Source organism: Eptatretus burgeri, unplaced genomic scaffold (genome assembly GCF_056783735.1).
Source record: "Eptatretus burgeri isolate ZD-2024b unplaced genomic scaffold, Ebu_testis_v1 Ebu_testis_scaffold_3154, whole genome shotgun sequence".
Taxonomy (NCBI): Eukaryota; Metazoa; Chordata; class Myxini; order Myxiniformes; family Myxinidae; genus Eptatretus; species Eptatretus burgeri.
The window spans coordinates 588,326-730,736 of NW_028225102.1; the positions used below are offsets into that span (position 1 = coordinate 588,326).

Sequence of the window (142,411 nt, forward strand, 5' to 3'; positions counted from 1 at the left end):
TTTAAGAAACAATGTTTTATGAAATCACAACCAAGCATCTTAGTTCAGGCCAGCAGATGATCCAGCTCCGTGGTGCAGATAGACCGCTCCCTGGGTGGAGTCCATCCTTAGGGGTCGCTCCAGATGGTCCCCATGGCAGTCGAAGGGTTCCACCTGCACCCTCCTCACCCAGGAAGAGAGAACTACCCGCCCCACAAAGATGGAATCACATGCCAACCTTTCTGTTTTACAAATCTCTCAGTAAAAATCTTCATCCAAAAACTGGTCCAAACCCATGAGCATTTGGTGCACAACCATTTCCAGTTCCATTTTAACATTTTCGTCTTTCTTTTCAAGTTATATATACAAATCATCATCAATCACAGGTATTCGGCACATAGAAGTACACATATTACAGACAAGTGACATATTGGGAGTAGGGGAAGAGAGGGGGGGTTGTACAAGTGGTTGTGGGGAACCAGGGAAAATTGTCCCATTAATTGAAGTGTCCCTTTCCCCTTTTATTGCTAATAGGGCCATCTCAGGTTCGGGTTTGGCTTCGGGCTTCTTGAGTGTTGTCCTTGGATGCCATCCTGAAACACACTTCCGCAAGCCAGCCATAATGGCTGCTTTGATTACAGACAATATGATGAATATTCCAATCAATATGGCCAATCCTTATATGTCCTGCTAGATCATGGAAATATACCATTTAATGATGTCTCGGGTTCTACAAGATAACTCATTCGTATCCTCATATCTATCCTTGTCCCAGTTATCCCTTCATCCCATGTCACACGAGGTGCATAATTATACGTAAGGGTCATATAAGTGTTTTCCCATACACACCTTTCTCATGCAAGTGGTCCCAATGTTACCTTCTTCTGCCCTGCGTACCCTGTCACCACCCATTCCTTGTTTCCCCTACTGTCGACCGACCAAACATTCTGCTCTCTGACATTCTCATAATGCCCTCACTATCTGTTATTGTCCATATTATCACGATTATGCACATGCCAATCAAAAGCACTGCCACATCTGTCATGAACCTCCAGTAACATTTTTTTCAACTTGCAGATTTACTTTCTTTCTCTTTTCCACTTCGTGTATCCTCTTTTGCAATGAGATGCGTGAGTCCATGATTGGCTTACCTTCTCACTTGACAGCTCTGTGGGTAACCAGTAATACCTGGAAGGATCCGGTCCAATGTGTCTTCAGGAAGTTCCTCCTTTTGAACACCTTGTTGTTCACTCAGTCACCGGGCTGGATGCCGTGATGTTCCTCTGCAGCCGGGTCTGGTCACCCTTGTTTGACCGACGAGTCAAATTCTTTCACAACCTTTGTTAGAGCAGCAATGATGCAACCAACAGCCAAAATGGCAGCACACCAACATCCCCCTTTTGCTCGTATGGCCACTTTTGTGAGCCAGACGGGCAAGCACCTTTTTTTCTCTTATTCCCCCACAACCCATTCTCTGATCTGAGATGTTGGCCAAGCCACATAATACAATAACTGCTCCAACATTTTGAAAATGAATACCCTGTACAAATCAATCCATCCATCCATCCATCCATCGAAGCACTTGCGTAAACCCACTTTAAATAAAATCCGTTCCTTGCTCAAAACAAACAAATCGCTGAGTCACCAGGCGAATAGCACTCAAATCCGCTTAACTATCCATCCCGAATCCCTCCATCCTCCACGCCTTGCTCCCGCGTCCCTCCCAACCAGGTCCCTCCACATCGAGCGTATTTTCCATTCCACAATCGCTCTCTGTATCCCGCATCGCTCACCATCCAAAACTTGTCCAATGTCGGTTAAATTGTAACGGCATCGCCCTCAACGCCATTCCTTGACAAGCAAAAGCACGACTCTTCACCGGTCCGGCGGCCGCGATGATTGAAGATGCAGTGAATTTTGCCTGCCTGAATCGATCAAAGGGTTACACTGGGTTGTTTGCCATTGCCTTCCCAGCAGTAGTTTTGTCAAGAATCACATTTCATTTTGATAACATCTTTATGCACGAATCAAATCGAATTTTGGAAACATTACCCTCACAATGCCGGCGATAGCGAGCCTCCTAAATGGACTTCACTTTCATCTCATAAACACACTCAGTGGAGAGGGTTGGCCCATCACATCACACCATTACCTTCACCTCTGATGCATATGCTCACCTGCACCCACCACTTGCTCACCTGAACAAGGCTTGCCCTAAACACGAAAACAAACCCAATTCTGATTTCTGACTCATGTCCCATCGAAGACCTTCACCTCTGATGCATATGCTCACCTGCACCCACCACTTGCTCACCTGAACAAGGCTTTCCCTAAACACGAAAACAAACCCAATTCTGATTTCTGACTCATGTCCCATCGAAGACCTGCACCAAGAGCTCACGAGACACGCATGTCTGCTGCCAAATCCTTGACCACACTTCACTTGCACACCTTGTTCTTGAAATGCACTTTGCCGTTTCAGATCTCATCAAACAAAGCAAATACATATTTTCGCACATCTCTCTCTAACTATAAACCATGGAGGTTCAGAATGTACTAATATGAACACAAAACCTCCCGACAGCAATAACACCAGGAGCTCCACAATCATCACCCACCCGGTTCGCCAACCAGCATAGCGACCCAAGCAAGACCATTCCACATTCTACCGTGTAATTTTAAAACACCTCCACAAAATCCTCCTCACTGTGCATCCCTCCATTCACATACCATGCTTGCAAATCTGTGGAGCAAGGATGCAGTCTCCATGCCCGGCCCAGTTACGCATGCATGACGTCCACAGCCCACAGGCGTCACACACAGAAAATGCTTCTCACCATCGCGAGTGGTTTAAATCATTTTAAGCTCATTCACATTGATTCATTCCTCATTCAAAACATGCCATGGTATAAACTGCCACAGCCAAACTAACCATTCACATTGATGCCAGACATAATATTGTTATGGCTGTGGAAATTCGCAGACCACCATAAAGGGCCTTAGATCAGTTATGACGAGAAGTATTTGTGTAGTTAGATTTCCCCACCGTTGTTTGGAGGGAATTTCCGTGTTCACAGGGCTGTGATCCTTTGAGTTAGCCGTTTTTCTTTTCTCTATCATTATTTTGGACCAATCATCCCCCAACAACCAAATCACCACCACCAACATCATTCCCAAACAACTACAACTCAAACACCACCACCTTCGCCTCTTTACCTCCACAACTCCACCCGCAAACATCGCTTCACCGCCATTCTCAAACGTCGCCCGCCAACAACCAAATCGCCACCACCAACACCGTTCCCAAACCACCGCAGCAAACTCCCACCACCTTCGCCTTTCTACCAAACGTCGTGCCATGGGATGTGAATGGGTTCCTTTCGCCTCGAAAAACGGATCAGGAATGATTCACCCCCACTTTTCTTCCATCCAATGGCTGAGCATCAGGTGGTGTAGCCCCACCTCCGAACCCGCTGTGATCCACAAATTTGCATATGCGCTCCTCCCCCGGCCTATATAAGCGCGAGCACAACTCAGCTCGCGGCAGAGTGTGGCAGTAGCACTGTGTGTCGGCAGGGCAGTGCGTCGGCAGTCAAGTCGGGTCTGGAGAGTGGCAGTCTGGAGTCGGTGGAGCCGTGAGTCTGGAGGGGTCGGACAGAGCTTGAAGAGGGAGACGGCGACAGTGTTGGTGCGGCAGTGTCGGTGGGGCAGAGTCGGGAGACGGAGCTCAAAGCAGATGGGAAAGGCAGACTGAGGCCGATCGACGGAGAGAGCTCACCGGCTACGCCAGGGGCACGAAGCCAGGCGCAGCTACGCTGACATCGCGGCTTGCCCGCCATCGCGCCATGAGGGTTCGGGTAAGACCCTTCGGTCTCGTGGACCTGGCCACTCATCCAGGTTCCACGCACATTTGGTCCACGAACCTGTCTGCCACCCTTGCCTTTGAGGGTGGCTTTTTCCTTTGCTTTTGTGTAAATGCATGTGGTGGTGCCGTTTTATAAGTAGAATTGTCTAAGTGTGCGTGTGAAATAAAGACTTTATTCGGTTGTAATTCTTCATTTGCTTGCTTGGCTGTTCTTATACGTGCATGATTTTCTGTTTGGCTGTAAAATACGTGCTTGTCTGAGTGTGCAATAAATGTGCTTGTTGAACTGTTCCCCGTTTCGTTGCGTCCTTTCCCTTGTTTGAAAGTTCCATCTTGCATCACGGAAGGAATTGGTAGAGGGGTGTAAGCACCCGGTAAATAATCACGTCCGTCGGGGCCGGCGATAACACCGCTCGGTTATCACTGAAGCACAGAACGGACCGCTTCAGCGTTTCGTGTCCTAAGCCGGTCAGCGGCGAGGTACGATCGCCCGGTTAACTACTCGCGCAGGTACTAAGGTAGGTCGAGTTTGGCGAACAACACTATCCTGCACGGGTGGCCAATTGGCACGATTGTGGTGAGGTCGAAAGATCCACCCGTGACGAGCTCCCGGCGTTCTTCCGGGAGGGTCACGACTGAATTGTCCGTTCCGTTGGGCGACACGGTCACGATTCGAGTTACGTGGCCGATCGCATGCTGGGAGGACCGAAATTCGTAACTATATCTTTGTTATGCTCAAAGAATTGTCGTTTTCACCATTGATTACTGTGCACTTGTAATCAACTAATTAAAAATCAACCAATTCCTTGAGCTTCAACCGTTTTCCCCAACAAACGTTAATTTCCTTGTTTCATTCAGTTTTACAACAAAAACATTTCTCTTCCAAAACCAGTCTGTCCACTATTTCAAAGACGAGCCGCCTCGAGCTTATTTTCCCCTTTATCTAATTTCCCACAAAGATGTTTTAATTTTCCCATATCAAAACTATTTTGTTGTCAAATAAAGCTCTAAAATGGGATAAATGGGGGCTGGCGGTACCACTCCTTGAATTATTTTATTTTCCCCAACACACATTGCCATCACAATCCTTACCTGGGATCTCAGGATATATGGACTTATATGGTCGCTCAGTCGATGGGTTAAACAGCTGATTTTGTGTAGCTGGCTGAGACAGCCCCAGCGGTTGGTATGCCGGGTTTGGGGGTGTTAATGCTACTTCCCCCTTATTAGAGTACCCCTGCCCCGGCGCTGCAGACCCCGGGGCAGTTAGGCACTCCTGTCCCGATGTTGTGCACACTGGGGCAGTTGGTGAGCCATGTTCCATTGTTTGGCTTGATGCTGGCTCTGATGCGGCCGCATCCTTAATTCGCCGCTCCGCACCTTCGAGTTGACCCTGAAGCTTTAGCTGCTTCCTCCTGCCATATTCTGAACGCCAGCCAGTTTACTGGCGTTTCCTTCCTGGACAGTTTATGGCATCTCATCAACTCTTCCCGCAGATTCTGCACTACCAGTCGGTCTAAAGACCCGCTATTTGGCCACGGTAAGTCATCCTTAAGCGTCCATTTCGCCCAGCAATCATTTTGCTCCACTGCCACCATCCAAACATTTGGTAAGCAGGTGTATCCCGAGGGGTTCGTTCCCCTCCTCTCGTTTTCCAGATTTGTTTCCCATTGCTATTGTTGAACCCCTCCTGAAGTTGTTCTCGGGTCCGACTCGGCAGCCTTAGCCATATGCCTTCGGCCCTCAAACTCCCCGTTCAAGATCTAAAGTAACCTACCTACCCCTTGATAAACAATAAACAGCTCTCTCTCCAAACATTTACTTTTACCGGTTCTTTTTGGGCGATAACAATGGCAGAGGCAGGGATGATCGAAAACTGGGGTGGGAAAGAGAGTATCTAATTGATAAACTCCCCAGCACAAAGGCTTACCTTATTCAAATTGGTCGCCGGCTTTCTCTCCTTGATCACCACAGGTTCATCCCCACCTCCGCTTCCACTTTGTCTCAGCCGTTTGCTCGCTGCGCCAATTGTCGTACCGTGGATCACCCTTCACCAAGGTATGACAGATGATGTACTTTGAGAGAAAGGCTGTTTATTTTCATTTACCAAGGTATGTGCATCAACTTTTGTTTTTTTTGCTGTTAGGGTTGTTTTAATTATTAAGGTAGTTGTTTTTTAAATTATGCTTTGAAAAATAAAATGTTGAAATGGAAAGATGTGTCGTGCATGCATTTTACTGTAACATGTTGGTGTTAGTTTATGTTATTGCTGTTTTTTTATGTTTACGCTGAATATATATTTTCGCATTTTCATGATAAAATGTTGTAATGGTCCGAAATATACAAGATCTCCTGTTTGTGAACTCATAAAGCATCCATTAATGATTGTTGCTGCTGTTCGGTTTGGAGATATCGGGGAAAATGCGTCCGTTTTAGGTTCCTGAAAATCATGTTTCTTCCACAATCATGATCGGAGGCCATTTTAAAATTAAAATACTTAGGCTTGAGCTTTACACACAACACACTACATGAGCAGTCGAGTTGGCATGCAAAGATGGAGTGCTTTTTTCCCCAAAACAACTTTGTCATACTGTATGTAGGGGAGTTAAATTGCAGTACTGTACTTAATGACATCGTGCCCTAAAGCAGTATTTGGTGCTTTTTGACAAAAAAATGTTGGTTATGATTCGGGAATTTCTTTCGCTGATCAAAAGTAACTTTAAAATGTTAAAAAGTAGTGCTTGTGGTTGCTAAACAACCATCCGGAGCCCGAAGTTATTCGTGCCCGGTGGCCTCAGAACCGGGTGTTTGGATGGAACTCGAGCACTTCCCCTCGTGGTGAAACTCGATCACCAGATCTGTAACAATAGCAAATATCCACCTCCATGCATGGATTTTCAAACACTTACAACACTGCAGATTGAATGTTCCTTTTAATCAGTGAAAACAATCATCACATTTGGCATCGGTAGTGCAAAACATCAATATAATTAACATTTGCATAACAATTAGCTTCAAAAATGAGAAATTACAACTCTGGACAAACTTTGGCCAAGGTTTGGAAGCACGGCTTGACAAGTGCTCTGAGCTAAATATTTACACTGACAAACAATAAAGCCAACACGAACAGGAAAGAAATATTTATAATAAAATTAATAAATAAATAAATTTCAGTCACTTGTTCAAGTAGTGCAGGATCCTGTTGGGCCGCTCAACAGAGTTCAGTGAAACAAGTAACAATTAGTGGAATAACAGAACATTTCAATGGGACGAAAATAAATAAATAAATAAACAAATAAACACAATGTAGTTTCACATTCGAGTGGAGTTCACAACCAGGGTCAGGTAGCTGGCGGAGACATTTCACAACCGAAAACCAAAAACAAAAAGGCATTCGTGTCCGACATGGCGAAGCTTGCAGCATCTTCAGTGTTGTTCATCGTTCACTCCAGACATCTGAAACCAAAACAAAATGTGAAGGAAAGTGACCCCTGACAGGCATTGATAAACCTTGAGAATAAAGAACGTTTCATACAGCATGGTACGTGTGGTCACCTGTGGGTGAGCGGTCTATTTCAACCTCTTCACCATCTTGAGTCTTCCTGTAGACAGGGTTATCAAACCACAGAGTTTTCACTTCCAGGAGCCGCCGCTTCCGGAAAATGTTGAACGCAGCAGCACAAGCCAGAACAAGCACTGAGGGGAGCAGTTTGTTCAGATCAGCTGTGAAATGTCATTGATCACCTGCTTGGCGGCACATTGACAAATCAATGGAAAATTGTCCGAGTCAAGGATGGAACAAAATATACTTACGTAGTGGGACAATTACAGCAGCTGCTACTACTGCAGAAGAGTTGTTTACATTTCCTTGAGGAGCAGGTTCAGCTGAAAGGTAAGAACGCAATGAATTCTGGGAGTAAAGGATGGCTAGTTTCATACAATGTTAGTCTTGAAGTTTTGACAAGCAGGCAGAACGTAGGCCTGAAGTACAATCAGTTGGTAAAGGTGGGTAACACCGGTGGGGAATTAACAAATTTCTCCAAAGAACATGACAACCAACCGATCAAACTAATTAAATATGGCAATTACCTGTGGAGATGGGACGGAGTCGATTCACATCAGCAAATGTTACAGGTTCGATATTGGGTGGTGGAAGCTCCAATAAAAATGAATAAATAAATAAATAATATGATAATGTAAACTCTAAACATGATGACAACCAAAATGGTCAAAACGTCCAGTCATCGTGTTAGAACAACATGGTGTGGACAAGCCAAGAACATCCTGTTCTCCCAACTCGAACTTACAAACCTGCACGGGGAATTTGGTGGAAGGAGACACGTGGTGGCTTGTGTGTTACAGGTACGACTTTCCGCACAGGTGCAAGAGTCGTCTCACCTGTGGAGTCAGGTGACATGTTCAATTCTTGGATGAAATAGTGAAAGGATTAAAAGCTCCTGTTCGACGTTTTACAAACTTCAATTCGAGCTTTTAAACCGAGGAAACGTGTACATGATACCTTTCATTGTCGACGTCATACCGGGAGTTTTCCTTGGGATGTCAGTAGGTGGTACAGGTGCAAGCTTACCTTCACCTGTCGATGCAGGTGTTGAAATCAATGTGAGAACATGACAATGAACACAAACACAATTCAAGGTGTCCACCAAGCAGAAAAAGTGGCATTGTTGAATCACCTCGATTATTTTATATCTGATAATCTTTACTAATAAAAGGCAATGTGTGTGTGTGTGTGTGTGTGTGTGTGCGTGCGTGCGTGCGTGCGTGTGTGTGTGTGTGTGTGTGTGTGTGTGTGTGTGTGTGTGTGTGTGTGTGTGTGTGTGTGTGTGTACATATGTGGGTTTCAGAATGTAGAATGGAGTCCTCCCAGGGTGGCCTCAAGATATCCACCACCATTTCGGTGTGAGGGGTCACGATCCACGGACCAAGATGTGATGTTTTCTGTTTTCAAAGTTTTGTGTCGAGGTCTCTCTCCAGGATCGTTACTGAATCCCCGGAAGGCTTCCAACTGTAGTTCGTTTGCAGTGATATTCCCAGGGATGGTTTTTAATATCTCTGTGAGGTTCTTCATCATCACTGGAACAACTTTGGCATTCTTCAGATTCCAGGATCTTTTCGCTTCATGTTTGAGGTTCTTGGTATTTGATCATTTTCTTGATTTCTGCATCGTTAGTTCATAATCACCGGTATTAACACCTCAATCAGCAAGACCTTCTTCTCTCTTTTTGTACCTAAGCATGATATCTGGTCACCGTGCTTTGTTTTCGATGTTCACGCCCGATGGGATCGTTAGGTCGTACCTGAGTGGTACTTCAACGTTTTCAGTGATTACTTTTGGTTCATTTCCCACAAATTTTCTGGAACTGGAATATCAAAGTTTTTGCAGGTCACGACATGAAGCACCATTCTGCCAAGTGTTGGTCACACAAGGCCTGTCAACTGGTAACATAACATCATCATGGCTGGTAGAGTGTCCTTGACCCGATCTTTGTCCTCTGTCACACGCAGTTGAACATGTGAGGCACCCTTACAACTCCACAAAACGAGCACAGACAAACACTGCTGAGATCCTCACCAATGTCACAGTCAACACCAGAGAATCCTTCCGGACAAATGCATCCATATTTGTCAGGATGGGTGTTCTTACAGGTACCGCCATTCTGGCACGGTGTGTGCCTCCCACAGTAGTCCAAATCTGAGTGCAAAGCAAACACGCTAATCAATGGTAGAGCAAATAAACCTCCTGGAGGATAACAATACAAAAGGATGAGAGACCTTCTGGCATGGTAGAGACCTTTATTGCAAAGCAGACCGCCCCAATTAGTTTCACATCGGCACTGCCAGGGGTCTACGCAGGTGCCGTGTACGCAGCCTGGGTGTGGGACACACTGATCACAAACCTCACCGCTCCAGCCATACTGGCACCTGTTGTTGCAGTTCACAACAAAAGGAAACTTCATGAAAAATAATTTCATCAAACTGCAGTTATTTTCATTTTAAACAAGATGAACCAGATCTCGTCGTTGAACAACAAACAGTAACTCTCTTGAGAGGAAGAGAAAATGTCTACAGTGTAAACAAAACGAAGAAAATCAAATGTAGATCCACTTACCTGCAAGTGCCTGGATGAGAACAAGACCCGTGCTGCAGGTTGCACCCCTGACGGCAAATTGCAGTGAGATAGAAAACAAACTTTTAAAACAATTAATTTTAAAAACCACAAAGAGGGACGTGTGTACTCTGGATACCTGTAACAAAAATTTAAAAACCATCAAAACTTATCATCACATGATCCGTGTTAAACCATCAAAACTTATGACCACATGACCCATGTTAAACCATCAAAACTTATCACAACATGATCCGTGTTAAACCATCAAAACTTATCACAACATGATCCGTGTTAAACCATCAAAACTTATCACAACATGATCCGTGTTAAACCATTAAAACTTATCACAACATGATCTGTGTTAAACCATCAAAACTTATCACAACATGATCCGTGTTAAACCATCAAAACTTATCACAACATGATCCGTGTTAAACCATCAAAACTTATCACAACATGATCCGTGTTAAACCATCAAAACTTATCACCACATGATCCGTGTTAAACCATCAAAACTTATCACAACATGATCCGTGTTAAACCATTAAAACTTATCACGACATGTTCTGTGTTAAACCATTAAAACTTATCACGACATGATCCGTGTTAAACCATTAAAACTTATCACGACATGTTCCGTGTTAAACCATCAAAACTTATCACCACATGATCCGTGTTAAACCATCAAAACTTATCACCACATGATCCGTGTTAAACCATCAAAACTTATCACCACATGATCCATGTTAAACCATCAAAACTTATCACCACATGATCCGTGTTAAACCATCAAAACTTATCACAACATGATCCGTGTTAAACCATCAAAACTTATCACCACATGATCCGTGTTAAACCATCAAAACTTATCACAACATGATCCGTGTTAAACCATCAAAACTTATCACCACATGATCCGTGTTAAACCATCAAAACTTATCACAACATGATCCGTGTTAAACCATCAAAACTTATCACAACATGATCCGTGTTAAACCATCAAAACTTATCACAACATGATCCGTGTTAAACCATCAAAACTTATCACAACATGATCCGTGTTAAACCATCAAAACTTATCACCACATGATCCGTGTTAAACCATCAAAACTTATCACCACATGATCCGTGTTAAACCATCAAAACTTATCACCACATGATCCATGTTAAACCATCAAAACTTATCACCACATGATCCGTGTTAAACCATCAAAACTTATCACAACATGATCCGTGTTAAACCATCAAAACTTATCACCACATGATCCGTGTTAAACCATCAAAACTTATCACCACATGATCCATGTTAAACCATCAAAACTTATCACCACATGATCCGTGTTAAACCATCAAAACTTATCACAACATGATCCGTGTTAAACCATCAAAACTTATCACCACATGATCCGTGTTAAACCATCAAAACTTATCACCACATGATCCGTGTTAAACCATCAAGACAATTTCCTTGTGTAAGATACGAGACCCGACGGAAGGCTCACCTTTCTGGCAGTGCAGACCAGCCCAGCCGACGAGACAAACCTCGTTTCCCACCTCATCACATTCGTAATGCCCAAAGTAGTCATCACGTGGTTTGCACAAGCGTGTGCAGTTCAAACCATAGTAGTTCTCATCGCAAACGACGCGCACATTGCACGATAACTGGATCCTCGGGCCCACGTGGTTTACTCGCTGCCACGTTGGTCCCGGGAACAGAACACCGCGGTGCTTGGCTCGCTCAATCAGCTCTGCACAACAGACGGTCGAGCAGGTCCACGTTACCGAAAATCGATACGATGAGTATGACTGGCCTGCTTAAACAAGGCAAGCCCGGAGCACGAGAATAAAACGTTACGGATCAACAGGGAGATGATAAAACAAGGTTACTTTTTGATGACTGTTACAAAGACGTGACAATTTAAGTGCAGGACTTGAACGTCAAGTCAGTAGAGTGCACACCTCCGCCGGACTGAACGGTTTACGTTTTGTTTCCACCGATAGGACGGATCTGGATTCAGACCTGAACCAAAATCGAATCGGCTTGTTGTTGTCACCTTCCCAATCCATCCACCGAGTTTTGTCATAACTCGTCCACAACTTTTTTGAAATATTGTACAATACAGGAGGAGATCATTTTGAGCCCTTTCTGTCAACGGTGAAGAATTAATGTAAAGATTCCAGTATCTGGATCTGGATCTTCACCAAAATCAATTCGTCCTTGTCACCCACCCAACCTGCCCACCAAGCCTTGTTCGAACCCATCCATAACTTTTTGAGATATCCTGCTCACAGACAGACAGACGACAAAACATCAGTGCAAGGGTGCCAATATTTTTGGCCATGACTATGTATGATGTCAGCAATGAGCGATAGGAAGTAATGGCAGTGAGTATGAGTCATCCCCCCCCCACCACCGAATCATGCTGATGACACGAGCACCTACATAGTGTTAATTGGTATCTGATCACTTCTAAACTGACTTGGACCACTTAGGTGGTCAGTTTAGAGAGCATATTGACTTGGCCTTTGTGCGGCCATGCGCTGAAACCCGATACATCCTGTAGATGCATTTTTGGCACAATGGGTTTGAGGGTGATAAAACAAACAAATTGATGATAATTAAAAATTGGTATTAAAATAAATATATTAAACCTGAAATAAAATGTGCTCAATGTATCTATTTTAAATTATTTAATCATATCTTTCCAGTGAGCCAGATTCAGCATTTCTTATTAAAGTTATGTAAAGGAATTTTTTTTTTTTTTATAAAAGACACCAACAAGTTTGAACGTGGATTTAAGAAGGCGTCCGGATGTATAATCACGAAGGTCGAGTCGCTTCAAAATAATATATCTTCCCAGTCTGGGAGAAGCAGACTGACTTTTAACCTCCATACGATAGAAAGTTATCTTTAATGTCCATTGGAGTTGACCTTTCACGTCATTCCAGCATTCGGCATGTTTTTGGTGCCGGGAAAGAGGATGAACATGTCTGGATTTGAAACATATGTTCCAACTATTGTACCAGGTCAGGCTGAGGATGTCTGAGGAGACCGAAGATAAGCTTCACCTGGAAGATGTCAAGACCAGACAAGCTGGCGCCAGTGCTCGAAAATGATTTAAAACACCAAACTGTGTCTTACTGAACACAAAATTAGAACCAAGATTCTCCATGTCGGGGAGAGATCTGGAACGAGTCTTGTCTGTCCAGAATCTCCGATGCGCATATTAAAGTGTTTGTTTGTTGAATAAATGTTTTTATTGTACAGATGACAATAAAAAATTCTTCGACAATCCCAAAAGTGCGAAAATAGTTTGAACATGATCTGAGAGGAGGCAGAGCACTTACTTCTGGTTCCTCCTTCACCTCGGACCCAGACCTCCACCACCAGCACGTACACTTTCTGCAACAACAAACACATACAGGCCACAACGGAAGCAGTTCTTCGACATTCGTTCGATGGCGTGACCTCCCCAAATACACTACAATTCAATAAATACGAGCCGAAAGGATTCGGAAGTGTTCGACAGAGAAAGAAAAGAGAGAAGCCAAGTCCAAACGACATCACTTAAACGTAAACCCAGAGGCATCAACAACACATGAAGCAAAAACGTTGATTTGAACATCAGCAGCAAGAGAGAAACCTTGAAACTCGACCAAAGTCGCCGCACGTTCACGATTGAAAGGTGTCGGACGTGCGGTGTTAAATGGTGTCCGATCGCCATTCCTCACCGAAAGGTAACCATCTCACCAAAACACTCCACTTGCACACCGAGGAGTGTTCCAACACACAAGTTGGTGGAATAAAAGAGCGCGGAGCCAGCAAGGATTCAAACTATATCATTTAAATATAAAATCTCGAACGAACACGAACCGCTCGGCCAGCTTGGGGCCTTCAGGCCTTCCTGGGAAGAGGACCGAAGGATGTGGGATCGAAGAGAACCTAGTCATGATGGATGAACTACATTTGGCAAGACAGAAGACCGAATTAAAAACCAGAAATCCTTCAAATTTGAATTTCGAAAACACCAAAAGAGAAAGCGGAAACACGTGCGCACGCCGAAGGATTCCAACTTCACCAGAGTTTGGACACTTTCTCTCAAAATTAGACAAACACTCGTTTACAACATCCGGCAACGTCTTGAAACCCTCTAACGAAACACAAAACGTTGAACTACATCAACGTGCATCGGGCTGTTGGAACCCGGACGGATCGCGTGGCACCACGGACCGCGTACCGGCCAGGCGAACTTGAAGCGGACCGAGACGCGGCCGACGTCGTCTCCCGTGAGATTACTCGAATCAAAGACGTTTCCACCGACGACGTGTGTGGATCCACGTCCCAGCACACAGGGAGTGACACCCACCACGTCGGAGGACATCCAGCTCCGAGCCAAGCAAACCCTGAACATGGTGTCAGCAGTAGCGAGTACATTCCGCCCGGACTTGTGGGACCTTTCCGCCGCAGCAAGGACCGTCGAGGAGTTCCCCGTTCGGATTACTGAGGCGCAGAATCTGCAGTTCGAAGGTTCCGGATCCGAGCAACACCTGTGTGGTCGGGGAGGGGGATGCACGCACGCACGCACTCACCATGGGCAAGTGTTGCAACATTGGACGAGAAGAAAATTAGAATCCGAATTCGTACCTCGATTAGAATCCAAATTCGTACCTGGATTAGAATCCAAATTCGTACCTCGATTAGAATCCAAATTCCTACCTCGATTATAATCCAAATTCATACCTCGATTAGAATCCAAATTCCTACCTCGATTAGAATCCAAATTCATAACTCGATTAGAATCCAAATTCGTACCTCGATTAGAATCCAAATTCATAACTCGATTAGAATCCAAATTCGGACCTAGATTAGAATCCAAATTCGGACCTAGATTAGAATCTGAATTTGTACCAAGATTAGAATCTGAATTCGTACCTGGATTTGAATCCAAATTCGTACATAAAAGAGAATCCAAATTCGTACCTGTATTAGAATCCAAATTCGTACCTACATTATAATCCAAATTCGTACCTCGATTAGAATCCAAATTCGTACCTACATTATAATCCAAATTCGTACCTCGATTAGAATCCAAATTCGTACCTACATTATAATCCAAATTAGTACCATTATAATCCAAATTCGTACCTACATTATAATCCAAATTCGTACCTACATTATAATCCAAATTCATACTCAGATTAGAATCCAAATTCGTACCTAGATTGGAATCCAAATTCGTACCTACATTATAATCCAAATTCGTACCTACATTATAATCCAAATTCGTACCTAGATTAGAATCCAAATTTGTACCTACATTATAATCCAAATTTGTACCTACATTATAATCCAAATTCGTACCTAGATTAGAATCCAAATTCGTACCTCGATTAGAATCCAAATTCGTACCTACATTATAATCCAAATTCGTACCTCCATTAGAATCCAAATTCGTACGAAGATTAGAATCCAAATTCGTACCTAGATTAGAATCCAAATTCGTACCTACATTAGAATCCAAATTCGTACCGCGATTAGAATCCAAATTCGTACCGAGATTAGAATCCAAATTCGTACCTACATTATAATCCAAATTCGTACCTAGATTAGAATCCAAATTCGTACCTCGATTAGAATCCAAATTCGTACCGAGATTAGAATCCAAATTCGTACCTGGATTAGAATCCAAATTCGTACCGAGATTAGAATCCAAATTCGTACCGAGATTAGAATCCAAATTCGTACCGAGATTAGAATCCAAATTCGTACGTGGATTAGAATCCAAATTCGTACCTACATTAGAATCCAAATTCGTACGTGGATTAGAATCCAAATTCATACCTACATTATAATCCAAATTCGTACCTAGATTAGAATCCAAATTCGTACCTTGATTAGAATCCATATTCGTACCTACATTAGAATCCATATTCGTACCTACATTAGAATCCAAATTCGTACCTGTATTAGAATCCAAATTCGTACCTCGATTAGAATCCAAATTCGTACCTACATTATAATCCAAATTCGTACCGAGATTAGAATCCAAATTCGTACCTACATTAGAATCCAAATTCGTACCTACATTAGAATCCAAATTCATACTCAGATTAGAATCCAAATTCGTACCTAGATTGGAATCCAAATTCGTACCTACATTATAATCCAAATTCGTACCTACATTATAATCCAAATTCGTACCTACATTATAATCCAAATTCGTACCTAGATTAGAATCCAAATTTGTACCTACATTATAATCCAAATTCGTACCTAGATTAGAATCCAAATTCGTACCTCGATTAGAATCCAAATTCGTACCTACATTATAATCCAAATTCGTACCTAGATTAGAATCCAAATTTGTACCTACATTATAATCCAAATTCGTACCTAGATTAGAATCCAAATTCGTACCTCGATTAGAATCCAAATTCGTACCTACATTATAATCCAAATTCGTACCTCCATTAGAATCCAAATTCGTACGAATATTAGAATCCAAATTCGTACCTAGATTAGAATCCAAATTCGTACCTACATTAGAATCCAAATTCGTACCGCGATTAGAATCCAAATTCGTACCGAGATTAGAATCCAAATTCGTACCTACATTATAATCCAAATTCGTACCTAGATTAGAATCCAAATTCGTACCTTGATTAGAATCCAAATTCTTACCTAGATTAGAATCTAAATTCGTACCTTGATTAGAATCCAAATTCGTACCCAGATTAGAATCCAAATTCGTACCTAGATTATAATCCAAATTCGTACCGAGATTACAATCCAAATTCGTGCCAAGATTAGAATCCAAATTCGTACCTCGATTAGAATCCAAATTCGTACCTACATTAGAATCCAAATTCGTACGTGGATTAGAATCCAAATTCATACCTACATTATAATCCAAATTCGTACCTAGGTTAGAATCCAAATTCGTACCTTGATTAGAATCCATATTCGTACCTACATTATAATCCAAATTCGTACCTAGATTAGAATCCAAATTCGTACCTCGATTAGAATCCAAATTCGTACCTACATTATAATCCAAATTCGTACCGAGATTAGAATCCAAATTCGTACCTAGATTAGAATCCAAATTCGTACCTCGATTAGAATCCAAATTCGTACCGAGATTAGAATCCAAATTCGTACCGAGATTAGAATCCAAATTCGTACCGAGATTAGAATCCAAATTCGTACCTACATTAGAATCCAAATTCGTACCGCGATTAGAATCCAAATTCGTACCTCGATTAGAATCCAAATTCATGACTCGATTAGAATTCAAATTCGTACCTAGATTAGAATCCAAATTCATACCTCGATTATAATCCAAATTCGTACCTAGATTAGAATCCAAATTCGTACCTACATTATAATCCAAATTCGTACCTACATTATAATCCAAATTCGTACCTCGATGAGAATCCAAATTCGTACCTACATTATAATCCAAATTCGTACCTAGATTAGAATCCAAATTTGTACCTACATTATAATCCAAATTCGTACCTAGATTAGAATCCAAATTCGTACCTCGATTAGAATCCAAATTCGTACCTACATTATAATCCAAATTCGTACCTCCATTAGAATCCAAATTCGTACGAATATTAGAATCCAAATTCGTACCTAGATTAGAATCCAAATTCGTACCTACATTAGAATCCAAATTCGTACCGCGATTAGAATCCAAATTCGTACCGAGATTAGAATCCAAATTCGTACCTACATTATAATCCAAATTCGTACCTAGATTAGAATCCAAATTCGTACCTTGATTAGAATCCATATTCGTACCTAGATTAGAATCCAAAATCGTACCTTTATTGGAATCCATATTCGTACCGAGATTAGAATCCAAATTCGTACCGAGATTAGAATCCAAATTCGTAACGAGATTAGCATCCAAATTCGTACGTGGATTAGAATCCAAATTCGTACGTGGATTAGAATCCAAATTCGTACCTACATTAGAATCCAAATTCGTACGTGGATTAGAATCCAAATTCATACCTACATTATAATCCAAATTCGTACCTAGATTAGAATCCAAATTCGTACCTTGATTAGAATCCAAATTCATACCTACATTAGAATCCATATTCGTACCTACATTAGAATCCAAATTCGTACCTGTATTAGAATCCAAATTCGTACCTACATTATAATCCAAATTCGTACCTCGATTAGAATCCAAATTCGTACCTACATTAGAATCCAAATTCGTACCGAGATTAGAATCCAAATTCGTACCGAGATTATAATCCAAATTCGTACCTGTACGCATGAAGTGAGTATCACAAGGGAATACATTGGCACGGATTGTCGATCCATGACTCCCCTCGTACTTTTCCCCACACACCGCACTTGTCAGTAATGAAGATCTCCACAGGACTTAACCAGCCCTACTCTTTAGACTCTCGGTAGTGTAAGTGTATCATCGGTATTTTCTTTCTTCACAAACTTATTGTCTGATCTCGAACTTCTGCTTTTACCAAAACGTCCTCTTCGAACTCTGTGATTCCCTGCAGGAATTAAAAATAAATAAATAAATCCACTTTAGACGACACCCCTCCTGCAACCACGTGCTTCTCCTGTCACCACGTGCTTCTCCTGTAACCACGTGCTTCTCCTGTAACCACGTGCTTCTCCTGTAACCACGTGCTTCTCCTGTAACAACGTGCTTCTCCTGTAGCCACGTGCTTCTCCTGTCACCAAGTGCTTCTCCTGTAACCACGTGCTTCTCCTGTCACCACGTGCTTCTCCTGTAACCACGTGCTTCTCCTGTAACCACGTGCTTCTCCTGTCACCACGTGCTTCTCCTGTAACAACGTGCTTCTCCTGTAACCACGTGCTTCTCCTGTCACCACGTGCTTCTCCTGTCACCACGTGCTTCTCCTGTCACAACGTGCTTCTCCTGTAACCATTCAGGTTCCCCAGAGGTCAGTTATTTCAATAAGTGTGTGTTCCAGATTAGATTTCCCCACCGAGGTATAACGGGAATTATTCATGTGCCAGGCTGTGCATCTTTGAGTTAGCCGTTATTCTGTTCTATCTTTTATTTCAAACAAACAGCATCTCTTCAACGACACCACCACAACCACGCCACCTCCACCACCACAACAGCATCTCAACAACCACGCCACCCCCACCACAGTGCCAACCACACTACCACCACGCCACCTCCACCACCACAACAGCATTTCAACAACTCCCGCCCCGATATCCCTCCGAACGAGTAAACAGAAGTGACGGTTGGGGCGGGTCCCTCAGAACGGTGTAAAAGAAAAGTTTTTTCCTTACACACCCCTTGATTTAACAAAAAAATTCCTTGCACATACCCGTTGATTTTTATTATTTTTTTCCTTGCAGACACCCATTGATTTAAAAATATATATATATTCCTTGCACACACCGCTTGATTAAAAAAAAATCCTTACACACAACCCTTGATTTTTTTTATTAAAAATTTTGATTTTTTCCCTTGCACACACTCCTTAATTTAAAAAAAAATTCCTTACACACAACCCTTTATTTTTAAAAAAAAATTGATTTTTTTCCCTTGCACACACCCCTTGATTAAAAAAAATCCTTGCACACACTCCTTGTTTTTAAAAAAAAAAAATTTCCCTTGCACACCCCTTGATTTTTGAAAAATAATTTCCTCTTGCACACACCCCTTGATTTTCTTTAAAAAAAAATTTCCCCTTGCACACACCCTTGATAAAAAAATCCCCTTGGACACACCCCTCGATTAAAAAATAAATCCTTGCACAGACCCCATTATTATTATTTTTTTTTTAATTGATTTTTTCCCTTGCACACACCCCTTGATTAAAAAAAAATCCTTGCACACCCCACTTTTTTTATTTCTTTTCCTTGCACACACCCCTTGTTTAAAAAAAAAAATCTTGCATACACCCCTTGATTTTTAAAAGAAATAATTTCCTCTTGCACACACCCCTTGATTTTCTTTTAAAAAAATTTTCCCCTTGCACACACCCTTGATTAAAAAAAAATCCCCTTGGTCACACCCCTCGATTTAAAAAAAAATCCTTGCACACCCCTTGATTTAAAAAAAAAATTTCCCCTTGCACACACCCCTTTATTTAAAAAAATAATCATTGCACACCCCTTTTTTATTACTATTATTTTTTCCTTGCACACACTGCTTGATTTAAAAATAAAATATATTTTCCTTGCACACACCACTTTATTAAAAAAAAATCCTTGCACACACTCCGTTTTTTTTAAATAATAATTTTTCCCCTTGCACACCCCTTCATTTAAAAAGAAAACATCCTTGCACACCCCCCTTGTTTAAAAAAAATATCTTGCATACACCACTTGATTTTTGAAAGAAATAATTTCCTCTTGTACACACCCCTTGATTTTCTTTTAAAACAAATTTTCCCCTTGCACACACCCTTGATTAAAAAAAAAATCCCCTTGGACACACCCCTCGATTAAAAAAAAAATCCTTGCACACCCCTTGATTTTTAAAATAATATTTTTTCCCTTGCATACACCCCTTTATTTAAAAAAATAATCCTTGCACACCCCCATTTTTATTATTATTTTTTCCTTGCACACACCCCTTGATTTAAAAAATATATATTTCCCTTGCACACACTCCTTTATTAAAAAAAATATTCCTTGCACACCCCCCTTGATTTAAAAAAAGTTATTGCACACACCCCTCGATTAAAAAAGAATCCTTGCACATCCCACTTTTTTTATTTCTTTTCCTTGCACACACCCCTTGATTAAAATATATTCAAGCACACAACCCTTGATTGCACACACAACGACCCCAATTCTGCCCAACTTGTGGGGACTTTAACGAACCGGTTGGACAGGCGTGCCGTCCTCGACTGAAGGTGATTCGGGGAGGCATTTTGTAATTTGCTGGTGATAAGACACCGTGAGATCTTAAAGGTCCATCAACGACCAGTGCGGGCAGACAGGTGTTCCAGTTTAACGTCCTTTCAACGGATGGCGCGGCCATCGATGCCTCGCCCTGCACGTGAAACACCAAGGCGGTAGTTTACAGTTGGTAGGGATTCGAACACCGGTTACGTGGCTTCAAGGCGGGTGCACACACCTCGAAGCTGGCTATCCTGCCAACCCAAGTGCATTCATTGTACCTGATTTGTTGTTATGACGATGATTGCACTTCAAGCACTTCCACGTCGTTCTTCTCCATTGACAGGTGAACGTTGTGGGGTTGCACCCAGGTTTACCTGCTTGTTACACCTGGCTCCATATAGCACGTGATCATTCAAATGTTTCATTCAATAAGTGATCAGATTCTTATTTATTTATTTATTTATTTTTAAAAGTAACACAAACAGGTGACCGTGTATGAAGACCGCGGTTCCGAACAAGGCACTCACTCATTTGGTTCACGTTGACCTTGCATCCGGCCACACAATAGGTTTCGACCACAGTGAGACTCCCCCCAACCCCCCCACCCTCAACCCGCCCCACCCCCACCCCGAGATCAAATGTTTCGTAGTTGCACCACCAGTCGAGGAAACAACGGCGGGTCTGAATGGCCAATCAGCTACTGGATACCCGGGAGGTCACGTGCAGCTACGAAGCGTGACAAGGCAATGGGCAGAGATCACGACACTCTGGGTGCGAGACCATGTTACAGTGGCGGCACTTGAGCATGACCTTCCCGAACTTGATCTTTCTCTCACAAGACACACAGGTGTCCCTCCTGATGTTCGTTTTGGGCCGGAAGGTGTGCTGGCACAGTGCGACGTGCACTCTTGGCTCTCCGAACCGGACCCCTTCGGCCCGTGTGGCATCTCGGTCCACGTGTGGCTCCGAGGTCACGGACGGACTCCCGCCGTGGCGAGAGCAGCGGCGCGGCCCGGGAGAAAGTGTGGAGAGCGTTTCAACGTGGCCGCCATCCGGGGAGACGCTTATCTTTGTTGTGGCCAAGATCGATTCACCCTTATCAACCGAGGCCACGAGCCTTCGGCCAAGGAGGTCGATGCTGGACCGCTTGGCAGGGACAGGCGGCCACGTGCTTTTGGCTTCCTGTTCACACAAAGCCGAAGTGGAAGTCGTTTCGGAGTCCGAGTCGGTGCCATCGGACACGCGGTCGGAGACCGAATGAAGTCTCGTTTTCACAGACGGCTCTTCAATGGTCGTCGACCTCGTGGTCTTCCCGAGCCAAGGAGCTTCGCCTCGGCGACCATCGGCCTTGGAGAGTGCGCGGCACAGTTCGGCCCTCGACACAAGGGACTCCCCTTGGTCCCCTTCGAGCACGTCCCGTACCAGCCGCATCTGAAGGTCCAGCTTCTCCGACTCCAGTTCCGCCCTCCGTCTGCGTTTCCCCTCCTGGACGAGCAGCGTCTCGTTCCGCCGCAGCTTCACCTCGAGGGCCGCTCGTTCCGCCGCGGCCTTGTCGAGAGCTTCGCGCCGCCGGGACTCCCGATGCTCGCATTGGGACCAACGGCGCTGGAAATCCTCCGTGAGACGCATCAACTGCACGAACTCCCTCTCAAAGACTTCGCGCAGGAGGCACAACTGGCTGACGATGTCGTCGAACAGCGGTGCGAGCTCAGAACACGACTCCGCCATCTTCAGCGGCTCGTCATTGCTTGGAGTTGGAGTGGGCGGCTCGGAATAATCGCGTGTGGCAGGGTCGGAGATGGAGGGAGGGGTCGTGACGTGATTGGCGGAAGGAGCTGGTCGGGGCGGAGTTACTTGTGGGCGCGGAGTTGCTCGTGGGGGCGGAGTTACGAGTGAGGCTCGTGGGGGCGGAGTTTCTAGTGGGGCGGAGTTACGAGTGAGGGCGGAGTTACGAGTCGGGGCGGAGTTACGAGTGGGGGCGGAGTTACGAGTGGGGGCGGAGTTACGAGTGAGGCTCGTGGGGGCGGAGTTTCTAGTGGGGCGGAGTTACGAGTGAGGGCGGAGTTACGAGTCGGGGCGGAGTTACGAGTGGGGGCGGAGCTACTAGTGGGGGCGGAGTTACGAGTGGGGGCGGAGTTACTAGTGGGGGCGGAGTTGCTCGCCTACAGACCTTGGATAAATGGGAATTATATATTCGGGGTTTGTCTTACAAGACCACCCTATAACCCACCCCTCCCCCACCCCACACATCCAGGGTCTTGACGACAACTTCACCCCCGACAACCTTGTCCAGCACGTGAAGTAACCGGAAGTGAAGTTGGATGTTTTCTTCGCTGCTTCCCGGAACAAGACTTTTTCATGGTTCGAATGCCATTCTGGATGGTGTTCGACACGAGTACCAAACCACCAGCGGAGAAGCGGTTTTGTAAAGTGTTTAACCGGACGGACGTGTCCGTAAGCATCACACAAAGCCGTTTTGAAGCACCACGTGTGATCTTTTAATGGAATCATACAAATTGAGCCACCAACGTACAAATAAGCAAGTTTAGTGACGTTCATTGGCAGTAATTGTCACTCCCAAACAATTCAATCCAGCATTGCGTTCACTGACAAGTTCGTGGAACCTGAGTGTGAACTCCACAAAACGATGTAACTTGAAAAGCGAAACATTGAGGATTGTTAACGGCACAGGAATCCGACAACGTCATCAGACAATGCAAGCACAGTCTGAACACAGCATCCACGAGGTATCCCAAGTACCACGTGATGAGGAATAAATATCTCAACAACCATTCCTTCTCTTTCAACAGTGAACTCACACAAGCAACAATTAACAACTACAGTAGTTTTCCATCACAGATTGAATAAAGTCCTTCCTCCGTCACAATGCATGAGCTCCACATTGCTGTTGCACCGAAAGACATCAAGACCACAAAGCCTTCATCATCAAGCTCGATGTCCGACTCGTCGGACGGCGTATCTAACATGGAACCGTAATCTCGGAACCACTTTTCGTCTGAACAAAACCCACAGCACAGGTTCCTCCTGCTGCCTCCAACGTTCTGACTTCTCGCCTCCGGCGGCATCACCGGTCTCATGAAGACGTAACCCGAGTTAGACGAGGCTCCGCGACTGTCCGAGCTTTTCCCTCGAGCCTTTTGAGTGTCTGTCGACTCGACGTGAACGGACGTTTCATCGTTCGCTGTGCTTCGAACATCGAGCGGTTTCTGCACCTCCGGTGCCATGACCGCTCTGGAGACGCCATCTGGGTGGTCGCTGGTCTTGGTAATCGAGGTCATGACCGGATGTATGGACGTTCTGCAGCCGAACTCCTCGAGAGAGTATTTCAAAGCCGCGGCAGCTTAAAAATAGGGAGTAAAAAAACGTTTTTCCAAAACGATCACATCACAGTGAAGTTTGAGAGATCAATGACCGGTTGAGACTGGGATCGTAAACAACCTCTTGGCAATGAACCTGCACACACACCTTCCATCTCGCCCTGCATCGTCAGAGTGGTGTTCAGCAACGTTTTCAGCAGGTCATCTGCAACTGCACTGCTTTCCATCTGAGTCAGACAACGAGGCAAACACAACAATGTTTTCCAAAATTGCGACAATAAATACAGCACAATTGAAGGAGAAAATGAAGATTTTCCTGATTTAATTCCGTTGAAGGAACAGATGGATCTACCTTGACACGCAGGGAGTTCTTTCCACCTTTCGAAGTCTTGCCCATCTTCATCACCAGGCAGCTACCACGGGTCTTGAAGGACTCTACGGTCGTCAAGTGAAGAGATATGGCACCTATGGGACAAAAGGGGAAGATCAGGAAGAACGAAAATGGGAAAAAGAAATGTGAGCTGAAGTTGGGAAACTTTTTTTCAAGTTTGGCCGACGGATGAGTTTGGCCTCCCAAACTGACGTATGAGGTCGTTACCCCCCCCCCAACCCCCACTCACTCCAAACCTAAAGGTGTTTCACAGTGACCTTTCTGGCACCGATTCAGGTGACAAAGAGCAATTTGCTGCTTCTGCACCAAAAGGTGACCTCGGGGCAGCGAGGAAGCTCAGGTGTCACACACTGAGGTCGTCAGCAAAGCCTGATGGCCTACCTTTCCAAAGGTTCCCAAGTGGAGTTCCCATTCGTACAAAATGCACCTCGTGCTGGCTCAGGAACATCTAGTACTTAGCCAGAGAGAGCAACGGCTCCGATCGCTTCATTCGCAGAGGTGTGCACTCCACGTTTAAGGGCCAAACATCGAGCATCTGCTCCCCATTAATGGGATCACTACCTGCGGACAACGTTCAACTTTGAACCACAAAAAGGTTTATGACAAACAATGGAGAATACACGTCTTTACAACTGAAAAATAGCAAAAAAAAGTCCAAAATTTTACCAGATTATAAATACCTCAACTACTGGGCCCCTTCCCACCTCTTCCTCAACTCATTATTCCTTCATCCTCTCCACTCATCACCTCCACCAAGCTCCTTCATCACTTGGCCCCCTCAGTACCCCTCCTCCATGCCCTCTCCTACCCCTTCACACTGTTCCCCCTCTACCATAACCCCCCTCTCCTACCCCTTCACACTGTTCCCCCTCTACCATAACCCCCCTCTCCTTCCCCCCGCTCTGCCACACATTATCACTCAGCTCCCTTTGACCACACATTCTAATTCCAGAAACAATACCTTTAACGAAAGGTCCCAACGTCCACATCCACACCTGGAACTCCACCACGGTTGACGCGCGCACTGTGAGAACACGTTCCGGAGTGGCGAGCACCAACTCCAACAGATTGTGCGAATCCAACCGTTGGACAAGCAGCTCGCAAGCATCGAGGGCGAGACTCCCACGAGGGGTTTCCTTTGGGTCGAGCCACTGGGTCCGGGTATCGAACCACTCCAGGAGAAGCTCCGCCTCGCGGGGACGTTCGTCAGTGCCAGGGTCTGTGCGGGAGGTACGCAGCACGAAGTACCGGCTATTTCCCGAATTCGTTTTCTTTAAGTAACTGCATAAATGAAGTTCCATGCCCCACGCCAGACTCATGGCGAATTATTCAGAATTTCACATCAAAACGCGCCCAAATCCCTTTATTTATATATACCTTGCACTTGACACCTGCACTCCATTGATACACTCCACAGGTGTGTCAGATGTCATTTGTGAAGGTGTTGATGTTTTCCTGGTTCCCTTCATGCTCGAGTAAGTCATCGAGCCACACAGCCCACGACCCCCAAGTGACGGCATACTCCATGGTATAATGGTAACACTGTTGTCTCAACTTCATTGATTAGTGGTTTGAATCTTCCCCGAATCTGTTTTTTTACCTCCACCACCGAATGTGGATCGAGGGTGTTTTCACCGCTAAAAATCTGATTGTTTTACTTACACCGATCGCCTCCAAGCTGGCTATCTCACCAGCCGGTTCGTGAAAGACTTGGGTCAAATTTCCCTTCCATTCACGGTTTCTCCGAGAAGGTTGTGTTGATGGTGTCCGTGATTACATGGATACTCTCATTCATCCTCCCTGCATTAAAACTGTTACAATCCAATTTGCGACCCACAAACAAATCGACTTACCAACAGGGTTCACGTAATGGCAACCCACCCAGCTTAACTCTTGAAAAGGAACTTCTTTGGCAGCACCGACGCCCCGTACCAGAGTTCGGTACATCAGAATCAATCATTTTAGCAAGAATATCGAAACCCATAAGTTGTCGTTCATGTCTCGTCATTCCTTCCTTCTCATCATCACCACTTCACCATTCATTCCACTCGATCCAATCGTGTTCTTCCCGTTAAATATCCGTCCGCAGAACGACCTTCTTCACCCCGTTGAGATGCCACATCATTTAGAAAGAGAAAACCACAACAAGGTTCAGTACAAGACGTTTGTCAACCGTTTATTTGTGATTGTCAAAGTTACCTCTTGATTTACCCATGTCCCCCGAGCCCTTGTCCCCCGAGCCCGTCCTCCCTCGAGCCCGTCCTCCGCCAAGCCATTACAATGTTCATTACAGACAGAGCCCAGAACTCTGTTCCTTACAGACAGAGTCCTTCACCATGTTCCTTTCAGAGACCATAACTATGTTCCTTGAAGATTCCGCAACAATGTTCCTTGCAGACAAAGCCTTGAAACAAAACAGCAAAACACACACAAACACACAATGGCTCGATATCACTGTGCTGGTAATTTCCTGGTGATTATAACAACATACTGTATGTTCAATGACAAATGAAAAACATCATTCCAAACATAAAACGAATCGTCAACTCTGATCAGGCAAATACTAACTCAGTGTTGAAACTTCACCGCCAAGAGCCAAACAACAACAAACAATCGTTAAACATTTCAAAATGTTACTTTATATCAAAGAGAGATCCTTTATTGTGACAAATGACACATTTGATCGTTAATTCAAGTTGGTGAAGGCTTGAACACAGGACTCTTGTTACAAGGCAGCCACTTTCCCAATAAGCCAACCCCAGGGTTGTATGTGTCATTAAATTGTTCTAATACTTGTTTGAGTTGATTTGGGGGATGATTTCGAATGGTTCTGTTCACGAAATATTTTCCTCCACCTGGATTAGTTGAGTCCAAATTAACGTTCAATTTCTTCTCCCAATAAATCGATTAATGTTGAATATATTTTTTAATTTTGGGTTACGTGCACGAGCCCAGAGACAAAGTAACTTCCTCAAATTGGAATTAACATCGTAGCTTCAGTTGTTATTGAGGGAGGTCGGGCTACAGTTTTACATTGTTTTGAGAGAGGAACAACGAGAAGAAGAAGAAGTACAAATTGGCGATTTTGTGATCTCTCATTGTGCTACTTTAGCGGTGTATTTTGGCCTCTTTTTAAGTCTTGATTGTGCAGAAAACGCTTGAGAATAAAAGTTATGGCATATAAATGCTTATGAGTTCACTGTGTGGCAGTTTATGAGTGTACATTGTGTCCACATTTGAATGGGCAGCCCTTTTTACCCCCTCTCTTTCCTCTACATGAAGCACCACGGTATTCCATGATACTTAAAATTGAAATAAAACAACGATTTTAAAGGTTGCAGAAAAAAGATTTGGAAGTTTACCGCCGTTGATGCAAAATCTGTTACGAACACGTTAAATTAGTTCATCGTACCTGTTGTTTGTATCCTTTATGAAATCATCATGAAAATAAGTTTCCTGTTTGGAATGATTTTCAATTCGTTTCACTACCAGACAGGCAGACAGAGGAGAAACATCATCTCACTCCTCTGCCGTTTTATCGAACCTTGGCTCTCAACTTGTCCGGACCGCACATGTACACAAACTCGTCTTTCTATTCACATTCCGATTCATGTTCAAAATATAACATTCCATTTGAAGAAGCTGTTCCTCGATCATCAACTGAAGTTTGTGGACAGAAGGGCAAACAGACAGACACAAATGAACCAATTGCTTCATCTCGTTTTTCGGTTCGTGTGCACAGGGTAATGAAATGTAAACTCAGGAAGACTTCTGTGTTGAAGATGAGGTAAACATCCTCACTCTCACAATCTGTTGATCATTCAACAACTACTGGATTGATCCGGGGCTCAAATCCAAATGGATCAATGGGAACAGAGATGTTTATCTATCTATCTATCTATATATTACTAAAACTCTCATCTTGAATATATGTATGTATGTATGTATGTTTCTGAAATACAGCCAAAATGGTACACGATAGTGCAAACATTTTTGGCCCACCTTACTCACCATTCAGCTGCGTTGTGCAGAATCAAGTTTTGTTCGAATCGGGCAACGAAAAAAATTATTTAAAAAATCAATTCTCGATTCAGTCAAGTTCTCCGCGTTGTGTATCCGATGGTTCGATTGGATTGGGCGGGAACACGTTCTGGTCGGACACGAGGAGTTTATTCCAATAAAACTGAGGGGACAAACCAATGGAAGAGTTGTCTACAAACACGACGTGAGAGTGCCGGACACGAGTGACAAACCCTTTCATTAACACGAGGTATATATATATATATATATATATATATATATATATATATATATATATATATATATATATATATATATATATATATATATATATATATATATATATATATATATATATATATATATATATATATAAAGATGGTGGCCCCAACCCACACAAGCCAACCGCATGGGCCCACAATGCATCACTCGTTCATCGGTTCATGCTAATTACAGTAAAACCACAACATTCACGGTTGGGAATGGGTGGGGGGGGGGGGTTCGTTCTAAAAAATTCCCCGAATGTCGAATACACGAATGCCGGAGCATTGTTTCAATGGGAAGAGGGCACAGAGGGGTTCCAGGTGGTTCGTCATTCATGAGCTTATGAGATGGCACGTCGTCCGTCCGTCCGGAAACACTTACGACTTCTTCTCTGAAACTACACACACGACTCCGATGAAACTTGACTCCAACCTTCATCATCCATGATGTACCAAAGATTGTTTATGCCGTTAAATAATTCCAGGTTGAAGGGGGTCCATTCCAGGATTTCCCCCCAAAATAGGTATTTGCTTTCTTCTCACAAACGACGCACACAATTCTGATGAATCTTCACGACAACCTTCATCACCCTTGATGTACCAAAGTTTGTTCACAACATCAGAAAAATTGGGGTCTAAGGGGATGTAAGGGGGGTTTCCCCCCCCCCAAAAAAAAAATAGGTGTCTGCTTTCTTCTCTGAAACCGCACACACAGTTTCGATGAAACTTGACCACAACCTTGATCACCTGTGATGTACCAAGGTGTGTTTATGGCATAAATTAAAAATCCGTCGGTATTTACTTTCTTCTCTGTTATATATTTTGTGGGTCATCCATGCCTACCTGCGGTTCCTTGGTTATCTTGTCGAGCCGCCACCAGGTGAGTACCCAAGGGTATTGCCCCTATGTTTTTTTTGATCCGTTCTGCTTGAGCTCAAAGCTGGTTTTAATATTAGATGCATGATTTGTAAATACTTCCATGTGAATTACTAAAATGCAAAGAACATGCAAGAAACTTTTTTTTATAGGTATGGCTCAGTCTCCTCACCCGATGAGACCTCCAAAAATGACTTCAGATCAAATCAACACATATGCTTTGCTGGATCTCATGGAGAAAACCGGATACAACATAATCCAGGAAAAGGGAGAGCGGCGGTTTGGGCCCCCACCTGGTATGCATATCTATTCATTCAGTCGGAATTTATAAGTTATCACTCATTCATCACATTGACTAAGTTCTTCGGAAGAAAACATCAAAATTGTCCTTCAAGCTGTTCATAACATTCCATCAGTCTTGAACCAATTGTGACCATCGGAGAAAACTGCTCTTTTATACAGATATATTCTGCCAGACTGCTGATGAACTGAGACACAATGTCGATTGGATAGAAAAGAATGGTAATAACAGGGTTCGGTTCCAAACAGCTTTCTCCTCTCGATACTGAACAGGCTTTTTATTACAATACACGAGCAAAGATACCGGGGCATTGCCCAACGCCAGGCAATGCCTTGTCTCTCTTCCCACCCCTCCCCCTCCCTCCTCCCACCACATCCCCTCCCTCTGGACTCCCATCCCACCCCTTCCTCTCCCTCCTCCCACCTCCTCCCTTTCTCTCTCACCTCCACCTTGTCCATCCCTCATCCCACAAAGGACGCAACAGAACAAAAGGAACAGCAGAAAGAGATGGGGGAAACACCAATAACATGGCCGAGTGACAAAATCGAAGGAGAATTACAAACAAGGGATGTGAGTAAGATTGAGAGACAGGAGAGTTTGCAGGGGGTGGACAAGATGGATACTGAAGCAAACTCGAGGAAAAGAACATGGTTTTGGATTGGGGATGATCTGAGATGGTGGTGAACAGCTGTCTTGAAGACTTGGATGAAAGAATGGGATTTAAGAGAACTTATAGAAGTTGGTTCAACAGGTGGGAAAAGGAACCAAATAAATGGAGGTGAGCAGTGATTCTGGATTTTGAGAGATTCACCAGAAGGGTGTTGCAGGTGGACCACATGCACCCTGCAGAAACATGGGGAGGGGGGGATGCACTGGGATGGGAGACAAAGCACAGAGAGGGCTGTGTGTTAAAGACCAGAAAGGAGGCGGTAGAACGCAGAGAGACCACCGACCTGTCTGTGATGGTAAAGTGATAGGCCCATAGACTGAACTTCATCACGCGAGATTGCAGTGATCTTGAATTCCTTGGATTCCACGGTGTCAAGCTCAGCAAGGTGGGAGGCAGGCGTCGAGCCCAGAGGGGATGGCAGTGCTCCATCAAGCTCCAGATGAAGGCCTTGTTCAGGAGTGCCAAGGAAGAACTTTGCACAACGGAGGATGCCCATTCAGCGACTAGCTTTGGAAACCAATTTAGAGATGTGGTTTTCCCAAGAAAGTTCATGGCTGATCGTCAGACCGAAACGTTTAAGTGACTGAACTTCTTCAAGACGATTGTTAAGAAAGTAAATGTGGAGGGGTGATTGACAGACAGTCCTTTCATAGAGAGAGAGTGAGATCTGTGAGGATTGATGACACATTCCAAGTGTTTGACCAACTCATCAGCAAAGTGCAGTCATCAGAAAAGAGAAACAAGGAAATTACAAGGAAATGGAACACAGGTGGAGGCCATTCATCCCATCATGCCTGCGTGAACACCAGACTAATTTATCAACACGAGATCCAAGGAAGAAAACACAAAAAAATGTTTTTAATTAATGAAATAAATATTTTGTTTGCTTGATATGTTTATTTATTTATTTATTTATTTTGTCGGGTTTTTTTGTCCTTCCCCTCAAGGGAGGGGTCATGGGCTGGGTTAAAAACACACACTTATCAACACCCCCACCAACAGCACTCCGTACGCAATCACCCATCAATACTTAAACTACCTAAAAGTCTTATCAACATCCCCATACCCCTCCATCTCCATAACTTCCAGGTACCTATCTAATTCCAATTTAAACTTATCTACTTTTTCTGCTGCCACTCTCTCTCCAGGGAGGCCATTCCATGCATTAACTGCTCTCTGAGTGAAAGTGCCCTGCCTTACTACCGTCCAAACTCTCCTCTTCTTTACTCTCAGGCTATGGCCCTGAGTTCTATCACTGCCTACTGATACTCTGTTGAATAATTCATATGCACTTATTTTATCTAAACCCTTTATTATCCTAAACAGCTCTATCATATCTCCTCGTAACCACCTCCTTTCTCGTGAATAAAGCCCTGTCTCCTTCAGCCGCTCCTCATAGCTGATTCTCACTCGGCCCGGAATCAATCTCGTAGTCCTGCGCTGAACCCTCTATGGCATCTATGTCCTTCCAGAACTGTGGTGAGCCGAACCACACACAATATTGTAGATGTGGACCTCACTAAATTCCTGTAAAATGTTAACACCACCTCTTTTGATTTATCATTGCTGCCCCTCCGTATACAGCCTAAAACCCTATTTGCTTTACCTGTGGCTACCTGTCACTGTGCTGCCTGCTTACCTCCCGTATATATTACCACCCCCAGATCCTTCTCCTGTGTGACACACTCCAAAATTACCCCTTGTATCCTGCAATCTCTATTTTCATTGTTCTTTCCCATCCCCAACACCTTACACTTGCTCAGGTTAAATTACATCTGCCAATCTTTTGCCCAATCTCTGTAAGTATCAATACATTCCTGAATCTGATCACTTACCCCTCTGCTATCCACCTCACCTCCAAGCTTTGTGTCATCTGCACATTTGGAAAGCTTACTCTTTACCCCACTATCCAAATCATTCATGTAAATAATGAATCGTAATGGTCCGAGTACTGATCCCTGAGGTTCCCCACTACTTACATCCTCCCAGCAAGACATCGTCCCACGAACAGTCACTCTGCTTCCTACCATTAAACCAGTTTGCAATCCCATTAGCAACCTTACCAGCCACTCCACAAGCCCTCACTTTGGCGAACAACTTCCGATGTGGTACCTTATCAAATGCCTTTTTAAAGTCTCGTTATACGATATCCATTGTCATTCCCTCATCCACCCGATCAGACACTGCTTCATTGAACTCCAAAATATTTGTTAAACAGGAACTACCCTTGATAAGCCCTTGCTGACTTCCTTTAATTAGTTTGTATCTCTTTAAATAGTTCCTCATCTGGTCCTTAATTAATGTCTCCAACACCTTCCCCACAACTGAAGTCAAACTAACAGATCTATAGTTTCCCAATTCTTTTCTGGATCCTTTCTTGAATCATGGTTTTACATTTGCTACTCTCCAATCCTCCGGTACCTGTCCTGACTTCAGGGAACTATTGAAAATATCCATTAACATCTCGCTTACCTGCTCAGCCACCTCCATCAATACTCTCGGGTGCATATTATCTGGACCTGGAGTCTTATCTACTCCAAGATTACCGAGCTGTTCCTTTACTTCCTCCACTCCAACCTGGATCTTCTGTAAAAGCCCTTTCTCACCTCCTCGATAGATACTCTCAGCCATTGGCAATTCTCCTGACTGTTCTTGTGTGAAAGTTGAAGAGAAATACCTCTTTAATAAGCCTGTCATCTCACTTTCATCACTAACCGCTCTCCCAGTGCTCTTCCTCAATGGGCCTACACTGCTCCTAACCTGTTCTTTTCCCCTGATATACTTAAAGAAAGCCTTGTTATTATGTTAATATTCTTAGCCATGTCCTTCTCATACTCTCTTTTGGCTTGCCGAGTTATTTTCTTAACTCGTCTCTGTTTACTTCGATAGTGATATAAATCTAACTCCAGTCCTATTATTTTATGAAAGGTTTTATTATATAAAGATAACGAGGGTTTTCCAGAGATTCAGAGAAATCATCAATGAAGATAAGGAATCGGACGGGGCCCAGAACACTGCCTTGGAGTACTCCAGCCTTGACAGCGAGAGGAGATGGGAGGAATCTATTGAGTGCTGCACATTGGCTGCAAGAATAGAGGAAGTCAGTCAGCCAAGTGTGCACTTTGCCTTGGATGCCATAGTCAGAGAATTTTGGAGAGCAAGGTGGGGTCCAGACTGCATGGACATCTTAAGATATCTCCAGAGAGACGGCCCTGGTCTCGTGTCTGACATTGTTGGCCTCCATCCATTGTTGGGAGAGTAGAAGCAGCATGTTCAAGGCAGAGTGAACTGCTCTGAATCCGAATTGGTGATTTGAGATGAGGCTGTTGGAGAAAAGGATGGATTTCAAATCAACTGCAATAATGGATTGATTCCATGACATTTGTGATTATTGTAAGTAAGCTGATAGGTTTGTAGTTAAGGGGGTCCTTTTTTGCACTTTGTTTGCATAAGGCAGTGATGTTGGCAGATTTTCAAGCAGATGGAATAATACCTGGGGCAAATAACACAGGTCTGCGACCAGAAAATTGTTTCATATTTATTGGGTGAATTTGATCAATTTTTACCTACTGATTTCAAAAATGACAAAGATTATCCTATCACGTATAGTTTCTTCACAAAATCGGTCATTGCGTTTTACCAGTGTACCCAAGTTTGATTATTGTGTTTTACTATTTTATCCGAATGTAATATCCCCTTTCTCTAATCCCATTACTTTTTCTTTACAGATCTGTACATGATTGGAAACAATAATGGCTTCGAGAGGATGTGCAACGAGCCCGGCCAAATTTTGTAACATTTGTGGCGAGTTTATGACTAAGAAACGTCAGAGATACATTACTTACTTTGTTAAAAATCTTACTATGCCTACTTTGGTGTGAAATTAGGAGACCAAGATAAGACATGGGCTCCTCATAAGGTCTGCTCAATTTGTGTTGAAGAACTAAGACAATGGACAAAATGTACAAAGAAGTCTTTTCGTTTTGGGGTTCCAATGATATGGAGAGAGCCTAAAAATCACAGTGATGGCTGCCACTTTTGCTCATGTGAGGTACAAGGACACAATTCAAAGAGTGTGAAAAACATTGTTTATCCAAATCTCCCATTTGCATTGCGACCTGTTGCCCATGGACCAGATGTTCCAGTCCCATCACCACCAGGAAACCTTGAAGACATACACTTAAGTTCTGAGTCAGAAAGCAGCAATAGCAATGATGATGTAGACTTCAATAGTGGTAAAAGTGAAGAACCTCAACTATTCAACCAGTGTGAATTAAATGATCAAGTGAGGGACTTGGGACTTGCAAAGGTGTCAGCAGAGCTTTTAGGCTCCAGACTTAAATCCAAGAGTCTTTTAGCTCCTGGTGCATCATTCTCTTGGTATCTTCCCGAGAAAAAGTGTTTGTTCCGTATTTTGCTCAAGAAAATGATTTGGTTTATTGTACAGATCCATCAGGACTAATAGAAACGTTTGGCATAAGTTACAGCCCTGATGAATGGAGACTCTTTATTGACTCTTCAAAGAGAAGTCTTAAAGCAGTTCTTTTGCATAATGGTAATAAATATGCTTCCATCCCTGTTGGACACTCAGTGATCATGAAGGAGACACATGAAAATTTGGTGTAACTCTTAAACATGATTAAATACAAAGATCACGACTGGATGATTTGCGGTGACTTGAAGATAATTTGCATGTTACTTGGACAACAGTCAGGCTACACAAAGTTTCCTTGTTTCTTGTGTGAGTGGGATAGTAGAGCCAGGGACCTCCATTGGTCTCAAAAACAATGACCAAGTAGGGATACGCTTACACCAGGGACAAAGAACATCCTTCAAGAAAGCTTGGTGAATCCGAAAAGGGTTCTTTTGCCTCCTCCACATATAAAACTTGGCCTGATGAACAATTTGTAAAAGCTTTGCCACAGGATGCAGAAGGCTTCAAGTATTTGCGTAGTAAGTTTCCTGCTCTATCAGATGCCAAGGTTAAAGAGGGTGTATTTGTTGGACCAGATATAAGAAAACTCGTCAAGGATGAAAATTTTGTGAACTCTCTTCGTGATCCTGAAAAAGATGCATGGATTAGTTTGAAAGATGTGATGAAGAACTTCTTGGATAATTACAAGGATCCAAACTACAAAGACATCGTGGGAGGAATGCAAGAAAAGTTCGAGGCCTTAGGATGTAAAATGAGCCTTAAAGTTCATTTCCTACATGCCCATTTGGATTACTTTCCTGAAAATCTCGGGGATATGAGTGAAGAACAAGGGGAAAGGTTTCATCAAGATATGAAGGAGATGGAAAGAAGATATCAGGGAAGATGGAATGTCAGTATAATGGCCGACGACTGCTGGATGTTGCATCGTGAAAGTCCACCAAATGCTCACAAACGAAAAAGTTCCAGGTGTAGTTTTCAAGTGAGAAAGAAGAGATTTTGAGGTGCTGAAACTAAAAAATGATTGGAGCACTTGGAAGAATCTATTGTCTTACTTTGTAATTGCATTTGTGCCATTTCTCTTTGCTAAATAGAACACCAAATTTCTTATCCCGCCCCCTCCTGGATGGAGGGAGCGGGATATTGTAATCGTCCGGTTTGTTTGTCTGTTTGTTTGTCTCTTGGCTGATCTTCGAGCACCCTTATTCTGGACATTTCCATCTGTCTGTCTGTCCGCGAAACTTTGGTCAAGCCTCAGGGCTAAACCACTCAACCGATTCCAATGAAATTTGGGAGGTAGGACCAATATTTCTGGGAATCGTGTGCTTTCGAATATGGGACCCCGGGCCCCAGCAACGGCATAGCAACGGCCCTTTAAAGTGGTCGAAAAATCGAAGCTTAGAGTTCTGTGCGCAATCCATCTCGGTCCCTTCATGCCAATTTGCAGCCCTTACAAAAAATATTTGGAGGAGATAGGTTTTGGGCGAGTACATGTCAAACATTTCAGAAATGGTTAATTGCAAATATCTCCAAGAGAAAGAGTCTGATTTTGATGAAACTTGGGTGAAATGTGTACAATGTGGCTCGCATGTACACAAAAATGAATGGTTGCTATCCACACCTTCGTTGCTTAGCAACAGTTAAAATACTTTATCGTACATCGTACACTTATTGTGGACTGTACAAAAAAATCAATACCTCCGAAACTGGACCTCCGAGGGACCTGTTTTTTTTATGTGCCCAAGGAGAATGTCTTACAGCATCATATAAAAAAATAAAATCTTTCGCGAATAGATAAATGGAATTACCAGGGCTGCCATTTGTTAGAGTCTCTTTGGAAACATGCCTGAAATTTCACAAGGCGGGTTTCTGGGCGCAAACTAAGAGGGCTGTGATAATCATATTTATTGTGCTAAATTGATTGATAGCATGGACATGAATATCGGCTTGTCGTGTCGGCCAGCTTTCCATCGAGAGCGAGCAGCCATGTCGCCTTCCGGCTTGTTCTATTTGTCACTTATAATCCTACCCATTCCGAAAGTGAAAATGCATATTTGTGAAGATCGGTAGGGTTCGAAGTTTTGGGGGTCATGGCCATCGGTCAAAATTACAAATTTTCCATTAAAACTAAAACATGGTTACGAAAATACAACTTTACGGGAAAACGGCTGGATCAAACATTGTCAAATTGTATCCACTGGTGGGTAATGAACCTCTGACGACCCCATTAACTTTTGGGTCCAATTAGGTCAAAGGTCAAGGTCAGGTCACGAAAAGGTCAAAATCTTTTTCGCTCATAACTTCGTCCAAAATGGTTTAATTGACTTTAAACTAAAACTAAAATATTCCTTATTCTATTCCTTATAATCAACATTCAGGTTAAGGATGTATCAGATTAAAATTTGATCCCCAAAATAACTTTATGCCTTAAATGGGCGGGATTTGTTGTGCCTGGCACCACTTGTTTATATTAGTTTCATTTTGTCTTACCATATGGGAATTTACCTAAAATTCTTGCATATTTCATCATCGATTTGTAAGAAAACCTGACGTGATGGAGAAAAACTGTTTTGATATTTCGAATTAGCACCCCAAAAATATATAGAGTAACATAAAATTATCCAAACAATTTTTTTTAAGTTCCATTTTGCAGACCTGTGTTATAATCGGTTGGAACGGGCAGAGAGAAGATGTGAAAGAGAAGCTTGGTATGTTTTTAGGAGACGTGAACTGATGCCGTCCGGTCCAGTTGCAGAATCAGAGTCGAAGGTTGCCAGAAACTTATCCATCTTCTCAGGTGAAAAAGACAGAGTCCAGGAGCAGTTGGGTATGACAGTTGGAGCAATTGGGTGTGGGGTGGGTACAGACACCAAGGCGTTGGGGACACAGGATTTGCACAGGATTTGGAAGCAAACACATTATTGAGGCATTCGGCCTTCTGACGAGTGGTCGGCTGTGGTGCCTTTTGAAGAGAGAGAAGAGGGGCAGCATACTCCAGAGACAGACCTAACAAGGTGCCACAAGGTTTTAGAGGAGGAAAACCAGTTTGAAAGTTCAATCTTAAGGTTGGACAGATGTTTTCTGGCTCTCCTGAGAGTTGACACGCGCTCCTTGGGGCTTGTGGAAAGCACTGACATTGCCTTAGGTCGGGTTTTCCTTCCAGAAAGAGAAAGCTAGTTGTTTAAAAGCAACTGCCTCACCATATGATTCAGTGTAATATCGGTGGAAAAGGGTGGGGGGGGGGCTTGCTGAAGGCGAGATTGGATGGATTTGTGCAAAAGAGAGAGCAGGTTTCTGTGGAAGAATTCCAAGGCTGAGTTCATATCAGGGGTGGCAGATATAGGAGACCAATCCTGAAGTGAGATGGCTGCTTGCAGTCCCTGCCAGTTTCCCTGAGTGAACTGCCAGACTCACCGGCACGAAGGTGGATCTCCGAGAATATCCAGAGAGAGAGGTTTACTCTCACAAGCAGATGATCAGATGAACAAATTGGAGTACATGAAGACCACGAGACATTTTAATGAAAGTTTGTGATCACTAAGTCCAAAGGCGAGGATTTGCCAATGGTAGAAATCCGGGTTGGAAAGCTCACAGATCGAGTCGTCTCATGGAGTGGAGTCCCTTTGCTCAAGTTCCATAGCTGGTCAGAGAGGTTTCAACACCGAGTCAATTATGGTGACAATTTGTATCACCACATATGAGGAAGCGAGAGTTGGGATGAGTGGTTAAAAGTTAGTCCATGTTGTCTGAGAGAGGTTTGGAGGACGGTACAACACACAAATAAACAGGAGGTTGGAATGGAAGCGAAAACACAGCCAAAAACAAAAATCCATTTTGTCACGGTCACACTATAAATACCACCCAGAGAAAAACACCGCCGACACATGTCCGGAGATAAAACAGCCTGGAGACAAACACTGCCCGGACACGTCTGGAGGCAAGCCGTCCGGAGACAAACACTGCCCGGACACGTCCAGAGACAAACTCCAGTCCGCACATAAACAATGCCCGGGCACGTTTGGAGACAAACACCACCCGGACGTTTCCGGAGCTAAGCTGTCTGGAGACAAACAACGTTCGGACATGTCCGGAGACAAACTCCCGGAGATAAACACCACCCGGACGTCTCCGGAGACAAACTCCTTTCTGGATGGAAACACCGTCCTCACACATTCGGACACAAACACCGTCCGTGCGCATCCGGAGTCAAGCTGCCTGGAGACAAATACAGCTTGGACACATCCGGAGACAAACTCCCTATTGACATAAACACCGCCCTCCACTCCATCACAGCTCCCTCCAAGGACCGATTTCCTTTGATCTGCGATGTACTCGCGACCTGAGGCCCGACCTCACCAAACGAAATGGGTACTCGCTCATCCCTCCCCTCCTCGAGTGCGGAACGGGGCTTAAACCCCGTTATGAGGTCTCAGGTAAACGAACCACCCAACATTCCGTTCTCTCGTCCCCATTCCCCTTATTTGAGGGTTCGTCGCGATCAGGGGCCAGACAGAGGAAGGTGATACACAAAACATTTCGGATTGTCCGCAAAATGGCGGAAGACGTGAGTGACGAGGATCACGTGGTGCCAAAACAGCGGGCGAGTCACAAAAACCGGACTGGACATATCCGGAGACAAACTCCCATCCGGACATAACCACCATCCGGATATGACCAGAGAGAGAGAGGGGGAGGGGAGAGTGAGAGAGGTGTGGGAGGAGGGTGCTGCACTGTATTGGGAGGTGGAAGAGCAAGGATGGGACAAAGAGAGAGAGAGAGGGGTGGGGGTAGGGGAGTTAGCAGAGAGAATATGTGATGCTTTTTGAACACACACACACACACACACACACACACACACACACACACACACACACACACACACACACACACACACACACACACACACACACACACACACACACACACACACACACAAACATATGCACAGACACACACATTGACATTTATAAGTATAGATGGGGAAATTCGTTTTAATTTACACGTTTTTCAATTATATGACAATCTTCAAGAACACAGCTTTTGTGTAAATTGAGAGGTTGCTGTATCTGTACATGGAAGCTGAATCTAAAACTGCCACTCGTTATTCTCAAGATCTCGAGCCGTTCATCAGAATGGCTGATGTTTAATTATGTGTGTTGGTACAACGGAAATGTTATTTCGAGTGTTTTTTTTAATGACCAAGCCTTTATTTCGTTAGACTGGATTGGTCCTCCACCTCCACGGGACTGTGAGGTCTTCGTCAAGAAGATCCCTCGTGATGCATTTGAGGATGAACTTGTGCCGGTATTTGGAAGTATCGGTCAGATATACGAGCTTCGACTCATGATGCAGTTCAGTGGGGAGAACCGTGGCTTCGGTGTTGTGACGTACACAAATCGGAAGGTTGGTACATGGTGAGAAATGGAGTGAAAAACTCTGTTGAAGATGAAAACTATTTTTAAAGACCAAATACATTAATATCCTTCATTTAATATTCGGAGTTATTTTAAAGATGAATTTATGAATGGCATTTCGGAATTCCTATTCTGAGTCCAAAAGCCTGTTTGTGGAAACCCAGCTTTTGTTTTTCGACACATTTTTTTATCAAGCAAGTGCTCGCAAGCAACCAAGACCTGTTCAAGTAAGTACGACCTGTTTGGCTTTCCTGTCTGACCACAAAGCTCATTATGCTGTGATATGCGGTTCAAATCTCAGATGCTTTGTTGATTTGTCCATCAAAATAATAACATGCTTTTTTCGTCTACTCGTCCATCCGTCTGTGTCTAACATTCCGTTCCACCCATTGGTTGGACAGCTTGCCTGACTCCACTCCCAATTTCAACCTGATGACAAATCATATGGCCACCATGTTGATGCTTACCGTTTTACGAAGCCAAATATATTGTCACAGATATGGTGTTTGAGGCTCACCACGAAGGGAAGCACCCGGGTCCCTCGCAAACGCCCGGTACTTAGGCCATCGAGCACGGATAACTCATGCGCTGGCTGGTTGCTAATCAACCACAAGCGCCGATTGGTATCACCAATCCTGGCAGGGTTCACACAACTTGGCGTGTTGCCGTTTCCAGTGGAGTGGCAGAATCAAGGGGGATCTCGTGCCCTCGATGCGTACCTGAGTTGACTTACTGTATCAGATGCAGCCGAACGGAGCTGCCAAGTATGCACCGGCTGACAAGAGCAAATTAGTGGGGTAAAACTTCCCAGCTAACGATACATGTGGACCATGCTCGACCAATTGGGAAACGACACCCCCAGCTGGGAACATTTATACAAGCAAGTTTATGACGACAAGTGAAGCAACAGAAATGCAAATATTTACAAAATAACAAGATAGACAAGGCTGAACTATACTGATATAACTAACTTACAAACTTAGCTTCCATGATTAACAAGCGCCATCAGAAACATACACTGTGGAAAGTTAAAGAGCAAGAAAGAGAAAGTTTTAGGTGGTTAGCAACCTCTTTGTTACCAGGCGCGGTCGAAGGACCAACGCAACCCAGTCGCTGAGGAGGGGGGAAGGAGGGAAGAAAACTGAGGGTATTTAATGGTGCATGGTCGGAGGAGGTGTGATGAGGGTTGCAGTGGGATGAGGTGTGATGAGGGTTGCAGAAAATTAAAATGTAAAGAAGTGCATTTCTGTGGGGTCACTCTGAAAAGAATGGGTGTTCTGGACTTGCCCTCGCTGATCGCTCTGATGCATCCACAGCAGACGAGAGGGAAAACAAGAGACAGAACATGTGAGAAGATGGCTCTTACGTGAAAGACTATCTGTGCGTGTGAATGTTTTATCGGCTTGGCCCTAATAAATGTGCCAGTGATCCACCCAATGATCGGGTTGCTTTTATATAACTTACAAATTACAATGTTATTATTTATAAACTTCATTTTGTGCACTTAAATTTTGAAATCACAGTGCAGGAGTATCTGAGTACCAGTTATGTGAACTCCTGGTCCGAGCGTTGAGGTTCAAGTATGGCTAAGGTCTGAGGTGATGTGGCATTGGAGAATGGCATGAAGTTTGAATGAGGTTTTGGTGGCATCTGCTAATAAGCTGTTTGCGTGTATGCACGAGATAAAAGATGGGGATAAAGACATATCTGAAGGCCCACGCAACGCATATGATCCATAAACCCACGAGACATAAGGGAAGGGCTATCTAAAACAAATACTAATGAAATAACTGTCTCGGGACCGCGATATGTTGCGTGTCATTGCCTCGGAGGGAGTGTCAGCTTCGCAGAACCGCAACAATATGTTTGATGCTGTCATATTCACAATTGCCATGACCTCACTATAAGTTTTCCCTTCAGTGTAAAACGACTCAAGTGACGGTTGAAATGATGCCAATAGGCGTCATAGGCCTTGTGAAGGTAGGCCTCAGTGATGCTGGCAGCGGTCTGTTGCCTTACACTCCCCCCAAATAACGACGTGGAATTCTCTTAAGCAGGGCATAACCCCACGTCATATGTTTTCCTCATATCTCACAGGATTGTGAGTTGGACAGGCGACAAGTCATTGAAATCATCAACAAGGTCCTGGAATCCAGAATCGCATTGGACATCAGATTTCTGACCATCAGCTCAGATTCAGACCAGGTCTCTCGACCTTGGGCATGCTGCTTCTGCTCTCCCAACAATGGTTGGAGTCCCTCAATGTCAGACTGAGATCAGGGCCGTCACTATAGACATATCTCAAGCATTCGATACAGTCTGGCACCCAGTCCTGCTCTCCCAAACTCTTAGCCAATGAGATGCAAGGCCAACTCCACACATGGTTTCCTGACTTCCTCCATTCAGGTTGCCAACTTGTGGCTCTCAACTGGATCCCCCTGTCAAGGCTGGAGGTCCACAATGCAGTGTTCTGGGCCCTGTCCTATTCCTAATCTTCATCAATCATCTCTCAGACTCTCAAAAAAAATCCTCCTTATCTTTTTCCTGATGACTCCACACTCCTGATGGCAGCAGCTGTTTCCTTCTTTGCAAACCATGATAGAATAGGAACACTTGGAATATGTCTATCAATTCTGAGAAATCCCACACACTCACTGCCTCTCTCCGAAAGGACGTCTGGCAAACACTCCCGTCTACTTTCTTTCACAATTTTTTGGAAGAAGTTCAGTCACTCAAACTTTTGGGTCTCACAATGATCTTCCTTGGGCAAACCACACTCCTAAATTAGCCTCCGAAGCCAGTCGCCGACTGGGCATCCTCTGTCGTGCATAGTCCTTCCTTGGCACACCTGAACTCTAATCCACCGACTGGTGCAAGGCCTTTTGAAGGAGTACTGCTCTCTTTTGGCTGGCGCCCCTGCCTCACACGTTGCTGAGCTTGATGCTGCGGAAATGGAATCCTCCAAGATCATTGGAACCTCCTGTGATGAAGCTGAGTCGATGGGCCTTTCACTTTCAAATCAGAAACAGGTGGTGGTCTCTCTGTCTTCTACCACCTCCTTTCTGGTCTTTCACACTCTGCTCTTTCTACGCTTTGTCCCTCCTCCCCCAGGTTTCTGCAGGATGCACAAGGTCTACCTACAGTCCCTCCTGGTGAAACTCCCAAAATCCAGAATCACTGCTTACCTCCCTCCACTCATTCGTTCCTCTTTTCTCCTGACTGTGGAATAAATTTCCACATTCTCCTCAATCTCATTTGTTTCTCCAGGTTTTCAATACAGCAATTCACCACCACCTCAGATCATCCCATACCTAAAACGATGATCTTCTCTACCGCCATTAACTCTCCTCAAGCCCACCTCTTTCCAACTTTCCTGTTTTCCTCCCTGATAGTTTGCTTCAGTATTCATGTTGTCCACCCCATGTCCTCCCCTCATTCTAATTCTTCCTCACATCCCTCATCTTCGAAGTGTCTCTCCATTTTCTCCCTCAACCCTGCCGTTGTGTGTTTCCCCCTCTTCTTCTATTGTACTTTTGTTCTGTTGCGTCCTGATCCGCTCTCTGTTCTAGCTCATTGAACGAGCCTCGACTCTTTCCAGTATATATCTTTAAAAAAAAAACATTCACTCATCGACTTGCAGGTGAGTTCCTGTCACGTGATTTCATGTTTGCTATTTATTGCTGAGATTGAGTTGGTTGTTTACCCTTCACAGTCCTTTCAATGTGTCCTATTAAAGCCTTCTTGTCGTATTGATTGTTATCAATATTATTTTTTTAACTGTTAATGCAGTTGACTGTCATTTTTATCTTCAACTGATCAAAGATTTATCATGAGCCAACGTTTATCCTTGTGGCATGTCCAATTTCACAGGATTCCAAGGCTGCCATTAATCTGCTCAACCACTATGAACTGAGACCGGGCCGCCCACTCGGTGTTTGTATCAACAACTGCCGTCTTTTCATCGGAGGACTACCCCGGGTGCGTTAACCCACAAAACCACTGAACCGTTTGTTTGATGGGTTGTTGTACGTTTCACTCTCCAAAATCACTTCAATGCTCATTTCCGCCTCACTCTGCAGGATAAAAGTCAAGAGGAAATTCTAGAGGAGTTAAAGAAGGTGACAAGTGGCGTAAAAAATGCGATTGTTTGTCCAGGCGTGGGGATGATACCTGCGAATCGCAACCGTGACTTTGCTTTTGTGCGGTACGATTCCCACCGATCAGCACTCTTGGCACGCAGAAAGTTACAGCCTGGTGTGTGGAACTTCTCTTGAAGCTGTTGTCTCCATCACATGAGGTTTAAAAGTGTTGAGTAATATGAGGTTTTAACTTTTGTTTTTTAAGATACAACATGGAGAGAAATTTCTTAGCCCAGACAGGTGCTCCTCTCTATTTAGATTTCTTGACCCAAGGTTTTACAATTCTTGACACTGTCAGTTATATTATTTATTAGCGATAATTGTTTCACTGTTTTAAGTGACACCTTACTTTTCTCCTTCCCCAAAAAGGATCCTTTTATCTCTGGGGGCGACCAATACAGGTCGACTGGGCCAGCCCAGAGAGGGAGGTTCACCCAGTGGTGTCTGATGTGCGAACCTTAAATGTGAAGAACTTGTCACCTGCAACGTCGGAGCAAGCGCTTCGCTCAGCGTTCGAGAGAGCTCTTCTCAATGGGGCAGGAGGTGATCGCACACATGCCGGGGCAATCGGCAAGATCACAAAGATCGGCAACCTTGCAGTCGTGGACTTCAAACGACGAGAGGATGCTCTGCGGGCACAAAACTCACTCCATGGTGCATGGCTTGACGGAGTACAGGTAGGCCGTTCGTTCCCTGGAACAAGACAACTGTCATGATATGCACAGGTGCTTGTCCATGAAGTTCATTTCCTTATTGTTTGTGCAGGTATTGTTTGTTTTTGAAGGTGTGTGTACCGGGGTCCGACAGTACTCTCCAACAATGAACATAAGTAAATAACCATTCTTTTATGGGAACTCCTGAAAGAGGAGAAACATTTTTTTCTTTCTCAAAAACTCTGAGACTGTTTTTTATTACTTTTCTTACTTTTCTATTCATGCAGTTCTTTTATTTCAGGCTTGGCCTCGATGAGGACTATTCAGTCCGTGCCTGTAGCCAGCACTGCAACATAAAAAATACAATTATTACAGATACGATTTCAAATGAGTGCTTTGGTGGTGGAGTGAATAAAGCCTTGTTGCATTACCCTTACTTGCTGTGGATTTGATTCCCGGAAGTGAGCTCTGGATTGCTGTGGAAGTGACGATCAGTGTCATGGTTTGTGGAAATAGTTGAGTGGCCCATTCTGAATTCACAAAGCCGAGTTGTTCCTGGATGCTCTCAGACAATTCTGACTGAATATGGCCACTCCAGTGACATTAAGCAAATTTGATTTGGTTTTGTTGTGGTGTGGAATTCCAGGTGGAAGTGAGTTTGGCCAGACCTGCATTCTCCCAACATGCAGCTGCTGGTGGTGGAGTTATGAACAATCGTGACGCACACAGGGAACCTGGGGAACCTCAAACACATTCCAGAATGGTGGACCACGGGATGCCTCGTCCTTTAATGAACCAGTCACAAGCAAGACTGGACAGTGTAAGCGGTGCTCCTGGAGCTACACGGCGCGTGGGTGCGGATTTTGGTGAAGCATTCTGGCGTAACCCGAATGCCGAAGAGACGGCTTTGTCACATCAAGAAATCGACTTGGCAGGCGCACGTACGGCCATAGTGCGCTTGGAGCTGTGGTGTGCTCGTCGTGGTTTCCCTCCTCCCTCATACTCACCTTTTAGCTCACCAGGTTCTACCGGACAGCAGCTCTACGGATACATGGTGAGGCTGCCAAATATTTCTGCTCAACATTGCATTATACTTGTTACTCAGTGATTTACCACTTTGTGCAGTGTTTGAGCTCCTTTTCAACAACAGACCCCTCACTGGTTTTGCTTTTCGCAGGTATACATGAATGGCTTCCCTGGAGGAATTTTCGCTCCAGATGAGGTTTGCTCAGTGCTTGATGGAGCGAAAGAACTTGCCGCACAGAACGTTTTAAACAAACTTGGTAATATCAAGTAAAATACTCATTCAAATGTTTGCCATTTGTATAAAAGAAATTGAGTTTTCCTTTGCTGTTGAAAACATCCCAGGCAAAAATTCCTTTCTGTCATAATTATCTGCAGACTAATGCAGTATGACCTCTTACCAATTATAGTATATGAGAGTACTACTCTCATATACTATAATTCTATCTGTAGCATCTTTGCCTCTGATAGACCCATGGAAGAGCAAGTTGACAATAAAAAGGCAACATACTGGTCTTGGGAGCTCCAGTTAAACACAAAAAGCAAGTAAATCAACAAACAGGAAGAGAGAGGGGAAACAACAAGGTTTTATCATTATTGATGATTCATTATAAATGGGACAGGTTCTCATTCAGCCTTTGTTGGAGTACAATTTGTATTCTTACAAAGACATCTTTCATCAATGCAGAAATAACACTAAAGCGTTCTGAAGCTTTATCAAGCTAGAATACCAGACAGGAGCAAAATAGACAAGAAAAATAGCAATCAGAGATTGCAGACCCTCTCCAGGACTTGTTTTGTGTGGTGTTTGTGTACTGGTGTGTTACGTAATTAATCAGAGACAAATTGGAACTGCCACTTTATAACTTCTGGTAGTGATGACGGTACCAAGACGTCCTGCTTTGACACAATCCCGCTTTGATTGGACACCTGATCCTGACCCATGACGTTTTTTAAATTATTATTCAATTGAATTGGAATGGGATTTAGATGAAATTCAAATCAAATGGAAGACCAAATAGGTACAGTCCTGCATTGGAGTGATCAGAAGGAACCCAAACAAGAAACAAGCAAAGATGAAGTCATCAGGAGGAACATGGATAGGATTCACATTTCAGCTGCTGCTCCTCTATCCTCAAACCCACCCAGGCACAGCCAAGTGAGCCTTATTCATAAAAAATAGTACAAACATAAAATAAAAAAATAACCCAGATCAAAAAATGTAATAATTCTGGCTGCCAGACCATCAGCTGCCGATCAAGTTTAAATTTAAAACCTGTATTCCCCATCACCACCAGATCATCAATGTGAAGTTTCAAGTCGATTGATTAAGCGGTTGCAGAGAAAACTTCATTTAATTTTTTTTAATTCAATATGGCTGCCAAACCATGTGACTTTTCAATTATTCCTGAACAAACTTGTTCACCCAAGACTTGGGGAACATTTGTGTGAAGTCTCCCCTCGATCTGCCCAGCCGTTCTGGAGAAGAGGATTTTTAATAGGTTTTCAGGTGAATCCAATATGGCTGCTAAACCATGTGACTTATGATGTAATATGCGTAAACATTTTGTTCCTCATGGATAGGCGGCCATACGTGTAAAGTTTTGCCTCGATCTGTTCAGCCACTTTAGAAGATTTTTTTTCACAATATGGCTGCCGAATCACGTGACCGATGATCATCAAAAAATTTTTGGGATTATTTTATCCCGAGATGAAGGGGTAGAGCATCACCTGTTGTCAAGTGATTCTCGTCCTGTTTAAAGGGGAATTGCGTTCCTCAAAGCCCGTCCCTCGGTGTACTGCAGTGAGAGCGGAGGTTAGTGGGTTCTTGACAGAGGAGTCCCTGTGCAGGAAAACGAAAGTCCTCCTTTCGGTACCTGTGCGGGAGGACGAAAGTCCGAGTCTTCAGGTCCTTGGTGCTTCCAGTCTTGCTCTACGGATGTGAGACTTGGACTCTGACCTGAGAAAGAGACTTAATTCCTCTGGTACCAGGTCTCTTCGGAGAATCCTTGGCTATTGCTGGTCTGGCTTTGTGTCTAACGAGCGGTTGCTGAGAGAGACTCAAATGAGATTTGTTACTTGCATCGTCCGTGAGCATCAACTGCGGATGTATGGACATGTGGAGGAGGAAAATGGGCCGACCACGTGCCTCGTGGTTGCGGCAGGTTGATCGGCATCTCAAGGAGATGGGGATGAGCCAGTTATCTGCCTGGGGATGGCCAGACGGAGGTCCCTGGAGTACTGGCAGAAAGCGGACGCAGCGACACGCATGCTCAGGCGCATGGTCCCAAACCTGACCTGACCTGTGTTTGCGAAACGACGTGAAAAGGGGTGTCGTAGACCGGGGTAATGCTGTGTGTATATAGTATATATGTACATTTATGAGGTGTGTTGGGGGTATCCTGGTTTCTTTGAACCAGGCAGGTATCCTCTTTGGACATTGCAGATCAGTTGGGAAGCCTGGTGTGTCAAAAGCCTTGAATACCTTGACTTACATCAGTTTGTGACAATTTCTGTTCATGTTGTCCCGACCTAATACAATGATATCCCTGCACCCACTCCCTCCAGGAATAAATAACCAACAGAACATGACCTCAGCCCGAGCTCCGGCTTACCAGGCCATCCCCACGTATTCCGGTGCCTCAAACCGAGGGTACCCTCGTCGCTCTTTCTCTATTGCAATGTCTGGTGCAGACAACCCTGCGAGGTGCCGTCCTTGCTTCTGCGTGCCAGGCCAAGGTACATTCATGCCAAGACAGATGAGATTTTGTGTTTCTTGCACTTGTGCATCTCCTCGTTCAAACTGAAATTGCTTGTGTAATCACCAAGCAAATTCAGTTCTGTTAATGAATCAGCAGCTCTGGTCTGTCTCAATTAAAAAAAAAAAAATTGTTGTTTTGTTGTTCTTCATCTCAAGTTTAAAAACTGTTTAATTGAAAGTGTTATTTCACCATTTATATTATGCTCAACTTTAAATAACGAAGGAACGAATTCGTGTGTTTTTATTTTTTGCAAGTTTATATTTCATCTTTTGAATTGCCTGCGCGTGCGTTTAGCCTTGATTTTTGACACGAGACACAACCTGCTGCTGAACTCCCATATTTTCACTTTTCAAAATGTTTTGCCTTGATTGTGTTTCACATTGTTGTTATACATATTGTTACATGGTTTCATTTCAATTGTGCTCCACCACATTGTTTCATCACGTTCCGTGCTTGTAACCCATCCTTGAAGAGTTCACTTTTTTTAATTCAAGGAAATGAACTTGTTTCACATGAAATAAATCTCTATCTGTTGAAGTCCTCATATCACAGGTGTTTTTGAATACAGCTCAGATCAAATACATCTCAAATGATTTTAATCAAAGAGAACTTGATGGATAAACAAACTGCACATGTTTTGTTGGCTTGATGGAACTTTGCATGATAATAGGAAATACTTTTTGTAAAAACAAAAAAATCCCAAAAAACATTCTGCAGTATGCTGTGTTCTCAGCTTTTGCAATAAATTGTTCGTTGTTATGCTTTTCGTAATTCGCAGAATCCTTTTCAAAAGCAACACGGCCTCTGTGGAGCATTTCATTGTAACCTCCTGTATTCCCTTCGGAATGAGATTTGTTTATAACAAGCAATGTTATAAAGTGTTGAATATTAAATACCTGACCTGACCAGACATGTACAAATGAAGGGTTTAAATGAAGGCACCAAATGTATCTGAAGGCAGCGTGATTCATCAATGTGTGTTCCGTTAAACTGGACATCACATCTGCCAGAATCGTCCACTTCTGCTCCCTCTCTCCTCCCGTTCCCTTTCCTTCCTTCCACTCTCCCCCCCCCTTTCCAATCTTTCTCCACTCTCCCCCCCTTCTCTCTCTCTCTCTCTCTCTCTCTCTCTCTCTCTCTCTCTCTCTCTCTCTCTCTCTCTCTCTCTCTCTCTCTCTCTCTCACTCCCCTGCCCACCGCTCTGTCTTACTCTGTCTCTGAACGTATTTGGATGGTGGTTATCTCCACATGTGTCTGGAAAGTGGTTATTTCCAGATGGACCCTACCCTCACGCTGCCTTCCCTTGCCCTACCCTCACGCTGCCTTCCCTCCCCCAATTCTTCCTCTCCCCCCCCCCCCCCCCCCACTCCTCATCGCTTCCCCTCTTTTTCTCCTTCCCCCCCTTCGTATTCCTGTCGTCCGGATGGTGGTTATCTCCAGCCGTGTTCGGATGGTGGTGGTGTCTGGACGGACCCTCCCCTCACACTGCCTTACCTTGCCCTCCTCTCATGTTGGACAGTGGTAATGCCCTGATGGTGGTTATCTCTGGACATGTCCAGACGGTGGTTATCTCCGCACATATCCGGACTGTGGTTCTCTCCTGACGTATCCGGACCGTGGTTATCTCCGTACATGTCTGTATGGTGCTTATGTCCAGATCGTGGGTTATCTCCAGACATGTCCAGATGGTGGTTATCGCCGGACGGACCCTCCCCTCACACTGGCTTCCCTTGCCCTCACCTCATGCTGCCTTCCCTTCACCCACCCCGATTCCTTCCATAAAACTATATTTATTGCGATAACAATAATCTCCCATCTTTTATAAACACTTACCTTGACAACAGTGACCGTGCCTTTATTATTGATGGAGTTTGTCTGAACAAGGAACGTGTGCACAGGGTCTCCCGGAATACCTGCATACACATGTCCCCAATGTCCAAACACACATTCATGTTCCACTCGTGTGGACACACGTTACATGAGCCATTTGCAATGTCCACGTTGATTTAACAATGTCCGGGTTTCATGGGAATGCCAGGAACATGGAACTCACCTCTCTGTCAATTTCAGCTTGAAGGATGCTGATCATTCCCTCTCGGAGTCAACGATGAACATCTCATCATGAGGCTCTTTTGGACTTTACCTGACGATCTTGCATCGAATAATTGCATTTGGTGTTTCTGGATCATCTTGGTATACAAGTGAGACGGCGAAAACCGTTGTGCCTTGATTCAAAGAAACTTCAAACTTGCACTAAAAAATAGAATAATGCCAGGTGCAATGTGATTGGCTGAGTGAGGCGAGGTGCACTGTGATTGGCTGCTCGAGGCAAGGTGCAATATGATTCGCTGCTCGAGGCTAGGTGCACTGTGATTGGTTGCGTGAAGCTATGTGCACTGTGGTTGGCTGTGTGAGGCTAGGTGCACTGTGATTGGCTCCTGCCAAGATTTAATAATGTATCGTGGAAGGTTATTGAAAGCTGATATTCAAAATCTGATTCCATATTTGACGATTGGAGCTCATGGCCTAAATAATTCTGTCGGAATCTCCAGTGAAGTTTATTTCAAGCGCAATAGGATCAAGTGGAGCTCGACAAAACCATGACATTCACCGGAAATGGCGGACCAGGAACTACTTTATTCCACGCTGCAGATCAATACGCAAGGCAATAAATACACCACAAAATAGGAAAAAACGATTTTTTAAACAACACAATATAATTAAATAATAGGGTCAATAGAAAGTGAGGTAAAATGGCTCCAAAATTAATTTGTATAAATACAAGATGGAATCTCAGTTTGTTGATTAACAGTGCTTTAACATACAACCTCTGACAGGATGACCTCGAGGTTCGCACAGTCACCTCGAAGCTCTCTGGTCTGGGTTTGAATCCCGACCCAGCAACAGAACGTCATCCTGGTGTTTCACCGGCTGGGTGAATCATCAATGTGTGTGTCGTCCCTCCGATGGACGTTAAATTGGGCGTCCTGTCTTCCAGCGTTAGTTGATCGCTTGATAGACGTTAAAGATCCCCACAGTGTCCTTCACGGAGAGTAGGTGAGCTATCGCCGGCACCGTGGCCGAATTACAAATTCCTGCCCAAAACTACAGGGGGCACTAAATCAGCACCAAGGCCATGAAGAAGAAGAAGAAGAAGAAGAAGAAGTAGAAGATTGAGAAACACTGAATTGATGGACAGACGAAGGTACATTTCATCAGACACAATGGGACGAGCAAATGGACAAACACCCGTTTATCTGTCGGATCACATGAAGAGAGCGAAACGCTTGCGCGGTGGTCTAGAGTGCAGCACACAAGCTTGTACAGGGGAGGAAACACAGGAACCTGCAAGGTGATTACACACCTCTGTGGTGGTTGTGATGTCTGTGAGAGGGTCTCGTTACTCCTAACCTCCCACTCGTGCTGTCTCATCAATGCTGTTGGTGTTTGTTCATCGCTAACCCGACAATTATCTTCATCCCTACCTCTCCCCCCCCCCAACCAAAAAAAAACAGTGTAAACACCTCATCCAACAAAGCTCCCCACGGAGCCCTCCTACCTCAACCCCAATGCCACCACGTGATTTCTCAATGTGAACGACTACACCTTCATCATGGACCACACCTGCGATCCCAACAGCCTTCCCAAGTTTACCTTGTGTTGTGGAATTGTTTCCCGATCCAGATCACGCATCACACGAGTGTTCCTGTTACCGGGTCGACAGTGAACACACCTGTGGGGTTCTGATCAGCACCAGGACCACTAATGTTGTACCTCACTTCCTCAGAGATATCAGACACACAAATTACTCAAGAGTCACAGGAGAGCACTTCAACCAATTATTAAACCACAACAGCACTCGGTAGGGCGCATTCAGTACCTCCACCAGGTGAACAGTTCACGTTTTGTGTCCACTGATTGGTGGGATCTGTATTCGGACCTGAACCGAAATCGAATTGGCTTGTTTTTGTCACCGAACCAACTCACCACCAGGTTTCATCACAACTCGTCCACAACCTTTTTGAGATAACATGATATATTGTTGCGGAAATGGGCCTTTAGTGGGTTATTAAATGTAGGATTAGCCCAGATCCCCCCTTAAATGCATGTTTAGCCAGGTTGTTTGGTAATCGGACGTTACATGTGTGTCGGGAGATGTAGCAGGCTGTCCATTGTTCATACAGTGGTGGTGTACCGAGATGCGTCTTCTTCTTCCTTCCCCCTCCGAACCAGCGCCCTGACAGAATCAGCAGCAAGACGTGCCAGCAACCCATTGGCGGAGAGCTGTTGCAAACTCGAAGGATGGACCAATCACGTGTCCCCGGGGTGGTCGGAAAGGCCCGCCCCGAAAGGCAAGGAAGGAACTGCTGTGTTTGTCTGCGATCTGCGTTATGAGGAGTGGCTTGGCCGGCTGTTCCTCCTCGGCCATGGATCCAGCCTGCAGGTCATCCAAAGGTTCATCCTGAATCCAACCACGGAGCCTCTGACTGTCCTTGCTCCATGCACGGCTCGACGACGTCTTTTCATCCCATCGATCCACCTGCAGAGTCCAACACCCAGATTAGGCCTAGTCTGGTGTGCAGGCCAGGCCTGGATTTGCATACGAGACCTTGTGGGGAGTCAGCTGGAACACACCATAGATCTTTCTCTCTTGTGCCGTCGACCTTACGGGGGCTGGATGTTCCGAGGCTGGTGCGTGAGCGGTGCCGACAAAAAGTACGTCGTCGCCGCCATCTTGCCACGCGGCATGCGCGAGCGGTGGCTGTAGGAGTACGAGCGCCATCTTGCCACGCTGCATGTTCGAGCTGGGTGTTCGAATCCGACACCATCGGCTTGTCACGAGCCGCATTCCTGCCTTCAACAATTTTCCTCTCGTCCATGAGGCACCACCAAGTACTCCGTGTCTTGTCTGCATGTTGTCCAGGCCTAAGGTTAATTTCGCTAGGGCTCCCTTCGAAACCATCGCTCCCCAGATAAGAGCGGGTTTTAGATTAATTACTACGTTCGTGATTGCTTTGCTTGTGTCGTGCTCCCCGATGTTTCCCCAATAAATCTGGTTGAGTTATACGAAAATTGCCGCCTTGAATTTATTCGTGCCACACTGAGGAACAATCGCTCGATTTGTATTTAAAACCAAACGGGCTACGGACTGGCAGACTTCGCTAGGTCTCTGACAAACCCAGTCTGGAGCCGGGGTCTATGTCCCCAACTGGTACGGCCCAGGTGTACTTTGGGATCGTGATCTGAGGCGCGTGACCCGAGACCTGTGCCGAACTCGCCGGCGTTGTAACCCCTGAGACGGCGTGCTGTTTAGTGCCGCCGAATCCTCAACAATATTTCGTTTTTGTCCCTGTCTCTCAGTGGTGAAGAATCACTTTTTAAAATAATTAAAATTCTCGGATCTGAATCCAGATCTTCCCCAAAATCAAATCAATTCGTCCTCATCGTTCACCCAAACTGTCCACCAAGTTGGCTCCGAATCCGTCCGTAACCAATGGTGGACGGAGATTTTGTTGTTCACCATCGTCTGTTTGTCCGTTTGTTTGCCCGTGAGCAGGATATCTCAAAAAGTTGTCCACGGATTCTCACGAACCTTGCGGACAGGTTGGGTTCTGATAAAGGGGCCAAAAACAATCCCGGCCAACCCCGCGAGGTTTCTGTAATAGTAGTTCTCGTGGTGGTGGTGGTGGTGGTAGCTTGGCGGTGGATCCCAGTGGCGGAAGAGTGGTGTGCGCGCCGGAGCAGCGCATCGCTGTGTCCACTTTCCAGGGGCCTCCGTGTGCACGGGGTCAAAGGGTCACGAGGCTCGTGACCTGCCCTGAACTCCACATGGACCGCCAAGCCTTCCTGTTTGATTGATTTCCATTTTCTCTCCTTCACTCATTCAACTTACAACATCCTTTCGACCTGATGGAAAAGAGATTGCTGTTGCCACACCTGACGGACAGGTGACCTCCTGTGATGTGCAGAGCACACGGCACACGGGGTGTATTGAAGGCAGACACGACCCGGCCGTGGGTCGCCAAGAGTTTGACCAAATCGCAGCTCAGCAGCTCACCAAGGGTGAGTGTGTAACATTGTTGCACACTTTATTATGAACACACAAAAGGGGTGCCACGGATTTGGTTTCATTTTTGGGTCCAGCGTTTGAGGACTATTGTTCACTTAGGAGTGGAGGTCTCAGGCCTGGTGTTGGCTCAACGGTTAAGGGAGCCAGCTTGAGATCATAGGGTCTTGAGTTTGAGCCCCCTGTCGTGCTGTTGAAATAACACCAGGTGGGTTGACTCATCCTGTCATCCTTCTGATGTCAGCGAAATTAATACCAGCTTCCTGGTAACAGGGGCACTGCATCAGCGGCACAGCTGTGCTCCCAGAAATGATGCAACCAGCAGCAACAGGCAACAATTGGAGGTGGTGAAGGGATGGCTGGAGGAGTCACGTCGACCCCACTCACAGATTCTAATTTGGGTGAAAACCGATGCCGACGCACTCCACAGAGATGAAGATCAAACCCTTATGGGGGGGTGCCAATGGTGCAAGGCTTTCACGACCCTGTTTCAGTAACTCAGCTGATGGGGAGACTGTTCTCCCTGGATGGCACTCGAAGAACGTGAAGAACATTTACAACGCCAACGAACAGCTGCTCATGAAGAAGTTTGAGATTTCTTGAAACAGTTACCTGGATGCCGTACAGGTAAGTCCGGGTTTGTTTCGTGAAAGCAGAGCAAGGAGGAAGGACTACATACACTTGTGTCAAACTAACACTCCCCCTATAGGAAAGCGGGCGGCTTACAGCTGTTGTCGGATTTGTTTCCACAATTAGTGCCCCCCCATTTTAAAGGTACCCTCGAGTTTCTTCGACCCCCCTGAGCACTAAACCACCGTTTAGGTTTTTGTTCTTTTCTTCCTGCCCTCCCAATGTCCGAACTGAAACCGTAGACCCGGCTGGGACGTTCGGAATGAAATCCTGCATCAATAATGGGAATAAAAAGGTTGCGAGGTTGACATAATGTTTTGACCTTGACCTAATTCAAGGTCATGACCCAATTATAGACATTTCAACACTTTCTACCGTAATGTCATCGTTGGATCCCGGGCCAAGAAGGGTAACTCGCGGGCGATCACCAAGGGTAATCCGACGAAGGCCAAGCCTTGGCGATAGCTTTGTGATAACTCCACTAATTACGATATTTGTAGTTGTTGTACTTGTTGTCGTCCTTACCTCCCACCATGCTTGGCACATTACAACTAAGTCTTCGAATTGCATTCAATGACCAATCACAGTAACTTGTTACGGGTTGGCGCCATTTTGGTTTGCAAACTGGCGCCAGCTGTTTCCTCAAGGTGATTGTGCACGTTTTGTTGAAGATCTTTCATATCTCCTCACCTGGTCGTTCAGGGCCTTTCCTCTGTGCTTCCGAGTGTTGTGGAAAGCAGTGGGACGTGTCCGTCGTGTTTCTCACTGCACGACTTCCTGGATCGGCGCCATGTGGAGCGGTTTGGGAGCCCGGCACAGCTGAAGGAAGGTGCAGGAGAAGATGGTGCCGATGTAAAGCTTGCCCTTCCCCGGTGTCAGGAAAGCTGAGGGTTTGCCTGTTGCCTCCTCAATTCAACGTGCGAACCATCTCGAGGAGCAAACCCTCGGCTGCTTGAGATGTTGAGAAGCACTCTGCGGCCTACATCATTTTAATGTCATTTGCTCTTTCAGATTTGCGTGAAGCTGCCATCTACCAAGTTGCTGGCCTCCTTCAAACCGTTCTTCCCATGTTTTTAAAAAAAAATTTTGCCTTTCTGACAGGTGACATGAGCTCTCGTAAATTCAAGCCCAAGGTTTCTGTGACGTCACTCCAATTCTCTTCAACAGGTCAACTTCCAGGTTTCCCCCACCCACCCCCTTCTCCCTTGAATTAAGAGAGCTTTTATCCTCTTTCAGATTGCGAAGTAATTGAAAGACGATTATTATTGACCTGAGGCTTTTGTTGTGTCCGTGTTCCTGCTACTTGGTTACTGTCTTGATGAAAAGCAAAATGTCCTGGACGGCTTCCGGATCAGGGTGTTTGTGTGACCTGCAGGGCGAGCATGGGCGGCTACCTCCACAGAGGGCTTGTTGATCTACTCACTGCACAGGAACCTGCTTGTTGAGCCTTTTCCACCCGGACAATGGACGTCACTCCCAGCGGTGTGCGCGCAGAGTCGTCGGCACTCACGATTTTTCCACTTCGCTCACTTGATGATTGGTGAGCTGCACCACCAGTGGTCTAAAGCTCCAAATGGTCAAGGGTCCAAACTGTCTAATCTGTCTGGAGGGTGTAAAGGGCTTTAAGGGGCTTTGGGGTCTCAGGAGTTCAAACGGCCTAAAGGGTCTTGAATGGTCTTAGGGGTCTTTGAGGTTGTAAAGGGTCTTGCAGGTCTAATTTTAATTTTATTCAGCAATAAAATGGGGAGTCGAAGGCGGATATCAGAGGTCACCTGTGCACAGGACTTCACCTGTGCACACTGGTGAAGATGTTGATTCCCACTGTCATTCTCTTTCCCAGATGTAATCGAATTAAGGGGTGGATGTCCTGTCGGAAATTATTATTAACCAGCCGAAACCCCGTCACAGACGGATTCCGTTCCATGAACGAAAAGTGTTTATTCTGCTTCAGAGTTGAAAGTTGACTGTTGCCACTATGTGCGATGCACTCTTACAGGTACCATGTTTCTTTCAGTCCAGGTCACAGTACCGAGAAAAACGTGACGCGACCGCGAGGAGGAGCACAAAATTGGTCCTTCAGTATTAATATATAGATTATTGTTATTCGAAATTCCTGCCCCAACCTTCCTCGAACGTCAAGCCTGGATATCCGGTTCGTGAAAGACTTGGGCCAAAACCTACCCCGGCCGACCTCACCAGAAGGTGGGAATAGTTATGACCGTTAAAGAGGAAGAAGGAGTCCTGTGGGAAAGAAAAACCACTCGATTGAGTTTGAATTGATGGCATTTACATGATGGGCACGTGCCCCTCTCCTTACGGGGCCCCGCACACTTGCGGCTCACAGGTGGGGCCAGGTAATGGCACGTCCACATTGGACTGGATGATTTGTACCAGCCTCCAGTTAAGGACCTCACCTTTTATGTACCAGGTGTACGTGTACTACTGTAAATGAGAAAGTCTTCATCGCCGGTGACCTTGCTAATCCCTTCACTGTGGCCAGCTTGAATTCCCGCTTCCTTGCTCAGTGTCCGTGTCGAGATCATTCCCCTTGTCCTCACCCCGTGTGCTTGTCTGTGAGGGTGCAGACGAGCACAGCTTGCAAGTCCTCGAGGTGAAAGTAAAGTACATCGATTATGGGAACCAAGAGTGGTCGCCGCTGAGCCGCCTCCGCCGCTTGGAGCCCAATCACGCCGAATTGCCACAGCAAGCCATCCCCACATCTCTGGCCTACGTGAGTACCTCTTGGAAGCGCCGTCACTCGTTGTCTGCAGCGAATGTGTCCTTGTGATAGGTGTCGTACGCGGTGCTCAACACGTCACGGCATCATCTCCTCTTCATGATGACTGACCACAGTAAACCCTTGAAACACTCGATACTTTTAAATTGCTGTGTTTAAACTCACTCGGTGTTGATGGAGTTCCTGATGTGATCATTGTAATTAGATAGCCTCGCCCGTTCCCGAAGGGACGGGAAGCGGTGAAAAAAGAAGAAGAGCAGAGACATGCAGAGAGACAAAAGTGATGCTGGAGCGCCAGCCCACAGGGGAGAGCAGCACTCCATTGAACTACTCACAAAGTCCTTGTGTAAGCTCAGATTTCTCAAGGAATGAGTGTGGTGAAGCTCTCAACTTGCTGTTTCCGATTAGTGGAGCTGCGAAAACGCCCTTAAGAGTGACATGTCGATTATGGGCGTGGAGGTATCCACAAGCCCTTTTACGAGAGGCGCTTGTCTGTCACAGCTTGATCTCTAGTAATGGCGGCCTTTTGGATGTGCATGGAGGAATGAGCACAAAGTGGAAGGGTTCACGTCATGAAGTACCGGTGAACGTTCCTGATGCATGACGTTGACAATCGCCGCACTCCGCTGCAGACCATTTCATCACCGCATGGAAAATGGTTTTTGAATGGACCGCTGTGTTAGAATGTCATGCCGTGTGTGCTGCAGGTGTGTCCGACACAGGAATCGGGCTGGTCGAGGCAGGAGGTGGAGTGGTTCAGAGAGCGAGTGAGCCGCGATACCATGTACGCCGTTTTCGACAGCTCAGAAGACGGAATTTTGGCCGCCCTGTACATCGAGCCCAAGGTGCACGACTGCTACAGGTAATTCTCAAACCCGTGTGCGATTGTTCTTCTAGAACCTTCTGAATACTCACCTGTTGATTCATGAACCTCGCCGAAGGAGAGGGTGTTGCGTTTGGGTCTGTTTGTCTGTTTGTTTGTTGGGTCGCCAAAATAGGTGACCCTTATTGTCAGTAATTCTGTTTGTTTGGATGTTTGTTCGTTTGTCATCAGCATAATTGGTAGTAAACGTGGGCGGATTTTGACCAAACTCGGGTGGTAGGTACATCTTATGACTGAGTGCTGTGATTGTTGCTCGGGACGCTTTGGTTCTCAAGCAACAACCGAAAAACCTTCAAAATCGGTACCGTTCACGCGAAATCAATTCCGAAAGCCATTATCCCACGTCGGGTTTTGAAATTTGGCACGAATGATCTACAGGTGATGCTCTATCAAATATATGCCGGTTTTTGTGATATATGGGATACTTTACCCGCAGTGCCCATTACAATTAGGTTATGTGCGAAAATTGGCGAAAATTGAAGGCCCCCGAGCGACCAGGTGAGTGCATCGATACGAATGAAACTTTGCAGGTTCATGGTACTCAATGAGTACTGCAACTTTGCCTCAGGACAATATTGACCGATTTCGCTTAGGTCAGGGGTCAAAGGTCAATTAGTGCAAAAATCGATAATATGCGAGACCTGGAGGTGCCTTCGCGCCAAATGCTACTCCTCCTCGGGTTATGGTCAGATGTTCATGAAAATTCACACTAATCGTCCGGAATGCATTGTGCACAAACAATGGAGCCGGATTTTCGATTTATATCTTTGTTCACCCACAGCACCCCCTCGAACTTTGGGGATTTCCGATATCAAACCGCATTTTCGGTACTTTTCATTCAAATGGATACCGAGTAGTTATCAGGAGATGGAACTGGATGACATTTGATATGCATAATCTTAAGGTGATTCTCTATCCGCTATATGACATCCATTTTTTCTATATCTTATAGTTTCCAAATGGTAACCCAATCAACTTGGGTGTCCGAGGGCCATTGAGCATTCCCGCTGAAAATTCAAAGTACACTAGCTCCAAGACGGTTGAAGCGAATCGAATAAATCTTTACATGCTTATAGAACGTAATGAGTACTACAACTTTGCTCATTTGCATTATGACCCATCTCGAGTTGGTCAGGGGTCAAAGGTCAATAAGTGCATTTTTCGGGCAAAATGACCATTCAAATCCCCCTTGCTTATACACGGGTTAACCGATTCGATTGCAATTTCGTAAGTACTTAGTACTAGATTAACTCAGATCAGGGGTCAAAGGTCATCGGATGCTCGGCGACCCATGGCCGCCTACCGACTTGTCTGTCTGTTTGTTTGTTTTTTTTTCTTGTCCACACAGAACTTTCGTGTTTTTCTCCGCAACCGCTTCTCAGATTTAGACTAAATTTTCACCACAGGTGCAACTACTCATGTGGAGTGATTTAATCATAATTATAGTATTTTATTTTATATATACATATATATATATATATATATATGTGTATATATATATATATATATATATATATATATATATATATATATATATATATATATATATATATATATATATATATATATATATATATATATGTATATATATACACAGTATTTGTTTTTTTTGTGTCACAAGATAGTCTCGTTTTGTATTTTAATTAATTTTCTGAAATGTGTATCATTTGTTTTTCACTTGGAGGTTGTGGGTTACGATGTGGAAATACAGGTGGGAAAAGTCTGATTTATGTCATTTAATTCCAGGCTACAAGGTAACAAAAGGTGAGGATTTTTAAAGGAGGTGCAGACTTTCTGTAGGCTCTGTACATGGCAGACACCTCTTCACCTCGTTTTTCCCCCAAAAACGTTGTCACTTGTGTGCTGAAGGATTATTGTAAATTCGTTTCGTAAATTTTTGGCCTTGTTGCTCCCAATTGCACCTTTTACACGAACCCAGCTCACTTTGTATCGTGTTACTCTGTTTTGTGATGCCCTCGTCTGACGAGGTTAAAATAGACAAGGCTCAGCGACATGTGTGGCTTGTTTATTAGAGCATCAGCTGTTAACCACAAAATGGACATTTTTAACACTCTGGTCAACACAGGCTACATGCCAGACATGAGTAATCGATAATGATCGTCTGATACTTGTTGTTTCAGGGCGGACTCCAGTTTACCTGTGTAACTCCAAATCATGAAGCTATTCTTTAATCTACAGCTTATAAAGCTCACACACACACACACACACACACACACACACACACACACACACACACACACACACACACACACACACACACACACACACACACCGTGCACATGATAAGAGCGTACATTGAAAACCATTAAGTGGAGGAAGTTGAAACTTTACCAGATGTAACATGACAATGTGATATCGTGGTCACTCTTTGTGAAGTCAACATAAGCCAAAAGGTCAACATAAGCCAAAAGGTCAACATAGACCAAATTTCTGAAATCCTCGATTTTCATCCGAATGACTTGAGATTTGAAGAAGATTTTCATTAAAAAAATGACCATCATGTGTCACGTGGTCTGGCGGCCATATTGGATCTCAGGGAAAATCTGAAAATCTTTGTTGGAGAAACTGCTTAACTGACCAATGCAAAATTAGCAAAAATGATCAACTTCCCATGGGAAATATGCTTTGATAAGGATGACGTCATCAGCCATGTGGTCTGGCAGCAGCCATATTGGACGTGGCCTCACACCAGGCCCTTCCCAAGACTGTGCGGGGTACGTTTTTTAGTGTGAATACCATCGAGCTCTTGTGATGTATTCGGGAAAGAAATCTTCCAAAAGATAATGAATGTTGTTCAAAATGAAGAAGAAGAAGAGGAAGAAGAAGAAGAAAAAGGGGCTAGCCATGTGTGCTGGCATGATGGGATGGAGGGACTGGAAACATTTTCGCGAACGGGGGCTTCGATACCCACTCGGCCGCCCCGATGCCTTTGAGGCGAACGAACGTGGACCCGGACTCGAACTCGCATCTTATGGATTTGGTTTTACCCGTAAGCACGTCCGCCATGTCAATAATTCAGGCTCGGGGAAATCTTTCCCAGCAATTTTTTCCTCTTTTGCAAAATAAAATTTTGAAGAAGCCTTTGAAGAAGACAAGTTTGGGTATAAGAACGAAACCGGGAGTCTGGAGACCCAGAAACAGAGGTCCATCTTTCAATCTCTTCCCATAATTTTATAACACTTGTTTCACTCCCCACTGGTTGTTTTGTGTTTCATTCCTGTGGTTGCTCAATCGCAACAACCCATACTAATCGCTCAGGAAACGACTGCCTTTCCCTTTCCTCAATTATTGTACCCGATCCCGAAGAGAGGATGATCACCTGTCTCTGTTATCATCTGAACTCAAGCGTTTGGACACCGGATTGCGGCGAGATCATGGAGGGTGTTTGCACCTCCTATTGGTCTGGTCTATCTGATGGTTCCCATGCCTAAGGAGTTGCTGTAGCTCTGTCCAATAAGATGACTCCAATGATAATTGAGTGTTAAAACAAGATAACGTGTTAAAACAAGTCAATGTCTATTTACATCGGCTCTTCATGTGGATCACGATTGTCCACATCATCCCGGTCAACATCCATCCGTTGGTCCCTTGTATTGGGACGCTCCTCGTGGAAGTCACAGTCAACATCCATGGACTCCACAGTTGAATCTCCATCCACATCCATGGGTTCAACAGTGAAATCTCCATCCACATCCATGGGCTCCACCGTGAAATCTCCATCCACCTCCATGGGTTCTTCAACACCGACAGGAATCTGTGTGACAATATCATGAGAATTAATTGTTATTGCTCTTTCGTTGGATTGTGGGTAAAGTTGTTCTTGTGGGGGAATAATGGGAGAAATCTGTAGTTACTTTCTTGTGACACATCGGAATAAGAACAAACTTCAACAAGAATATAACAGAGAGACACAATCTTATATCAAGAGGACTTCCTTGGTTGTTTCAAAGGAAATTAACGATTTTTGGACATACTTGTTCCTCCTCATCGGTGGGAATCTTGATGTCAAGAGCCTCTCTCAGCAGGTCTTGGTACTGCCCAACATCAGGTCCTGCTTTCTCTGTTACCTGATCTGAAGGATAATGTTCATTCAAAGGTTAAAACTACCTTTCCAGGTGTGGTACATCATTGTTTGATTTATTTATTTATGACATTGACACATCTCAACACCGAAAATGGACTGGCAGGTGAGTTTGGAGGTGAAATCTCCTTACCTCGTGCTGCATCTGCCCCGAAGGTGAAGGTGAGGGAAGCAGGTGTGTGTGGAGGGAAGTGTACTTGTTTGCTGTGTTTACCTGTGGTTTCTCTCTTCTCTTCATCAATCACACTCATGTCAGACACCTGTAATGTGAGGTCAACACCCATCTTGTCAACATGATGAACTCCTTCTCCTTCTTCTTCTTCTTCTTCTTCTTCTTCTTCCAGGATCATTTCTGCCAATGGATCTGAAAAATAATGTTTGTGAACAGGTAAATGACCTCTGAGTCCTGTTGTTCGGAGCACTGCTGTTTCACTGTTTTATTTCATTCATAAATTTACAATTAGGATACATCTCAGCACTGGGGATACACAGCACGTCTTGCTTGTAGACAGCATGGCTCACTGGTACACAGCTCGACTCTCGTACACCACATGACTTTTCACAGCACGACTGGTACACAGCACGATTCTTTTACACAGCACGACTCACTCATACACCTCATGGCTCTTTTACTCACCACAATTCACACGTACACAGCACGACTCACTCTTACACATGACACACACACACAGCATGACTCACACGTACACAGCACGACTCTTTTACACAGCACGACTCACTCAAACACCTCATGGCTCTTTTACACATCACAATTCACACGTACACAGCACGACTCACTATTACACAACATGACACACACACACACACACACATACACACACACACACACAGCATGACACACGTACACAGAGCGATTGGCTTGTACACAGCACAACACTTGTTTACCTTGAAAGCGATTCCATTCCTCTTCATCCCACAATCCTGCATCGTACACCTCGCTCAAAAAGTTGAGAAATTCCTCAACATCAGGTTCTTTGTTCTCTGTGACCAGATCTGAAAGATGTTTATTCAAAGGTGAAAACTACCTGACCAGGTGTGCTGCATCACTGTTTCATTTATTTATTTACTACATGGTAATATGAGTAATATTAGTGAGTAATAGTAATTTATAACTCACTCATGCACAGCACGACCTGCTTGTACTCAGCACGACTCACTCATACACAGCATGACTCACATATATACAGCACGACTCACGCATACAAAGCACGACTCACTAACACACAGAATGACTCACTTATACACAGCATGACTCACTCGCACACAGTATGACTCACTTGTGCACAGCATGACTCACTCGCACACAGCATGACTCACTCACACATAGAATGACTCACATACACAGCATGACTCACTTGTGCACAGCATGACTCACTCGCACACAGAATGACTCACTTATACACAGCATGACTCACTCGCACACAGCATGACTCACTTGTGCACAGCATGACTCACTCGCACACAGCATGACTCACTTGTGCACAGCATGACTCACTCGCACACAGCATGACTCACTTGTGCACAGCATGACTCACTCGCACACAGCATGACTCACTCACACACAGAATGACTCACTTATACACAGCATGACTCACTTATACACAGCATGACTCACTTATACACAGCATGACTCACTTGTGCACAGCATGACCCAGTCGCACACAGCATGACTAACTTGAACACAGCACGATTGGCTTGAACACAGCATGACTCACTTGAACACAGCACGATTGACTTGAACACAGCACGACACTTATTTACCTCGAAGGCGATTCCGTTCTCCTTCTTCATCCCACAATGATGAATCGTACACCTCACCCAGAAAGTGGAGAAACTCCTCATCAAGTTCTCTTTTCTCTGTGACCTGATCTGAAAAATAATGTTTATTTAAAGGTTAAAACTACCTGACCAGGTGTGCCACGTCACTGTTTCATGACGAGCAAAATCGAAGATTGTTGAAGTATATTGGTCAGTCGATTTTGTTATTCTGTCTGTCTGTTTGTCTCTCTACCTGTCTGTTTGTCTGTTTATGGCATGCAGATGCAAATTTTAACCGATCTTCAGGAGACTTCACCACATGGTAGCGTTTGTCATCAGGAAGAATCCTATTGTTTTTGAGGTCAAAAGGTCAACATAGGCCAAAGGTCAACAAGTTAGGTGAGATTTTTAAAATCTTCAATTCTCATCCGATTGACTTGAAAAAGAGGATTAATATTTCAGATCACTCAATTAAACGAGACAATTCTTTTTGAGGTTAAACTTGTTTTATTGATTTTGCAAGTTTCGTGCTCTGCACGACGTCTTCTTGTTTATTTATTTAATTATCACATGAACACGTGTCAACACCGAAAATGGACTGGCAGGTGAGTTCGGAGGTGAAACCTCCTTACCTTTGGGCCGTCCGTTGTGGGTTCGATTCCTGACACGAATATAAACTCATCCAGGTTATATCAACGACTACAACGTGGAGGGACATTAACCTGGGGATCCTTTGGCGGGTATGAGTACGTGGACATGAAAGATCACATGCCATTATGTCTTTACCGAAAGAGAAGGTGAGTCATCACCTGATACCCCACCCCCCCCCAACAAATTCACAATCCATGCCCCACCTTGATTACACGGAGCACTGCATCAGTGGCACAGCTACTTCATGGAGAAATTATGTAACCAGTAGCCTCGTGTTGCGTCGGTCCCGAAGGTGAGGGTGATGGAAGCAGGTGTGTGTGGGGGGAAGGGCACTTGTTTGTTGTATTTACCTGTGGTTTCTCTCCCCTTGTCATCAGTCATCCCAGACCTCTGCAACGTGAGGTCTTCAACATCCACATGGCCAAGATGGTGCTTCTGTTCTGCAAGGATCTCTCCGCCATTGGATCTGAAAAATAATGTTTGTAAACAGGTAAATTACCTCTGAGTACTGTTGTTCAGAGTACTGCTGTTTCACTGTTTTATTTAATTAATACATTTACTCTTAGGAAACATCTCAGCATTGGGGATACACAGCACGTCTCGCTTGTACACAGCACGACTCACTCGTGCACCGCACGACCCCCTTTTTGCCGGGTTTACCTGCTGTGGTTAAACTGATCCAAAAGGTCCTTCCCAACAAGAGACCCAAAAGGACTCGGTGCGGCCATATCCTCACGGGGCCCTACGATGCCTTCAGTGCTCCTGGAGTTGTTGAGAAATGTTTATTTAAGTAAACAAACTCTGCAAGTGAAACACGTCCACTGTTGTGGAAGCGTGACGTCATAAACGTGTCGCCCTTGACAACAGAGCTTGTTTGTCGTGCGTCCATGGTTACAATGTTTGTTCCTTGTCCCAGTTGCTGTGAAAGAATAAGGAATGACCTGAGTGCGCGTCGGTTTTTCTCACTGAAACTAAACTTTTGCACTTTGCATTCATTTTAAATCATGAACACGATTTTAACCCAAAACTCACTTTTAAATATGAAATATTTATTTATTTATTTATAAAAACCAATCGTGCTTTGAGTTTCCCACGTAATTTTAACATCTGTCGAGGAGATGACAGGTGTCAGTGTTGGGGTCTCTGTTCAAAAATAGTTCATGATGGAAACATCTTTATTTTATTCACACGAACGTTGGAAGTATTCACGTTGGGGGGGGGGTCAGGGTCAGGGTTTTCTCTTCACGTGAGAGGGGTAATGATTCCAACTAAAGGAAAGCGACATTGTCTCTCTCTCTCTCTCTCTCTCTCTCTCTCTCTCTCTCTCTCTGTCTCTCTCTCTCTCTCTCTCTCTCTCTCTCTCTCTCTCTCTCTCTCCACTCCCCCTTCCCCCTCTGCATTCAGATTTCTCTCTCCACTCCACTGTGGATATTGTTCAGTGTGGGTGGTGGTGTATGTGAGGTGGTGTGGATATTGTTCAGTGTGGATGGTGGTGTATGTGTGGATATTGTTCAGTGTGGATGGTGGTGTATGTGTGGATATTGTTCAGTGTGGATGGTGGTGTATGTGAGGTGGTGTGGATATTGTTCAGTGTGGATGGTGGTGTATGTGTGGTGGCGTGGATATTGTTCAGTGTGGATGATGGTGTATGTGTGGATATTGTTCAGTGTGGATGGTGGTGTATGTGTGGTGGTGTGGATATTGTTCAGTGTGGGTGATGGTGCATGTGTGAATATTGTTCAGTGTGGATGGTGGTGTATGTGTGGTGGTGTGGATATTGTTCAGTGTGGATGGTGGTGTATGTGTGGTGGCGTGGATATTGTTCAGTGTGGGTGATGGTGCATGTGTGGATATTTTTCAGTGTGGATGGTGGTGTATGTGTGGTGGTGTGGATATTGTTCAGTGTGGATGGTGGTGTATGTGTGGTGGTGTGGATATTGTTCAGTGTGGATGGTGGTGTATGTGTGGTGGTGTGGATATTGTTCAGTGTGGAGGGTGGTGTATGTGTGGTGGTGTGGATATTGTGTAGTGTGGGTGATGGTGTATGTGTGGATATTGTTCAGTGTGGATGGTGGTGTATGTGTGGTGGTGTGGATATTGTTCAGTGTGGGTGATGGTGTATGTGTGGATATTGTTCAGTGTGGATGGTGGTGTATGTGTGGTGGTGTGGGTGATGGTGTATGTGTGGTGGTGTGGAGATTGTTCAGTCTCTCTCTATCGAGTGCAGCCTTTGGCTGCTGGTTGCATCAATGGTTGGGACGCGGCTGTGCCGCTGATGCAGCTGCCCCCCTTACCAGTACACTGGTACTCATTTTGCCGACCTCGGAAGGATGACAGGCTGAGTCAACCTCCTGGTGTATTAATTCAGCGGCCAACGGGGCTTGAACTCAGGACCCTGGGATCCCAAGCCACCACCCCAACCACAAAGCCAACACCAGGCTTAATTGTTCAGTGTGAGTGGTGGTGTATTCCTGGTGGTGAATGGGTGGGGATTGTGCAGTTTAGGTGGTAGTGTATTGGTGGTGGTGTGTGGGTGGTGGTGTGGTGATTGTGCCATGTGGGTGGTGGTGTATGGGTGGTGGTGTGGGAATTGTTCAGTGTAGTTGGTGGTTTGTGGGTGGTGGTGTATTCCTGGTGGTGAATGGGTGGGGATTGTGCAGTTTAGGTGGTGGTGTATTGGTGGTGGTTTGTGAGTGGTGGTATAGGAGTTGTGCAGTGTAGAGATTGTGCAGGGTTTGTAGTGGTGTGTGGGTGTTGGTGCTTAGGAGCTGGTTTGTGGGTGGTGGTGTATGGCTGGTGGTTTGTGGGTGGTGGTGTTTGAGTGGTGGTTTGTAGGTGGTGGTGTATGCCTGGTGGTGAATAGGTGGTGGTGTGGGGATTGTGCAGTGCAGGTGGTGGTGGCGTGGGGATTGTGCAGTGGAGGTGGTGGTGTACGGCTGGTGGTTTGTGAGTGGTGGTGTATGGCTGGTGGTGTGTGGGTGTTGGTGCTTAGGAGCTGGTTTGTGGATGGTGGTGGTGGAAGTTGTTTCTGGATAAATTACCTTGTGGGTTGGGAACGGTGGTCAAAGCACAAGGATCGATCCTTGTGTCCCGAGGCGTGAGTGCATCTCCATCCACGTAGGCCAGGCGGGCGTGCAGATCGGCAATTCGTGCTGGGAGCTGTGTTGTCTGGAGCACGGAATCCAGCCTGATGGACAAACGCCCAGTGCCAAGACCATGGGGATGGCAACAACTCTTCAAACACCTTCTTTTGTGAGGGGATGCTGGGAAACACGTCCCTCGTGCCGTCCTTCTCGATTCGGAGTGAGCAACCTGTCGACAACTTTTTTCTTCCTCCTCCTTATCTTTCCTCTTTATTGCTCTTTCTGAACTTCCAGCTTTTGAGGTAATTTACCTTGGTCCTGATGTTGAGGTTGTGCCGTCCTTCAGATGAAGTCCGTACCCGTCCTTATAGACAACTCATCCACCCCGAGCAACTTATTTCGGGCAAAGAGAATGCAGCCAGCAACTGTGCTCGGGGCTACCACACCGTTGGAAAGGAGATTGTGCACCTGGCTCAAGACCGCATCCGTAAGCAGGTAACATCACAAAGGATCGTTTCCTCAAAATATGCTCCGAAGTTTGTTATTTATTTATTCCTTCCTTGCAGAGGCTTTGTGGCCTCCTGTTGGTCTCGATGGTTTGGCCCCTCTCTTATTTCTCTCGTTGTTGTTTATTGCATTGTTCTTGTAAAGTTTATTTATTGTATTGTTCTTGTAAAGTTTGATGTTAAACCCGAGAGGTTAAACACTTGACTTGTTTTGTGAGTCAAAGTTTTGAACAGCAGTGTTCCTGTTTTGAAGGAAGTTGGAGGTCAGGGTACCTCTCTGTACCGCATTCTGACCTCCCAAAACTTGTGTTCATGGGGTTGGTGGAAGGACTCAAACGATTGCTGTTTTAATAACCTTCCTTATTTATCCTTCCCTGCACTTTGATTCATTCATGTTCCCTTTGAGTTAAACTTCATTAAAAGCCTTTTTTCGAGATTCTTACCTCGTACTTTACCCATTGTAGGTAGTTTGGTGAAAGGTAATATGATTAATATTGTTGCGGATTCTGCGCCCGCCGGCGTGCGAGCGGCCACGTAACTCGAATCGCGGCACGTCGCCCACTGGACGGACAATCCCTTCGTGACCCTCTCGGACTAACGCCGGGAACTAGTCACGGGTGGGCCTTTCGGCCTCACCACGATCGTGCCAATCGGCCCCCCCGCGTGGGATAGGGTTGCTCGCCAAATTCGACCTACCTAAGTACCCACACGGAGGGTAGACTGGGCGATCGCACCTCGTCGCAGGTTGACTTCGGACACGGGCCACTTTAAGCGACCCGTTCCGTACTATCGGGATAACCGAGCGGTGTTATCGTCAACCTCGACGGTTCGATTAATTATCAGGCGTATTTAGCCCACGACCAACCCTTTACGTGAAGTAAGATGGAGATTCAATTAAAGAAAAGACGAAGCGAAACGGGAAAAACAGTTCAACATAAAGCACATTTATTCCGCGGCAAACGGAAAGCACACATATACAATTACCACAATTATGCACCAAAAGCAAATGTAAAAGTAGAAGAAACACAACAATTATGCACCAAAAGCAAATGCAACAATGCAGATCTACTACCGACTACCGAGCACACGGCAACACTTATACAGTTTTACTTCACAGACGGCGCCGACAACACATATACTCAAAGCAAAAGAAAAAGGGACCACCCTCAACTACAAGGGGGCAGACGGGCCTGGGGCCGAGACCACGTCGAGCCTACCCGTCTGGTGATGAGCCGCAAAATGGCGGCGGCGCCCCGACTCCGCAGGCCTCGCTGGCACTGCCTGGAATGGGGTGGGAACGGGGCCCCCTTCTCACACTATCTCAGCGCGGGGGGAAACAGGAAGGGGTTGTTGATGCTCGGGGGAAAGAGGATATCTCGCTGGCTTGGGTCCCGCGACGAGCGACTCCACCGCGACCTCGGTCGCGTTACCGGCCTCCCCTCTCCGCAGCTCCCCGACTCTGACACGAGCGCCCTCTCGACTGCCTTCGCCGCCGCCACAACTCTCCAACTCTCCCACTCTCCACTCTTCTCAACTCTGTCCAACTGCGATTCAGAAACTCTTTTTCTCTCCCGATTCAGAAACTCCCTCAACAACTGCCTTTTCGGCGAGCGAACGCGGCCCTTTATAGCCCCCGGGGCTTCGCTCCTTCACCTTCGACCCTTCACCTCTGGCTGGCTCCCCATTGGACAGAGGAAAAGTGGGCGTGAATGATTCTTGATCCGATTTCTCGGAAAGGCTGGTGTTTTTGCACCCGCTGCTCGGTGCGCGCCCTGTACGAGTCCAGGATCGGTGCCCACAAGCGGCGCGGGAATGGCGGTGATGCGATGGTTGCGAGAGCGAGATGTGACGGTAAAGGTCGTGGCTGTTGGCGTTGTTGTTGTTGTGAAGCGGCGTTGCGGTTGGTGGTTGTTGTGTGATGGCTGTTGAGACGTGGTTGGTGGTGGTTGTGGTGGTAGTAATGGCGGCTGGTCCAAAATAAAGATAGTAAAAGAAAAACGGCTATCCTGAAGGGTCGCAGCCCGAATGAATGACATTTATTCCCTCTAAACAACGGGTTTGGGCCTAACTACACATATACTTACAGAGATATCTCACCTACGGGACCTGAATGGTGGTTTGCGAATTTCGTCAACCACAACAATATTGTTACTGTCGTCACATTCGAACCAGCGTCCTGATCCAAATCCTGACTATGAATGTTATGGTGGACAGTGGGATGGACACGAGGTCAAATCTTCCATCCAGACGAGCACCAAGTTAGTGACCGATGGTGCTCAGGGAAAGCTGAGCATATCGTTTCTTCGGTTTCTGACGTACACAAACGAGATCTGTCGCTTACACCTGGTTCATCGAGCTGAAAGGATGGGAACCAAGTGATGTACCCACGACGAACCTCTGTGGTTTCAAAACCTCCTAATGAGGGCTTTTCATGCCAATTCCCAACGACGATGAGTTTGACTCATGTCACGGTCATAATTTCCAATTCCGAACCACACACCAGGCCGACACGCCAATGGTGAGAAAACAGGTTTATTGATAAGAAAGTAAAGAGAGATAGGAAGAAAAAAGAAGGGAAACACTTCTGGTTTTGTGTCCAATAAATCATCCCCTTGCAGCCACGAACTGTGATGGCTTACACGATACTTTATCCATTCACACCACAAAGAGTCAGACAGGGAGAGGTCACGAGACAGAAAAACCTGGTTACACATGATGCCTGAGTGGGGTTGGTGTGGGCTGGTGGTGAGAGTGAGAGAGAGAGGGGGTAGAGAGAGAGAGAGGGGGGAGAGAGAGGGGGAGAGAGAGAGAGAGAGAGAGAGAGAGAGAGAGAGAGAGAGAGAGAGAGAGAGGGGGGGAGGGAGAGAGAGAGGGGGAGGAGAGAGAGAGAGATAGAGAGAGACAGACATATTGAGCGGCACCACGTCTGGGCTCCGACAATCCGTGGCTTCTTCGCTTTATCGGCGACAAAATGTCCAACCCTAACGCTTTCATCCGCACCACAGAGCTGGCGATAGCTTCATTGTAATGATACAATATCATACTTTTTTCAAATGTCTTTATCACCACACTAAAATATTGCACATAAATAAATAAAAAATGGATGGAATGGCGGCCAAAAAATGGTGAGAATCTTTCGCATCATTTCTGGTGTAGCACCCTCTATCCTGTCTCCCCCAAGTATCTGCATGATGCACGCGGTCCACCGGCATCCGCATCTGAGTGAAACTACCTAAATTCTGAACCAGTGCTCACCTCCACTCATGTATTCCTCTCTTTTCCCACCTGTTGAACCGCCTTCCACACTATTTGTTTCATTCTCCCCCCCCGCCCCCCCCCCCCCACCACGGTCTTCACGAGAGCTGTTCACCACGATCTTACATCATCTCCCATTCAAAGCCGTAATCTGTCGACATCCGTTAAATGACCCCCACCCCTCCCAAAATTTTCATTATGTATCCATCTTGTCCACGCCTTGCGTTCTCGCCTACCCCTCATCGTTACCTACATCCCTTGTTTGTCCGTGTCTGTCTCCCTCCTCCCACCACCATGCTTTTGGCGTTTCCCCTTTCTCCTGCTGTTCCCTTTGACCAAGAATGTCCGAGGAGTGGTGTGACACACACACACACACACACATACACACACACACACACGCACGCACACACGCACACACACACACACACACGCACGCACGCATGCACACACACACACACACACACACACACACACATACACACAATTACACAAACACCAGTCTGTGAATTCCAGAACACTTGTAAGGTTTATCCCCGGAATGTACTCGTTCATGTTTATGTAAATTTGATGACTGATGAAAAGCCTTGTTACAAACAGAACACTTGTAGGGTTTATCCCCGGAATGTAGTCGTTCATGTTTACGTAAAGTTGATGAATCCGTAAATGTCTTGTTACAAACAGAACACTTGTAGGGTTTATCCCCAGAATGTAGTCGTTCATGTTTACGTAAAGTTGATGAATCCGTAAATGTCTTGTTACAAACAGAACACTTGTAGGGTTTATCCCCAGAATGTATTCCTTCATGTTGACGTAAATTTGATGACTGATGAAAAGCCTTATTGCAAACAGAACACTTGTGGGGTTTATCCCAGGAATGTGTTTTTTGATGACAATATAATTTAAAGCCGATGAAGAAAAGAAGGCTTTCAAGCACACAGAACACTTGTAGGGTTTATCCCCGAATGTATTCCTTCATTTTGACGTAAATTTGATGACTGATGAAAAGCCTTATTACAAACAACACTTGTGGGGTTTATCCCAGGAATGTGTTTTTTGATGTTAATTTAAAGCTGATGAAGAACAAAAGGCTTTCGAGCACACAGAACACTTGTGGGGTTTATCCCGGGAATGTGTTTTTTGATGATAATATAATTTAAAGCCGATGAAGAAAAGAAGGCTTTCAAGCACACAGAACACTTAGGTAGGGTTTATCCCCGAATGTATTCGTTCGTGTTTCCGTAAACTTGATGACTGATGAAACGCCTTGTGACAAATAGAACACTTGTGGGGTTTATACCCCGTGTGTATTCGTTCATGGTTATGTAAATTTGATGAAGAAATAAATGCCTTGTTGCAAACAGAACACTTGTGGGGTTTATCCCCGGAATGTGTTTTTTGATGATAATTTAAAGCTGATGAAGAACAAAAGGCTTTCGAGCACACAGAACACTTGTAGGGTTTATCCCCGGAATGTCTACGTTCGTGTTTACGTAAAGATGACGATTGAGGAAACGCCTTGTTACAAACAGAGCACTTGTGGGGTTTATCCCCCGTATGTGTGTTTTTATGATAATTTAAACCTGATGAAGAAAAAAAGGCTTTCGAGCAAGCAGAACACCTGTACGTTTTATCCCCGGAATGTCTACGTTCGTGTTGATGTAAAGATGATGATTGAGTGAATTCCTCGTTACACAGAGAACACTTGTAGGGTTTACACCCCGTATGTATTCGTTCGTGTTTCTGTAAAGATGATGAATGAGTAAAAGCCTTGTTACAAACAGAACATATGTAGGGTTTATCCCCGGAATGTATTCGTTCATGTTTATATAAAGTTGAGGAATCAACAAACGCCTTGTGACACGCAGAACACTTGAAGGGTTTATCCCCCGAATGTATTCGTTCGTGTTTCTGTAAAGATGATGAAGTGGGAAACGCCTTGTTACAAACAGAACACTGGTGGGGTTTATCCCCTGTATGTATTTTTTTATGATAATTTAAACCTGATGAAGTAAAAAAGGCCTTCGAGCACACAGAACACTTGTAGGGTTTATCCCCGGAATGTCTACGTTCGTGTTGATGTAAAGATGTTAAAGTAGTAAACGCATTGTTACACAGAATACACTTGTGGGGTTTAACCCCCGTATGTACTCGTTCATGTTGATGTAAGTTTGATGATTGAGTAAAAGCCTTGTGACAAAGAGAACACTTATAGGGTTTATGCCCGGAATGTATAAGTTGATGTTGATGTAAAGTTGATGAATCACCAAACGCCTTGTTACAAACAGAACACTTGAAACGTTTCTCCCCGGTATGCAAAATTGTATGTTGATATAAAGTTGATGAAATGGTAAAGACCTTGTTACACACGGAGCACTTGTCGAGATTCTCGTTTCCTTGGATCTGCTTGATCGCCTTGAAAGAACTTTTGTGGTTGTTGGAAGAGACGCTGCTCGATTTGTCATTGTCCTGACAAGAAGCCATTTCCTGATTGAAATAATCTTTTTTGTTGAACGGGACAGAGTTTGTAAAAGAAACTGTTTTCATTTCTTTATCTGCAAAGACAATGAAACACAAAACTAAATGGACAGCATCTAAAAATGCATCATCACCCCCACCCCACCCCCCCCACCGCCTCCACACACACACCCGTAGACCCCGTTAGACCCCACTCTTTTAATGTCGTGAACAAACTTCAGTAAATCATGGGAGACGAAGGTTTTGGTCAAGTTTATTTTAAATTGTGTGTGTAGTTTCGGAGAAGAAAACAAATACCTATTATGGGGTCAACTCCCCCCCCCCCCCCACCAGCCGTGGACCCCATTAATCAGCACAGATTTTGATGTGGTCAATAAACTTTGGTTCATCACAAGTGATGAATGTTGCGGTCGAGGTGAGGGACGAGAAAGTGGTAGGCAACCTGGCCGCGAGCGCGGGGCTCGACGCCCGCACCTCCCCAGAGCACCAGTCGGCTAAGAACGGACCAGGGCAGCCAGACGCAGACCACGCCAGCCACGAGACGAGCCGAGAACCAGAGCACGCCAGCGACAAGATGCCTTTTGCCCAGCGTCGAGAGATGCGTTTTGAAGGGGCCCGAATTCTTCCTCTCCGTGCTCGAGCAGATCCACCCAATGATTTGCTCTCTGTTCCTTGTATCGCTCTCGGGCGCGGTCCGCTCAGGCGTGGCCCGCTCTCTCTGGGTAGTACACGACGCATTCCCTTATTTGGCGCGCTGCCAAGCGAACCGGTTCATGACCATATTTGGGAATGGAATTCCATCCCCGAACGAATTCCGAACACGCCCGCATACCAGCGAGCGTGTGGAGAATGCTGGGAGCAGAGGGTTGTCGCTGTGACAGCGAAGATGGCGTTGTTGTCGTCGTTGTAGATGTCGTAGTCGTAGTTGTGAGTGATGCAAAAACCCTAACTATCAAAACAACTCACAGCGCATGTACATTTATTCACCCATTATACGAGGGACGGGGACCCTTACTAAAAAACACATACTTACCGATATAACTGTTCTATAGGACCTGTATGTGGAGTGCTCATGGCTTCCAGATTTGTAACAATATCAAGCTTCGTTCAAATCGGGCAACAAAAAAAATTATTTAAAAAATCAATTCCCGATTCACTCAAGTACTCGTCGGGATTATTTGATCAATGCAAACAACCTCAGTGGTACAGTTCGCTGGAGCGATCTTATATTATTATTATTTATTTTTTTATGATTTTTTTTATCAACAGCTGTCACAACAGGAACCCAACGGGTTCACGGGTCGTCTCGTTAAGATTAAAATTGACAATCTCAATCAAAGCTCAGGTCAATCGGACGAAAAATGATTATTTTTCGGATTGAAATTGATGATGTTGGAGATTGAACAGTTTACATTTTGTCTGCCACTGATGGGACGGATCTGTATCCGGACTTGAACCAGAATCGAATCGTCTTGTTATTGTCACCGAACCAACTCATCCACCGAGCTTCAACATAACTCATCCACAACTTGTTGAAATATCATGATGTACATCGTTTTTAACCCCATCTCTCCATGGTGAAGAATTACGATATTTAATAATTCCCGGATCAGGATTCGGATCAGATCTTCACAAAATCGAATCAATTTGTCCTTATCACACACAGAACCTGTTCACCAAACTCCGTCCAAGCTCCATCCACAACTTCTTAAGATATCCTGTTCACAGATAAACAAACATGGATGAAAACATAAGGTCCGTCCAACCTGGGGGGTGGAGGGAACAACGATGTGTGAAGAGGAGGGAGGAGCACTGGATTACCCCGACACGGTGATGACGTCATACCGCCGGTGATATCCCGTCCATTACCCCACACACCCCTCCCCCAGATCCACCATTACCCCACACACCCCTCCCCCAGACTCACCATTAACCCACACATCCCTCCCCCAGACTCACCATTACCCCGCACACCCCTCACCCAGACCCACTATCACCGCACACACTCCTCCCCCACACTCACCATTACCCCGCACACCCCTCACCCCAGACCCACCATCACCCCACACACTCCTCCCCCAGACTCACCATGACCCTGCACAACCCTCACCCCAGACCCACCATCACCCCACACACCCCTCCCCCAGACTCATCATTACCCCACACACCCCTTATCCCAGACCCACCATCACCCCCACACAACCCTCCCCAGACCTACCATCACCCCACGCACCCCTTATCCCAGACCCACCATCACCCCACACACTCCTCCCCTAGACCCACCATCACCCCACACACCCCTCCCCCAGACCCACTGGTCGTCCAACCAGACCTCCCCATACGGATCTCCATTTCCAGACACCACCGGCTGCCAGGGACAAATTACCTCGGGGTGGGGGGAGGGGTGGTGGGGGCGCAGTCATCGCTCCTCCAGAGCTTGATGTTCCTGCAGTCCCACATATCTTGCCCACCCACACAGTCCAACATCTCATCTCCTCCCCTGTTGTCATTCAATTCCCAAACAATGCAATGCAGAATTAGTGATCGTGTTCCTATGCTGCCATGGCCTGCTTACATGTTATAACTGGCATTCATTCTTGAAACAATTCAATTCATTACACATAACAGACATCAATTCCATGGACAATTTTGGTTTCCAAAGCAATCCCTTTTCCGACCATTGATTCACTCACTCTCCCTCGCTCTCATCCAATTAAGCATGTCCCAATTTCTAGCCAAACTGAACCCTTGAGACAGTGAGCATCCAGGCACCTTACCCGAAGTGGAGGTCGTTGCAGGTTGGTCGGGTCTCAAAGTGTCATTGCAGGCCGAGATTCAAACTCAAGCTGGACGGTTAAGAGACCAATGTGCAAACCTCTGGAGTCTGGACCCTAGACATGTAATCCTTCACATGATAGAAACAAATATGTACATGTAATCCTTCACATAATGGAAACATGAATGAACATGTAATCCTTCACATATGCTGAAAAACCACACATTTCAAGCAACATGTCAGATGAGTGATTGTGGCCACTTGGAAGAGGCTGTTAAATTGGGTTAATAAGGGTGTAGGTGTGGAGGCACTGTATATGTCCCAAGCAGTCATCATTGTTCTTGCTCACATCCTCACACTGCAGGTTCAGGGAAAGGATAAATCTTGTTTGTTTTTTTCTGCACTGTCAAAGAGATTGCTTTGCCAGCCAAAAAGACTGCTTTGTTTAAACAGCTGGCCTTGTTGACAAGTCAGGAAATAACATGAGCTGAGTTTCCCAGCACTTACTGGGGTACAAAAACATGTAGGAGGTGGCCTTGCTCTTACAAGATCATGAAAGGAAAAGAGACCTTGCGATTTCAACGTAATGAAAGGTGCTGCCAGATAATGAAAGGAAAAGAACTGATGTACTTTCTGTACTTTCTTCTCAACAATACAAGTTTGAAGGAAGTTAATGAAGCACATAAGCTAAATCGTGTTGACAGGCGGTCATGCAAGGGTCAGAGTAAAGTTGTATATAAGGCAGGGCTGAACTGAGCTTGCTAGAGCTGGACTATGAGGACCACTGTGTGTTCCTAGCCTCTCTCCATATGCGCATATGTCTTTGGTGTGTAATAAACTCTTCTCTACCTAGATCGGTGTAGACAGAACTTGATCTCAATCAGTGCGGAGCTCACCTGATCTCAACATAGGAAGCTGAAACTTTGCTTGCTAACTCTACTGCTTGTATAGTTTATTGTGTACAAAGCCCAAGACTGTAAGTATTTTAATTTCAAAATGGCCTCCGACCATGCATATGCAAAATACATGATTTTCAGAAACCTAAAATGGACACATTTTCGCATATATCTCCAAAAGTATAACTGCAACAATAACGAGTGAACACTTCCAAAGCTCGAAATGAGAATCTCTTTCATGTGCTAAATTTTGAGAAAGCTGGTACTTTCAATGAAATTAATTTTGGTTGGAAAACCACACATTTCAAGCAACATGTGGTGTGGGTGATTGTATCCACTTTGAAGAGCTTGTTAAATCTGGTTAAGAAGGATGTAGACTGTGAGATGGAGGTAATAAGGGTGTAGGAATGTGAAACTTTGCATGCAAACCCATCTACTCGTGTAGTGTGTTGTCTACAAAGCTCAAGACCGTAAGTATTTTAATTTCAAAATGGCCTCCGAGCATGCATTCGCAAAAAAATATGATTTTCAGACACCTAAAATAGATACTTTTTCCCTGATATCTCCAAACCGAACAGCAGCCACGATCATGAATGGTTTATTTAGGATCATTACAGCACTTTACAATGAAAATGCGAAAAAAAATGTTCAGCGTAAACATAAACAAGGGCGAATGTGTCCAAGAGCCGCGTCCTAAAGGTTTTGTCTTCACCAGAAGAGGAATAAGAAGAAGAACGAGAGTCATCATGGAGGCTCCTCCTTCATGACGAGAAAATCGTGTATTTACGAAATTACAACACATTAAATGGAATAATCTTTAAATAGTAACGTGAACTTTTCGAAACTTTAAAGCAAATGTCCGAATATATTTAAAAATTCATGATAGACGCTCTCAAAAGGCACCCTCAATGCGAGGATGTGTACAGGTGTTTATTATTTAAGGAGATCCGGATCCTGTATATAAAAGAGCCGAGTCTGAAAGGTTTTGTCTTCACCAGAAGAACAAGAAGAAGAAGAAGAAGAACGAGAAGAACAACGCGGAGCTCTCTTAGAGCCAGGGAAACGCGGCTATGCGTCTTAGAGCTACGCGTCTGAATCCGGTCTTAGAGCTACGCGAGACGCGGAATAACGAGACGAGAAAAACAGGAATAACACAAACTTCTTCTTCTTTCGGCTGCTCCTGTTAGAGGTCGCCACAGCGGATCACCCGTTATGATCCGCCTAATGATTTGGCGCAGGTTTTACGCCGGATGCCCTTCCTGACGCAACCCTGATCGCCTCTTATGACACAGGGATATGGTACACCTATTCTAACCGGGGCATACACCGGGCCCAGTACACTGGTACTCACTTCGCCGACCTCGGAAGGATGACAGGCTGAGTCAACCTCCTGGTGTGTATTAATTCAAGCGGCCAACGGGGCTTGAACTCAGGACCTTTTGGATCCCAAGCCGCTACCCTAACCACTATGCCAACACCAGGTATAGGAATAACATGGAATAACCAAGGAATAACAAACTAACACCGATATATTACAGGAAAATGCATGCACGACACGTTTCCATTTCAAAAATTTATTTTTCAAAACAAAATAAAAAAACACAAACACCATAACAATTAAAACAACCCCAACAGCAAATTAAACCAAAAGTTGATTAACCCAAACCCAAACAGCCCTAAGGAAACACGACACTGGGGAGTGTGCTGAGTGGGGGAGTAGTCGCGCGGTGCCAGAGAGTATAAAGAAGGAACAGAGGATCCTCGCAGAGAGAGGTCTGGGCTGGTCTTGTCGTAGTCATCTTGAGCATCTTCTTCCTCCTCCTTTCCTGAAGATTGAGCTTGAGAAAGACCATCCGCCACCGTAGCCGGAAGGGTTGCGTGTCGTCTCCGGAGTCGTTTTTTCATTTTCATTATAAAGTGCTGTACTGATCCTAAATAAACCATTGGTGGCCAGGACCGGCACCGAGCGGAGTCAAGGAGGCCGGGTTCGTCTCGCCTCCTGACTTGAAGACCACGCAAGGCAGACAGGTCCAAGTTAGACCCTGGTCTTCAGCCCGCCTGTCCCTCCGAGCTGAAAGTCTTAATAAAGACCATTGTTCCGATTCTTTTGGTGTGTGTGTCCGTGGGCCCGTCTGATAAGTAGTGAAATGTATAACTGCTTTTGCCTGTATTTACGTGAATAATAATAATAATCGGTTTAACTCTGCTTCTTGCGTGCTTCCCTTCATTTCCCCATTACTTTTCAATAAATATCCCCATTGGTTGAATGCTTCAGCTTGTTCGTGCCCATTCCTTCATTGGCTGAGCGTGCTGCGTGTTTGAGAATTAGTAAAAGCTGTTACGGCCCGAGGGGGACATTTGGACCGACGGTTCTTGGCGATTAAACCGCTCGGATCGCACACGGAAGCGGCTCGTTTTCGTACGAGTTCCATCGAGGGTGAATTTCCCCGGGAGATTCCCCGCGTGGATACTTTAAGAGGTACATAGAAATTTGACTATTCACCCTATTCCACGCGGGTGACCTGTTGGCGATCTTCGATCCAGTCAGGACCCGTCGGCTCCGGACTTCTCCGGAGTGACGACATAAATTCCGGGCGATCGGTCGAGCCGACGCAACTGCTCCATCAAGCGGTCGTGGTCGCGGCCGACCCCGCAACAATATGTTTATATGTGTTAGCTCTTGTACGAGCCTCGACAATGCATTCAAAAAAACCTGTTTTAATGGACATGTGTTCACAGTATCACCATTTCTCAAGTAAGAGTGACATACCAGGGCTTCATTGAGGTTGGTAATAGCACTGATATCAATCATACGGTACACATGTGTGTGATTGTATGTGGATGTGTGTGTGGATGTGTTTGAGAGTGTGTGTGTGTGTGTGTGTGTGTGTGTGTGTGTGTGTGTGTGTGTGTGTGTGTGTGTGTGTGTGTGTGTGTGTGTGTGTGTGTTTGAGAGTGTGTGTGTTTGAGAGTGTGTGTGTGTGTGTGTACATCCACCTCCATTTTGGTAAAGGGTCATGTTTGTTCGAGCAAGTTGTGAAGTTTTCTTGAACTCAAGAGTTTTGTCCCGATGGTTATTTTCAGGATCGTCACTGAACCCCAGACAATCTCCAACTGCAGTTCGTTTGTTGTAATATTCATTCCAAGGGATGTTTTTTTTTTTAGATCTCAGTGAGGCTCTTCTTCATCATTCCTGTTGCTGCAAATATAACTGATTTCAACTTCCAGGTTAATTTGACTTCATTTTCCAGATTCCGGTATTTGGACATTTCCCTGATAACACGGAATTCACACCGAAGTCGCTGTGTCCTCGCACCTCTGTTGTATCTTCGTGTGTATTTTTTGATGACGAGACAAATTTGATGAAAAAACAAATGCCTTGTTACAAAAAGAACACTTGTGGGGTTTATCCCCAGAATGTACTCGTTCATGTTTATGTAAAGTTGATGATTCCGTAAATGTCTTGTTACACACACAACACTTGTAGGGTTTATCTCCGGAATGTATTCGTTCATGTTGACGTAAAGTTGATGAAGTAAGAAACGCCTTGTTACAAACAGAACACTTGTGGGGTTTATCCCCCGTATGTATTCGTTCATGTTGATGTAAAGATGATGAAGTAGGAAACGCCTTGTTACACACAGAACACTGGTGGGGTTTATCCCCTGCATGTATTTTTTGATGATAATTTAAACCTGATGAAGAAAAAAAGGCCTTCGAGCACACAGAACACTTGTAGGGTTTATCCCCAGAATGTCTACGTTCGTGTTGATGGAAATTTGATGATTGAGTGAATTCCTCGTTACACAGAGAACACTTGTAAGGTTTAACTCCCGTATGTACTCGTTCATGTCGATGTAAAGTTGATGAATCAGTAAATGCCTTATTACAAACAGAACACTGGTAGGGTTTAACCCCAGAATGTATTCGTTCATGTTTATGTAAAGTTGATGAATCTGTAAATGTCTTGTTACAAACAGAACACTTGTAGGGTTTATCCCCAGAATGTATTCGTTCATGTTGACGTAAATTTGATGACTGATGAAAAGCCTTGTTACAAACAGAACACTTGTGGGGTTTATCCCCCGTATGTGTTCGTTCGTGTTGATGTAAAGATGATGAAGTCGGAAACGCCTTGTTACACACAGAACACTGGTGGGGTTTATCCCCTGCATGTATTTTTTGATGATAATTTAAACCCGATGAAGAAAAAAAGACCTTCGAGCACATAGAACACTTGTAGGGTTTATCCCCAGAATGTCTACGTTCGTGTTGATGTAAATTTGATGATTGAGTGAATTCCTCGTTACACAGAGAACACTTGTAGGGTTTAACTCCCGTATGTACTCGTTCATGTCGATGTAAAGTTGATGAATCAGTAGATGCCTTATTACAAACAGAACACTGGTAGGGTTTAACCCCAGAATGTATTCGTTCATGTTTATGTAAAGTTGATGAATCCGTAAATGTCTTGTTACAAACAGAACACTTGTAGGGTTTATCCCCGGTATGTATTCGTTCATGTCGATGTAAACTTGAAGAATGATTGAAAGCCTTGTGACAAAGAGAATACTTGTAGGTTTTATCCCCAAAATGGATTCGTTCATGTTGATGTAAATTTGATGAATCAACAAATGCCTTGTTACACACAGAACACTTGTGGAGTTTATCCCCGGAACGTATATTTTGGTGACGAAGTGAATTTGAAGAAGTCGTAAACACCTCGTCACAAACGAAACATTTGAAGGGTTTCCTCCTGGTATGCAGTGTTGTTAGTTGCGATAAAGTTGATGAAGTCGTGAAGGCCTTGTGAGACACGGAATACTTGTAGAGTTTCTCGTTTCCTTGGATCTGCTTGATCGCCTTTAAATAACTTTTGTGGTTGTTGAAAGAGATGCTGATCGATTTGTCATTGTCCTGACAAGAAGGCATTTTCTCAGTGAAATAATCTTCTGTGTCGAACGGGGTAGAGTTGGTAAAAGAAATGATTTTCATTTCTTTGTCTGAAAAGACAATGAAACACAAAATTAACTGGACAGTATCGAAAAATGCATCATCAGAGCCCCTCCCCCCCAGTAGACCTCCTTAATCAGTGTAGATTTTGATGTGGTCGATAAACTTTGGTTCATCACAAGTGACGAATGTTGTGGTCAAGTTTCATTGAAATTGTGTGTGTGGTTTCGGAGAAGAAAGCAAATAGTCTCTGTCGATGTCGATTTTTTTCGATATCCATGTACTCTTGGGGTCATAGTGGTATTTACCGACATATCAATATTGTTAAAAAAAAATTAAAAATTCAAGTCATTCATTTTTCAAAGGTAAGTTCCAAAAATACGCAATGGTCCAATGGTCCATTCTGTATTCATATATGACGGACACATCATTGACACACGGTAATTTTTCAAAGTATTCTGACTTGGGCCTTCCCCCCCGCCCCCTCCCCATGATGAGAACGGTTATTTTACTTCCAACTTCAACTTGTATTATATCAAAAAGGATTTTGTTTGAATGGGATTGAGGGTGATAAAAAGACATTGAAAATGTTGCCAATTAAACTTGATTAATAATTAACTTGAAAAAGTAAAAGTTTTTATAATGTAGCACAATGTATTGTTATATCTCTTTCATGGGAAATTCATTCAAATACAACATGATGATAACATTGATGTGCTCTAACATGTAACCAGTCGATAAGTGTGTGTCCAGATTAGATTTCCCCACCGATGTCTAACGGTATTATTCGTGTGCCGGGCTACGCATCTTTGAGGTAGTGTTATTCTTTCCTATCGTTATTTTAAACAACATCTCCTCACCACCTTCGCCACAACTGCCAACATCTCCTCACCAACGTCGCCACAACCGCCAACATCTCCTCACTACATTCGCCACAACCGCCAACATCTCCTCACCACCTTCTCCACAACGAACAACATCTCCTCACCTTCATCTCCACAAACGCCGCCATATTTTCGCCAGCAACGGCGTCCACGAACGAACGGCACCTCCGCCAACAAACACGACGGCTTCCTCGTTGGAGCGAAAGCCGGTGATTTCTACCACGTCCGCGTTCCACGGCAAGTTCGGATCAGAATGACAAAGGGGCGGAGCCAGGGGGGGTGAAAGATCGGAGGTAAAAGACCAAACACCACCCCTCCCCCCCCACCCGAACCCGATAAAAGGCTGAACCGAGACGCCGAGAAGTTTAGTCAAGGTCGAAGTTGAGTTGAGTGGAGGTTGGGTACAGAGTTGAGTCGGCAGTCTGGAGTCTGCAGTTCAGAGTTTGGAGCCTGTAGTCCAGCCAAGCCTGCAGTGCCGTGCAGACTCGTGGGTCGGTGGAGGTAGCCGGAGAGAAGTCGCCAGCCAGCGACAGAACGGTCTGAAGTGATCGGGCCGCGGGACGGTCCGAGCGACGCTGAGGAGTGAGCGGGCTCTTAAGAGAGCATCCACTCCAAAAGAGCAAGGCCCGTTCGCTCCTCTGAGGCGTCGTCGGCCGGGCCCGATCGACCAGGTCGCATGGCTAGGCCTGGACCAACCAAGTCGCCATTACACCAGCTGCCGTGTTGACGACGAGACATCGAGGGTCGCCCATCGAGTCACCACGAGAGTGGCAGGTTACCTACACGGTCTCGCGGAGCTCCTTCGGTCTTCACAGCTCCACGGAACATTAAAGGCCTATGGGCCCTGTTCTCTCTTTTTCTTTCCTGGGGTTTTTGCATGGAAGTCTGTGGCGCCTTGTCCGATAAGTAGAATTGTTTTTAAGTGCATGTACAGAATAAATAGACAATGGCTGTAGGGTCTTTTTGCTCGTGTCTTGTCCCTTACCCCCATTCATTGCCTTGCTCGTACATGTGCATGTACAAATAAATGTCCGCATTGTTTGAATATTCACCAGCTCGTTGCGTCCCTTCTTCCATTGAGCTGCCGTAATTGCGTTCGGAATAATAGCTGGTTTTAATTGCCGATAAGATAATCGGATCCGATGGGGCTTGGCGGGAAGAAACCGCTCGGCAATCGCAAACGGAGCGAGCTGCTTAAAACGGCTCATGTCTGTACGGGTCCCGTTGAGGTGTAAATCCCTGGCATTTCTGTCTGCGCGAATAATGAGGTAAATCGACAATTCGGCGATCAACCCTGTCACGCGTGGACAGAATAGTTGGCTGATTTATGGTGTGGTTAACAACACCCGAAGCTGGGTTTCGTTGTTGATCCGAAAGCTGCGACTGGATTGCCACGGTCGGTGGGCGCGCGGCCGCAATTTGCTGAAAGCAGCCGCCCGCACGCCGGAGTGGTGAGAATCCACAACAAGATATGTACATATATATATATATATATATATATATATATATATATATATATATATATATATATATATATATATATATATATATATATATATATATATATATATATATATATATATATATATATATATATATATATATATATATATATATATATATATATATATATATATATATATATATATATATATATATATATATATATATATATATATATATATATATATATACACATATATATATATATATATATAGATATATATTGTTGCGATTTCGCGCACCCCGGCGTGCGAACGGCCACGTGACTCGAATTGCGGCACGTCGCCCACCGGACGGACAATTCTGTCGTGACCCTCTCGGACTAACGCCGGGAGCAAGTCACGGGTGGGCCTTCCGGCCTCACCACGATCGTGCCAATCGGCCACCCACGTGGGATAGAGTTGTTCGCCAAAGTCGACCAACCTAAGTACCCACGCGGATGGTAGACCGGGCGATCGCACCTCGCCGCAGGTCGGCTCCGGACACGGGCCGCTTAAGCGATCCGTTCCGTGCTATTGGGATAACCGAGCGGTGTTATCGTCGGCCTCGACGGTTCCGATTAATTATCGGGCGTATTAAGCCCACGACGAACCCGTTACGTGAAGCAAGATGGAGATTCAATGAAAGAACAGACGAAGCGAAACGGGAAAACAGTTCAACATAATGCACATTTATTCCGCGGCACACGGAGAGCACACATATACAGCCAAACAGAATGCACATAAAGCAATTTAAAACAATTATGCACAATAAGCAGATGTAATACGAAAAACAACAACAACAATGCAGAGCTACGACCGACTACGCGAGCACACGGCAACACTTAACAGTTTTACTTCACCAGACTGGCGCCACACACACACGTTTACACCAAACCCCAAAAGAATTGGAAGTCGCGACTTTCCTGATCCCGTCGAGTCCTCCTTCTGCGACCGCAACTCCGAGCCCTCCGGCGTGCTCCGCGAGCTCGTGCCGCGTGTCGCTCGTGTGGTCCGCTCGAGTGTACGGACGGGGTTTTGAGGAAACGGACGGGGTTCGTTCGGCGCTGTTTTCCGTGCTCGCACACGGGTCAACGAAGCAAGGCAGGAACCACAAGCTCGCGACTCGAGCCAGAAGACGACCATGAAGACCAACCCTCGACTAACCACTCCCTCCAACTCTCGACCAACCAACCCAACAACCCTCAAGGTCCGTCCTGTTCGCCTTTTGTAGCGCGGGGCTCCGCCCTTCGCTCCGCCCCGTTTTCGGCCCCGCTTCCCTTCGAGCTTCTTGGAGAAGCCTCTCGAAGGGGGGCGTGACCTCTTGCTTTCCCTCCACCCCGTGCCGTGCGGGGGCCGGGGGAAGTCAGTCTTGGCGTGGAGCCTGGGGATTATTCCCCCAAAAAGAGGCCCCCACCCTTTCTCACCTTTGACCCCTGCATCGCCCCTCCTCCACACCGAGCGCGGAGAACCTCGACGGGAAAAACAGGCAGGAAAACCCCTGAGCATAGCCGTTGGTTTCTGTTTGTTCCCGGAGATCGTAACGCACAGGGCCTGCTGAATGGCGAGTGGCGAAGATGTGGTAGCATTGATGGTGGAGGTGGCGTGGTTGTAGTGTGGTTGTCGCTGTGGTGGGGATGGCGTGGTTGTTGAGATGCTGTATGTTTGAAATAAAAGATAGAACAGAAAAAAATGGCTAACTCAAAGCGTCACAGCACGGATGGATCACATAAATTCCCTCTATACAACGGGTTTGGGCTAACTACACATGCACTTACAGAGATATCTCACCTATGGGACCTGAATAGTGGTTTGCGAATTTCCACAACCACAACAATATATATATATATATATATATATATATATATATATATATATATATATATATATATATATATATATATATATATATATATATATATATATGGATAGGTCAGGTCAGGTATGGGAGCATGTGCCAGAACAGCGCGTCGCTGCATCCACTTTCTGCCGGTACTCCAGGGGCCTCCGTCTGGCCATCCCCCAGGCAGATGCCAGGCCCATCCCCATCTCCTTGAGATGATGGTCAACCTGCTGCAACCACGAGGCACGCGGTCGGCCCACTGGCCTCCTCCACTAATGAGACTGCCATCCCGGATTTTGAAAATTCCTCCGAGAAAAAAGTTATGACGTCAAAATATCTCCGTTAATGAAATCGCCTTAAAAATTATCTCCGAAACTAAGCAAGCTTATTGAATTATGTTTGTGGGAATCGAACAGGGCATTAGCAGATGAATTTCCGCGCATATGAGACATCATTATGACGTCATATCAATTTTTATGACGTCATTCCTATTTTTGGTTTCACAACCCAGGGTTTTCATCGGATCTTCGTGAAACTTGCCAGGTATATGCAGAAAGCCCACGCGCAGGCAGTAACCATCTCCGATTTTGGAAATTCTTCCGAGAACAAAAGTTGACGTCATAATATCGCCGCTCATGGAAATCGCCTATACCATTATCTCCAAATCCAGGCAAGCTGTTTGAATTTTGTTTGCGGAAATCAAGTCGGGCATTAGCACAGATAATTTATCGTAAACCTGATACATCACAATGACGTCATATTCGTTTTTATGACGTCATCATTAAGAGGACGAGGATTTAGCTCATTCGAGCTTGTTTATGAAACGTGTATGTATTTGGATTTTTTCTTGCAGAGATGGCGACAGGTCATTGTTATATCTCTTTCATGGGAAATGCATTCAAATACAACATGATGATGATGTGATGTGATGATGTGCATTGATGTGCTCGAACATGTATCCAGTTGAGATATATATATATATATATATATATATATATATATATATATATATATATATATATATATATATATATATATTGTTGTGGTTACCAGATTCGCAAACCACCATTCAGGTCCCTTAGGTGAGGTATCTCGGTAAGTGCATGTGTAGTTAGGCCCAAACCCGTTGTCTAGTGGGAATACATGTCATTTATACGTGCTGCGACTCTTCAGGATAGCCGTTTTTCTTTTACTATCTTTATTTTGGACCAATCGCCACCATCACAACCACAACAACAACCACCAACCACAACGCCGCTTCACCACAACCGCCATGACCTTTACCGTCGCAACTCGCCACCATCGCATCACCGTCATCTCGCGCCACTCATGGGCACCGATGCTGGACTCGTGTAGGGCGCACGTTGAACAGCGTGTACAAAATCACGGATTTTCTGCTTCAAAAACGGATCCAAAACGACACACGCCCACTTTTTGCCGTCCAATCGGTGAGCGAGGGGCGAATTGGCCCCGCCCCCAGGGCGATCGATATATGCAAATTTGTGGATCAAAAAGCCTTCACGCCCACTTTTTCTCGGGCCAATGGGGAGCGAGTTGAAAGGTCAAAGGGAGGGGGTCAAAGGCGAAGTTACGGGGGGATAAAAGGACGGTGTTCGTCAGTCAAAGGAGTCGTAAAAGTCGGAACGAGAGAGTCAGTAAGGAGAGAGTCAGCAGAACGAGAACGAGGAGTCGCAAACAAGAACGGACAGAGAGTCAAGACTTCGCGGGCGGTGGAGCTGCTCGTCGTGTGCGTTGGAGTCGGAACGGAGGGGACGGAGCTGTGGAGAGGCGGCGAGGGCGGACGAGGGGGTGCTCGCGTCGTGCAGGAAGCTGCACCCGAGGGAGGCCGACAGCGCGACCTGGCCGAGGTGGAGACGCTCGTCGCATATAATAAAGATCCTCTATACCCCGAGCATCAGCAACCCCCTCCTGTTTCCCCCCGCGCTGAGATAGTGCGACCAAGGGGGCCCCGTTCCCACCCCCTGCCAGGCACTGTCCACGAGGCCCGCGGGTTGCGGGGCCATCGCCGCTCCGCGTCTCATCACCAGACGGGTAGGCCCGACCCGGTCTCGGCCCCAGGCCTACCTCATTCTTGGGGGATTTCTTTTCCTTGGTTTTGGGTATGTGTTGTCGGCGCCGTCTGTGAAGTAGAATTGTATAAGTGTTGCCGTGTGCTCGGTAGTCGGTATTAGCTCTGCACTGTGTTTTCACTTTTATGTTTGCTTTTTGTGTAAATGGAAGTGTGTTTTCTTTTTTTGTGTGCATTTGGTGGAATTGTATTTGTGTGCTTTCCGTTCGTCGCGAATAAATGTGCTTTATTGTTGAACTGTTCTCCCGCTTCGCTTCGTCTTTTCCTCCATTGAATCCCCATCTTGCTTCACGTAAAGGGTTGGTAGTGGGCTGAATACGCCCGATAATTAATCGAACCGTCGAGGTCGACGATAACACCGCTCGGTTATTCTGATAGTACGGAACGGGTCGCTTAAGTGGCCCGTGTCCGAAGTCGACCTGCGGCGAGGTGCGATCGCCCGGTCTACCCTCCGCGTGGGTACTTAGGTAGTTCGAATTTGGCGAGCAACCCTATCCCACGCGGGGGCTGATTGGCTCGATCGCGGTGAGACCGAAAGGTCCACCCGTGACTGGTTCCCGGCGTTAGTCCGAGAGGGTCACGACTGGATTGTCCGTCCGGTGGGCGACGTGCCGCGATTCGAGTTACGTGGCCGTTCGCACGCCGGCGGGCGCGAAGACCGCAACACTGGTGTCAGAAGTGGGATACAAATTCATCGCCCTCCTCGCGGCACTGGTATCGGAGAACAGGAAAACGGGCTCTCCTGTCTCCGGCTAAATTCACGGGAATCGGTCCAGGGGTGAGAGAAGCGACCCCCGATTCCCTCCAAATTACGAGCGAGCAAATTAACCCTTCACGAGAAGCAAGATGGCGTCTCAAGGCGAGCGGGAGCCGGGGGTATTAGAAATGTATATGTAATAGTAATGTAGAATCCATGGTCCAGGATGGAATCCCCGTGCAGGAAATGTTGATTGTGCAGGAACACGGACTCGCCCAACTGAACCCAGGGCCCGAGGTGGGTGCGGCAGCGGCCGCGGTGTATGACACCTCCCCCCCCCTCTCCACCAAGACCCTTCCCCAACCCTTGCCGAAACGGCTCAGCTGAGTGCATCCAACATGGCCCAGCTATGCGCCATGCTGGCGGCAATGAACAAACAAATGAATGAAGTGAAAACGACGATAGATACAAATACAAATGAAATGAAAAACGAAATGAACAAGCAAATGAATGAAGTGAAAACGACGATGGATGCGAATACACAGCAAATGAGGGAAGAAATGAAAGAGCTGCGGGGTGAGACGCAGAACATGGGCCGATGCCTGCAGGCGGGCATGAAGGCCGTGACCAGGGAGCTGGGAATGGCGACTTCACGTGTGGGAGCAAACGAGCTGGGTGGGGGTGCAACGGCTGACAGGCCCGCGGTGGAGGCGGGTGAAAAATAATTCGTGGAACGTGTTGGGCGAGGGTCGTGACGATGACCGAAAGGGAAAAATTAAATGGGGAGACCAAAACGTGTGAGACGAGACACGAGGTGACGACAACAGAAATAATAGTTGAGACAAGGGAGGTAAAGGGTGAAGAGTTGGCAGAGACACGGGAGATGGGAACGATAGAGGGAAGACTACACGATGAAGACGGGGCAAGTGACGCGCACGCACACACGGAGGTAGTGGAGGACAATGGGGGTGAGCTCGCGGAGCGTGTAGGGACCCGGTGCGAGCAGCGGGATGGCCTCCTCCAGGAACGAGGGGAGGGAGTATGCCCCCTTAAGGCGAGTCACGACCAGGTGAGTTCGGTCGTGCTTTGCGAGGTTGAGGAGGCGAGTGCTGTGAACGGGTGCTTGGAAAGCTTGGGGGGTATAGAGGCCCCGGAGACCCTTGTGGGGACACGAATCCCCAGTGTGGTTGTCCCTGTGTGTGTGGTGAAAGGTGTGAGTGCGTCCCCGTGTGTGGAAGCGACCCCGTGTGTGAGTGGTGTGGTGGCGATGGAGCCAGAGTACGTGCTTCCCAGCACGCCGTGTGTGGATGAGGAACCGTGTGTGGATGAGGCACGGAGTGTGGGTGAGGCACCGCGGGTGAGTGCCCCCGCGAGTGTGGATGAGGCACCGCGGGTGAGTGCCCTCGCGTGTGTGGATGAGGCACCGCGGTTGAGTGCCCCCGCGTGTATGAGTGGGGCACGTTGTGTGGAAGAGACCGCGTGTGTGAGTGTCGCCGTGTGTATGAGTGAGGCACCGCGCGTGAGTTCCCCCGCGTGTGTGAGTGAGGCACGGAGTGCGAGTGAGGCACCGCGGGTTAGTGCCCCCGCGTGTATGAGTGAGGCACGGTGTATGGATGAGACACCGCGGTTGAGTGCCCCCGCGTGTGTGGATGAGGCACCGTGTATGAGTGTCGCCGTGTGTATGAGTGAGGTACCGCGGGTGAGTGCCCCCGCGTGTGTGGATGAGGCACGGAGTGCGAGTGAGGCACCGCGGGTGAGTGCCCCCGCACGCGTGAGTGAACGGCCGTGTGCAAGGTCGCTGTGTGCCAGGGAGACCGTGTGTGTGAGAGAGCGGTATGTAAGGGAGATGTCGGTTGGCATGCGGGAGCACGCAGCCGCGTCTCCCGGTGTGAATGTGATGGAGTGGACTGTGTGCGTCGTAACACGCAGGTGTGCGTGGGTTGAATGGAGACGGAGACGGCGAGAGAGGAAAGAAAGCCGGGTAGCGGCTGTAGTTGTTTCGAGGACCGTGCCGGGTTCACCCAGCAGTGAGCACGCGGTTCGTGCTGTGCAACGCACGAGACCGCCACGTGCTCGCTTGCGAGAGTGAAGTCCCGGTCCGGAAACGCACGCGGTGGATTTGCCGATCCCGCGGACGGACAAAGTTTAGGCAGGTAAACGGATTTGGACCGGACGGGTTCTCCACGCGATCGTGTGTGTTAAGCTCCAACGGGCAAAGCACATGTGTTCGCGTGGGGAACCCCTCGAGACGTGGGGCTTGTTTTTTTTTTGCGCACGGTGACGTCATGGCTGCACGTGTGGTTGGAATCCGGCAGGAGGGGTATCTCTGCCGGATGGTACCGTCCAAGGAGGGACGGGGAACACGTGCAGCTGCATGACGTCACGGGCAGGTGTAAAGTGCGCGAGCTCTGAGTTGCCGCGCTGGTGCTGCGCATGTAAAAAAAAGAAAAAAAAAAAAAGCAAGCCTCACTTTCGGGTGTACAGGATTCCTGGGCAAGGGGTGGAAGACCCCCTTACCCTGGGCACAGGATGGAAACTAGTTAGGGGGAAGGGTTAGCTTAGTTAGACCGACTTCATGGGGCAGGGGTAAGTCCTCATGGAGTCCGTGGAATGGATTAGTTAGAGGGATTGTAGCCAGATTAGGTTGGGAAATAAAATGGGATTATTTGAGGACATGGACAGACTTTGGATGTGTAGTGGGGACGTAGCTTAGCTACGTAGTGTTAAAAGGAACGTGCTGTAGTTTAAGGGACGACGTGGGAGCACGAGTTAGTTAGGGGATGTAGTTAGGAGGATGGCAGAGTTCAGTGGTGTGTGTGTTGAAGAGTTGGTGAGTGAAGTGGAAGCATGTGCTTGGTGAGTGAGTGAGGCCAGCGGGTCTGTGTGTATGGAGTGAATGGGGAATGCATGGTGCGATGAGTGATTGGGGGGAGGAGTGACTCCCGCCCAAGGGACCCCGGGGTCAGAGTAAAGTGAGTTAGCTGGGTTAGTCAAATTGAAAAATGGAGGTCGTTTTGCTGTTGGTGGGAGTGTAGGCTCGAAACCCATTTGGAGGGGTGCAGGAGCCCTGTTGACGGGCTTGGGAGCGTGGCTGCGAAAGGTGAGTATCGCTGAGTGGGTACCCCGGGCACCAGGCTAGTCGGCCGCGGTAGGCCATGGGCCCATGGGGGGCCGGGATAGAGTAGTGGGCACGGGTGCGCCTGCTTGGTGTGGGGGCCCGGGGCGCCATTAGCCGCGTGAGCAGTGTTGTGGGCACGGGTGACCCTCGGAAAGGGGCCCGGGAGGCCGGCCTGCCACGTGTGCGTTTCAGGGGAGGTGCCATGGGGGGCACTCCCCGGTGTTAGGGAGCTGGTAGGCTCGGAGGCAGTGTAGTGCCCGGGGGTGCCATAGCGGGAGATTCGGCAGAGGGTCGTGCCTGCCAAAGGGAGCCACGTGTCCCAGCCAGGAGACTGTGTGAGGGCACGGAGAGAAAATTGGGGGGGGCGAGGCCCGAAATTGTAAGGACACCAACACAGGCGACGGGAATCTGGGTTGATAGAACCAATAGTTTAAGCGAGAGGCGCTTGTTGAAAGCCCCGGGGTAGTTTAACAGTTAAATGGTTAGGATAGATTAGGAGATGTACCCCTCCGCACCATCCATCCCATCGCTGTCGTTGTGGGCCGCTGGACCCACTTGGTGTTAAGATCGCCGAACTCTGGGGAGGCCATTCTGAGGCTTCGTTGGGCCTCGACACAGGACGTTAGCTCTCCCTTGTTCCCCTCCGGGAAGGGAACGTAGGGGTTGGGAGTAGGCTAGGTGACAGGATAGGTTAGCCGAACAAGGACGATAAAGGGGGTTAGGGGACGATTTATAGTGGGGGAGTAAAAATAAAAACAACAAAAAAATAAGTTGGGGCTAAATTGGGGTTTGACAAATTAAGGGAGTGGGTATGTACAGTGACAGGCAAAGGCGATAGGTTGGGAGGGAGACAGGTAGGTAGGTCCGAGCCCGCCTTCCAAGTGGCCAGCACCACCGCACTCCCTCCACCAACCTCCACTGAACGGCAAAGGCTGGCCAGCTTCATCTGCTGGCTGCGTTGCTGCGAGGCAGAGGCCGGCCAACTTCATCGGCAGCTGTTGTTTTGCTGCAAGGCCTGTGCCATCGGCTGGCCGTGTTTTGCTTCAAGGCCTGTGCCGGCCACTTCATCTGCAGCTGTGGTACTTCAAGGCCTGTGCCGGCCAGTTCATCTGCCGGCTGTGTTTGCCTGCAGCGGCCTTCTTCTGCGGGCTGTGTTTGCCTGCCACCTTTGCCATGCCATGCCCACTGCCCACGTTCACCAGCCCCGTTCAATTTTTGCTTTCCCCCCTGTTCATTTCCATGTGCGCCAGGATCCGCAAGGCAACAGTTTGCAAGCTGCAAGAACTGCCCTGTTGGCAGCTACAACACGGGCCTGCAGTGGCGGCCCGTGCACCGTGTTTGTGTTCATGCATCCATTCGTTGTGCTCATTGCGTGTGCCACTTGAGCTGGCACGGAGACTACGTTTGTGCGGCCCATGCACCGTTGTGGTTCACTGAGTTCAGTTCAAAAGGGAAGGCCTTGGACTGCGTGTGAGCAGCCAGCCACGTTCCCTGTCACCTGCATTGTTTGAGTCAGAGACTGCATGTGGGCAGCCTGGCTCCCTGCTAACTGCTTTCTTTTGCAGAGTTCAATGATCCTGGGCCATGGTTTAGTGTAAAATTTGTAAGTTAAGGTTAAGATGTACTGTACATATGAGTGCGCGCCCGGCATGTATGTCTTAGCGCCGGCAATTTTATTTAAGTCGTCCGTGTGAGTGAGTTTGTTTAGGTAGTTACGCAGCCCTCAGGTTATTTATTTTGGGGACACGAATACCATGAATGTCGCACTCAGGGATCCGTAGGTAAAGTGTACTAGGGGAAAACTACACATGATGGCACACGAAAATTTGACGACTCGGGACGAGTCTGTAACAAAGGAAGGGGGTAGTGTTGTGGTTACCAGATTCGCAAACCACCATTCAGGTCCCTTAGGTGAGGTATCTCGGTAAGTGCATGTGTAGTTAGGCCCAAACCCGTTGTCTAGTGGGAATACATGTCATTTATACGTGCTGCGACTCTTCAGGATAGCCGTTTTTCTTTTACTATCTTTATTTTGGACCAATCGCCACCATCACAACCACAACAACAACCACCAACCACAACGCCGCTTCACCACAACCGCCATGACCTTTACCGTCGCAACTCGCCACCATCGCATCACCGTCATCTCGCGCCACTCATGGGCACCGATGCTGGACTCGTGTAGGGCGCACGTTGAACAGCGTGTACAAAATCACGGATTTTCTGCTTCAAAAACGGATCCAAAACGACACACGCCCACTTTTTGCCGTCCAATCGGTGAGCGAGGGGCGAATTGGCCCCGCCCCCAGGGCGATCGATATATGCAAATTTGTGGATCAAAAAGCCTTCACGCCCACTTTTTCTCGGGCCAATGGGGAGCGAGTTGAAAGGTCAAAGGGAGGGGGTCAAAGGCGAAGTTACGGGGGATAAAAGGACGGTGTTCGTCAGTCAAAGGAGTCGTAAAAGTCGGAACGAGAGAGTCAGTAAGGAGAGAGTCAGCAGAACGAGAACGAGGAGTCGCAAACAAGAACGGACAGAGAGTCAAGACTTCGCGGGCGGTGGAGCTGCTCGTCGTGTGCGTTGGAGTCGGAACGGAGGGGACGGAGCTGTGGAGAGGCGGCGAGGGCGGACGAGGGGGTGCTCGCGTCGTGCAGGAAGCTGCACCCGAGGGAGGCCGACAGCGCGACCTGGCCGAGGTGGACACGCTCGTCGCATATAATAAAGATCCTCTATACCCCGAGCATCAGCAACCCCCCTCCTGTTTCCCCCCGCGCTGAGATAGTGCGACCAAGGGGGCCCCGTTCCCACCCCCTGCCAGGCACTGTCCACGAGGCCCGCGGGTTGCGGGGCCATCGCCGCTCCGCGTCTCATCACCAGACGGGTAGGCCCGACCCGGTCTCGGCCCCAGGCCTACCTCATTCTTGGGGGATTTCTTTTCCTTGGTTTTGGGTATGTGTTGTCGGCGCCGTCTGTGAAGTAGAATTGTATAAGTGTTGCCGTGTGCTCGGTAGTCGGTATTAGCTCTGCACTGTGTTTTCACTTTTATGTTTGCTTTTTGTGTAAATGGAAGTGTGTTTTCTTTTTTTTTGTGTGCATTTGGTGGAATTGTATTTGTGTGCTTTCCGTTCGTCGCGAATAAATGTGCTTTATTGTTGAACTGTTCTCCCGCTTCGCTTCGTCTTTTCCTCCATTGAATCCCCATCTTGCTTCACGTAAAGGGTTGGTAGTGGGCTGAATACGCCCGATAATTAATCGAACCGTCGAGGTCGACGATAACACCGCTCGGTTATTCTGATAGTACGGAACGGGTCGCTTAAGTGGCCCGTGTCCGAAGTCGACCTGCGGCGAGGTGCGATCGCCCGGTCTACCCTCCGCGTGGGTACTTAGGTAGTTCGAATTTGGCGAGCAACCCTATCCCACGCGGGGGCTGATTGGCTCGATCGCGGTGAGACCGAAAGGTCCACCCGTGACTGGTTCCCGGCGTTAGTCCGAGAGGGTCACGACTGGATTGTCCGTCCGGTGGGCGACGTGCCGCGATTCGAGTTACGTGGCCGTTCGCACGCCGGCGGGCGCGAAGACCGCAACAATATATATATATATATATATATATATATATATATATATATATATATATATATATATATATATATATATATATATATATATCTAAGCCTGGTGTTAGCGCAGTGGTTCGGGCAGCGGCTTGGGATCCAAAAGGTCCTGAGTTCAAGCCCCGTTGGGCCACTGAATTAATACACCAGGGGGTTGACTCAGCCTGTCATCCTTCCGAGGTCGGCGAAATGAGTACCAGTGTACTGGGCCGGTGTATACCGCGGTTAAAATAGGTGTACCATATCCCTGTGTCGTAAGAGGCGACCAGGGTTGCGTCAGGAAGGGCATCCGGCGTAAAACATGTGCCAAATCACTATGCGGATCATACTGATGATCCGCTGTGGCGACCCCTAACGGGAGCAGCTGAAAGAAGAAGATATATATATATATATATATATATATATATATATATATATATATATATATATATATATATATATATATATATATATATATATATATATATATTCTACATTTTAAACGACTCTTTTTCTCTTGACTGCATTGGAAGGTTATCCGTCTGATAAGTAAAAACAGCCCTAAATATTGGACAATCATGTGAGAGCAGTCTTCATTCCCCGTCCACCCTTGGGCACCCCTGTGTGGACTGTTCGACATCTCTGCTGGGATGTTCACATCACGTCGCTCGGGGCCGTGTCCGTCACTATGAACCACGTGCGTCCCGGTCACCACATCCAGCACCGCACTTGACGGTGGGAGAGCGATCATAGCTGCAGCCAAGTAGTGACCTTGGACGTCACAAAGACGGCAGGCTCGGTCAAAGAGGGCAGTCTACTCTCCGGTGGGTTGGGATTGGACTGTAAGGAGTGCTCTTGGTCGCGACACCGAGACTGTCCATCCCGGATTTGGACCCTGATGCTGCTCATCGGACTTCACGAAACTGGTGACATTCGGGGACACATGCGGGATGTTGGAGACACGACTCGCAGCCACTGGTGATGGGAATGTGAGCGAATGGTCTTCACGCTCCTCCTCCAGGCTGGAACGGTCGAGAGACTGTTTCGCAAATGGTGTTTCAACAGCCGTTCATCTCCTCGTCCTTCACTTCCGGCAATCGGTTCAACACTAAATGCTTGACCACACGTGCCCTCCTCATGAAGCCCTCAATATTGTCCACGCCCTCATAGTTCACATAGCCTCGGCACACGGGCTCGGAGAACGTCACATAAGGAAGGTCACATAAGGAGCATGACCGGTGATTTGCAGCCTCCCCGAGGTGGTTCGCCATGTCAAAAACTCAGGTTCGCAGGCCGCAAATTTCCCTCTGAAGAACGATAAAATGGTCTGCGAAAAGGCACGTTAGGATCCTCAACCACAACAGTGGAAGTGTTGTTGTGGTGAAGTGGGGTGGGGACAGACTCGTCATGAAGCAGAATGAGTGAACAACCCGGCTGACTAATTGGCCTTGATGAACTCAACGGTTCTTCGGAAAAAACGGTTTATTTGCGGGATCGGCAGTTACGTCACTTGGGGGGCAACCCTCCGTAAAGGCCTATTTTTTTAATGCCATGAACAAACTTTGGTACCTCCCAGGTGATCCTTTTGGCCTATGTTGACCTCAAAAATAATTGGTGGTTGAATTCAGTAATCTCGTGCAAATCCTCTTCACATTTTAAGTCAATGGTTTTAAAACAGAGGATTTTAGAAATCTCACCTCAGTTGTTGACCTTTGGCTCACGTTGATCTTTTTTGTCGATGTTGACCTCAAAATAATTGGTGGCTGAAAACCGTGACCTTACATGTAAATCCTGTTCAAATTCCTCGTCAATCAGATAAAAATTGAGGATTTTAGAAATTTGACAGATTTGCTGACATTTGTCCAATGTTGACCTTTTGACCTCGAAAACAATAGGATTCTTGCTCATAACGAACTCTTCCATGTGGCTAAGTTTTGTGAAGATCGGTTTAAAACTGTGACCTGTAGGCTGTTGACAGACAAACAAACAAACAGACAGACGGGGTGAAAACATCACCTCCTTCCACCTTCGGTGGTGGAGGTGACTGAAACGGCACTCGGTGGTGCATGTACCTCCACCAAGCGAAACAGTTTACGCTTTGTATCCCACTAATAGGCCAGATCTGCTGACCTGGACCAAAATCTATTTGGCTTGTTCTTGTCATCTGACCAACTCATCCACCAATTTTTTTTTGTGAAAGTCCATCCACAACACAAACTTTGGTGGTGGAGGTAATAAGTAGGACCGTGAGAGCAAGCAAACACAGCAATGAACTTAACAACAGATTAAAACAACCAGTTAGACATGTGCTAACAGACGGAGCGACAGTTCACAGATTAAAACAAGTTTTGTTTAACATCACAATGTTACGAATCTGGCAGCCATTTGCACACAAACAGACAGCAGTCCCCGGAGTTCAGTTATTTCGATAAGTTTATAGTTAGGGTCCCGATGTGTTTATAGTTAGGGTCCCGTCCTTCTGTCTCATGGGTTAATTTCATGTGTGCGCTGCGGGTTTTTTATAGTCAGGTTTTTTTTTTTTGCATTAAATCTCCCCTTCGCTCCATCATCGCCAATACGCACGTGTTCGGGGCCACGGGCATAGGCGGGGTGATGTCGACTCCGCCCAGCGAGACGGGTGTGCCTCGCAACCAACGAGGGAGAGGAGTACCTCAGAAGCCCCCGACCAATCCGGAGACGAGTTACCTCAGGGCGGCCCCGTCCAGCGAGATTGGATGTTCGCCCCCGACCAATCCGGAGACGAGTTACCTCAGAGCAGACCCTCCACCCCCGCGAGGGGAGGGATAAGAAAGGTCGCGAGCCGCTCGTGAGAGAGAGAGAGAAGTTGGTTGGTTCCTGCTGGTTGAGTTCGTGGCTCCTGGTCAATGGTCGTGCTGATCGGAGTTGGCGCTCGTCCTGGTTGGTGTTCGTGTTCGTGGTGCTCGGGTCGCCGATCGTCGTTTGCGGCTGGCCAAGTCGCTCCTTGGATTCTGGAGGCGTGGGTTCGAGTCCCACTGAGGGGGGTTGTGTGGGAGCGAGCGAGCTGAGGATCCCGTTTTCCTTCCACGGAATCCGAGCTCCACAACCGCGGATCGGTAAAGACCGCACGAGGCGGGCAGGTACCAACCAGACCTGGTCCCCAGCTCGCGTTCGCTCCGAGCTGAAGGGCCGAATAAAGACCCGGCGGGGTCCAGTTCTGTGTGTGTGTGTGTGTGTGTGTGTGTGTGTGTGTGTGTGTGTGTGTGTGTGTGTGTGTGTGTGTGTGTGTGTGTGTGTGTGTGTGTGTGTGTGTGTGTGTGTGTGTGTGAGCCCCGTCTTTTGGTAGGATTGATTAATTGTTTTTCATTGTACATTGTTTGCATTTCTTTTATTCGGTTGTAACTCTGCTTTGTGTCTCCCTTCCCGATTATTGCCTATTATAAATAAACCCCCGATTGTTTAATGTGCCAGCTCGTTGTCCGTCACTTTCTTTCATTGGTTCAGCACGGTGGGTATTGGGAATTAGGGAGGCCGATTGGGCTGTAAGTTGTCGTTTGGACCGACGGACTTTGGTAATTCCGCTCGGTTACACCGGACCGAGATCACAAGACCGACCCTGTTCGACAAAGTCCGTCGAGGGTGTGGCTTCCCCGGTAATTTGACGACGTGGGTACTAAGGTATATTGAAATTTGGCTATTAACCCCACCCCACGCCGTCATAGAATTGGCGAGCACAGTCCTTAAGTGACCCGTTGACTTCGGAGTGATCCGGAGTGACGACCTGCAATTCCGGGTGTTCGATGGGAGACGGTTCTACTGCTCCACCTGGCGGCCGTTCCTCGCCACCGACCCCCGGCCCACAACAATAAAACGACACCAAATATAACAAGAAAGAACAATCAGAGATTGCAGACCCTCATCAGGACCTGTTTGGTGTGGTGTGTTTTGTTTGGTAAATAAATGGCAGGATGTACGAAATGAAAGGTTGTTGATTGCAAATGAAAGGTATACATGGTCTTGTTGTAAATGTGTAAAGGTCAAAGGTCTGAAAAGTTGCAAAGGTCAAATAGTCTGAAGGTCGAAAGGTCTGAAAAGGTCAAAATGGATCTAAAGGGTCCAAATGGTCTTAAGTGTCTGAAGGATCTTGAAAGGTCAAAGGGGTCTAAAGGGTGTAATTTGAGGTCAAAAGAGTCGGAATTGTCTGAAGGTGTCTAACGGGTCCTGAGCGTATGAAAGGATTTCAAGGTCAAAGGGGTCAACAGGGAATGAAAAGGTCTGATAGATGTGAAGGCCTCGATGTCGAAAGGGTAGAAAGGAGTCTACGGGTCTTCAGGGTTCTAAAAAGTCTTAGGGTCGAAGGTCTGAAAGGTTCTAAAGTGTCTTTAAGGTTCTTTCGGATATTAAGGGTCTAAAGAGTCATTGGGGTCTTCAGGGTCTCAAAGTGTGTTCGGGTTCGAAATGATCTTAAAGGGTTTTACGGTTTGAAAGTCTTCGGGGTGTTCGGGTTTTGAAATGGACTTAGGGTTATAAAGGGTCTAAACTCTCAAGGGTCTTCGGGGTGTCAGAGGTTCTTTGGGTTTGAAAGGCGATAAAGGGTTTTCGGAGTCATGTGTTTTCGGGATATTTGGAGCTTTCGTGTTTTTTGGAGTCCTCGTGGTCTTAATGAGTCTTATAAAGTGTCTGGGGGGTTTTAGGGGTCTTCGAGGGTCTTGGGGTAAATAAGGATCCAATGTAATCCATGCACATACGTTCTGTGCAGACAAACAAACAAGCAGTCATAGACTGGTACTTACGAAATCGTCAACTTGACCTCTGACCTTGTCAAATGAAAGCTGTCCCTGGAGAAGGTAGCGACGCAAACCAGAAGTTTCTGCGATGATTCTGTACCAAACCATCAAAAATCAAATGTTTTGGATGTTTGACCTCACTGTGACCTTGACCTTTGACCGATTTTGACCTAAATCTAATCAGCGCTAGCCACCACCCTCCTGAATCACGTGGTGTAATTTGACATTGGTAGCTTCTTCCGTTCTCGAGTTATCGTGCCAACAAACACACACACAAACACACACACACACACACACAAACAGATGACGGAAGTCATCAATATTTTTACGAAATCTTTAGATTTCGTAAGTAACAAGAAAAAGACGTCGTGCTTTGGACGATACTTGCAAATTCCATCTCATCTCCAAAGGTTGCCATGGATACAACAGATTGTCCATTTCATGAAGATTAAAATTGACAATCTCAATCAAAGCTCAGGTCAATCTGACGAAAATTGATTATTTTTCAGATTGAAATTTATGATTTTAGAAGTTTGACCTCAGGTTGACCTTTGACCACAAAATCAATCGGTTTCTCAGATGAGACTCCCTCTACATTCTACAACTTGGTAAAGTTCCATGACGATCGGTTTAGAATTGTGACCTGTCGGTGATTAACAATCAAACACAGAATGATCAAACATATTAAAAAAATTCTCAAGTAATTAATGTAAAATCACTCACAGAGCAACACCTGGCAACACGGAACGGCACTCGGTGGAAAACACACCTCCACCAGGTGGAACAGTTCACATTTTATCTGCCACTGACAGGACGGATCTGTCTTCGGACTTGAACCAGAATCGAATCGTCTTGTTATTGTCACCGAACCAACTCATCCACCGAGCTTCAACATAACTCATCCACAACTTTTTGAAATATCATGATGTACATCGTTTTTAACCCCGTCTCTCCATGGTGAAGAACAACTTTACGACATTAAATAATTCCCGGATCAGGATTCGGATCAGATCTTCACAAAATCGAATCAATTTGTCCTTGTCACACACAGAACCTGTTCACCAAGCTCCGTCCGAATCCATCCACAACTTATTAACATATCCTGTTCACAGATAAACAAACATGGATGAAAACATAACGTCTGTACAACCTGGTGGTGGAGGGAACAACGATGTGTGAAGAGGAGGGAGGAGAACGGATTACCCGACACCGTGATGACGTCATACTGAGGGTGATATCCCGTCCCCAGCTCACCAACCCCCCACCTCCTCACTTCTCACCCCCCCCAAGCCCTCCCGGATCCCTCTCCACTCACCGGGCCGACGTTGCGGATCCTGACAGTGGAGGAATTGTGCTGCGGTCAGTAACGTGTCCATGATGTACATCGCGGGTTATTCAAATGGAGGATCCCGGGTCTCAGGGGTTCCCCGTGTCCCCCTCCACTCCATCACAGCGCCCTCCAAGGGCCGATTTCCTTTGATCTGCGATGTACTCACTTCCTGAGCCTCGATCTCCCCAAGAGAAATCCGTGCTCGCTCATCCCTCCCCTCCTCGAGTGTAAAACGGGGCCTAAACCCCGTTATTAGGTCTCAGGAAAACGAACCACCAAACATTCCGTTCTCTCGTCCCCCGCCCGTTCATTGAGGGCTCGTCACGATCAGTGGCCACACAGAGGTAGCGATGCACAAAACTTCACCGTCCGCAAAATGGCGGAAGTGGTGAGTGTGACGAGGATCACGTGGTGCCAAAACAGCGGGCGAGTCGCAAAATACGGACTGAGCATTTGGATTTGGACATTCCTCTATCTCTTTCCAGGCGCATATTAAAACAACAAATGAATTCAACTGAACGGGAAAACTCGTCTGGGGTGAGTTTTTCCACCACAACGGGAAAAGTGGGTTAGTACCCATTCCCCAGAACTCCCATCACCCCATTCACCCCTCCCCCAGACCCACCATCACCACATTCACCCCTCCCCCCAGACCCACCATCACCCCATTCACCCCATCCCCCAGACCCACCATCACCCCATTCACCCCAGACCCACCATCACCCCATTCACCCCTCCCCCAGACCCACCATCACCCCATTCACCTCATCCCCCAGACCAACAATCACCCCATTCACCCCATCCCCCCCCCCCCCCATCACCCCATTCATCCCATCCCCCCGACCCACCATCACCCCATTCACCCCCTCCCCAGACCCACCATCACCCCATTCACCCCCTCCCCAGACCCACCATCACGCCATTCACCCCATCCCCCAGACCCACCACCACCCCCTTCATCCCCTCCCCCAGCCCCACCATCACCCCATTCACCCCATCCCCCAGACCCACCATCACGCCATTCACCTCATCCCCCAGACCAACAATCACCCCATTCACCCCATCCCCCAGACCCACCATCACCCCATTCATCCCATCCCCCAGACTCACCATCACCCCATCGGAGGAGTCGGTGCTGGAACAGCCGCTCCCGCAGAGGCGCAGGGCTCGCAGAGCCTTGCAACGAGTTCACGAGCCCAGTAGGGAGGGATGAGATCCCCCCCTGCAAATAAGGATTTGGGGACAGTGACAGACAGTGAATGTGTAGAGGGGACGTAGCTTAGCTACGTAGTGTTAAAAGGAACGTGCTGTGGTGTAAGGGACGACGTGGGAGCACGAGGTAGTTTCCTTCGCATTCTGCGAAAGGTTATGTTTTGGTCGGCGTGTATTTATTTATTTATTTATTTATTTATTTATTTATTTATTTATTTATTTGTAATCTTGTGATTCGTATAACTCAAAAAGTATTAAACCGAATTGCATGAAATTTAGTGGGATGATTGGTTATTAGCCAGGAAGCATTTCATTAGATTTTGGGATCGTTCGGGTCAAAGGTCAAGGTCAAGTTCACGAAAAGGTCAAAATCGTCTTTTTACGATAAGACGGTCAATTTTTCTTCAATTTGCATGCAACTAACGCCAAAATGTTCAGAATTCAACGCCTCATCTTGTGATATGCAATATGACACAATGACGCCCATACTCTTGTTGCCGGTGAGGGGTCAAAGGTCAGGGGGGGTCACGACCTTGAAAAATATGCGTTTTTTGTCATAACGCGGTCAATTCTTGTCCGCTTTACATGAACCCAGCACCAAAATGTTCAGAATTTAATGCCCAATCTTGTGACACAATGACGTCATAACACATGTCACCGGTTGGGGTAAAATGTCGGGGGGGGGGTCACGCCCTTGAAAAATATGCGGTTTTCGGCATAACTCAGTCAATTCTTATTCGATTTGCATGAAACCAGCATCAAACGAGATTACCTTCTCTTGTTGAAACGTTGTATTCACCGAGCTTGCGAGTGAAGACTCGCCAAAACGACGTGAGTTGATTGTTGTTTAGTCCGTAGCCCCCGAAAGTCGGGGGGGGGGTCATGACATTATTGATACTGTATGTGGTTTTTGTCATGAGACCATTCATATGAAACCAGTTCGCCACACTCATACCAAGAACAAAAAAGTAGTGGCGGCGAAGGTATGCGCTCTATGAGTGCCCGTTCTAGTTTGGGGATGTAGTGAGAAGGATGGCAGAGTTCAGCGGTGTGCGTGTTGAAGAGTTGGTGAGTTGTGTGGAGTCATGTTGAGTGAGTGAGGCCAGCGGGTCTGTGTGAGTGGAGCGAACTTGGAATGCATGGTGCGATGACTGATTGGGGGGAGGAGTGATTCCCGCCCAAGGAACCCCGGGGTCAGTGTAAAGTGAGTTCGTGGGTTAGTTAAATTGACAAAATGGAGGTCGTTTTGTTGTTGGTGGGAGTGTGGGCTCGAAACTTATTTGGAGGGGTGCAGGAGCCCTGTTGGCGGGCTGGGAGCGTGGCTGCGAAAGGTGAGTATCGCTGAGTGGGTACCCTGGGTACCGGGCTAGTCGGCCGCGGTAGGCCAAGGGCCCATGGGGGGGCCGGGATAGCGTAGTGGGCACGGGTGCGCCCGCATGGTGCAGGGGCCTGAGGCGCCGTTAGCCACGTGGGCAGTGTTGTGGGCACGGGTGACCCTCGGAAAGGGGCCCAGGAAGCCAGCCTGGCACGTGAGCGTTTCAGGGGAGTTGCCATGGGGGGCACTCCCCGGTGTTTAGGGATCTGGTAGGCTCGGAGGCAGTGTAGTGCCCGGGGTGCCATAGCTGGAGAATCGGCAGAGGGTCGTGCCTGCCAAGGGAGCCATGCGTCCCAGCCATGAAATCGTGTGAGGGCATGGGAAGAAAATTGGGGGGCGAGGCCCGAAATTGTAAGGACACCAACACAGGCGACGGGAATCTGGGTTGATAGAACCAATAGTTTAAGCGAGAGGCACTTGTTGAAAGCCCCGGGGTAGTTAAAGAGATAATGGTTAGGGTAGATTAGGAGATGTACCCCTCCGCACCATCCATCCCTTTGCTCTCGTTGTGGGCCGCTGGACCCACTTTAGGTTAGATCGCTGAAGTCTGGGGAGGCCATCCTGAGGCTTCGTTGGGCCTCGACACAGGACGCTAGCTCTCCCTTGTTCCCCTCCGGGAAGGGAACGTAGGGGTTGGGAGTAGGCTAGGTGACGAGATAGGTTAGCCGAACAAGGACGATAAAGGGGGTTAGGGGACGAATTATAGTGGGGAGGAATAAAAGGAAATTAAAAAAAAAAAATTAATTGGGGCTAAATTGGGTTTGACAAATTAAGGGAGTGGGTATGGACAGTGACAGGCAAAGGCGATAGGTTGGGAGGGAGACCGTAGGGTAGGTCCGACCCGCCTTCCGAGTGGCCAGCACCACTGCATTCGCTCCACCAATCTACACTGCAAGGCAAAGGCCGGCCCACTTCATCGGCAGCTGTTGTGTGCTGCAAGGCCTGTGCCGGCCGGATAGTCTGCAGCTGCTGTGCTTCAAGGCCTGTGCCGGCCAGTTCATCTGCCGGCTGTTTTTACTGCAAGGCCTGTGCCGGCCAGTTCATCTGCCGGCTGTGTTTGCCTGCTTTTGCCATCCATGCCGGCTGCCCTCGAATCTGTGTTTGCCCCGTTCAATTTTGCTTTGCCTCCCTTGTTCATTGCCATGTGCGCCAGGATCATCAAGCAACAGTTTGCAAGCTGCAGGGACTGCCCTGTAGGCAGCCGCATCACGGGACCGCATTGGCGGCCCGTGCAACGTTGTTTGCTGCGTCAGATCATCGCGCGTGCTGCAGGGACTGCCCTGTTGGCAGCCGCACAAGGAGACTGCATTTGCGCAGCCCATGCGCCGTTGTTCACTGGGTTCAATTTAAAAGGGCGAGGCCTAGGACTGCGTGTGAGCAGCCGGCCGCGTTCCCTGCCACCTGCATTGCATGAGCCAGAGACTGCATGCGAGCAGCCTGGCTCCCTGCGAACTGCTTTCTTTTTGCAGAGTCCATTGATCCTGGGCCATGGTTTAGTGTAAAACTTGTAAGTAAGATGTACTGTACATATGAGTGCGCCCCCGGCATGTCTGTCTGGCGCCGGCAATTTTATTTAAGTCGTCCGTATGAGTGGGTTTGTTTAGTTAGTTACTCAGCCTTCAGGTTATTTATTTTGGGGACACGAATACCATGAATGTCGCACTCAGGGATCCGAAGGTAAAACGTACTCGGGGAGAACTACACATGATGGCACACGAGAATTTGACGACTTGGGATGAGTCTGTAAAAAGGGGAGGGGGTAGTGTTACGGCTGTGGAAATTCGCATTACACCATGAAGGGCCCGTAGGTGAGATAACTCTAAGTACATATGTAGTTCGCCCCAAACCCGTTGTTTCGAGGGTATTTGTGATTCATTCGGGCTGCGACGCTTTGAGATAGCCGTTTTTCTGTTCTATCTTTATTTTGAACCGCCATTACCATCAAACCACCACCAAAAACCCTCCACCACCCTCACCTCTCTCCTTCTACGCCCATTCCCGCATCACCTGTGATCACTGAGCGTCGGGCTGTCTTGGGCTCGTTCAAGCAATACGCACCGAGCCGCGAGTGCAAATAGTGGCCTTTCTGAGGGAGAATTCGGATCAGGAATGCTGCACGCCCACTTCTGATCCGTCCAATCAGCAAGCGCGGAGCGGCTTGGCCCCGCCTCCAGGCACGTCCGTGTGAAATCGAAATATGCAAATTCTAGGATCAGGGGAGATTCACGCCCCTTTTCCTCCGTCCAATCAGCGAGCGTGGCTCCGACCCTGAGGTGATCCTGATCCGGGAATTTGCATACTGTTTTCTCCTGCCGGCCTATAAAACGGCGGGCGCAAGGCAGAAAGGCAGTCAAGTCGGGTTGGAGAGCGGAGTGGAGTCGGGAGGCGAAGGCGTCGAGGTGGTTTCTGCAGTCGGCTGAGGAGAATTGTGGGATTAGGCCAAGGAGCTCGGGTCCAAGGCAGGGAAGACGGCGGTCGGCGACGAGGTCGCAGTGGGATCGCTCGTCTTGGGACCCAAGCCAGCCAGCCCTTCTCCTCCCCCAGGGCATCAACAATTTCCCCCTTTCCCTCGCGCTGAGATAGTGCAAAAATGGGGCCCCGTTCCCACCCCACTCCAAGCGGTGCGAACGAAACCCGCAAAGGAGCACGAAGTCGGGGCACCGCCGGGCAGCCACATCTGCGGCTCGTCACGAGGACGCGGGTAGGACTTCCCCCGGTCTCGCGGACCTGGCCACTCCTGCAGGTCCCGCGCAAATATTGGCCTACAGGCCCGTCTGCCCCCTTGCCTATGAGGGTGGCTTCTTTTCTTTGCTTTTGAGTAAATGTGTGTCGGCGCCGTCTGTGAAGTAAAACTGTATAAGTGTTGTCGTGTGTTCACGTATTCGGCCGTAGCTCTGCATTGTTGTTTTTGTTTTAAATTGATATATGTGCATTCTGACTGTTTGACTGTATATGTGTGCTTTTCGTGGGCTGGGTAATAAATGTGCATTATGTTGAATTGTTCCCCGTCTCGCTGCGTCCTTTCCTTCGTTTGAATCTCCATCTTGCTCCATGTAAAGGGTTCGTCGTGGGCTTAATACGCCCGGTAATTAATCGGAACCGTCGAGGCCGACGATAACACCGCTCGGTTATCCCGATCGTACGGAACGGGCCACCCAAGCGGCTCGTGTCCGGAGTCGACCTGCGGCGAGGTACGATCGCCCGGTTCACCATCCGCATGGGTACTTAGGTAGGTCGAGTTTGGCGAACAACCCTATCCTACGCCGGTGCCGATTGGCACGATTGTGGTGAGGTCGAAAGGCCCACCCGTGACTGGCTCCGGGCGATAGTTCCCGGAGGGTCACGACTGAATTGTCCATCCGGTGGGCGACGTGCCGCGATTCGAGTCACGTGGCCGAGCGCACGCCGGCGGGCACGAATTCGCAACAATACCTTCTGTCTATCGATCGATCTTTCTCTCTGTCTGTCCAACATCTCCATATTCCATTACATATTATGATGCTTCTGGTCCCATCTCCTCCATGTCATTGACTTCCAAACACTTATTATTGAAATGTATCAGTCGCTCAATGCTCAGTTTACTGGTTTTGTTGTCTGTAAATCTTGTGTTTAAATCTTGTGTAATTGTAATCATAATAAGAAATAAATGGAATTGTGTTTGAATCTTGTGTAATCATAATCATAATAATAAATAAATGCAATTGTGTTAGAATCTTGTGTTATCATCAAAATAATAATAAAAATAAGTAAGGTACAAGATCTGAATAAACGAAGGAATAACTGAGCTCAGGATATGAAAAGAAAGTGAGGGAGTGGTGAAGTCATTAAAGTATAAATGTATTAATTATATTGAGGTATTAAATGGTTTTTCGGTGGTAATTTAAATAATCCTTTCTTTTAGTCCTCGTCGTTGCGGATACACCTGGCCACCTGCTCCTTTGCTCTTGCTCGCCCTCTCTCTGTTCGACTCACCCTCTCATTTGCTCAAGGTCATCTGCCATCTGCTTGGAAATCAGCAAACATTCCCGCTCTGAATAAAAAGGTGCAAAAACAGATCCCTGCAACTACAGACCAATCAGCCTTCTCCCAATCATCAGCAATGTTATAGAATCCATCATCGCTTCAGACAGTAAATCCTTCCTTTTCTCCAATAGCTTGATTTCCGAACATCAATTTGGTTTCAGACCAGGTCACTCTACCCTGGATATTCTGCCTCTGCTCTCCCAACAATGGATGGAGGTCCTCAATGCCAGTCATGAAATCAGAGCCATATCCCAAGACATCTTGCGTGCTTTTGACACGGTTTGGCACCCTGTCCTGCTCAACAAACTCTCTTCCGATGGTGTCCAACACCATCTCCACTCATGGCTCGCAGACTTCCTCTCCTGTCGCAGCCAACGTGCGGCCCTCAGTGGAGTTCTCTCGTCCCCTCTTCCTGTCCAGGCTGGAGTTTCTCAATCCAGTGTTCTGGGCCCTGTTCTTTTTCTGGTTCTAATCAATGATCTCTCCGACTCTCTGGAAAATCCTCTATCTCTTCGATGGAACGGCAGAGGGTAGAGTCATCAGCAGTCATCCCTCAGACTGGCAAGCAGCAGCTTCTTCGCTCTTTGCGGATCTGGATAAAATCACAACCTGGTCCAACACTTGAAACATGATTTTCACTCCTGATAAATCTCACACTCTCACTGTCTCTCTGAAAGAACCGTCTGGAACCCCCCCCCCCACCCCATCTACTTTCTCAACAATCCTCTGGAAGAAGTCCTTTCATTCAAGCTTCTGGGTCTCACTGCCTGCCAAGATCTTTCCTGGGAAAGCCACATTTCCATGCTGGGCTCCAAACCCAGTCGCCAACTGGGAATCCTCCGTCATGCAAAATCCTTCCTCGGCCCACCTGAGCTGCTGACCACATTCAAAGCTGTTGGCGTCGTCCTCACCCTAACCCTAACCCCCTAACCCGAACAGCTTTCGTCCGCAGCCTGATGGCGTACTGCTCTCCCCTCGGGCTGGTGCTGCTGCCTCTCATATTTCTCGACTTCACGCTGTGGAAGCCAAGGCATTTCTCATCATTGACATCTCCCACGGTGAGGCTGTCTTTGGGTCTCTCACTCTCTCACCGCAGGCTCTCACCTGAATGACCCCAATCCCAAGCACTCTCCTTCTCCGTGTTTGCTCCCCTCACCCCTTTTTTCCTTTGGTAGTTGGTCTGTTCCTTTTCTGTTTCATCCCTGCTTTCGCCTTGCTCCTTTATTCACTCCACGTGCCCCCTCCCTTTGATCTCATCCTCACTTCTGCTCTGCTGTTGGTGTTTCCCATTTTTTTCTGTTTCACAAGTCTCGGCTCCATTCCCCCCGCTCTCCCCCACAACAACAACAACAACAACAACAATAAAACCCCACCACGGCCGAGGAAGAGTAAAAGACAAACCAATGCATGCAAAATGTGATGTAAACTTGTGATGACTGTGTATCGGAATCGAGTTCGCTGCTCAGTGGATAAATGTCCAAGTCCAGAATCGCCAAAAGGGGAGTGCTGGATGGTGGGAGGAAAAGAGCCAATCCTGGTGTTAACTTCTCTCTTCTGTCACTCCCTCTCCAAGGGACAAAAGTCTCCAGCTCATTACGCATTGGGACGTGGAGGTGAACAACCTCAACATGCGTGGTCGTATTCAAATAACAATGCTTGTTATGATTGTTTCACATGTTCCAGATGTGTGAGGAAGTACATTGATGAAAAACTATTTGAAATGAACCATTTAAAATATTATGCAAATTATCCTCCAGTGAAGATGATTATGATGAATGTTAAGGTCATGTTGATCAGGAAGGCCTGAATCCAAATGGTTTGACTGTTCTGTTCAGCTGGAAGCCCAGTGGATGTACCTTCAATTATGTGGATTATCCAAGCACCTCAAAACTCCTCCTGTTGAAGCAGCTGTGTACTAAGACGGTCATGGCGACCAACTCCCACTCCTGGATCATTCAATAGGTCTGAGGAACAATGAACAAGGTTTCTTTGCTTTGGTTCAAGTTTTGCATTTACCTGTTTGGTGTTCTCACCTGAGCGTGCAGTTCCCGAAGCTTGAATTCCAGGTGCAAATGTCATGCTGTTTGTCTCTTCCTCCTGATGTCCTTTTCATTCACATAAGTACAGATTTATCTGAATGTCCGTGCCCTTCATGCGTTGTACGCTCAAGCGTCTCTATAATCCATTTTTGGCGTTTGAGGAAACATGCAATTTTGTTTGTTCAGTAAAAATGTCCCTCCCAACTTGCCCATTGACATTGCCATCACCTTGGGGGATCTTCAGTTCTCCAAGCACAGGTGTTTGTCCACTTGTGGTGGTCAATGTTAATGGTTCAGACAGACATTTTATTTGGAGTTTGTACTTTGAAAGGCAGTTGTTAAAATTTTGATTACGGTATGAGGGAATGCGCTTGTTCATGAATGTATACTAATGATGTTATGATCACATGACCCTCCGTGTTCCTTAACTTGAACGATGCTCCTTCTTTTTCAGATTGGTTCGGTGGAATTTCAGCCCAATTCTGGAGCATCAGCTGGAGAATAAGAAGCTTTGAACGAAGTCGTGATAACCTCTGCCCCCATGTCCAGTGGTTGGTTGATTTTGCTTAAGGATTCTTCTGTAGAAGAATTCTTCTCTTGAAGGAAGTCGATTTTTTTTGTTGTCTCTCGAAGGCGGTTGCACAAATCCCTTCCAACATCTTCTTCTTTTGACCCACCCGTCAGAATGCCACCAAATTTGGGTTACAACATTAGAACAGGGTCGTGATGTTAATTTGTGGAAGTCATGTCGATAGCATGACCGGAAGTGTATCAAAATGGTGAATCGACGAAAAGGATAACAACGAACAATTTATTCCAAAAGCTGAGAACACGTCGGACTGTAGAATGTTTTTGGGGTTTTTTTGTTTTTGGAAAAAGTATTTCCTATTATCATTCCTATCCAAAGTTCCATCAGCCAACAAAACATGTGCAATTTGTTTATCCATCAAGTTCTCTTTGATTCAAATCCTTTGGGATGTATTTGATCTGAACTGTATTCAAAAACACCTGTGATGTGAGGACTTCAACAGACAGAGATTTATTTGATGTGAAACAAAGTTATTTTCCTTTAATTAAAAAAAAATAAACTCTTCAAGGATGGGTTACAAGCACGGAACGTGATGAAACAATGTGGCGGAGCACAATTGAAATGAAACCATGTAACAATATGTATGAAAAAATGTGAAACACAATAATGGCAAAACACATTTTGAAAGGTGAAAAGATGGGAGTTCAGCAGCAGGTTGTGTCTCGTGTCATAATGCAAGGCAAAACGCATGCGCAGGCAGTTCAAAAGATGAAATATAACCTTGCAAAAAATCAAAAACACGAGTTCCTTCGCTATATAAAGTTGAGCATCATATAAATGGTGAAATAACACTTTCAATTAAACATTTTTTAAACTTGAGATGAAATATAAATGGTGAAATAACACTTTCAATGAAACATTATTTAAACTGGAGATGAAGAACAACAAAACAACAATTTTTTATTTATTATTGAGACAGACCAGAGCTGCTGATTCATTAACAGAACTGAATTTGCTTGGTGATGACACTCGCAATTTCAGTTTGAACGAGGAGGCACACAAGGAATACAATGTCTCATTTATCCTGACATGCACCATTGCGGCATGAATATACCCTGGCCTGGCACGTGGAAGGAAGGACGGAACATCGCAGGGTGGTATGCAACAGAGAAAGGGTGACGAGGGTACCCTCGGATGGAGGCACTGGAATACGTGGGGATGGCCTGGTAAGCGGGAGCTGGGGCTGAGGTCATGTTCTGTTGGTTATTTATTCCTGGAGGGAGAGGGTGCAGGGATATAATTGTATTCGGTCGGGACAACATGAACAGAAATTGTCACAAACTGATGTAAGTCAAGGTATTCAAGGCTTTTGATACACGAGGTTTACCAACTGACCTGCAATGTCCAGAGAGGATACCTGCCTGATTCAAATAAACCAGGATACCACAACACACCTCATAAATGTACATATATAAATATGTATATACACATAGCATTACCCCGGTTTACAACACGCCTTTTTACGTCGTTTCGCAAACACAGGTCAGGTGTGGGAGCATGCGCTTGAGCAGCGCATCGCTGCGTCCGCTTTCTGCCAGTACTCCAGGGACCTCTGTCTGGCCATCCCCCAGGTAGATGCCTGGCCCATCCCCATCTCCTTGAGATACCGATCAACCTGTCGCAACCACGAGGCACGTGGTCAGCCCATTTGCCTCCTCCACATGTCCATACAGCCGCAGTTGATGCTCACGGACTATGCAGGTAGCAAAGCTCATGAGTTTCTCTCAGCAACCGCTCATTGGACACCAAGTCCGACCAGCAATAGCCATGGATTCTCCGAAGAGACCTGGTACCAAAGGAACTAAGTCTCTGTCTCAGATCCCTAGTCAGAGTCCATGTCTCACATCCATAGAGCAAGACTGGAAGCACCAAGGAACTGAAGACTCAGACTTTCGTCATCCCACACAGGTACTGAAAGGAGGACTTTCGTTCTCCTGCACAGGGACTCCTCTGTCAAGAACCCACCACCCTCCGCTCTCACTGCAGTGCACCGAGGGACGAGCTTGGAGGAACGCAATTCCCCTTTAAGCAGGACGAGAATCACTTGACCACAGGTGATGCTCTTCCCCCTCATCTCGGGATAAAGTGGTCTAAAAAAAAAAAAATTGGATGATCATCAGTCACGTAATTTGGCAGCCATATTGTTTAAAAAACAAAATCTTCAAAAATCTTCTTCTCGAAAGTGGCTGAACAGATTGCGGCAAATCTTTACACGTATGGCCACCTATCCATGAGGAACAAAAGGTTTACACATATTACGTCATAAGTCATGGTTTGGCAGCCACATTGAATTCACCTGAAAACCTATAAAAAAATCCTCTTCTCCAGAACGGCTGGACAGATAGAGGGAGACTTCACACAAATGTTCCCCAAATCTTGGGTGAACAAGTTTGTTCAGGAATAATTGAAAGGTGACATGGTTTGTCAGCCAGATTGGATTAAAAAATAATTATAATAAAGTTTTCTCTGCAACCGCTTAATCAATCGACCTGAAACTTCACATTGATGATCTGGTGGTGATGGGGAATACAGGTTTTAAATTTAAACTTGATCGGCAGCTGATGGTCTGGCAGCCAGAATTATTTTAAAAATTTGATCTGGGTTATTTTTTTGTATTTTATGTTTGTATTTTTTTTTTTGAATAAGGTTGACTAGGCTGTAATTGGATGGGTTTGAGGGTAGAGTCGCAGCTGAAACGTGAATTCCATCCATGTTCCTCCTGATGACTTCATCTTTGCTTGCATCCTTGCATCTTTGCTTGTTCCTCCTGACGACCAAATTCAATTGAATAATAATAATTTTAAAACGTCATGGGTCAGGAACAGGTGTCCGATCAAAGCGGGGTTGCGTCAAAGCAGGACGTCTTGTTACCCGGTCATCACAACCAGCAGTTATAAAGTGGCAGTTCTAATTAGTCTCTGATTAATTATGTAACACACCAGTACACAAACACCACACAAAACAAGTCCTGGAGAGGGTCTGCAATCTCTGATTGCTCTTTTTCTTGTCTATTTTGCTCCTGTCCAGTATTCGAGCTTGAAAAACACTCAGAATGCTTTAGTGTTATTTCTGCATTGAAGAAACATGTCCTTGTAAGAATACAAATTGTACTCCTACAAAGGCTGAGTGGAGAACCTGTCTCATTTGTAATGAATCATCAATAATGACTCAAAATAAAACCTCGTTGTTTCTCTTCTCCGCCTCTCTCTGCCTGTTTGTTTATTCACTTGCTTTTTGTGTCTAACTGTCGCCCCCACGACTAGTATGTTGCCTTTTTATTCTGTCACCTTGCTCTTCGATGGGGCTATCGCAGGCAAAAATGCTTTAGTTAGAATTATAGTATATGAGAGTTTTACTCTCATATACTGTAGTTGGTCGCAGGTCATACTGCAGTAGTCTGCGGATAATTATGACAGAAAGGAATTTTTGCCTGGGATGTTTTCAACAGCAAAGGAAAACTCAATTTCTTTAACACAAATGGCAAACATTTGAACGAATATTTTACTTGATATTACCAAGTTTGTTTAAAACGTTCTGTGCGGCAAGTTCTTTCGCTCCATCAAGCACTGAGCAAACCTCATCTGGAGCGAAAATTCCTCCAGGGAAGCCATTCATGTATACCTGCGAAAAGCAAAACCAGTGAGGGGTCCGTTGTTGAAAAGGAGCTCAAACACTGCACAAAGTCGTAAATCACTGAGTAACAAGTATTATGCAATGTCGAGCAGAAATATTTGGCAGCCTCACCATGTATCCGTATAGCTGCTGTCCGGGAGAACCTGGTGAGCTAAAAGGTGAGTATGAGGGAGGAGGGACACCACGATGAGCACACCACAGCTCCAAGCGCATTATGGCCGTACGTGCGCCTGCCAAGTCGATTTCTTGATATGACAAAGCCGTCTCTTCGGTATTCGGGTTTCGCCAGAATGCTTCACCCAAATCCACACCCAAGCGCCGTGAAGCTCCAGCAGCACCGCTTACACTGTCCAGTCTTGCTTGTGACTTGTTCGTTAAACTACGAGGCATCACGTGGTCCACCATTCTGGAATATGTTTGAGGCTCTCCAGGATCCCTGTGTGTGTCACGATCGTTCATAACTTCACCACCATCAGCTGCATGTTGGGAGAATGCAGATCTGGCCAAACTCACGTCCACCTGGAATTCCACACCACAACAAAACCAAATCAAATGAGCTTAATTTCACTGGAGTGGCCATATTCAGTCAGAATTGTCTGAGAGCATCCAGGAACAACTCGGCTTTGTGAATTCAGAATGGGCCACTCAACTATTTCCACAAACCATGACACTGATCGTCACTTCCACAGCAATCCAGAGCTCACTTCCGGGAATCAAATCCACAGCAAGTGAGGACAATGCAACAAGGCTTTATTCACTTCACCACCAAACCACTTGTTGTGGTTGACGAAATTCACAAACCACCATTCAGGTCCCTTAGGTGAGATATCTCGGTAAGTATATGTGTAGTTAGGCCCAAACCCGTTGTCTAGAGGGAATAAATGTCATTCATGCGGGCTGCGACTCTTCAGGATAGCCGTTTTTCTTTTACTATCTTTATTTTGGACCAGCCGCCATCATTACCACCACCAACCACGTCTCAACAGCCATCACACAACAACCACCAACCACAACGCGGCCATCACAACAACAACCACCAACCACAACGCCGCTTCACCACAACCGCCACGACCTTTACCGTCACAACTCGCCACCATCGCATCACCGTCATCTCGCGCCACTCGTGGGCACCGATGCTGGACTCGTGCGGGGCGCGCACCGAGCAGCGTGTTCAAAAACATCACGGACTTTCCGCAGAAAAACGGATCAAAAACGACTCACGCCCACTTTTGTTCCGTCCAATCGGTGAGCGAGGGGCGATTTGGCCCCGCCTCCAGGGCGTTGGAGGGCGGTCGCTATATGCAAATTCATGGATCAAAAAGCATTCACGCCCACTTTTCCTCGGGCCAATGGGAAGTTGAGTTCAGTTGGAAGTTGAGTAAGAGTTGAGTTGGAAGTTGAGAGTGGAGTGTGCGGAATTCAAGAGAGTCGTCGGTGGAGCTGGAAAGAAGTGGTACTAGTCGGAGTGAAGAGGACGGAGCTGTGGAGAGGTGACGGCGGCGAAGGCGGACGAGGGGGTGCTCGCGTCGGTGCCGGGAGCGGCACAGGGAGAGGCCAGCAACGCGACCGAGGTGGAGGAGGGGACGCTCGCCGCGGGACCCGAGACAGGGTTATATCCTCCTTTCCCCGAGCATCAGCAACCCCCTCCTGTTTCCCCCCACGCTGAGATAGTGCGACAAAGGGGGGCCCTTTTCCCACCCCCTACCAGACACTGTCCTCGAGACCCGCGGAGTTGAGGCACCACCGCCGCTCCGCGTCTCATCATCAGACGGGTAGGCCCGACACGATCTCGGCCCCAGGCCCGCCTACCCCCCTCATCCTGGAGGGTGGTTCTCTTTTCTTTTGCTTTGGGAATATGTGTTGTCGGCGCCGTCTGTGAAGTAAAATTGTATAAGTGTTGCCGTGTGCCCGGTAGTCGGATAGATCTGCATTGTTGCATTTGCTTTTTGTGTAATATTGCATTGTCTTCTTCTTTTACATGTGCTTTTGGTGGAATTGTATATGTGTGCTTTCCGTTCATCGCGAAATAAATGTGCTTATTGTTGAACTGTTTTCCCGCTTCGCTTAGTCATTTCTTTCATTGAATCCCCATCTTGCTTCACGTAAAGGGTTGGTCGTGGGCTAAGACGCCCGATAATTAATCGAACCGTCGAGGCCGACGAATAACACCGCTCGGTTATCCCGATAGTACGGAACGGGTCGCTTAAGTGGCCCGTGTCCGAAGTCGACCTGCGGCGAGGTGCGATCGCCCGGTCTACCCTCCGTGTGGGTACTTAGGTAGGTCGAATTTGGCGAGCAACCCTATCCCACGCGGGGGCCGATTGGCACGATCGCGGTGACACCGAAAGGTCCACCCGTGACTGGTTCCCGGCGTTAGTCCGAGAGGGTCACGACTGGATTGTCCGTCCGGTGGGCGACGTGCCGCGATTCGAGTTACGTGGCCGTTCGCACGCCGGCGGGCGCGAATCCGCAACACACTCATTTGAAATCGTATCTGTAATAATGTTTCTCCTCTTGCAGGAGTTCCCATAAAAGAATGGTTATTGACTTATGTTCATTGTTGGAGAGTACTGTCGGACCCTGGTACATACACCTTCAAAAACAAACAATACCTGCACAAACAATAAGGAAGTGAACTTCATGGACAAGCACCTGTGCATATCATGACAGTTGTCTTGTTCCAGGGAACGAACGGCCTACCTGTACTCCGTCTAGCCATGCACGATGGAGTGAATTTTGTGCCCGCAGAGCATCATCTCGTCGTTTGAAGTCCACGACTGCAAGGTTGCCGATCCTTGTGATCTTGCCGATTGCCCCGGCATGTGTGCGATCACCTCCTGCCCCATTGAGAATAGCTCTCTCGAGCGCTGAGCGAAGCGCTTGATCCGACGTTGCAGGTGACAAGTTCTTCACATTTAAGGTTCGCACATCAGACACCACTGGGTTAACCTCCCTCTCTGGGCTGGCCCAGTCGACCTGTATTGGGCGTCCCCAGAGATGAAAGGATCCTTTTTGGGGAAGAAGAAAAGTCAGGTGTCACGAAAAACAGTGAAACAATTGCAGCTGATAAATAATATAACTGACAGTGTCAAGAATTGTAAAACCTTGGGTCATGAAATCTAAAGAGAGGGGAGCACCTGTCTGGCCTAAGAAATGTCTCTCCATGTTATCTTAAAAAACAAAAAAGTAAAAACCCCATATTACTCAACACTTATAAAACTTCATGTGATGGAGACAGCAGCTTCGATAGAACTTCCACACACCAGGCTGTAACTTTCTGCGTGCCAATAGTGCTGATCGGTGGGAATCGTACTGCACAAAAGCAAAGCCACGGTTGCGATTCGCAGGTGTCATCCCCACGCCTGGACAAACAATCGCATCTTTTACGCCACTTGTCACCTTCTTTAACTCCTCTAAGAGTTCCTCTTGACTTATATCCTGCATAGTGAGGCGGAAATGAGCATTGCAGTGATTTTGGAGAGCGAAACGTACAACAACCCATCAAACAAACGGTTCAGTGGTTTTGTGGGTTCATGCACCCGGGGTAGTCCTCCGATGAAAAGACGGCAGTTGTCAATGCTGACACAAACACCGAGTGGGCGGCCCGGTCTCAGTTCATAGTGGTTGAGCAGATTAATGGCAGCCTTGGAATCCTGTGAAATTGGACATGCCACAAGGATAAAAGTTGGCTGATGATAAATCTTTGATCAGTTGAAGATAAAAATGACAGTCAACTGCAGTAAGTTACAAAAAATAATATTGATAACAATTAATCAATTCCGAAATACGACAAGAAGGCTTTAAGAGTATACATTGAAAGGACTGTGAGGGGTAAACAACCTACTCAATTTGAGCAACGAAGATCAAACATGAAATCACGTGACAGGAACTCACCTGTAAGTCGACGAGTAAAAGTGTTTTTTTTTTAAATATCTCCTGCAAAGAGTCGAGGCTCGTTAAATGAGCTAGAACAGAGAACGGATCAGGAAGCAACAGAACAAAAGAACCGCAGAAGAAGAGGGGGAAACACACAACAGAAGGGTTGAGGGAGAAAATGGAGAGACACTTCAAAGATGAGGGATGTGAGGAAGAATGAGGATGAGGGGAGGACATGGGGTGGAGAAGATGAATACTGAAGTAAACTATCAGGAAGGAAAACAGGAAAGTTGGAAAGAGGTGGGCTTTGGAGAGTTAATGGGGTGGAGAAGATCATCGTTTTGGATGGGGGATGATCTGAGGTGGTGGTGAATAGCTGTATTGAAAACCTGGAGATACAAATGAGATTGAAGAGAATGTGGAAGTTTATTCCACAATCAGGAGAAAAGAGGAACCAATGAGGGGAGGGAAGCAGTGATTCTGGATTTTGGGAGTTTCACCAGGAGGGACTGTAGGTCGACTTTGTGCATCATGCAGAAACCTGGGGGGAGGAGGAGGAGGGACAAAGCTTAGAAAGAGCAGAGGGTGAAAGACCAGAAAGGAGGTGGTGGAAGACAGAGAGACCACCCACCTGTCTCTGATTTGAAAGTGAAAAGCCCATCGACTCAGCTTCATCACAGGAGGTTCCAATAATCTTGGAGGCCTCCATTTCCACAGCATCAAGCGCAGCAACATGTGAGGCAGGGGCACCAGCCAAAAGAAAGCAGTACTCCTTCAAAAGGCCTTGTACCAGTCGGTGGATAAGAATTCAGGTGTACCAAGGAAGAACTTTGCATGACGGAGGATGCCCAGTCGGCGACTGGCTTCGGAGGCTAATTTAGGAGTGTGGTTTGCCCAAGAAAGATCATCGTGACACCCAAAAGTTTGAGTGACTGAACTTCTTCCATAAAATTGTGAAAAAAAGGAGACGGGAGGGTTTGCCAGATGGTCCTTTCAGAGAGTGGCAGTGAGTTTGTGGGATTTCTCAGGATTGATAGACATATTCCAAGTGTTCCTATTCTATCATGGTTTGCAGAGAAGGAAACAGCTGCTGCCATCAGGAGTGTGGGGTCATCAGGAAAAAGATAAGGAGGATTTTTTTTAGAGTCTGAGAGATCGTTGATGAAGATTAGGAATAGTACAGCGCCCAGCCTTGGCATTTCTAAAATGGGCATATTTACACTCATATCTGCACACAGGGAAATGCTGCAATGATGAGTGAATACTTTTCAAGTTGATAAGTGGGCCCAATGTCATGTGTTAGAATTTTATGAGCCTGCCGCAAAATAGATGAAAAAAGGAGAAAAAGTGAGTATTTTCAGTAACCCTGTCATTTGCAAGTTTTTGGCCTCTTTCAACAGACCGCCAAATGTGTTAGGAATGATATCAGATGCTAAAACTTTGCATGCCAGCCCGAATACACATGTAGATGGACATATGCGAACGTCTTGACGATTGGGCCTTCAATTTCAAGATAGGCTCCTTGCATAGATGGGCCATAAATTAGATCTGGATGCCCCTAAAATGGGCATATTTACACTCATATCTGCACACAGGGAAATGCTACAATGATGAGTGAATACTTTTCAAGTTGATAAGTGGGCCCAATGTCATGTGTTAGAATTTTATGAGCCTGCCGCAAAATAGATGAAAAAAGGAGAAAAAGTTCGTATTTTCAGTCAGCCTGTCATTTGCAAGTTTTTGGCCTCTTTCAACAGACCGCCAAATGTGTTAGGAATGATATCAGATGCTAACACTTTGCATGCCAGCCCGAATACACATGTAGATGGACATATGCGAACGTCTTGACGATTGGGCCTTCAATTTCAAGATAGGCTCCTTGCATAGATGGGCCATAAATTAGATCTGGATGCCCCTAAAATGGGCATATTTACACTCATATCTGCACACAGGGAAATGCTTGAATGATGAGGGAATACTTTTCAAGTTGATAAGTGGGCCCTGTGTCATGCATTAGAATTTTATGAGCCTGCCGCAAAATAGATAAAAATAAGGAGAAAAAGTTCGTATTTTCAGTAAGCCTGTCACATGCAAGTTTTTGGCCACATACAACAGGCCGCCAAATGTGTTAGGAATGACATCAGATGCTAAAACTTTGCATGCCAGTCCGAATGCACATGTAGATGGACATATGCGAACGTCTTGACGATTGGGCCTTCAATTTCAAGATGGGCTCCTAGCATAGATAGGCCATAAGTTAGATCTGGGTGCACCTAAAATGGGCATATTTTCACTCATATCTGCACACAGGGAAATGCTGCAATGATGAGAGACTACTTTTTAAGTTGATAAGTGGGCCCTGTGTCATGTGTTAGAATTTTATGAGCCTTCCGCAAAATAGATAAAAAAATAAGGAGAAAAAGTTAGTATTTTCAGTCAGCCTGTCATTTCCAAGTTTTTGGCCTCTTTCAACAGGCCGCCAAATGTGTTAGGAATGATATCAGATGCTAAAACTTTGCATGCCAGCCCAAATACACATGTAGATGGACATATGCGAACGTCTTGACGATTGGGCCTTCAATTTCAAGATAGGCTCCTTGCATAGATGGGCCATAAATTAGATCTGGGTGCACCTAAAATGGGCATATTTACACTCATATCTGCACACAGGGAAATGCTGCAATGATGAGTGAATACTTTTCAAGTTGATAAGTGGGCCCTGTATCATGTGTTAGAATTTTATGAGCCTGCCGCAAAATAGATGCAAAAATGAGGAGAAAAAGTCAGTATTTTCAGTCAGCCTGTCATTTGCAAGTGTTTGGCCTCTTTCAACAGGCCGCCAAATGTGTTAGGAATGATATGAGATGCTAAAACTTTGCAGGCCAGCCCGAATACACATGTAGATGGACATATGCGAACGTCTTGACGATTGGGCCTTCAATTTCAAGATGGGCTCCTAGCATAGATAGGCCATAAGTTAGATCTGGGTGCACCTAAAATGGGCATATTTTCACTCATATCTGCACACAGGGAAATGCTGCAATGATGAGAGACTACTTTTTAAGTTGATAAGTGGGCGCTGTGTCATGTGTTAGAATTTTATGAGCCTTCCGCAAAATAGATAAAAAAAATAAGGATAAAAAGTTAGTATTTTCAGTCAGCCTGTCATTTCCAAGTTTTTGGCCTCTTTCAACAGGCCGCCAAATGTGTTAGGAATGATATCAGATGCTAAAACTTTGCATGCCAGCCCGAATACACATGTAGATGGACATATGCGAACGTCTTGACGATTGGGCCTTCAATTTCAAGATAGGCTCCTTGCATAGATGGGCCATAAGTTAGATCTGGGTGCACCTAAATTGGGCATATTTTCACTCATATCTGCACACAGGGAAATGCTGCAATGATGAGGGAATACTTTTCAAGTTGATAAGTGGGCCCTGTGTCATGCGTTAGAATTTTATGAGCCTGCCGCAAAATAGATAAAAATAAGGAGAAAAAGTTCGTATTTTCAGTCAGCCTGTTATTTGCAAGTTTTTGGCCTCTTTCAACAGGCCGCCAAATGTGTTCGGAATGACATCAGATGCTAAAACTTTGCATGCCAGCCCGAATACACATGTAGATGGACATATGCGAACGTCCTGACGATTGGGCCTTCAATTTCAAGATGGGCTCCTAGCATAGATAGGCCATAAGTTAGATGTAGGTGCTCCTAAAATGGGCATATTTTCACTCATATCTGCACACAGGGAAATGCTGCAATGATGAGAGACTACTTTTTAAGTTGATAAGTGGGCGCTGTGTCATGTGTTAGAATTTTATGAGCCTGCCGCAAAATAGATAAAAAAATAAGGAGAAAAAGTGAGTATTTTCAGTAACCCTGTCATTTGCAAGTTTTTGGCCTCTTTCAACAGACCGCCAAATGTGTTAGGAATGATATCAGATGCTAAAACTTTGCATGCCAGCCCGAATACACATGAAGATGGACATATGCGAACGTCTTGACGATTGGGCCTTCAATTTCAAGATAGGCTCCTTGCATAGATGGGCCATAAATTAGATCTGGATGCCCCTAAAATGGGCATATTTACACTCATATCTGCACACAGGGAAATGCTGCAATGATGAGGGAATACTTTTCAGGTTGATAAGTGGGCCCTGTGTCATGTGTTAGAATTTTATGAGCCTTCCGCAAAATAGATAAAAAAATAAGGAGAAAAAGTTAGTATTTTCAGTCAGCCTGTCATTTCCAAGTTTTTGGCCTCTTTCAACAGGCCGCCAAATGTGTTAGGAATGATATCAGATGCTAAAACTTTGCATGCCAGCCCGAATACACATGTAGATGGACATATGCGAACGTCTTGACGATTGGGCCTTCAATTTCAAGATAGGCTCCTTGCATAGATGGGCCATAAATTAGATCTGGGTGCACCTAAAATGGGCATATTTACACTCATATCTGCACACAGGGAAATGCTGCAATGATGAGAGACTACTTTTTAAGTTGATAAGTGGGCGCTGTGTCATGTGTTAGAATTTTATGAGCCTTCCGCAAAATAGATAAAAAAATAAGGAGAAAAAGTTAGTATTTTCAGTCAGCCTGTCATTTCCAAGTTTTTGGCCTCTTTCAACAGGCCGCCAAATGTGTTACGAATGATATCAGATGCTAAAACTTTGCATGCCAGCCCGAATACACATGTAGATGGACATATGCGAACGTCTTGACGATTGGGCCTTCAATTTCAAGATAGGCTCCTTGCATAGATGGGCCATAAATTAGATCTGGGTGCACCTAAAATGGGCATATTTACACTCATATCTGCACACAGGGAAATGCTGCAATGATGAGTGAATACTTTTCAAGTTGATAAGTGGGCCCTGTATCATGTGTTAGAATTTTATGAGCCTGCCGCAAAATAGATGCAAAAATGAGGAGAAAAAGTCAGTATTTTCAGTCAGCCTGTCATTTGCAAGTGTTTGGCCTCTTTCAACAGGCCGCCAAATGTGTTAGGAATGATATGAGATGCTAAAACTTTGCATGCCAGCCCGAATACACATGTAGATGGACATATGCGAACGTCTTGACGATTGGGCCTTCAATTTCAAGATGGGCTCCTAGCATAGATAGGCCATAAGTTTGATCTGGGTGCACCTAAAATGGGCATATTTTCACTCATATCTGCACACAGGGAAATGCTGCAATGATGAGAGACTACTTTTTAAGTTGATAAGTGGGCGCTGTGTCATGTGTTAGAATTTTATGAGCCTTCCGCAAAATAGATAAAAAAATAAGGATCAAAAGTTAGTATTTTCAGTCAGCCTGTCATTTCCAAGTTTTTGGCCTCTTTCAACAGGCCGCCAAATGTGTTAGGAATGATATCAGATGCTAAAACTTTGCATGCCAGCCCGAATACACATGTAGATGGACATATGCGAACGTCTTGACGATTGGGCCTTCAATTTCAAGATAGGCTCCTAGCATAGATAGGCCATAAGTTAGATCTGGGTGCACCTAAAATGGGCATATTTACACTCATATCTGCACACAGGGAAATGCTGCAATGATGAGTGAATACTTTTCAAGTTGATAAGTGGGCCTTGTATCATGTGTTAGAATTTTATGAGCCTGCCGCAAAATAGATGCAAAAATGAGGAGAAAAAGTCAGTATTTTCAGTCAGCCTGTCATTTGCAAGTGTTTGGCCTCTTTCAACAGGCCGCCAAATGTGTTAGGAATGATATGAGATGCTAAAACTTTGCATGCCAGCCCGAATACACATGTAGATGGACATATGCGAACGTCTTGACGATTGGGCCTTCAATTTCAAGATAGGCTCCTTGCATAGATGGGCCATAAGTTAGATCTGGGTGCACCTAAATTGGGCATATTTTCACTCATATCTGCACACAGGGAAATGCTGCAATGATGAGGGAATACTTTTCAAGTTGATAAGTGGGCCCTGTGTCATGCGTTAGAATTTTATGAGCCTGCCGCAAAATAGATAAAAATAAGGAGAAAAAGTTCGTATTTTCAGTCAGCCTGTTATTTGCAAGTTTTTGGCCTCTTTCAACAGGCCGCCAAATGTGTTCGGAATGACATCAGATGCGAAAACTTTGCATGCCAGCCCGAATACACATGTAGATGGACATATGCGAACGTCTTGACGATTGGGCCTTCAATTTCAAGATGGGCTCCGAGCATAGATAGGCCATAAGTTAGATCTGGGTGCACCTAAAATGGGCATATTTTCACTCATATCTGCACACAGGGAAATGCTGCAATGATGAGAGACTACTTTTTAAGTTGATAAGTGGGCGCTGTGTCATGTGTTAGAATTTTATGAGCCTTCCGCAAAATAGATAAAAAAATAAGGAGAAAAAGTTAGTATTTTCAGTCAGCCTGTCATTTGCAAGTTTTTGGCCTCTTTCAACAGGCCGCCAAATGTGTTAGGAATGATATCAGATGCTAAAACTTTGCATGCCAGCCCGAATACACATGTAGATGGACATATGCGAACGTCTTGACGATTGGGCCTTCAATTTCAAGATAGGCTCCTTGCATAGATGGGCCATAAATTAGATCTGGATGCCCCAAAAATGGGCATATTTACACTCATATCTGCACACAGGGAAATGCTGCAATGATGAGTGAATACTTTTCAAGTTGATAAGTGGGCCCAATGTCATGTGTTAGAATTTTATGAGCCTGCCGCAAAATAGATGAAAAAAGGAGAAAAAGTTAGTATTTTCAGTCAGCCTGTCATTTGCAAGTTTTTGGCCTCTTTCAACAGACCGCCAAATGTGTTAGGAATGATATCAGATGCTAAAACTTTGCATGCCAGCCCGAATACACATGTAGATGGACATAAGTAGGGTGGATTTACTGATTCTGGCTCACTTTTCCCCATGTAAATGAATGGGGGATTTTCAGCGATTCCCTTTTTTTTTCCCTAAAAATAAACCCCCTTTTTATCCGTTTTTCCCTGCTGTGCAGGGGTTTGGCTTTTTGTGAGGCAATGTTTTATGGTCGGATGCCCTTCCTGGACGCCTCTTACAACACAGGGATATGGTACACCTATTCTAACCGGGGCATACACCGGGACCAGTATACTGGTACTCATTTCGCCAACCTCGGAAGGATGACAGGCTGAGTCAACCCCCTGGTGTTAATTCAGCAGCTGAGCGGGATTCGAACTCGGGACACTGGGATCCCAAGCCGCCACCCTAACCACTAAGCCAACACCAGGCTTTGTATATATATAACCAGGCTATCCCAAGGTATATTTATTTGTCTCCCCTTTAACCTGGAGGTTGATCAGCTCACTCATTGAACCTATAAAGATTTGTTCATTCTCAAATTCCTTCAATAGTTTAATTTTCTTTGCACAATAATCCCCATCTAAAATATTGACAAACAAAACATTTGAATCTTTATATTTTTTAAGATACCCCTTTTGTGCCATTACGAAATGATAAACTTCTCTTAATGATCTCATCTGACCACCGTCCGAGTTGCAAATCATTTTTGTGTATAAACCACGCCATAAAAAAGTTTTGTTTCAAATGTTTTCAGTTCATGCCGTGAAAATGAGGAAGTGTTTTTTGACACGGTCGTGCTGTGTGGTTTTAGACAGTCATGCTGTGAAAAAATAGGAACTATTCTGTGAGACAAGGTCTCGTGTTTATATTTTATCTCAGAACACGAACTGAAAACATTTGAATCGAAACCATTTTAAGTATGTTTTGTAAATGATTCATACAATCGCCCAGTTATTTTCCAAGCTGTCATTTCCTGTGGCCGCACCCAATGTTTCGGGAATTTTCTCATTGTAAGCCTTATAAGTGATTCACCAGACAAAGTTTCTGCCAGACAGGATTTTCATTTTTACAACTGAGACATGGATGATCTCTCTTCCGATGAAGGCAAAAGCTTACTACAGAGTTGGTAAGTTTGTTTGGTTTTCTCTTTGAACGATGAAGCAAATGATTATTAATTAAATCATGATAATTCTGATATATATATATATATTTTTCCCTGACAGGGCATTGGAAGAAATTGAGTTTACGTATCACGACGTGGTTCATGAAATTAATACTCTTATTGAAGAGATCAATGATTTTAGAAGAGAATTGAAAGACATTTTCAATGAGTGGCACGAAGTCTTATCACGTCCTATCATCTCGAAGGAATTAAACCAATGGTGAGACACGTGTGTGTGTGTCTGTCTTCCTACCTACCTCTCTCTGCTCTTATTGAAGAGATCAATGATTTATAATGACCGGTCTCTGATCTCGAATGAATTAAACCAATGGTGAGACACGTGTGTCTATGTGTGTCTATGTCTATGTGTGTCTATGTGTGTGTGTGTGTGTGTGTGTGCGTGTGTGCGTGTGTCTATGTGTGTCTATGTGTGTGTGTGTGTGTGTGTGTGTGTGTGTGTGTGTGTGTGGGTGTGTGTTGCTTTCCCTGTCTGTCTGTCTCTTCATCTATACCCTTGACTTATTTTTTTTTTTTTTTTTTCAGCACTATCGCACAACATCAGCTGTTGAAGCAATCTTGTACAACACATGATTTTCTGGAGGTAAATATTTCTGAATTATTATTAATATCACTCTCTCTTTAGAATGTCGTCTAATGTTGGTTGCATTATTAGTTTGAACGCGGTTTTGTCAGTACACTGGAATTAATTTTATTGACCTTGAAAGGATGACAGGCTGAGTCGGCCTCCTGGTGTGTTAATTCAGTGGTCAACGAGGCTTACTCATATTACCATGTAATTATTATCCACTTTTTGTTTCAAAACAGAATATGGTGTCTGAGTTTCGAAATCACAAGACATCTGGAGAAGATTGCTGGGAAAGATTATACATTCTCGCAAATGAATATTTAATATTTTCAATATTAATAAATTATATTTGTTTTGTATACAATTACTTGATTCTGAATTACAAGAAGAGGATCAAAACATGAAGGGAGGGTAGGTGCGCCCCCAATGACCCATCACCCCCTCATCCCATCCCTCCCTCCCCATGTGTGTGTGTGGGGAAGGGTGGGGGGTGGGATGAGGGAGGTGGTGGGTCAAAGGTGGGGGCGCACAGGGGGATGAGGGGGTGGGGCTTGTGTGGGAGGGGCTTGTGTGGGCGGGGCTTTGGTGGGGCTTGTGTGGGCGGGGTGTGGGTGGGGCTTGTGTGGGTGGGGCTTGTGTGGGAGGGGTTTATGTGGGCGGGGCTTCGGTGGGGCTTGTGTGGGCGGGGTGTGTGTGGGCGGGGTTTATGTGGGTGGGGCTTGTGTGGGAGGGGTTTATGTGGGTGGGGCTTATGTGGGCGGGGCTTCGGTGGGTCTTGTGTGGGTGGAGCTTGTGTGGGAGGGGTTTATGTGGACAGGGTTTATGTGTGTGGAGTTTTTGTGTGGAGCTTGTGTAGACAGGACTTATGTGGGAGGGGTTGATGTGGGCAGGGTTTATGTGGGCAGGGGCGAATGTGGATGAGGTTTGTGTGGATCAATGGATGGGTGGAGAGATGGGTGGATGGGTGGATGAGTGGAGCTTGTGTGGATGGGTGGATAATTTTTTAATTAAATAAACATGTTGTGTGTGGGGGAACTAATTAACTAATCACTAATTATGTGAATATGGGTGGAGCTTGTGTGTGTGGAGCTTGTGTGGAGCTTGTGTGGAGCTTGTGTGGAGCTTGTGTGGGGTTTGTGTGTGGTGGGGTTTGTGTGGGGTTTATGTGGGTGGGGCTTGTGTGGGTGGAGTCAAAAAGGGGCGGAGTCAAAAAATTTCAATTTATTGGAGCTTGTGTGGGGTTTGTGTGTGGTGGGTTTGTGTGGGGCTTGTGTGGGTGGGGCTTGTGTGGGTGGAGTCAAAAAGGGGCGGAGTCAAAAAATTTCAATTTATCTTTGTCTTTTGTAATTCCTGTGAATAAAATGAACCTAAAATCTCTTCCCCTTCCAAATCATATATCTTATAAGTCCAAGGAACCGTATCTATTACATCAACAATTTTAAAAAGTTCTTTCGTCCATCGTTCAGTAAAACCCTTTTCAAAATGAGATTTCCACCTATATATTCTTACGATATCACCAACTTTGAACTTAGGTTTTCTGACATTAATCTCTTTTTCATATTTTAATTTTGTAAATGTTTCTGATGGCTTCATATTCGTTGACGTGTGAATCGTGTCATTATACTTATCCACAATATCCTGAATAAAAGATAACCATTGTTGTGAACCGAGTTGTGTGAATTTTTTATATAGTCTCTCTTTTAAGGTACGATTAAAACGTTCAACAACAACTGCCTTCCCTTCATTAAAGGTACTGTATAATGTAATACTGTTATTTTTTAGAAAATTCATAAATGTCTTGTTATAAAACTCTCTACCCTCATCAGTCCACAATTTTTTAGGTTTTCTCTTACTTTTATTAAATATCTGTTGAAAAGCTAACATAAGAGTATTACCTGTTTTGTTTTTTAAAGGGACAACCCACACATATCTACTCCTCAAATCAATAACGGTTAAAGCATACTTGTACCCCTTATCATTATTGAGTTCAATCAAATCAGCAGACCAGATATAATCAACTTCCTTGGAATAAACTTTCCTTCTCTGAAACTTTGTGAATATTGGTTTATGTAATTCATCAGCTAATTGCTCTTCAGTCTTAATGGCATCATTAGAGCCTATGAGTTTTTTGAATTTCCAAGTCCAAGTTTCAATTTAGCACTAATCATCTTCTTCACGATGAACCTATCAACTTTTTCTCTCAAGGTTGGATTTTGTATCAGAGACAAATTATACAACATTTCTCTATCGGCTTCATGCTTTTCTTCCAACGTTGTGGTATTCCCATAATCAATATCGTGTCTCATGCACACTTCATCAACTCTATTGATTGGTTTACTCCAGGATTTAGGATTGTCTGCCTCATCTAATCTTTTATCCAAGTTTGTGCCTGGACCACAGAAAGAATACCCTGGAAGATGTAATTCCCCTGGTATTCCAGTAGTTGTAAATTTACTTCCTGATAAAAACTTTTGTATATCTCCTCCGAGTTTGTGTTTGGAGATAAATTGATTTTTTTTTTTGAACCACACACCGAACATATACCTTTTTGTATAACCCTGTTATTTTTACTTTTAATATATGAAATATTTTTAGTATTAGTTTTCTTTTTACATTTGAGACAATAACTCATTTATTTATGAGAAAAATTCCTGCAGAGTGCAAAAACCTTTTTAGTTTCCAACATGCACATTTGAATCTTAATTTTTAAAACATAAAGAATCCTAAGAAATGCCTTCACTCTCTCCTCCATTTATTTAAGAAAAAACTTGAATTAAAATGAATGGCTTGACGATGTCAATAGTCTTGAAGAAAATATTGCAAATAGACTTGTCAATTCTTTGGTTTCCTCCTCGGTGGGTTGAGTTATTTTCTGTAATACCGCCAATCTTTTTTGAATCTCACTGGTTTCCATATTTTGATATTTATTCATTCTCTCTCTTTCCTCCCTCTCTCTCTTCTCTCTTTCCTCCCTCTCTCTCTTCTCTCTTTCCTCCCTCTCTCTATTCTCTCTTTCCTCCTTCTCTCTCTTCTCCCTCTCCTCATTCTCCTTTTCCTCCTCTTCCCTCTCTTCTTCAACTCCTTCCTCATCCCTTACTATCCTTGAATCGTTTACACCCCATAGAATATTATACATATATTCATCAGGATTTCTTGTTATTCCTGCATCGAAAATAATTTTTTTTACAACAGGAAACCAATAAAATTTCTTTTGAATTTCTAAAAGAGCCTTACCTTTTCTTAACTTTATAATTTTTTCATTATTTAACATTCTAATTAAATCTAAAGTTGTCGGTTTATCAACATCAGCATAATGCCAATCTTTTATTGAAAATACCTCATTCTTATGTTGTAGAACATATTTATTAAAATACCGAATACCCTTTTCTTGAAGGTATGCTTGGACACAGAAATGATAATTTTCTTGAAGCCTTCTTGCTGTCATTTATGTATTAGAAATATATGTTAGAATAATATTATGGCACGAAACACCTCCCCATCTTCCCATAGTTAAATCATTTTGTATTTCCTTACTTATTATATATAATCCTGTTTTTTCTGTTTTCATGAGATAAACAAGGGCAAAACCATTATTATATTTACCCTTATTAAATTCTTTTATTTGTTGTTTACTAATCGTGGACCCACAAAACTCATTCTCGATACCAAGTGGATAATATTCTTCCTTACGAGACTGATTTAATTGTTCCAGGTCTTCGAGGTTAATTTTAAATGACCAATTATACCCTAAATCATTCATATCATACCCCCATTGTTCTATTCTCATACAAACGATACGCCCTTCTTTATAAAAATTTATTTTAATTCGAACTGTGAATTCTGTATGACCTGGAGATAATATCAACACTTCTGTATCTTTGGAATACACAGCCGTTTTATTTAAGGATATATATTGTGATAAATCGCTTAATCTCACCAAGTCATTCGCGTCAGTCGGGCTTGGATAATTTTTAATTTAAAAGCATTTTTCATGTTAATATTTTTGGGTTATATTATATTTATGTCGTTCAGCCTGTGCCTTTGTGTAATAATTTGATAAATCAATATCCAGTTCTTGAGATACACCAAAGATAGAACCATCTTTACCAACATAAGTCATTTATATTAGATTAAAAATAATATCATAAAATTTTTTATTTTTGTTGAGTTGAAATAACACATATAGACATAATTGACCACAACACTTGGAATTTAATTCTTGGACTTGAAATGTTTGATAAACACCATTCTGTAAGAATTTTATGACTTCAACAGGTGGTGGAAGACCAAAACTATCAAAATAATATTTGTCTTGATTATTAAAAATACAAACCCAATGAGAACCGTTCCCATTATTATCTTCTAAGTTCATAATAATATTCTTTGTATGTTTCGGCACATTTGTTAATTCATCTCTCATACAAATAACCACATTTTGAATTTTTAATTTCTTACAATATTTGGCAAGTTGTAAATTTGATGTTGTATTCTTTCCAAATTCTTTCAACCACTCATCAATGCTCATTTATTTATTAGAAAGATATAATCCATTACCTCTTTTCGTTAATTTTACACCTGCTTGTGCAATAGAAGAAAGCATATCTCCAACTAACAATCTCGCTTTATCAGGCAGACCTTCAAGTTTTTCAGCAAAATCTACAATTACGCCACTTCCACTAATTTGTTTCTCCAACTCTTTGTTATGTCTTTCCAATTCTTTTTGAGCCTGGAGTTGAGCCTTCCTTTCGTTGGCAGTTTTCACCGCTGTTGAAATACCACCCGTCAATGCTCCAACCGCACTTAAACCAGCAAATAAAGGAATTAGAAATGGGAGAAATCCTCCACTCGTCTCTCTTATTGAATATTTTTTCAACATTGGTTTTGTCATTTTAATTTTAAGTGAGCCAGTGTCATTCAAGATTTTAACCTGTTCTCTTGTGAGCAAAACATCAATTCTTACTGCTCCTTTTCTCTGAATTGTATTAACGTTAATCGTACAAGGCTTTTGATTTTGAACACAAGATGATAGTTTATGAAGATTGATTTGATTAACATATACCCCAGTTGGTACTTTGCCACTCATTTATTTAACAAAAAATTATGTGAGACTAATCATCACACCATTATCTGTATTAATCTGCAATTCTGTTTCTTCCAAAAGCAAACAATATGTATCAACTTCTTCACTCTCTCCTCTTTCAATGTATAGGGAAGTATCCACTCGATTAGACTTTATAGTTTCCTTTTGCGCGCTCAGGTCAAACGCATAGATTGTATACAAACTTTTAAATGCTGTCATATCCAAAATAGGTTCTTTATTTCCATTACTTTCACACACCTTTTGGTAAGACTTGTATGCTTCAGCAAAATCATTTTTTTCCCAATTAATTTCCAATCTATCTCGTGGATAATATGTTCCATCTAGAGAAACGCGAAGTTGTTTCACCTTAGCATTATCACTCAATGCATTATTCTTATCAGTCGCAGTATCACCATCTGGCTTTTTAAAAATGATCCACAGATATCGTGGCTTTCCTTCCAGAACACCCAAATTCCACGTGTAAGTAGTTTGATTGAGTTTAACGTGTTGACATCTTCTTTTGAGGTATGATACACTGAGTGGTTTCTTTGAGTTAAGTCTTCGATTCAACATCTCTTCTGTTTTAAGATTAGGAGTATATTCACTGATATACCAACTCATCTCCTCAATTACAAATTTATTCTGATCACCAAAAGCATTACCAACACCAAAAAGCAATCTATTTTCATTATCATTCCTTTGTAGTTGAAATCTAATTTTAAGACCATACAGAACTTTATCATGATCACAAAATCCAAATATACCTTTAAGAGGAACCGCCACAGTAAAACTATTTTCTGCTTTTGTATCATCATTATACGCTCCTTTCCTTTGAATATATCCAGGGTCTGTGTTTGTTCCCGTTGACATATCAGGAATAAAACCTTCGACAGACCCCTTTCCCATTCTATCACTGAATGTATAGAGTGTAAATTTTATCATTTCAGATACAGCAGAGACATAATCAACCGCTTCAACTTCTTGTGTTCCAATATACAATCGCACACTATCAAACATTTTCCAGAAGAAATCATTTACAAGTGTAGCGTTTGTGTTATTCCCAGCTTTAGTGAATTTAAATTTACACAACAAGAAACTTTCGGAGAGATTCAAATAGGTTTGTTGATTATTTATTTCAAAACTTTTTGTACCATTCGTATTCCAGTCTGTTCCAGTTATTGCATTTACCTTGAAGTAATCTTCTTTTTTAGTGGAGTTTGAGATAATAATAGTATCATCCAAATCATAGATACTATCAATTGCTTCCATACTTGTATTTATTTAGGAAAAAAGATGTTAAAACTTTTGAAACCCTGATCCAAGTATTTGAATTATTTTCTGTCGTTCTTGGGGGACAACTGAGTTTTGCCTTTCTTAATTTCTTTTATTGCTTGTAATTTATGAGATTCCTTCTGAGCATCTTTTATACTCTTTACAGCACCTGCTACATTTCCCACAGCAGAAGCAGTTGAACCAATTAGATCTTTATGTTTAAGAATAGTTGAACCAATACCCATGAGAGTATCAATTATCCCATCTCCTCTAAATTGATGTCCAACACCCCTTTGTCTCTTAGGTTTATAGTATCCTCTACCAAGATACATACCTTCACCCTTGTAGTATGGGGAAAGGAACATCCCATCCCCTGTAATTATTTTATATTTTCCCAACTCGTGTTTCCTCACAATAACCATCGTATTTATTTATTGGAAAACTTCACGTAGGTGAATTCTGATGGATATAACTTCTCCATTAAAAGAAATCACACGATTATCTTGGTCGGTTATCCTAAAATTTACTCTGTGTATGGTTTTTCCTGACACAGGTAGATAAACCAAATTTTTAGGTTCCATATTGAATTTATAACCAATTGGGGTTGAGTATGCACTGAATGAAAATATTGTATTTGTTTTTTTCCATCATTATAAGCACCATCAATCAAATCACAGTGAATTAACACCGAATTTATTCCTGAGGATATTTGAATGACATTATCACTGTAAAACGTCCCATTAGTTTCAATCTTTTTTGAGGAGAAACCCAATAACTCTCTAAATGAATTATCAATTGTGAAATCAACCTTGTAGTTATTTTTAACTTTAATCGTTGATTTTGAAGTATGTTTTTGAATGTTTATAACAATATTTTTTGGTTCATCTCCCTGTTCTTTCATAAGACGAGCAATTTCGGAAGATATTTGAGAAATCTCATATGCTCCGGGTGAGACTGTTATCGTTTTGTATCCACTTCCGGGATTATAACTAAACTTGTCATTTTTATCAGTTATATTAAATAAGGTATTATAAGTTTCCATGGACAATAAAGATGCCTCATATTCTTTTGTTGTGTCAAGTTGTAGTGGGTATGGGAATGAAGATGTGTGGTCGCTTGTTGTGAAATCAAAACTCAGGATTGTGCTTCTCATCTTATTTAATATGAGATAAAATGTCTTTATATTGAGATTTATTAATTATTTTCATGTTCATCAACTGATCTAAAATGGCTGATGCTTCATTAAAACAATTGTTATTTCCAGCCTTCTTACTGCCGAACAACAATAACAGTCTATTAACTAATTGCGATGGGTCATTTGGAAGAAAACTAATACCTGAACCAAGGATACTTAAAGCCTGAATAATGTGTTTCTCCTTCTCATTCTTCCTACTTTTACCAGAAAGAATAACCTTATAATTTAGAGTGTTCAGCAAATCAATATATACTCTATCATCATTATTTTCCATATCCAATGGTTTATCAATATACTTTGATTCATCCCTCACAGTTGAACCTTGTCTTCCATCTTTTGTGAGAAGAAACATTAATCTCGGAGTTAGTTTAACAGGGGGTTGAGCAGAACTTAAGAACCTTAATTCATCATTAAATATCAATACCTTTTCTTTAACAAGATGAAATATTGCTGGTTGTTCTGTTGGAATGAGTCCTGCTTTGGTTTTTGAATCCGCTGAATATTCATTGTTTTGAACAGCATTCACAATATAATCAGGGGGTTGATTAATCTCTTCCAGTTGTTGAAATAAACCTTCATCATCATATTCTAATTCTCCTAAATGCTCTAATTCTTCCTCCGTCATTTGACTGAAATCTTTTAACATTTGAAGCTTTCTAGGAGTATATTCTACTGTGGGAACTGTGGAAACATCTTTCATTTTGTCTGGGGAAGTTTTTAAAAGTGGTTTAAAAAATTTCTGTTGTTTTTTGTCAAATGCTTCTTCGCCCGTTAGTTTCTGTCTGCGTTTCTTCTTTATGTCTTCCTGTTGTTTTACAACTTTTGAAACCAACTCTTGATGTTCCCTAAATCTTCTTGCTCTTTCTTTCGCATCCATTTATTTATTGAAAAATATCATTTAATATCTCATCTTGTTTCACAACAATATATTTATATTTTTCAGTCGTGTGTTTCATGTAATCCCCAAATTCCTTTTTACTACATAATGTAGAACAATTGTCTCTCCAAAAATTGTTTATATCTATTGAATTTAACTTGAATAAAATAAAAGTATTAGCATTGTTTCTGATGGAACGACGAGGAAGCTGAAAGTACGATTGACTAAGATAAATACAATTACAAGAAGAATGTCTCCCTCTTGTGTAGTAGCTGTCCATTACCGTTTGGTTTCTCTCATTAACACAATCATCAAAGATAACGAGGTTCTTTTTGGATTTATCCAAATCTTGGGGAGACGGTATATCATCCGTATTATCACTCAGAATACAAGTTATCGGTTTTGATTTCTTTTTACATCTCTGTGTATCACAAAATAGTTGTATTATATCTTCAATGTTAAAATCATTTAGGTTTTTTTGAAGTTTAAATAAACCGATTATATCTTCTTTTTGAAGACCAGCATTAAAACCTTGTGAGAGTAGTTGATACTCTGGTTGAAAACTCGACTTTGTGAAAATTATTAAATTATCATAATCTAAAAAGTTGGGAGTGAGGAGCATCTTTAAAAGTAAGCAGGTTTTTCCACATCCACTTGAACCAACTATGAGGCATCTTAATGAATTTGGGAGATTTTTATGGTTGTCAAATTTTATCTTATTTTCCCAAATGGGTAAAAAATCATTCATTTATATATTTGGAAAACAGGTTATTTAATTTATTATTGGCTTTTTTCGAAATTCTATATTTTATCCTAAGTTCAGGTTTAATTTCAAGATAATCCATTATTTTATTTATGCAATATCTTGTGTTGATATTTCCCTGAAAATCACATCCATGAATAATATATAACATCAATCCTTTGAACATTTCTCTTATACGTTCAGTTTCTTCCCTTGTAAGGAAAGGTGTGTTATCATCCTCATACTTTACATTCATTTCTCTAATCAATCTTGTAAAGTAATTCATTTTTGGTGTTAATCTAAAAGAATTATTTTCCTTTTTATATTTTTTATTATCATTAATTAGAAGACAATCACAGAATATACATTGTTTATAGGCTTTTGACTCTGTGTTTAATCCCTGTCTTTCACACGCAGGACAATTCTCAAATTTGTCATATGGAGAATCAGGAAAGTCTAGCATATTTATAAAGTAAAACTTTACTTAAACTGAAATTCATCTATACTTTCAGTTGTATATTACCATCGATATCGATATACTTTTTTCATTATCAGATTCAACGACAACATTTTTTATATTAAAGGTAATTTTAAAATTATCGTTAACTACTATTGAACGAAATGTCATTTCACCTGATATATTAACATCCTTTATTTCATCAAGATTTACATCTTTAGGGTTGTTGAAAAAAATACAAATTTCTCCTTGCATATTACAGATGGTCTTATCTTTTCTTTCTAAAGCTCCATCCATAAGGTTTTTGTTCTTTGATACTTTTTCTTGTTTCATTGCTTTTTCTAGTTTTGAATATATTACTAGAAGGAGAGGAGAAACTTTTGTTAGAGATACTTTAATTGATGTTCTACCAGGTATACTAAAAGCCCTTCCACTGAAGGAAATTGAAGAACTCATATTATTTACCATAATAGTTTTTATCCAATAGTTGTTATATTTATCTTTGTTCAATTTTACATCCTTGACATATTTCTCAGTATCTTTAACAGATGAAGAGATTGATTGAAACTTGTCTTTTGTGTCTTGAAACATTGTATTTATTAAGTGAAAAAGTTGGAGGATAAAATGTTTTTAAGCACAGATTCACCTATAAATTAAACGAAATTTTCATCAAGAAAATTTTAGTTTAAGCAAAGTTTTATTCTATAAATATGGTGAATACAACGTACTGCGATGTTTGTAATCACGAATATAAACATTATAGAAAACACCTCCGAACCAACAAACACACATTTAATCTGTTTCATAAAATATCTCCTCTTGAGTTGGAAAGAAAACATTGTGATATCTGTTCAAAGGATGTTTTGAAGAGTAGTTATAATAAACATCTTCAATCACAAAAACACAAGAAAAATGAGTTTAAAGTAAAGGGAGACTATTATATTGAAAACACTGATGGGGCATTTAAAGGGCATATAAAAATAAGGATTTTTCAATTTGGAGAACCCGGTCCATCATCAATAGCTGAATCAATTGAAATAGTGAAACCTGATGTTGAAAATTTTATTAAAAAGACATTAAAAGAAATGAAAACTTTAAAGTTTTATATGGGAGTGAAAATGAATATGAAAAGACAAGATGAAGAACAAACTCCTTATATGAGAACAGATCTTCATTTTATAACATCATTTCAAGATTTTTTGAATAGTGGGGTTTATGAAGAACTATCAAGACAAGAGGAGGATGTTGATAATACAGTGGTAGGAAGTGGATTCAATATTAAAAAATCATCTTTTTAGATATACACATTCTAAAATCAAACCCTCTTAAAGCTTCTTCTTATATTGAATTACCAAAAGAAATAAAACTAAAGAAGGCAGTTGTTAATATTAAGAACAATGATAATAAATGTTTTCTCTGGTCTGTTCTTGCTCACTTACATCCACCAAAATGTAATTCAGAAAGAGTAAAACAATATATGAAATATGAGAATACCTTGGACATTAAAGATTTTAAATTCCCAATGCCACTAACAGATATTCCTAAATTTGAGAAAAAGAATAATCTTTCTATTAATGTATATGGATTAACGGATACAAACAAAGTTCAAATATTAAAAATTTCAAACAACTATAAAAATGAAGAAACACACATTGATCTTTTATATTTTAGTGTTGGAAAGAATTCACATTACACATACATCAATAATTTATCAAGATTAATCTCTTCTCAGGTATTTAGAACAGCAAACAAAATATATCCTTGTAAGCGATGTCTTAATTCATTTCATACAAAAGAACGATTAGAACAACATTCAAAATATTGTAGTAATCATAAATCAGCTGTAATTACAATGCCTAAACCTGGTGAAAAGATTTCTTTTGAAGATTATAATAAATCTATCATGCACCCATTTGTGATATACGCTGATTTTGAGTGTATCCTTAAAAAGATAAATACTGCTTCTCCTAATCCAAAAGAACCATATACAAATAAATATCAAAAACATATTCCTTGTGGTTTCTGTTATTATATCAAATCATCTGTTGGAGAAAAGTATAACAAACTTGAACATTATCGTGGAAAAAATGCTTCACAAGAGTTTGTAAAACGATTAGAAAAGGATTGTATAAGACTCACTAAATTAATGAAAGAAACAAATGAACCGATGAAATTAACCAAAGAAGAAAAATTAGAATTTAGAATGAACAATATCTGTCATATTTGTGAGGGGGAAATTAAGGAGTCTAAAGTTAGAGACCATTGTCATCTTACTGGTAAATATAGAGGTCCCGCTCATTCCTGTTGTAATCTTAATTATAAATTACCTTCTTTTATTCCAGTCTTTCTTCACAACAGCGCCAACTATGATACACATCTATTTATAAATGAACTTTCAAAAACACCAGGGAATATTTCTGCCATAACAAACACAAGTCAAAAGTATATTTCATTTTCAAAAATGATATTCACAAAACCTTTAACTCGTATTAGGTTTCTAGATTCTTACAAGTTTATGGGAACACCACTAGCCTACCTCGCATCAAATCTAAGCTCCACGGACTCTTTTCCAAATCTTAATTCATTCTTTCCAAAAGAGGAAATTCTCACTAAAGAGGAAATTCAGATTAAAGAGAGAATTCAAAGTAAAGAGGAAACTGTAATTAATGAAGAAATTCTAACTGAAGATGAAATTCTAATTATAAAGAAAATTCGAACAATGAATGAAATTCTAACTAAAGAGGAAATTCAGATTAAAGATGAAATTCTGATTAAAGAAGGAATTCTTACGAGAGAGGAAATTCAAACAAGGAATGAAATTCAAAGTAAAGAGAAAATTCTTACAAGTAAGGGAATTTATCCTTATGATTATATGGATTCATTTATGAGATTTAAAGAAACACAACTTCCATCAAAAGAAAGTTTCTATAATAACCTTTATGAAGAAGAGATAAGTGATAAGGAATATAAACACGCACAAGAAATATGGAAATTATTTAAGATAAAGAACCTTGGAGAATATCACGATTTATATCTAAAAACAGATGTTTTATTGTTAGCTGATGTGTTTGAGGCTTTTAGAACACTCTGTCATAATAAAAATTGTTATGGATTAGACCCTGCCCACTATTTCACAGCTCCTGGTTTAGCTTGGAGTGCAATGTTGAAAATGACAAAACAAGATATAGATTTAATCAGTGATGTGGATATGCTTTTGATGATTGAGAAGTCCAAGAGAGGTGGAATATCACAAGTATGTTCAAAAAGATATGCTAAAGCAAATAATAAATATCTTCCAAATTATGATAGTGAAAAAGATAGTAATTATTTGATGTATTTTGATGCTAATAATTTGTATGGATGGGCAATGTCTCAATCTCTACCTTATGGTAAATTAGAGTGGGTGGAAGAAAAGGATTATGAAAAGGCTTTGATGAATATTGTTATTTCTTCTCAAGAGGAATTGAATGACGAAGAAGAAGGTTATTATTTTGAAGTTGATTTGAGGTACCCGAGTGTTCTTCATAATAAGCATAAAGACCTTCCTTTTGCATGTGAGAAAGAAACCCCAAAGAAAGAATGGTTCAGTGATTATCATAAAAGTTTTAATATTAAAGGCAAATCAACAGAAAAGTTATTAACAACATTCTATGATAAAAGAGGGATATGTTTTACATCAGAGAAGCTTAAAACAGTTTTTGAGAGAAGGATTGAGAGTAGCTAAAATTCATAGAGTTTTAAAATTTA

At 44.7% G+C, this 142,411-nt stretch overlaps 8 protein-coding genes and 2 long non-coding RNA genes across 26 annotated transcripts in view; 3 read left to right on the top strand and 7 right to left on the bottom strand.

Annotated features, from left to right (window-relative positions):
• Positions 1-4,268, bottom strand: part of LOC147006780 (uncharacterized) — a 9,497-nt gene extending 5,229 nt beyond the window's left edge. Inside the window, exon 1 of the long non-coding RNA XR_015054615.1 lies at positions 32-4,268. This is a non-coding gene — a long non-coding RNA (uncharacterized LOC147006780). The remainder of the gene's footprint in view (positions 1-31) is intronic.
• A 2,498-nt stretch (positions 4,269-6,766) lies between these two features.
• LOC147006782 (protein jagged-1-like) lies at positions 6,767-21,444 on the bottom strand. 3 transcript variants are annotated; one of them, XM_085867896.1, is made up of 12 exons: positions 21,384-21,444; positions 14,213-14,522; positions 13,323-13,377; positions 11,477-11,722; positions 9,975-10,035; positions 9,657-9,787; positions 9,438-9,557; positions 8,364-8,438; positions 8,156-8,242; positions 7,658-7,729; positions 7,400-7,540; positions 6,767-7,300 (listed from the first exon to the last, which is right to left on the bottom strand). In XM_085867896.1, the coding sequence occupies exons 1-12, from the start codon at positions 21,407-21,409 to the stop codon at positions 7,281-7,283; spliced, it is 1,344 nt and encodes a 447-aa protein (XP_085724022.1). In that variant the 5' UTR covers positions 21,410-21,444; the 3' UTR covers positions 6,767-7,280. The 3 variants fall into 3 exon arrangements, with proteins under 3 accessions (XP_085724022.1, XP_085724024.1, XP_085724023.1); XM_085867898.1 differs by having other exon boundaries at positions 18,265-21,444; XM_085867897.1 differs by lacking the exon at positions 9,438-9,557.
• Positions 21,445-21,582: 138 nt separating this feature from the next.
• LOC147006783 (rac GTPase-activating protein 1-like) lies at positions 21,583-22,584 on the bottom strand. The gene has a single exon (XM_085867883.1). It carries the CDS (start codon positions 22,582-22,584, stop codon positions 21,583-21,585), a length of 1,002 nt encoding a protein of 333 aa, XP_085724009.1.
• Positions 22,585-23,330: 746 nt separating this feature from the next.
• Positions 23,331-39,817, bottom strand: LOC147006784 (uncharacterized). Of its 3 annotated transcripts, XM_085867889.1 has the most exons (7): positions 39,504-39,817; positions 25,963-26,989; positions 25,547-25,804; positions 24,967-25,146; positions 24,547-24,659; positions 24,343-24,421; positions 23,331-24,217 (listed from the first exon to the last, which is right to left on the bottom strand). In XM_085867889.1, exons 4-7 carry the CDS (start codon positions 25,031-25,033, stop codon positions 23,694-23,696), a joined length of 783 nt encoding a protein of 260 aa, XP_085724015.1. In that variant the 5' UTR covers positions 25,034-25,146; positions 25,547-25,804; positions 25,963-26,989; positions 39,504-39,817; the 3' UTR covers positions 23,331-23,693. The 3 variants fall into 3 exon arrangements, with proteins under 3 accessions (XP_085724015.1, XP_085724013.1, XP_085724012.1); XM_085867887.1 differs by lacking the exon at positions 39,504-39,817 and having other exon boundaries at positions 24,967-25,163; positions 25,963-28,791; XM_085867886.1 differs by lacking the exon at positions 39,504-39,817 and having other exon boundaries at positions 25,547-28,791.
• LOC147006785 (putative RNA-binding protein 46) lies at positions 29,902-49,675 on the top strand. Of its 2 annotated transcripts, XM_085867884.1 has the most exons (8): positions 29,902-30,040; positions 40,366-40,550; positions 44,432-44,539; positions 44,641-44,815; positions 45,070-45,377; positions 46,000-46,407; positions 46,531-46,636; positions 48,945-49,675. In XM_085867884.1, exons 1-8 carry the CDS (start codon positions 29,920-29,922, stop codon positions 49,181-49,183), a joined length of 1,650 nt encoding a protein of 549 aa, XP_085724010.1. In that variant the 5' UTR covers positions 29,902-29,919; the 3' UTR covers positions 49,184-49,675. The 2 variants fall into 2 exon arrangements, with proteins under 2 accessions (XP_085724010.1, XP_085724011.1); XM_085867885.1 differs by lacking the exon at positions 29,902-30,040 and having other exon boundaries at positions 40,413-40,788.
• Positions 49,676-61,157: 11,482 nt separating this feature from the next.
• LOC147006786 (uncharacterized) lies at positions 61,158-81,595 on the bottom strand. 3 transcript variants are annotated; one of them, XM_085867973.1, is made up of 9 exons: positions 81,482-81,595; positions 78,084-78,211; positions 75,187-75,383; positions 66,338-66,453; positions 65,340-65,447; positions 64,464-64,571; positions 63,772-63,921; positions 63,451-63,548; positions 61,158-63,230 (listed from the first exon to the last, which is right to left on the bottom strand). In XM_085867973.1, exons 3-9 carry the CDS (start codon positions 75,291-75,293, stop codon positions 62,997-62,999), a joined length of 921 nt encoding a protein of 306 aa, XP_085724099.1. In that variant the 5' UTR covers positions 75,294-75,383; positions 78,084-78,211; positions 81,482-81,595; the 3' UTR covers positions 61,158-62,996. The 3 variants fall into 3 exon arrangements, with proteins under 3 accessions (XP_085724099.1, XP_085724097.1, XP_085724098.1); XM_085867971.1 differs by having other exon boundaries at positions 63,691-63,921; XM_085867972.1 differs by lacking the exons at positions 75,187-75,383; positions 78,084-78,211; positions 81,482-81,595 and adding an exon at positions 66,648-66,883 and having other exon boundaries at positions 63,691-63,921.
• Positions 65,444-113,240, top strand: LOC147006787 (uncharacterized). Of its 3 annotated transcripts, XR_015054622.1 has the most exons (6): positions 65,444-65,735; positions 66,023-66,477; positions 69,114-69,290; positions 69,417-69,565; positions 112,175-112,301; positions 112,833-113,240. XR_015054622.1 is itself a non-coding variant. In XM_085867974.1 (4 exons), the coding sequence occupies exons 1-3, from the start codon at positions 69,248-69,250 to the stop codon at positions 112,256-112,258; spliced, it is 276 nt and encodes a 91-aa protein (XP_085724100.1). In that variant the 5' UTR covers positions 68,885-69,247; the 3' UTR covers positions 112,259-112,301; positions 112,833-113,240. The 3 variants fall into 3 exon arrangements, 2 of the variants coding, with proteins under 2 accessions (XP_085724100.1, XP_085724101.1); XM_085867974.1 differs by lacking the exons at positions 65,444-65,735; positions 66,023-66,477 and having other exon boundaries at positions 68,885-69,290; XM_085867975.1 differs by lacking the exons at positions 65,444-65,735; positions 66,023-66,477; positions 112,175-112,301 and having other exon boundaries at positions 68,886-69,290.
• On the bottom strand, positions 81,677-104,128 carry LOC147006788 (uncharacterized). 2 transcript variants are annotated; one of them, XM_085867963.1, is made up of 2 exons: positions 103,715-104,128; positions 81,677-83,981 (listed from the first exon to the last, which is right to left on the bottom strand). In XM_085867963.1, the coding sequence occupies exons 1-2, from the start codon at positions 103,782-103,784 to the stop codon at positions 82,267-82,269; spliced, it is 1,785 nt and encodes a 594-aa protein (XP_085724089.1). In that variant the 5' UTR covers positions 103,785-104,128; the 3' UTR covers positions 81,677-82,266. The 2 variants fall into 2 exon arrangements, with proteins under 2 accessions (XP_085724089.1, XP_085724090.1); XM_085867964.1 differs by lacking the exon at positions 103,715-104,128 and adding an exon at positions 89,424-89,524.
• A 154-nt stretch (positions 113,241-113,394) lies between the features above and the next one.
• On the bottom strand, positions 113,395-121,665 carry LOC147006789 (putative RNA-binding protein 46). Of its 7 annotated transcripts, none has more exons than XM_085867968.1 (6): positions 120,140-121,665; positions 119,864-119,962; positions 119,301-119,608; positions 116,712-117,119; positions 116,483-116,588; positions 113,395-114,180 (listed from the first exon to the last, which is right to left on the bottom strand). In XM_085867968.1, exons 2-6 carry the CDS (start codon positions 119,952-119,954, stop codon positions 113,987-113,989), a joined length of 1,107 nt encoding a protein of 368 aa, XP_085724094.1. In that variant the 5' UTR covers positions 119,955-119,962; positions 120,140-121,665; the 3' UTR covers positions 113,395-113,986. The 7 variants fall into 7 exon arrangements, 6 of the variants coding, with proteins under 6 accessions (XP_085724094.1, XP_085724093.1, XP_085724092.1 ...); XM_085867967.1 differs by having other exon boundaries at positions 119,864-120,038; XM_085867966.1 differs by having other exon boundaries at positions 120,093-121,665.
• Positions 121,666-127,353: 5,688 nt separating this feature from the next.
• On the top strand, positions 127,354-129,440 carry LOC147006790 (uncharacterized). Its single transcript, XR_015054616.1, has 4 exons — positions 127,354-128,419; positions 128,517-128,675; positions 128,999-129,056; positions 129,281-129,440. It is a non-coding gene; the product is annotated as an uncharacterized LOC147006790 (long non-coding RNA).
• Positions 129,441-142,411: the final 12,971 nt, after the last annotated feature.

Excerpts from the sequence above, each read along its gene's own strand:
- LOC147006782 (XM_085867896.1), bottom strand. The coding sequence starts at position 21,409 with ATGCAAGGTCAACGTGAACCAAATGA. Across the intron at positions 7,730-8,155 it reads CCACCAAATTCCCCGTGCAG|CTGAACCTGCTCCTCAAGGA; the intron begins GTTTGTAAGTTC and ends CTTACCTTTCAG. Across the intron at positions 7,541-7,657 it reads TGCTGTAATTGTCCCACTAC|TGCTTGTTCTGGCTTGTGCT; the intron begins GTAAGTATATTT and ends TGCTCCCCTCAG.
- LOC147006783 (XM_085867883.1), bottom strand. The coding sequence starts at position 22,584 with ATGGCGGAGTCGTGTTCTGAGCTCGCACCGCTGTTCGACGACATCGTC.
- LOC147006784 (XM_085867889.1), bottom strand. The coding sequence starts at position 25,033 with ATGTTCCTGAGCCAGCACGAGGTGCATTTTGTACGAATGGGAACTCCA. Across the intron at positions 24,660-24,966 it reads ACTTGGGAACCTTTGGAAAG|GTGCCATATCTCTTCACTTG; the intron begins GTAGGCCATCAG and ends TTTGTCCCATAG. Across the intron at positions 24,218-24,342 it reads GATGCAGGGCGAGATGGAAG|CTGCCGCGGCTTTGAAATAC; the intron begins GTGTGTGTGCAG and ends CCTATTTTTAAG.
- LOC147006785 (XM_085867884.1), top strand. The coding sequence starts at position 29,920 with ATGAGACCTCCAAAAATGACTTCAGATCAAATCAACACATATGCTTTG. Across the intron at positions 40,551-44,431 it reads TGACGTACACAAATCGGAAG|GATTCCAAGGCTGCCATTAA; the intron begins GTTGGTACATGG and ends CCAATTTCACAG. Across the intron at positions 44,816-45,069 it reads ACGCAGAAAGTTACAGCCTG|GATCCTTTTATCTCTGGGGG; the intron begins GTGTGTGGAACT and ends TTCCCCAAAAAG.
- LOC147006787 (XM_085867974.1), top strand. The coding sequence starts at position 69,248 with ATGCTGGGAAACACGTCCCTCGTGCCGTCCTTCTCGATTCGGA. Across the intron at positions 69,291-69,416 it reads GCCGTCCTTCTCGATTCGGA|ATGAAGTCCGTACCCGTCCT; the intron begins GTGAGCAACCTG and ends GCCGTCCTTCAG. Across the intron at positions 69,566-112,174 it reads AAGACCGCATCCGTAAGCAG|CTGGAAGCCCAGTGGATGTA; the intron begins GTAACATCACAA and ends TGTTCTGTTCAG.
- LOC147006786 (XM_085867971.1), bottom strand. The coding sequence starts at position 75,293 with ATGACAAATCGAGCAGCGTCTCTTCCAACAACCACAAAAGTTCTTTCA. Across the intron at positions 66,454-75,186 it reads AGTGCTCCGTGTGTAACAAG|ATCCAATGGCGGAGAGATCC; the intron begins GTCTTTACCATT and ends ATTATTTTTCAG. Across the intron at positions 63,549-63,690 it reads CGGGGCAGATGCAGCACGAG|ATCAGGTAACAGAGAAAGCA; the intron begins GTAAGGAGATTT and ends ATTATCCTTCAG.
- LOC147006788 (XM_085867963.1), bottom strand. The coding sequence starts at position 103,784 with ATGTACATCATGGACACGTTACTGACCGCAGCACAATTCCTCCACTGT. Across the intron at positions 83,982-103,714 it reads GGATCCGCAACGTCGGCCCG|ACAAAGAAATGAAAATCATT; the intron begins GTGAGTGGAGAG and ends TTGTCTTTTCAG.
- LOC147006789 (XM_085867965.1), bottom strand. The coding sequence starts at position 120,044 with ATGCAGGATATAAGTCAAGAGGAACTCTTAGAGGAGTTAAAGAAGGTG. Across the intron at positions 116,589-116,711 it reads AGCAGCTATACGGATACATG|GTATACATGAATGGCTTCCC; the intron begins GTGAGGCTGCCA and ends TGCTTTTCGCAG. Across the intron at positions 114,181-116,482 it reads GAACGTTTTAAACAAACTTG|GAATAAATAACCAACAGAAC; the intron begins GTAATATCAAGT and ends CTCTCCCTCCAG.